General features: G+C 41.7%; 1 protein-coding gene across 1 annotated transcript; it reads left to right on the top strand.

The window, feature by feature from the left end:
* The first annotated feature begins 2,041 nt into the window (after positions 1 to 2,041).
* On the top strand, positions 2,042 to 106,361 carry LOC145409272 (uncharacterized). The gene is made up of 42 exons (XM_080279752.1): positions 2,042 to 2,259; positions 2,530 to 2,544; positions 4,080 to 4,160; positions 5,143 to 5,211; positions 11,775 to 11,897; positions 12,522 to 12,699; positions 17,093 to 17,230; positions 22,293 to 22,463; positions 23,790 to 23,879; positions 24,547 to 24,684; positions 36,023 to 36,090; positions 36,963 to 37,141; positions 37,572 to 37,639; positions 38,512 to 38,604; positions 42,018 to 42,068; positions 42,857 to 43,003; positions 43,326 to 43,433; positions 43,721 to 43,830; positions 44,423 to 44,513; positions 44,868 to 44,968; positions 46,097 to 46,237; positions 46,500 to 46,659; positions 47,105 to 47,290; positions 59,068 to 59,215; positions 62,781 to 62,909; positions 64,544 to 64,644; positions 65,935 to 66,086; positions 70,145 to 70,335; positions 76,304 to 76,512; positions 80,079 to 80,185; positions 83,364 to 83,508; positions 84,975 to 85,118; positions 88,021 to 88,110; positions 88,772 to 88,903; positions 94,606 to 94,718; positions 95,717 to 95,807; positions 98,424 to 98,561; positions 99,614 to 99,919; positions 100,479 to 100,607; positions 102,418 to 102,531; positions 103,117 to 103,191; positions 106,311 to 106,361. Exons 1-42 carry the CDS (start codon positions 2,042 to 2,044, stop codon positions 106,359 to 106,361), a joined length of 5,289 nt encoding a protein of 1,762 aa, XP_080135878.1.
* Positions 106,362 to 123,691: the final 17,330 nt, after the last annotated feature.

Below are 123,691 nucleotides of genomic sequence, written 5' to 3'. Positions count from 1 at the left end.
CCCTTTCTCCGTTACCCTTTGCCATCCTAACAGTATTCCTCATCTTCCATACGAGCTTAGGAAGACTTACAAGGGGAACGAAAGGGGGTATTGTACTGTCCTCCTCTGCCATCTTTTGCTCTCTTACCACTTTTCAATTTCCCTACAAGCTTACGAAGTTACGAGGAGCTGCATCTTTTTCTTCTCATTCTTCTCCCTCTTCCTTTTTCTAACACACACCCGCCAGACTTACAAAGGGAAATTAGAAAGGAATTGAAGTGTCCCTTTATCTGTTACCCCTCGTCCTCCCTGCTAATTCATAATCTCTTCTACGAGTTTACAAAGAGAAAGCTTTATTTTCTTTTCTCATTCCTCTCTCCTTTTCTTTCATTTGCCATCTATCAGATTTTAAAATATTAGTAAATCACATCTCTCTCCATTTAATTTTTGCATTACCTTTGTGGTCAGTGCATCAGTTTTCTTTTCCGTCTTCCTTTTTTTTTCTCATTTTTTCATTACCATAATTAGCAGTATCGTTAAACCACATCTCCTTCCACTTAATTATTGTTTTAGCTATATTTTCTTTCATCCCTTCGATCTAAGATGTATAACTTTTCTCTCTTTCCTGTCTCCCTTTATTTCCATTTTCCCCACCTGTCTTAAGCCCATGAATAAATTCTGCCTCCCTCCTCTTATTTTCTGTTTTAGCTTTGCAGCCCATCATCCCTTGGGTTAAAAAGTAAAAACTGATAAACCGGGGAAAGTGACGAGTAGATTAAAACAGTCAAAGCCCCTCACCCATTGTGATGGGGAACTGACAAAGGACATGTCAGCCGTCACAGGGGAAAAGTGCAACATGGAGTGGACGGCTGATTTTGTGTTTTGTGGCCAGTTGATTGTGCTATTACCGGATGTGACAGAGACACAAGGCACATGAGAACTACTTGTTGCCCCGTGAGTCCTATGTATGTGTGTGTGTATGTGATAGTGGAAAATGATGCTGATTGATAATGAAAGCCACATCTACTACTGCATCTCCGGCAACGAAACAAAAAAACTAATGAAATCACTGTATTTCTGAATCTCCAACAACGAAATAGAGAAGTAATGAAAGCCATGAGTTGACTCTCGATTTAACGGACCTCGATATAACGGATATCGGATTTAGCGGACACTACGAAGGTCACCTAGCGTATTTTTATATCTCCAGCAAGGAAATAGAGAAACTTAAGTATTGTGTTGCCACTTTCATGACGTAACGGATAAAGTGATGACATTGTGAAAGCCTTGTACTTGGATATCCCCAGCAAAGAAATAGGCAATTGATAAAAATGTGTTCCGAATGTTGCGGTCAAGGCTACTTATTTCCCTGAGTATTGTGAGTGAGATATTGAAAATGACGCTAACACTCGCTAAATGATAGCCACGTGTCTCTCTAACCCTAGCAGTGATTTGAAAACTGATTATAGTGCGTTAAAAATGTAATGGAACGTTTTTCAGTGGTTATACAAGAGCAGTTTGTTACCCCGACTCGTGTGTAATGTTGGAGAAAGGCGCGGACATTTAAGTGAAAACCGTGTTACATTTCGATATCTCCAGCAAGGAAATAGAAAAATAAGTTAAATGGGTTCAAAATGGTGTGGACAAGACAAGACAAATTTTTTTATACTGTAATGAACAAAGATGTGTCTGAAGAGTTAGTGATAAATAAAAATAGTTAAAGGGAAAGCTTCGAACACCAGTGTGAATACAGATAGAAAATCCTTTCATTACAGCTCCAGAAAAAGAAAAAAAAATCCTTATCAATAGTTCCCCAGCTCGAATGAAAACCATCAAAGACAGATCAAAACGCTTATTGAAACTCGACAAGGAAAAATAACCAAGCAGACAGAGAATAAAAAAGAAAATCACTCTGAAAAGGCCAAGTGGAATTAAAACTATCTATTAAAGGCATCAGAGGGAGGGAAACAGAGGACATCAAAGGCGGTGAACGTAAAAACTTTTCATAAAAAAAAAAAAGTCTGCCTCCCTTTCGACACCCCAACTTTAACACAGCGAGACCATGGCATCCCTGAGTTTCGCCACGGTGGAGGAGTGGCTGGATGCGCACCCTGACCTCGCCGCAGACTATTTCGTGCGCAAGGCTGAGTTGAGCGCAGTGAACAAGTGGCTGGTGGCGCACGGGTTCCTTACAGTGACGCAGGGAGGATCCAACAGCAGGAGGGGGTCAGGAAGTCTCACCTGCAGTCCTTGTATCAGCCCGTCTTCTCCTATGGACAGGTAGGGGTATTGTTTCTCTCTCTCTCTCTCTCTCTCTCTCCTTTCAAACACTTCCACTTCATCACACACACACTCACAAAAATCTCACACTGTCTAATACACCTTCTTACTCCCACACTCTCTCTCTTTCTTGCTCACTCACTCTCTCACACTGTCACTTCTTCTAGTGGTAGGTGAACGGGACCTGCATTACAGTGGTGTGTAAAGGTAGGTTTCACTCTAGTCTTTCCACTCACTCACTCTTTTGCTCAATTTCACACACTCACTCAGTCTCACACACTCCTTGTCTCACACACCCTCACTTAATCTCACACACTCTAACACTCATTCTCACACACTCTTTCATTGGCTCACTCACTCTCATTCAGTTCCACACACTCTTTCATTGTCTCACACACTCTCTCACTTTGTCTCTTATCCACACGCAGCCAGGGTCAAGGTTATCTCTCACTTCGGTCAATACACTCAGTCTCTCACTTTTTCACACTCTCACCCACTCACTCTCTCACTCACTCTCTCTCTCACTGCCTCACACATTCTGCTTTACTCTGGTAGTGTGTTTTGGTCTGGATGTGGGTGCGAGTGATGATGTGGGTGTGGGAGTGGAGTAGGTGCAGCTGTGGATGTGGGCGTCCTTGTGGTAGTGGGTGCGAGTGTGGGCGTGGATGTGGGTGTGGGTGTGGGTGTGTGGGTGTGGATGTGGGTGTGGAAGTCCTCAAACTAAAGGTGTAAATAAATATTGCATCTAATCTTATACAACGAAAGGTCTGTCTTAAATTGAATATAATTATCCAAAGTAAACAAAAAAAATATAGAAATAGAGAGACAGATAGATAGATAGATGGAGAGAGAGAGAGAGAGAGAGAGAGAGAGAGAGAGAGAGAGAGAGAGAGAGAGAGAGAGGGGGAGGGAGGGAGGGAGGGAGGGGGTTACTCGTACTGAAGGGGTTAGTAGCCAGACAAAAATAGCCGTACAGCAACTCTCCAATCCAATCCCATGCAAGCTACCATAATTCCGAATTTTGTGAATAGAAAAATCAGTAATCAGGAATGGAGCGCAACAAGGAAGGTGTTAGGGCGGTATCAGTGTGTGGGTAAGGGAGAGAGAGAGAGAGAGAGAGAGAGAGAGAGTTTGGTGGATAGGGGAGAGCCATATTCTTTGCTATCCTTGTCTTATACTTCAGGTGGCGTCAGGATTCCGGGGGCTTGTATGGGGAGTGAGTGTGTCTGGCCCATATCAGCAAGCGTGTTTTTTTTTTTTTATATAGTTCTCCCTCCATCGTACTTTCTCTTTTCTTGTTTTCTACACCTTACCTCGCCTCATAATTAACTGGGAAAAAGAGGTGCTAATAATGATGATGATGATGATGATGATGATTAATTTTTCTCTACTGTTCTTTCTTTTTCCCTGCTTTCTATACTTTACCTAACCCTATACTCATTAATTTAGGAAACGGATGATGATGATGATGATGATGATGATGATGATGATGATGATGATGATGATGATGGCGACGATGATATTTTTCGTAAAAGTATTTGTGAGTTTTGGTAAAAAATATGGGAAATAATGGGGACCAGAGATGCAATAGGAAGAGGATAATGATGAAGATGATGATGATAATGATGATGATGACTAATGTTCTCAAATTCCCCCCCTCTGTCTGTCTGTCTCTGTCTCTGTCTGTCTGTCTCTCTCTAACTGTCTATCCATCCATCCATCCACCTATCTTCCCTCCTACCTACCTGTCCATCCATCTACTTACCTGCCTATCACTCTCTCTCTCTCTCTCTCTCTCTCTCTCTCTCTCCATTTCCCAGACTGGAGTCGCCCTTCAGCGAAGAGAAGAGGGCTAACTCCAAGCGTTACCTTCGCCACACCTTCGCCAAGTCTAAGAGCAGGTACGCCATTTATAAACATTCCTAGTTTAAGCTTCCCCCAAAGAATATTTATTTTATCTTCACTACTACTTATCTAAATTAAGGAGAATAAATTAATGTGGCGCCATATCCATAAAAATTCATAAGCCTGTTGTGTAGAATTTAGTCTGGTTTCTTTATTTTCATCCTCGGGGATTTATAACAAGACTTAGATGTATACTGAAGTGTCTGATAGGGTATTCATAAACTTTCTTCAGCTTAAAATGCATAGAGAATTACTTGTTTATGGGATTATCGTTATTCATACAGCTACCAAACTTCACACACACACACACACACACACACACACACACACACACACACACACACACACACACACACACACACACACACACACACACACACACAAGACGAATATCAAGCTGTGTATGAGATTTTTTTTTTTGCTACGTTCATCTTCAGTTATCATATACCAATCACTTCACCAGCAAATCTGAATTAATATCAAAATGACACACACACACACACACACACACACACACACACACACACACACACACACACACACACACACACACACACACACACACACACATAAGATCTCCAATAATAGTTATATTTTAATGGGACTTATTTAGCTTTTCACAGTTAAATCAGAATGAAAAGTAAAGTGAGAAAATAAGAAAAACAAAAATGATCAATTGTTTTTTGGACCCATTTCTCGAAAAGAAAAAAAAATGAGATGCTCTTCTTATTCTGACTTGGCCCAAAATTACCTTCTCCCCATCTTGAGTGCTGAGTTGTAACAATAGACCAGCACTAGAATGGAATGCTAGTCACGAAGAAGTGGCTACGGAAAGGATGGAGAGTTGTAACGCTGTCTCATTCAGTCACCGAGCTACGTGAAATGGGCTGCAAAACGAAGAATATCTGGGCCAAGTGAGAGTGAAAAGAGTATAGGATCTTCAATAAATACAATGTTGAATTATTACTTCCCTTTCAGGTCAATGTTCCGCACGTACGAACCTTCAGCAGCCTCAGCGGCGGCGGAGGCCAGGAGGAGCAGCTTCAGGTGAGGAGGAGGAGAAGGAGGAGGAGGAGGAGGAGGAGGGGGAGGAGGGGGAGGAGGGGGAGAAAAGAAACGTGGAGGAGATGGAGGAGTAGGAATTAAGTTTGAGTAGGAGGTGGAGGAGTTAGAGAAGATGAGGGAATAGAAGAGCTGTAGGTGAATTTGAATAGGAGGAGCTGGGTATGGAGGGAAAAAGACAGAGAAAGAGCAAGAGATGGAGAGAAAAACAGAGGAGAAAGAGTAAGAGATGAAGGGAAAAACAGAGGAGGAGCAAGAGATGGAAGGAAAACAGGGGAGAGGGAGCAAGAGATGGATGGAAAAACAGAAGAAGAGGAGCTAGAAATGGAGGAAAAACAGAGGAGAAGGAGCAAGAGATTGAGGGAAAAACAGAGGAAAAGGATAAAGAGATGGAACGAAAAACAGAAGAGGAACAAGAGATGGAGGAAAAAAACAGAGGAGAAGGAACAAGAGATGGAGGGACAAACAGAGGAGAAAGAGAAAGAGATGGAGGAAAAAACAGAGAAGGAACAAGAAGTGGAAGTAATTTTGAGAGGAAGGAGGAACTGAGGGACGACGAGGTGTTGTAAAAGGAGCAGAGAATTGCTCGAAGGAGGAGGTGAAGGTATGGGAAAGAGATACGTGTTTTAAGTGGCATAGGAGGCTTCGTGGCACCTCCTAATTAGCGATTTATCTCGTCTGTTACATCCTTAACATTACCTTGTATGCTATTTTGTCGTTTAATATCGACATAGTTTGCATCAATAAAATAAAGGAGGATTAAGTGAAATGTGCTGAAGAAATCGCTAAGAAGGATGTGTTACGGAATCTCCAAAGCCACTAGTAATTCGACTTAAGGAGTTAATGGGAAAGAGGAAGTACAGCAGATGAATGGACAGAAGAGGTTTAAGGAAGGAAATGATAAAGGAAATAAATACTAAAAAGGGAAGGTAGATGTGGTCGCCCACCATCCTCTCTCTCGAAAACCAGTAGTGCTGCTGACAAGGGACTCTGCACTGAGTGACAAGCTAACTGCTGGTGAGAGCCATAAAAAATCAAATAGGTAGTTGTCTGATGGTTTAATGGGTCAGGATGCTCTAACTGTATATGGCCCATCAGTGTTCGGATTCAAAGGACGGTTATGGTTTACTGCTTATAAAATGCCACCTGGCCTTAAGTGTATAAACGACACAACCTAATCCCGGGCCCTGAGCTCCTGATGTGGCAGTACGGGATTGCATGATGGATGGTTGCTGAGAATAGGTTTTTCCACTACTCACTTTACTCCAGCGACGTATTTTTTAGCATATTCTTGCACACACCGGACAAACTTCATTCACTTTATGACATATTTTCCATAGTGGCGGGGTTGAATATAGCTTTCAGTCAATTCTAAAATAACGGGCTTTCCAAAACTGATGAAAACAGCCTGGTAGCAGCAAGAATAAGCTAGAAAAAAAAAAAAATCCACAGGATGAAGAGGGTCAACGTGCAAGCGATTTTAAGTTGAAATGAAATCGTGCAATTTTTTACCGTAGAATTTTACTCCTTCACTAAGATGACGTATTTACAGCTAAAGTCTTGCTATCTCCAGACGATTTTATTCAGTTCAAGGAAGGCTTATCGATCTGGAGGGGTTAGATATGGCCTTTATTTAACGTTAACCCCCTTCTCTCTACTGGTGTGTATTCCTCAACTGAATAAATCGTCTGGTAATAGAGAGAAAAATGTTACGTCCTCAGGCTGAAGGGGTTAACAGTGATGGTGGTATGGCAACTGATGGAATTAACTCTCCTTCCCTCCCCTCCCCTCCCCCTCACCTCCCTCCTCCCCTCCTCCCCCCTCCTTTCCTTCCCTCGCCTCGCCCTCTTTCCCTACCTTTCTTTTCTACCATCCCTTCTTCCCTCCCCTTTCCCATCTATCCTTCCTATTCCTTTACCTCCCCTCCCCTCTCCTCTCCCCTCTCCTTTCATCTCTGTTCTCTTCTCTCCCTTTTATTCTCTTTCCTTCTCTTCTCTACCCCTCACCATCTCTTCTCCTCCTCTTCGCCCTCTCCCCTTCTCTCCCCCTCACCATCTCTCCCCTGCCTCCTCCCCCCTCTCCCCTTTCCTATACTCATTCAGAGGGTGAGCCTTGTCTTTCATGTCTGCTAATCTCTCCAATAATCTCTCTCTCTCTCTCTCTCTCTCTCTCCACCTTCCCTAACATCACACATCTATCCTTCCCTCCCCCTCTCTTACCTCCCCTCTCCCCCTCCCCTTTCCCTCCCCCTCCCCTTCCCTGGCAGGTTCAAGAAGCAAGTAAAGCGCGGAGTCGTCAGCCACCTGCGGAGTCTGACACATCCACCTCGCCTCTCCGCCCTCCCGTGTCTCTCTGCTTTCATCACGAATTCTGAATAATTTTCGTGTCTATCCAAGTTTCATATCTGGAAAAAATCTGAATAATTTTCGTCTCTATCCAAAATTATTGATGACGAACCGTGAATTGTTTTAGTCTCATCCATTTTCTATTCTTTTTTTGATGAGGGACAAAAGACATGACGAACTTTCCATAATTTTCGCTTCATATGCATTTTTTTTTTTCCTCTGTGGGCTAAAGATATAATGAAGTTTGGATAATTTCCCTTGTGTCCAAGATTTTTTTTTTTTTTTTTTACAAGGAGAAAAAAAAGCAAAGGGAGATTATGCGGTATTTCTGTCACTGTATAAGCAATATTCTGCCCTTTTACAATCAATATTTCTCTCATTTTACAAGCAATATTTCTGTCAGTTTACAAGCAATATTTCTGCAAGTTTACAAGCAATATTTCTGTCAGTTTACAAGCAATACTTGTTAGTTTACAAGCAATATTTGTCAGTTTACAAGCAATATTTCCGTCAGTTTGCAAGCAATATTTCTGCCAGTTTACAAGCAATATTTCTGCCAGTTTACAAGCAATATTTCTGTCAGTTTACAAGCAATATTTCTGTCAGTTTACAAGCAATATTTCTGCCAGTTTACAAGCAATATTTCTGAGAGGCTGTCGGGCGGAGGGGTGATGGTGTAAAAGGTCGGGTCGGGTAGGAAAAATTTTTACCGATATTCTTGCCTGTTTTTGTCTCGCCCCGTCTCGCTGTTTCTCGCTCTTTCCGATGTCTGTGTTTCCTCTGTCCCGCCAAATCTCGCCCGTCCTCGTCCTTCCCGATGTGTGTTTGTTTTGTCTCGCCATATCTCGCCAATCGAGGCCCTTTCCGATGTTTGTTTGTTTTGTCTCGCCATCTCTCGTCAGTTCTCGTCCTTTCCGATATATGTTTGTTTTGTCTCGCCATATCTCGTCAGTTCTCGTCCTTTCCGATATACTGTATGTTTGTTTTGTCTCGCCAAATCTCACCAGTTCTCGCCTTCTCCGATATATATGTTTGTTTTGTCACGTTAAATCTCGCTAATCCTCGTCATTCTCGTTATAAGTGTTTGTTCTTAATTTCTCGCTCTCTCCGATTAACTTCCTTGCCATGTCTCGCCAAATCTTGCTAATCCCCGCCATTCCCGATATAAAAGCTTGTTGTGCCTCGCAGTGCCTCGCAAATCCTCGTTCTTTCCGAGATCCATGTGTGCTCTGTCTCGTCAGTTCTCGCTGATCTTCGCTCTTTCCGATAAACTTGTCTTTCTCGCAAAATCTCGCTGTTCCTCGCTGTTTCCGATACATGTGTTTGCTTTATCTCGCCACGTCTCGCTATTTCTCGCCCTTTTCAATATAAATGTGTGTTTTGTCTCGCCGATTCTCGCTGTTTCTCGCCCTTCCCGACGTGACCAAAGGGGAGGATGGCTCTGTTTACATCCCCCTGTGCTGTTTTTGTCGCCTTATCAGGATGTGAACCCAGTGGACTGCACGCTGAGGCCGTCTATCTCTTGCAGTCCGCCATCCTTCCTTGAGGGGACAGGGAGGAAGTTAAGGGACATTTGTATAACTGAAGTGGAGCAGCCAGACCAAATGAAGACTCCATTTCCAGCATCCATATCCCTCTTCGCAACGCCATGAAAGACTAGCAATTATAGACGCCATGAAATTATAAACTACATGAAACTATAGACTCCATGAAAGACTAGCAAGCTATAGACGCTTCTGTGATCGCATCAGGGTCACGTTGAAGGCTTCCTGTCGCCTCTTCCTTGGCGGTTTAGTTTCGTATCTGTTGAGTTTGATTTTCGTTTGTAATCTTTGAAAGCTGCGGTAGTATGTAAAAGATTTGGGAGAGAAAAGAATGGGGTGTAGCAAGGAAAATAAATCGCTAAGGAGGAAGTGCTGGGAAGGTTGCTAGGCTGAGGAGAATTCGGCCTAAGAGTGCTGTTGGACAAGAGGAACCTGCTTGACCTTTAGTGTTTATTGATTGTACTTGTGTCTGTCTCCTGTTCCATTCCCCCCTCTGGCACACACACACACACACACACACACACACACAAATAGGCTACGGAGGCTCCCCATCACCTCTTCCATACCAGCACATTTCTTCACACTGCACGTTAATAATCTCTTACGTTGTTTACCTAAAGCATATTGATATTAAAAACTCTCTAAGTAACACAGAAGACAGTAAGAAGATGCAATATGCTAAATAATTTGCTAAGGTAGTGTTATAAAGCTTCTTAAGCATATTAGTATAAGGTCATGTTCATCTCAGGGTCGTATTCTAAGTATATTTGAAGATTTCCAAACACCTCTTCATCAGCGATTTAGTTCGCACTTTATACGTCAATATCTTCTTTTATATTACTGATGGATGCTGTGTCGATTTTAAAGCGACGTAAATAACACAGAGGATAAATGTTAATACGAAATAAATCACTGAGGAATTTATGCTACGAGGGTTCCTATAACGCCTACAGTACGGCTCTCCACCTCAGCCAGCGATTAACGTGTCCATGTCAAACGTTGTGTGTTTCTCTCCCGTTCCTCTTTCTCTCAATTCGTGTTCCGTAAAAATGAACAACGGGAACAATTTTTTACACTGTTCCTCTCTTTACTATTAATGTGTCTCTCTTTTTCAGCTTTGTCTTTATTCTCATGTGTCTGTTTTTTTTCTTGATCGTGTTTTTATGAAGCTGTGTGTCTTTTTAACCGTATCATTTAAGCTGTGTGTCTCTTCTATCCGTCTCTCTCTCTCTCTCTCTCTCTCTCTCTCTGATCCCACGTGCATTCAACGCCGCCCTCACAAACCTAATTTTGCTCTCAGTCCGTTTTTCTCTTATGACCTTCAGTGTATTCAGGGCTATCAGTTTTTTTTTTTTTTTTCCAGAATCAGTTTGCTCTGGATTGTCACACTGTGCTGGACTCTTTATTTTAGGCCTCCGGTTTGCGAGAGGGACGCCTTCAAGTGGTGGCACTGATGTAACTAGGGGGCTCACCTACCTGGCTATAAAAACGTCTCTCAGTTACTTCCCTATCCCCCGAAATGAGGATGGTGGGCTGCAGAAGAGGAACATAAGCCTACGGTCCACTGGGGTCACATTCAGCTGAACTTTGGGTTACAACTGCTTTTACTGCTACTAATCTGTTTTGGTCCCTCAGTCAAATTAGGACCCTGAATTTGCCTTCGACTTTCAGTTTACTCTGGGCCTTCAGTTTGCTTCGGACCCCCAGTTATTTCTTTTAAACCGTAGATCCTTAAGGCGAAGAAATGTATATGAAAGTCGACCGTCGTTTAAGGGTTGGATTTTTTGTTGTACCTTCAGTTTCTTATGCACCTTCAGTTTGTTCTCTCCCCTAATGCTTCTAGGACCATAAACTTGACCTCTGTGTTCCGGAAATTTGGCTCCCTTGTTTACTGTTCCCTGCCTATTGTTTGATGTCTTTTGGTGGCATGTTTTGGTGGCATATCTCTGTTTTCTTTATCACACTTTATGATTAAATTTTTCTTTTATCAAGCTGAAGCTTTGAATCAGTTTTAACTTTATATTTGAAAATCAGATAGTTTTAGCTTTAATTTCTTATACTTAACCAAATTCAGTATTGAAGAAACCAAACATGTGATGCAGTTTTAAATATATCTTGTTAGGTGCAATGATAACCAATTACTGATTTCTGAAAAATCAGTATTCCAATCTGCTCACAGTTAATGGGTTTTCTTTCTTCCCTCGTCCCCTCCATCCGCCTTCCTCCTCCCTTCTCCATCTTTCTCCCCATACCCCTCACTCCCGATTCCTTTTCATCCATTTCCCCTCCACGGCTATATTACTCACCCCTCTCCCTTTTCCTCGTCCTATTTACATCTTATCTTCCTCTACTCCTGTTCTTTCTCAACCCCTCCCCGTCCTTCTCCGCCCTACTTTTTTCATTTTCTTCCCCGTATCTCCCTGTCTTGCGTCTACTCCCCTGTTATCCCCTTCCCTCCTCCTCTTCCCTTCCTATTCATTTCATTTTTTCTCCCTCTTCATTATTCTTTGTCATTCTTTTCCCTCTGATCTCTCCCTGTTCTCTTTCAACACCTTCCCCCCACGCCCTCTACCTCTCCTCCTTCTTCCTCCCCAACCTTTCCTTCTCCTCCCCCTCCTCTCTCCCCCTCCCTCTCTTCTCCCCCTCTACCACGTACCAGGGCCATGAGGAAGTACAGCTCCCTGCCGCCCTCCTCCAACTACCTCCTATGTCTGCTGATAGAGTCTAAGGTTCGTCTGCCTCGTTTCGCCTCCACAACCCTGGATCGCAAGAAGCAGCTCAGGTACCGTATTTACAAACTGTCTTAAGCAAATCGTATGAAGCAACTTAGGTCCTACATAAACTGTCTTCTGGTTGATTGCAAAAACAATTCATGTATTGTATTTATTAAATGTCTTAGGGTTAATCACATGAAGAAGCTTAGGTACCGTAGCCTCTTCACAAACTGTCCTTAAGTTAATCGCAAAAACAGCCAAGGAATCATATCTAAAAACTGTCCTAAAATGAATTTGTGTAAAAAATATGTTTATTTGCGCTTTTCGCTTCACTGATACAGTTGCAGTAGTTACCAAACACTTCCAACCAAACTGTAAATAACGTTATAGTGAAAATGTGACTAAAAAACAGGATTTTCTTTTTTAATTTCTTGCTGTGGAGTAGGAAATGGTTATACTCTTTACACATTTTTACCTACAATTGGCATCTCTCCATCCTGACTGCCTAGTAGCAACACTACATTAACACTGCTATGATGTGATGCTAGTCACGCAGAAGAGGTATGCAAATGATGTTGTAGAACCCTAGCATTATTTTATTCTGTAAATGAACCGCCTGAAATAAGCCCCAAAGGGAAGAAAATCTGGGCCAAGTAGAGGTCAGAGAACCACAGGATCTCTTATAACTCCAGGTCGCAGGACGAGAAGGGGTTTTTCTTGGACATCGTGAAGGACATAGCCAACGACCTGGACCTGAAGGGACTGACGCACAAGATTATAGTGAACCTGAGCCTGCTACTGTGTGCCGACGGTGCCTCACTATTCTTTGTGCAGAGTACCAGTGCAGGGAAGAAAGTGCTGGTGTCAAAGGTAAGGAAATAAAGTACAATCATGGAAGAAAGTGCTGGTGTCAAGGATAAGAACTAATAAGGTACAATCAAGGAAGAAAGTGCTGGTGTCAAAGGTGAGGACTAGGAAGGTGAATTCAAGGAAGAAAGTGCTGGTGTCAAAAGTAAGGAAATAATGTATAATCAAGGAAGAAAGTGCTGATCTCAGGGAACCAATATATACAGTGTTTATTTTTTTTTTTTGCTTGGCGATAAGAATCTACTGTACACTCCTAGCCGAGAAAAATCCTAAGCCAAAAGTAATGCGTCAGGTTATAGTCACAATAAAAAAAAAAATGCCAAAGATCAGGAACTACTGTCCAGTCACCCTTCCTCAAAATAAATAAATAAATGAGAAATAAATAAAAAAATTCTTGTGAGGAAGGTAAGGCGATAATATACAATCGAATTAAAAAAGCACTTTCGTTATAGGTATGGAATTGATATGTAGTACTCCCCTTCCCCACAAAAAAATCTTGTGTCAAAAGTAAGAAGTAAAGAACAGACTCAATTAAAAAAAACTGTGTCAAAGGTAAAAATATACTGAATAGATTCATCCCTCAAAAAATAATAAACAAATAGATAGATAAGTAGGAAATGTGTCAATGGTAAAGGGTTAATGTACAGTCCTGGTAATAAGTTAGTCTTTACTCATACCTGGATCTGAAGGGACTGAGGCAGAGAACTATCGCGAACATCTCAGACGGGACCTCACTGGTCTTCGTGTCCTGCACCACAACAGAAAAAAAGTACTTGTCTCAAAGGTAAGGAATGAATGAAAAGAATAGGTAAGTGGAATAGAGCTCAATATGAAGTACACACAAAAAAATATAAAGAAGGATTCTCTTTGCCATCTGGGGAGAAATGAAAAATGTAAAAAAAAAAAAAAAAAAAAAGCTTTCATATCAAAGGTAAGGAACTAGCTCACAGTCGGCGGAAAAAGTCCTGTGGCCTTTTTTTGACCCCTAAAATATAGTGACGTCCTTTTTGTCGAAAACACAGACGGACAAATCCATTGTGTGTCTCTAACTGCGTCATTCATTCATTCGCTCACTCAACCATTCGCTTAGCCACCGTACTTTATTTTAAGGATGAAATCTGGCAAGTTACAACAGTGGAGTTTTATGAATGTCACAGTTATGGGAAGGTGTTGAGGGATAGGGGTATTGGTGGCGGTGATGGTGGTGGTGGTGTGGCTAGTGTGTGTTTGGTGTGTCTAGTGTGTGTTTGGCGAGTTTGGGATGTGTTTGGTGTGTCTGGGGTGTGTCTGAGGGGAGTGGTGTTCATCTGGGGTTGTTTCTGAGCGATGTGCCCAAAGGCGAAGAACATTTTGACATATGTTGGGGTGATGGATAAGCTGGTATTGTAGCGGCTATCATTGGTGTGTTTTGAGTTGTTTTATATAATTTTTGAAGTCTCCAGACGACTATATTCAGCCCTGGAGTGGCTTCTCGAGGTGGAGGAGTTATATAGAGCCTTCATTGACCCTTTCATTACTAGTGATTTTTCCTGATATGCATAAAATCGTCTGGCAGCGGCAAAGATAAAACATAAAGAACGTTCTCGCCTTAAGGAGGGCGGAGGGAAAGAGTGCTTGCCCATGAGTAGGAGTTTGTGTGTGTGTGTGTGTGTGTGTGTGTGTGTGTGTGTGTGTGTGTGTGTGTGTGATCATGTTTTCCCCCACACTGCCACTATAGATTTCCAGTGAACCCATATTAACAACACCGCGTTACATTGCACACATCAACCTTGCAACATGATCATTTATTTGCTTTAATAAAAATACCAGCCACACCACTGTCACTCGCTTCATACACCACCATGCCCTCATACAACACCAAACCTGCCATATATATCCTGCAATACGAGCCGCACACACCGATATATACAAATTGCACACACACACACACACACACACACACACACACACACACACACACACACACACACACACACACACACACACACACAAGCAAGGCATATACATCACTACAAACAAGTTATACAAATCAGTCTCAATATTAATGCATACCAATACGTAAGACTTCACACACACACACACACACACACACACACACACACACACACACACACACACACACACACACACACACACACACACACACACACACACACACACACACGCACACACGGGGACACAGTTACTTGACATTCCCTCCCTCTCCAACTGCACCAGACCTGAATGTATAAAGACCCAGGTCTCCAATGATCGGTTTGTCTTCATCTGACAGAACTAGGCCACCACCATAACGGGAATTCTAAGCTGTGGCTGCGTGAAATTTGAGGAACCTTAGTTTATGAGGGAGGAATAAGTCTCCTTGGTTACTAGTCAGAATTTTTCCATTGTAACTACACTTGCCCATAAACTAGAGGAGTGTACAGTGTCTGAGGAAGCTCTGTAGAAAATTAAAACCTCTTTGTCTTTAATTGATGTTTTAATGTCTCCAAATTTGTTAGGTAATTTGGCCAATATTTACAAGAATAAGATGAAGTAATAGGTCATCGTTGTGAAGTGGTTAATGGCTTAGAACATAAAACATCATCATCATCATCCCCTTCGTCCTATGTGCAGGTACAGGTCTTAGTTACGAGAGGGATTGGTTGTAAGTATGTTAATGGATCTGAGGCAACTTACCATAAATTCTAAGTTGTAGTTACGATTTATTTTTGTAGGATAGGCAAGGAAACGAGTGTGTAAAATCTTCCCATTTGTTTCATTCCTCTTTACAAGAAAAGATTTTTAGTAAAGAAAGGAGAATGATCGTAGGCTATTTTTGTTTTTAAGCTGGAAGGCCAATGAAAGGGGAATGCTGAACCCTTTCGTATCTTTAGCTCCTCTTGAGAAAAAAAACAAAAACAAAGGAAAAATCTGGTACGACAAGAAATCAATCGTCCCAAGTTCCTCCTCAAGAGAGAAAGAGAGAGACGAGGAAAAGAAAAAATCTGCCTCGGCAAGTAATCAATCGTCTCAAGCTTCTCCTAAAAAAACAAGGAAAAGAAAAAAATCCTCTACGGTAAGAAATCAATCGTCCCCAGTTCCTTCTGAGAAAAAAGGGGAAAAGAAAAATCCAAGTGACGACAGGAAATCAATCGTAAAATATGTAAAAAATAAAACTAAAAATCCCGCCTCTCCTCCCTAGCGTTCTCCTTGCATAGCATAACCAACATCTACCCAGCCAGCTTGGGGGAGAACCGCATTATCTCGCCCATATACCCACGCCATCCTCCCCACAAATTGTATTATCTTTCCCTGCAGATGACTTGAACCACTCAGCCTCAGGGCCCGTCGGGTTGGGCGGCCTTTTTTGGCACCCCTTTCTCGCCTGTTTATATCTGTGGCTGATGCAGGTTTACATATTTTTGTGTGTTCTTATATATTATTTCGTATATTCTTGTATGTTCACTTTCCCCTTCAATATAGGGACTGAATAGCCTAGCCCCGGGCCCCTACATTCCTGTTTGTGTTGGGCAAATGGGATTCGATGATGGTGACGATGATGATGCAAGTTATGTTTTCGACGCATATACATGAGAAGCCATATCCAGTGTGTGTACCTAACTGCATCACTCATTCACTCACTCGCTTACTTACCGAGTCACTGTAATTTTTTAAATAATGAAATCTGGCAAGTTGCAACCGTAGAGTATTAAGAGCGTGATAGGGACGAGTACGTAGGAGTGAGGACTTGTCCCACAGGTTCCTTCCTCCCTTCAACCCGTGGATGTATATTTCGTTATCGTCTTACTACTACCAGGCGATTTTACTCAGTTTGGGGGAGAGCCCCTGTAGTGAAAACAATAATGGAAGCTCTACATAATTCCACCAGGTAGAAATTCTCAGTTGAAGTAATAAGAGTAAAGTGCAGATATGTAATGAGACTGAAGATTATGCAAATTCACTCCAACTTAGCCTAAAATTTCACCTCTCCATCAATAGTAACAATATATAATCGCTAGAAAATGACTCTAGCCACAAAGTGCTATGGGAGGGATGTAGAGCCGAAGTATCGTATTTCTGTACCACTGTGCTACATAAGCTGCTAATGGACGAAAACCTCTGGACCAAGTTAGGGTGAAAGAACAGCATTTACACAAACCATATTATCTATCCTATTGTCCACCGTATAATCTGCCGTATAACCCAGCCCTCTAGCAGTATAACTGTCAGCTCACTGTATTTTAACCGTTTCATTCTACCCACTTACTATATCAGCCTAGTTCCCCAAGCGTTAATTCTACCTTATAATCGTATTTCAGCCATTTCATTCTGCTCACTCTATAAATCTTGCCCCACAGGTGTTCACTGTCTTAGCCGTTCATTTCTGGCCACTAAGAGCATGAATCTTGTCCCTCAGGTGTTTGATGTTCACAGTGGCACGAACATCTACCCTGCCACCACCGAAGACAACGCCATGGAGGTGCCGTGGGGGAAGGGAATACTGGGCTTCGTGGCGGAGACAGGGGATACCGTGAACCTGGAGTGTGCCTGTGAGGTGGGTGGCTCTGTGGGGTTTATCTTGGAGTTTGTTTACCTGTCTCGGTCTCTGTGTGTTATCTCGGTCTTTTTCTCTCTGTTTTTGTTTGTCTCTGTCTCTTACTTTGTCTGTCTGTCTATGTGTTTATTTATTTATTTATTTATTTATTTTTTGGCGGAGATGCTGTTAACCTCAAGGGTGCCTTTGAGGTGAGTAGTTCTATCTTTTTGTCTGTATGTATGTCTCTTTGTCTGCCTCCTCCCGCCTCTCTTTCTCTCTCTTTTTCACATACACACACACACACACACACACACACACACACACACACACACACACACACAACTCTCGCTATCTCCTTATCTTCATGTTTCTTTAATGCTGTGTTTTCTTGCAATTACTATCAACACGAAGTTCTTTGAGAGAGAGAGAGAGAGAGAGAGAGAGAGAGAGAGAGAGAGAGAGAGAGAGAGAGAGAGAGAGAGAGAGAGAGAGAGAGAGAGAGAGAGAGAGAGAGAACGCTATCCCCCAGACGTACTCATACCACTGTCTCAGAATTCCATGTCTTCTTTGCTTCTCTGTATCTCTCCTTTATTTTGTACTTGTAACCTTGACTGTATTTTCACCATGTTTATTTCTGATTATATTATCCTCCTCTCTTACGTTCGTCATTTATCATCATGTGTTGCTGATTCTACGATTTATTTTCATTATATTATGTTTTTTATTTTCTTTTTGTTTTTTCTCACGACGATGAAAAGGAAGTTCTCCCCCCTCCCCCCCCAAAGAAAAAAGTGTTCGCTTTTGAGTTCTCTGTCCTCCATTTTTCGTGTGTGCTCATTTTTTTTTTTTTGTCTGTTTTTTTAGTTATATGTTGTAGTGTCGTAAGGTGCTTGTTTTTTTTTTATTTTCCGTCTGTGTGTGTGTGTGTGTGTGTGTGTGTGTGTGTGTGTGTGTGTGTGTGTGTGTGTGTGTGTGTGTTTTGGTGTTATTTTCTATGTCCTATTTTCTCTTTCGCTATGTTCGTCTTCTTACCTCATCCAGTGTTTTTCTCTCTCCGAGGCCAGATAGATAGATAGAAAGATAGATAGATATAGATAAAGAGAGAGAGAGAGAGAGAGAGAGAGAGAGAGAGAGAGAGAGAGAGAGAGAGAGAGAGAGAGAGAGAGAGAGAGAGAGAGAGAGAGAGAGAGAGAGAGAGATCCTCCTCGACTGTGGCCGTGAGGGAGAGGGTCGTGCCTGCCTCTTTGTGCTTCTTCTTATCGTCTTTTACTCTGTCTGTCTGTCTGTCTGTCTCTCTATAATAACCTGTCATTTCATCTCCTCTCTCCCTCTCCTCTCTTTTATCTCATTTTCTCTCCCTTCTCACCCGTTCCCTTTCATCTAGTGTCCTTATTTCATGTACAATCAGAGTTCATTCTCTCTCTCTCTCTCTCTTTTCTACCCCTTTTCACTTCTTTCTTCTCTCCCTCCCATCCTTCCTTTCCCTTCCATTCTGCCGCTTCTATTCTTTTTCTCCCTCTCTTCCTCTTCCCCTTTTCTCTCCCTCTCTTCTTCCTCTTCTTTTCCTTTCTCCCTTCTTCTTCCTCTTCTTTTCTTCTTCTCCTCATCCTCTTCTCTTCTTTCTCTTTCCCTTCTCCCCCATCTCGTTTCTTTCAATACCTCTCTTCCTCCTCGTCTTCTCATCTCCCCCCCTATTTCCCTCTCGTCTCCCTCTCCTCCTCCTCCTCCTCCTCATTCTCATACCTCCATTAATTTTCCCTCCCCTATCTTTATTCCCTCATAAAGAAAATGATATTCGAGGTAAATCTCTATTCCTTGAAGAAAAAAAAAGGAAAGTGATGGCCTCAGGAAATCTTGTGTTTAGCCCAAAAATTACTGGAAAAAAAAAGCTAAAAAGTTAATAGGAAAAAATCGGGAAATAATTTTGCTTTTCTGACCCGAGGCTTAACCCCTTGAGCTCCACGGGGGATTTTTTTTTTCTGTTTTATCCCTGCTACCGCCAGACGATTTTATTCAGCTTGTGAAAGGGGTTAAAGGAGTGTCTAAATCAGTTTCCTTTTTCATACTTGTGGTCTTTTACGAATACTCTGTCTCTGTTTGTGTCTGTTTCCTTCTGCCTGTCCATGTCTGTCTACCTCTGTCTCTGTCTGTATCCGTCAAAATGTCTGTGGCTTTCTCTGTTTATCTGTATCTATGAGTATCTGTCTACCTGTCTATCTGTCTGTCTGTCTGTCCGCCTGTCTCTCTGTCCGTCATTCTATCAATCTGTCTGTCTTTCTGTCAGTCAGTATATTTATCTATCTGTCTGTCTATTTGTACCACTCTCTCTCTCTCTCTCTCTCTCTCTCTCTCTCTCTCCCCTCCACTTCTCCCTCACTCCCACTAGAACCATTCTTCTCACTTACCTCTGTCCCCTCCCCTGCCTACCCTCCTCCTCCCTTACCATCCTCCCCTCCCTTTCCACCCTCCCCATCCTCTGCCTCCCTCCCCTCCCTTTCCTCCCTTCCCCTCCTCCCTCTCTCTACCTAATTTCTCCATTCCATCTGTCTCACTCCAAGCCACCCTCTCACACACGATCTCCTCTTGACTCCTATCTTAGCTCCAGGAGATCGTGTGGCGCCATCTGTTGCTCGGACGAGAACTACTGGATCTCAGGGAATGGACTGCCTATACTCTGTTCACTTTAACTTGATCTATATTTGCCACATCTGTATCTTGAACCCTCTCCTTTAATAAGAGACTAACACAAGGACGTAGCACCAGTCACGAAGAAGTGCTATGGAAGGAATTTGATTTAGAGCCGTAGTATTGTCTTATTCTGGCACTAAGCTAAGGGAAATATGCTGGAGAAGTACGAAAATCTCTGGCAGTATAAGGTAGAAGAACTGTAACCTAGTACGGATTGATCAAATAAATAAAAAGGCTTTCAAAATTTCTGTTGTTGTGTTCAGACAGTGTGAATTTGTAGCAGGGACAGTGTTTGTGTCAAGATAATAATAATAATGATAATAATAATAATAATAACAATAATAATAATAATAATGATGATGATGATAATGATAATAATAATAATAATAATAATAATAATAATAATAATAATAATAATAACAACAACAACAACAACAACAATAATAATAATAATAATAATAATAATAATAATAATATGATGATGATGATGATGATGATGATGGTGATGATGATGATGATGATGGTGATGATGATGATGATGAGGATGAGGATGAGGAGGAGTGTGTGTGTGCAGCAAGAGTGGCATGAAGTGAGTGTGTCAGTGAATACGTGAGTGTGGGAATGTTTTGCTTATGTGTGTGTGAGTATTGTGTGTGTGTTTTTGCATGTGTGTGTGTATGTGTATATTTTTATTTATGTACGCCTGTGTTTATGTGTACTGAATATCTGCCATTTTAACATTTTTTTTCTGTGTCTACGCCCACCATATACTCAAATTTTACGTCATTACCAGGAGAGGCTATTTTTTTATGCGTGGATGATGTAACGCACCAAATCTAATAAAGAGGGAGCGGGTGAGTGGGTTAGCTCCTAATTCACTACTCTTGTTATCCTCTTTATAAAACTGCTGAGGTGGGAGGAGGAGGGATGATGAGGAGAGAGAGGGAGGGAGAGATGGATGGATAGATGGGTGATGGATTGATGGATAAAGATTGAGAGAGAGAGAGAGAGAGAGAGAGAGAGAGAGAGAGAGAGAGAGAGAGAGAGAGAGAGAGAGAGAGAGAGAGAGAGAGAGAGAGAGAGAGAGAGAGAGAGAGAGAGAGAGAGAGAGAGAGAGAGAGAGAGAGAGATCATATGAAGTTATAACAAATTTTAATACAATGAAAGTGGCGTAAAAGACGAAATATAGACAGATTATTAGAAAGACAAATTCAATGTTTACTTAAAGACAGTAAATTTCCATACTTCACTCCCTTCATACCTCCTTTACTACCTGTCTCCTATCCTACCTCTCTACCTATCTACCAACCTACTGCCCCTCCTACATCGTTTTCTACCTCCCTCCTTCTCTCGCTCTCCCCTTCCCTTTCTCCTTACCTCTAAGCCAACTTACCTAACTCCCAATATGCCTCACTACCTACTTCCCTGCCTACCTTCCTACCTACCTACCTCCCTGCCCACCTCCTTACCTACTTCCCTGCCTACCTACCTCCCTGCCTACCTCCATCAGGGCACCATAATCACACTAAAGCCATTTTCCGCCTCCCTTCGCCTACTTTGATACACCCTATTGTCTTGGCTCGGGGCAGAGAGAGAGAGAGAGAGAGAGAGAGAGAGAGAGAGAGAGAGAGAGAGAGAGAGAAGGGGAGAAAGAGAATGATGTAAATGAGCGTATGGAACTGTAGTGTGAAATGAAAGAGACAAAGGAAATAGAGAGAGAGAGAGAGAGAGAGATAATGAAATGCTGGATGAATACACCATTGTTTCTTTCCTTCATCATCATAATTAGTTCACAAAAGAGGGATGTAATTAAGACACTAATTGCTTTTTTCTGTACCTCTTTAACTTTACGTAATTTAATAATCTGTTCTCTCTCTCTCTCTCTTTCTCTCTCTCTCTCTCTCTCTCTCTCTCTCTCTCTCTCTCTCTCTCTCTCTCTCCCTGTGTGTGTGTGTGTGTGTGTGTGTGTGTGTGTGTCTGTCTGTCTGTCTGTCTGTCTCTGTCTCTGTCTATCTATGTTTCTGTCTCTGTCTCTGTCTGTCTGTCTCTCTGTCTGTCTCTGTCTTTCTGTCTGTCTGTCTGTCTCTTTCTCTCTTTGCCTCATTTTTCTTGTCTTGCCACTATTCCCTTTCCTCTTCCAGTTTATTTTCACTGTTTCCCTTGCCTACCTATCTCACCTTCTACCTCTACCCTCTACTTAAATAACCCTCGTGTGGTCGATAGGCACGCCCTTCCTTCTGTTTCTTCATTCTCTCTCACAGGGTACTAGATGGACTACGAATGTTCTTGATTTGCTTGTACTCTATACCTCTTAATCTAAGCTTATTTTTAGTGGCCCGCGGGTGGACCATGGGCGCTCACTCTCTCCTTTTTCTTCCTTCTCGCTCCTTAGGATCCCCGGTACGATGACGAGGTGGACCGAATCACAGGGTACCACACCGACTCGCTCCTGTGCATGCCGGTCCGTAACTCCTGTGATGAGATTATTGCCGTGGCGCAGGTGGTGAACAAGAGTGCTGAGGATGGGACGTCGTGTGGGTGCTTCACGATCAAGGACGAGAAGGTGAGAGAGAGAGAGAGAGAGAGAGAGAGAGAGAGAGAGAGAGAGAGAGAGAGAGAGAGAGAGAGAGAGAGAGAGAGAGAGAGAGAGAGAGAGAGAGAGAGAGAGAGAGAGAGAGAGAGGGCAGGGTACAAAGGACGGGACATCTTGTGGCTTCTCCTTTATTATGAACGAAAAGGGGAGTGATATACAGACATAGGTAGATAGACAGGTAGATAGATAAATAGATAGATAGACTGATAGACACATATAGACTGATATAGATTTAGATAGACAGATAGACAGTTAGACAGACAGATAGATAGATAGATAGATAGCCTGATTGATAGACACATAGACTGATATAGATTTAGATAGACAGATAGATAAATAGATAGACTGATTGATAGACACATAAATTGATGTAGATTTGGATAGACAGATAGACAGTTCGATAGATAGATCTGATAGACATAGATAAGTAGGTACAGTACATCGATAGGTAAGTAGAGAGAGAGAGAGAGAGAGAGAGAGAGAGACAGTGAAACGAAATGGAGAAGTTAGTGAAAAGGAGTGAAAAAAATGGAAAAAAAAATCAAGGAAAAGGAAATAGGAAGTACGAACAGGAAGAGGAAGTGAAGAATAAAGAGGAGACAGCAAAAGGCAGTGAGAGGAGGACGAGGAGCACTAGGATTACAAAGGAGAGAGGATTAGGGTGAGGTAAGAGGATGAAGGGGTGAACCGAGAGAGAGAGAGAGAGAGAGAGAGAGAGAGAGAGAGAGAGAGAGAGAGAGAGTAGAACGAAATGCAGTGAGAAACAGGAATTTATGATGAATGAGAGAAACGGAATAAAATGCAGGAATAAGACGAAATATATTGATTTTTGACAAAGAGAAGTGTAAGAGTGAAAACAGTAAGAAAAATTATAGGGCAGAATGAAATGCAAAGGGAAGCGAGAGGTAAACATGGCGGAGAAAAATTAAAAAAAGGAAGATGAAAAGGAAGAAAAGAGGAAGAAGAAAGGAAACAGTAAAAATGCGATAAATAAAAGCCTAAACATAGGACAGAACAATACCCTCAATAAAAAAATACAAAAATAAAGATAAATAGATAAATACCTGTAAGTGTTGGGACTGTGATATGGAACTGAATGAAGACAATGATGACGATAATGAACATAAAAATGATAATGATAACGATGATGATAACGATGATGATGATGATGATAATGATGATGAAAATGATGATGATGATAACGATGATGATAATGATGATGATGATGATAATGATGATGATGATGATAATGATAACGATGAGTTGTATCTATATATATTTTTTTCTTTGGCTCAGGTGTTCGAGACGTACCTGCAGTTCGTGGGGATCGCCATCACCAACGCCCAACTGATGGAGACCTCGCAGCAGGAGTACGAGAGGAACAGGGTCAGTATCAGAAGGAGTTGTGGCTTTCAGTATGAGAGGTGCTTTCGGAATAAGAGGTGCTGTTAGTAAGAGGATGCTGTCAGTAAGAAGGGAAGCTCTTTTCTCACCTTCACTGCGAGGGGAGAGGGGCGAAGACTTGTAACCTTTTCAGCACGAGGATGAAGCTCTTGATATCCCTTCAGTACCAGTTGGGGGTCTCTTCCAAGCTGATTAAAATCGTCTGGAAGCAAGAATTAACTATAAGATATCACTGTATTGAAGGGGGTTGAGTATACAGTATAAGGCCTCCTCTGTGTGTCGCTTAGATTATTAATGTAAGTAATGATTAACAGTGTATTATGCTTTGTGTTGTCTGTTTCATTTTGCAGTGGTTATGTTATTACTGTTGTTAGCTGTATTGTAAAACGCCACACCACACCACCCCATTACGCCACAGTCCCAAGTCACACTGCCACTACACTATCATACCTCCACATCTCATCAACACATCACACTACCACACCATTGTATCACCACACCACACCACCACATCGTCACACCACACCACAACACTAGACAACACTACCCCACCACCACACTAGACTACAGTATCACACCACACAGCCACACCACCACACCATCATACCACAGCGCAGCACCACTATTAAACCACCCTCCTACCCCACAGAGTCTGCTCGAGGTGGTGCACGACTTATTTGAGGAGCAGACATCACTGGAGAACGTGGTGCTTAAGACTCTGCAGAGGGCGCAGAGGTTGCTGAAGTGCGAGAGAGCTGCTGTCATGTTGCTCGAGGACGGCAGCGAGGTCAGGCAGGGCTTAGGCACGGCGAGAAGGGGGAGGCAGGATAGGGTTAGGCAAGGATGGTTGAGACAGGGAAGAACTGGAGGCAGGGCAGGGTGAGACAGGGAAGATGAGAGGTAGAGAGAGGGAGGGGAGGGTAAAAGGCAGGGAACGGGCAAAGATCTGGCAGGGCAGGATGGAAGGCAGGGCAGGGTGGGACAGGGCAAGTTGGGACACTTTACAGAGTGCGGTAGGGAGGGGGGAGGCAGGGCAAGGTGAGGCAGAGGGGGTGGCTGGTAGGACAGGTGAGGTAGGGCAAGTGGGGAGGCATACTAAGGTGATACAGGGGGAGGGGGGAAGAAGCAGGCTGAGGCAGAGAAGGTAGTTGGAAGGACAGGGTGAGACAGGGAAAGGTGAGAGGTAGGATATGGTGAGGCAGGACAGAAGGACAGGGTTAGGCAGGGAGAGTGGGAGACAGAAGAGAGGGAGGCAGGGAGGGTGAAAGGCAAGAGGGAGATGAAGGTAGAAGGCAGAGAACAAGAAGGTATCTGTTATAGCAGAGTGGGAGTCAGGGCAGGGTGAGGTAGGGAGGATGGGAACTAGGAGACAGTGAGACAGAGCATGTTAGGAAGGAGGACAGGGTGAGGCAAGAGACGGTGAGGCAAGACAGGGTGAGGCAGGGTGAGTGGGAGCAGGAAGAGGTAGGAGGAGACGGGTGGGGACAAGGGAAGTAAGAGGCAGGGCAGGTTGGTTGAGGGATTGAGGGAAGTACTTTATTATTTATATGGACAGCTTCAAGATGGAGGGAGGTGTCTGTGTTTCCTGACTGCCAGATACTTTTATATCGTATGGCATATTGCTGGGGTATGATAAATGGAATGATAAATTGTATGATAAGTGCTGTATAGTGGAAATATCTGCAACCCCTTCACTACGAGAGAGCTCCCATAAGATTAATAATATCGTCTAAAGGTAATATTATTCAAAGACTTCATTTTTCATTATAGTGAAGGAATAAATCGAATCTTCATAGTCCCTTCACTAAGAGAGGTCTTCCCTATTTTGCATTAACTCGTCTAATTATCGCAGGAGTAAATAAAGAAAAATAGGGCATCATTGCTGAGACACGGTTTTAATAGGGATAATAATTGTTTTAAATGGCATAATCTTCCAATTTAATTCAGGTCTTCAGTAATCAAAGTGTTCCCCTTAACCCTATACCTAAATTTAACCCCTTCAGCCCCAAGACACCATACTTATTTTGAGTCTTGTTACCTCCAGACGATCTTCCCAAGATTTTAAGAGACCCTTTTGTCGTGACGGGGTTAGAAAGAGCCTCCATTTCTCTCCCTAAGCTGAATAAAATCGTCTGAAAGTAGCATGAATGAAATAAAAAAATACGTCACCGCACTGAAGGGGTTAAAGTAACAGGAGGACGCATTGCGAGGTGGTACAGATTTCGTAACCCCTTTTCCTCAGCGATTTATTTCCTACACACCACTTCCCCCTTAACATGGTGCCGTTGGAGTTTTTGTCGATGCCAGGAAGAAATATGGAACGAGTCAGTAACAAGGATAATAATATATGAAAACAAAAATAAATCGCTGAGGAAGAGGACCTACGAAGTTCCTTGTGCCATCTGGAAAACTACTATGGCTAGGAAAATACTGAGAAAAAAAAAATGTCAGTCTCTCTCATCACTTATACACAGTCAGTCAGTAGAGGCAGTTCAGAAAATAGCCTAGAAAATACCTATAAGTTTGGTGGACATGATAATTTGTGGAACTGTACATTTTTATTTGTGGTGGCAGATTTTTTTTTTTCGCTCGGTGACGTAATTCGTTTTTATTCTTGATGTTACTAGATTATTATTGAAATTTGGAAAGATCTCTAGCAATGAAGGACGATTTAAGATGCACGTAACCCTTAATAAATGAAAAACCCCATCATAAGCAGAATAAAATCACCTGGAAATAGCAATGAATAATAATAATAATAATAATAATAATAATAATAATAATAATAACAATAATAATAAATACATCATCGCAGTGAAGGGGTTAATGCCTGTGCGCCTGTGTTGGAAGATCCTAGTAGTGTAGATTGATTTATGGTGTGTAGGGGGGGGCGTGGACCCCTCCCTCCCCCTCCCCTACACCATCCCCTATATCTATACCCCTTGCGTAAGTGTTGCACGGGTCATATGCACGGTTCACGCCCCACTGCAACCCTATTCCCTCACTCCTACCCCCTCTCCCTTGCAATCCCTTTCCACTGCAACCCCCATTCCGTCCCCTGCAACCTTTTCCTCTAAACTCTCTCCCTTGCAACCCCTCCTTTCAGCCCCCTCTCTTGCAACCCCTTCCCTTGCAACTCCCTCCCTTGCATTACTTATCTGCAACTCCCTTCCTTCCTCTTTTTCAAGCCCCTCCCTCTCAACCCTATCCCTCCTCTGCAACCCCCTTTCCTTCCAATCTTCCACTCTCCTCCTTTTCAACCCCCTCCCTACAGCTCATAATACGGGAATTTTTAGATAGTTCACTCCTCTACCAGCGCCAGGCCTTAAACTATCACCATCAACATTACTACCATCATTGCTACCACCACTACTACTACTACTACTACTACTACTACTACTACCACCACCACCAGTAACATGACTACTACTGCTACGACTACTATCATCATTGCTACCACTTCTGCTACTGTCACTACCATTACTGCCACCACTAGAGGCAACACTAATATTAACACCACTACCACACTACTACCACTACTGCTACCATCACCATATTCATAGCATCACCAGACCATTACACCAACATCATCATATCCCCACACGCCATCGCCACACCACCACTACACCATCAGACTATCCTCACCACCACCCCACCACCTCAGCATTATCATAGTATCATTACCATCACCATCACCAACTCAGTACCATTAACACACACACACACCCATACACCACCACCACACAACTAACATACCACCACATCCCCACCGCACCCTAAAACACTTCGAACAAGCAACACAAAGCCATACAACCACACCCCATCACACACCCATATCCCCACATCCCCACCACACCACACCACACCCACCCACCACATCACTCCCATATCATGCCCTCACCACATCCCCACCACACTACACCACACCACACCACACCACACCACACCACACCACACCACACCACACCACACCACACCATCACATTTCCCCTACCACATCCCCACCACACCCTTTCCACAGCACACCACACTTACCAAGCACATAATGAGAGATGGCACACACGCCCTGGTCCCGTAGAGTGCCACCTAACCCTCCTCGTGGCACCTTGTTAGTCTCGAGTATACGTGAGGTAGGGTGAGGTGGAGTGAGGTAGGGTGTGGTAGAGTGAAGCAGAGTGTGGCTGAGCGATGGAGGTTTAGCTTGTGTGAGGCAGGGTGAAGTTAAATGAGGTGTAGTGAGGCAGGGTGAAGCAAGATGAGAGTGATTTGGAGTGAAACTTACTGAGTTACTGAGACGTGTAGTTTGTGTGCACTGAGGAAGCTACAATGACGCTTTTTTACATTTCATTCTTGCTACCACCAGACGAATGAAATTACGTTTAGATGGACCTCTAGCGATGAAGAGGTCCGATTAAAATTCCCTTATCCCTTGTGTCGAAAAAAGTTGCCTGGTGGTCTTAGGAATGAAATTTAAGATCGTCATCATATCGACAGAGTTGAGTGCCTTAGAGGTGGTGAAATAGCTTAAGAAATTCACCCCAACACTTCACCACAGATATGTTAAATACTAAAAACTGCTATCGTACCATATCGATGCATGTAATATACAGTAGTGCATTTCAGACAAAACACCTAGCACAAGAGTAAACTATTTGTGTGTCTATAAGTTCAGACTAGAGGACGCTAACATTCACGAGGAAATTTCGCTTTCTCGTTTTCCTTGTGATTATCAGCCAGCATGGGGCATAGTTACTTTTGATTAGCACTCTCCCTCCAAGCAGAAGGTCCATTGCTGATGTGGACCTAATCTGGACGGATGCTGATACAAATACAAAGGTGATTTTTCTTGCATTTCAGAGAATAGTGATAGAGCTTCATGAATGTACAACTTTTTTTTACTTGTTTTAAAGAAATGTATTAATGCACTAACAGGAGGAGGAGTACGTTTTCAAAATAGGAGGAGGAGGAGGATACAGAGGAGGAAAGGAGAGAAGAGTAGGGAGTGTGAGGAGAGACAGTGGGGGGAGGGTGGTGAAGGGCTTCCAAGGTGCTCGAGCAGGCAGCTACAGAACTACGGGAAGCATAGTGAAGTGTCCTGAGGCAAAGCAGAACATAGCAGTGGTCTCCCCCATAGCGTCATCGCCGTCCACAATCACCATAGTGCCAAAGAAAGTGCCAGAGAAAGTGCCAGATGGAGGTGGGAGTAAGGTGGAGGAAAGTGGAGTGATTTTGGGTGTAGTGGAGGCCGTGAGAGACATGAAGGAGATGGTGAGGAAGAAGGGAGAAAGGATGTTGCATAGAAAAGCTAATGGAAAACTGAAGGACCTAAAAAACAACGAGGGAGTTACAAAAGAAGATACCGCTGATGACGAATGCAAAAACACTACAATAGAGAGGAGGACAGACGAGCTAAAGGAGGAACTGAAGGCCATAGAAAAGGAACTGTTCTGGGAAGGCTACAGAGATGAATCGAGGGAGATTTATGATCAAACAGAGACAACAGGAGAGAAGAGCTTAGGAGAGGAGAGGATAGGGAACGACCAGATACATTATGAAGACGAGAGGAAGCTATCAACAGAAGGCAAATCCATGGGCGTGAAAAAACAGGCAGACGACCAACAGAATAAAAGGAAGTCGGAAGAATCCTGGAGCGTCTTATGCAACGGTAAAGAACAGAGGACAACGGGAAACAAGCGAACAGCGGAGAACCAAAGAAATGGCCTGGAGGACGCCAAGCGAGCAGCAGGAGATGGAAGACCGGGCGGAGGAGATGAGGAGGGGGAAGAGAGGAAGCCCGAGACATCGCCCCGTGAGGTCCCCTGTACAGGCAAGGTGACCAAAGAGCCACCTTGATGTGTGATGTCTGGGGGAGGGTGGGATGGGGGAAGGGGGCGGCCTGGAAGAAAACACACACACACACACACACACACACACACACACACACACACACACACACACACACACACACCTTGTCTAATAATTCTTTAAAGTATAATCTAAGCTCTACATGTAAATATCTGACACTTTAGAATACGGTTATTTCCTAAGCTAAAGTAAATCGTTCGGCATTAAGCACATAAACTAGTGAAGCTGCTACGTCCTAAAGGGCTAAGCATATCGTGATTAATTACTGATGGGTGAAAGTCAGCTCTAATGTAACTGTTTATTTATTGGCTGCATAATCTTTGTAGTTGTTGTAATTGTGGTTCAAAGTTTATCTGGACTCGAACCTGGTGGATTGGTGGCCCAAAATGCCTCTCTCCAGCAATCCATCCACCTTGTTTTGGCGGACGGGAAGTGAACTGAGCCACGTACGGTATGTATTCCCGGAAAGTGGAGCCGCAGGACTATATAAGTGCCACCGCTTGAAGGAGTCCCTCCAGCACGGCAGCTTAGTCGTATCAGCACTGAGGAACGCCATTAGCAGTTACTTTCCATGAGCGCCTTTTATCTGTTAGTGGTTTCGCCTATTATAAGAGGTAAATGTAACTGACACCAAAACAAAAGAAGAGAAGTACAACCCATCATGCGTCTGAACCATCCAGGCCGCCACCTCCTTCCAGACACACCCCTCCTTCCAGCTTCTTACCCCTTTCAGTCCGATGATGCATTTTTCATTTGATGCTTATTATAACACAACCTAATTATTCACCGCAGGCTAGACTCTTGAAACAAAGGGAGTGAGAGATAGCCTACAGTAACTCTCTTCGCTGCTAAAGATCTCCCTCAACTGAACAAAACTGACTGTAGGGAGCAGGAGTGAATTATAACAAAAAATCCGTCATCGTAGTGAAAGGGATAAAGCCCGCCTCTTGTGCTTCCTCCGTTATCAATCTCATCGTAGTTAATGCCAAGCGTTTTATAGAATGAGCTTTTCTCGTTTGTGTGACCGTCTACCACTGTTCGCTACTTGAATATTTTGCGCTCATGCTGTTTTTTGCTGCCTTTTTTACTAAGCTGTTGATTTTTTTACTTTTTCCAAAATTACATTGTAACTATAGTGCGTTTGTTCTAACCTGACAAACATCCCGTACCCTTTTCAGCTCAGTATATGGCATAGTGTTGTTAGATATGGAAGGCTGATTTGACTAATAACCAAGAAGACTCATTCCTCCCTCAGAGCTAAAATTAAGTGAAATTCATGCAAGTCCACCTCACTAGTGCAGTTGTGGAAATGGCTCAGCTCTGTCAGGTGAAAACAAACCGACTAGAAGGGTCGTATTGCAAAGCCGAAATTGCAAAGGTGAGAGCAGATCCCTAATTACTGACGGTCATTTATGGAACACCTGTTATTATTGGATGTGATTAGCCTGCATCCCACTTTGCAGGGTGTAGTCTGCAACGATACATAAAATTTCAGACAAGTTCCATCATCATCACGTGCCTTTAAAATTATCGCCAAAAACTGGTCACTGCTCCACACCTTCCAGATCTCAGCAACAGTAATACGGCCTAAAGTGTTTTATAATTATTCAGCTTTGTATTATAACTTGGCGTGTCATATTATACCACTTCTATAGTATAGTTTGGAGTGTTATATTTTTCTATATAACAATGAAAGGCGCTATATTTTTCCAGCTCTATAAGTGTGTCATTTTTCCGCTTCTATAGTTCAGAGTTATAGTGTTAATTTTTACATTACAATTGAGAGTGCCACATTTTTTTTTTTTTTGCTCTATATTACATGTGTGTCATATTTTCCAGTTTTATACCATAGCTAGAGGTGTCAATTTTCTGTTTCACTATCACAACATAGTGTCACATTTTTTGAAGACTGTGCCACATTTTTCCAGGTCTGTGCCACATTTTTCCAGGTCTGTGCCACATTTTTCCAGTTCTGTGCCACATTTTTCCAAGTCTAAGCAATATTTTTTTCCAGCTTTGTGCTATAACCAAGTGTACCATACATTATTTTTCCAGCTCTACCAAGCGTGTCACATATTTCCATTTCCGTATAATTAAGAGTGTTATTCATTTTTCTCTCGCTGCTGCTGCTGCTGCTCATCATCATCATCATCATCATCATCATCACCATTATCATCATTATCGTCATCATCAGGAACATGGAGCTAAGTTATGTTGTCTGTGCCTAGGAAATATTGTCAACCTCTGAGCTGATTCTGCTTCCCGTCTCAGAATCATAAAGTACTTGTCCTTTGTCCCTGTGTGTGTGTGTGTGTGTGTGTGTGTGTGTGTGTGTGTGTGTGTGTGTGTGTGTGTGTGTGTGTGTGTGTGTGTTTTGTAGCGTTTTTTCAGTTGTACAGGAGATATTATAATGTCAAATCATCTCCTATACAATTTTCATGTTCTAACCACCTCATTATATCCAGCGTTGATTTTTTTTTTATGTGTGTGTGTGTGTGTGTGCAACAGATCATGAAGAAGTTATTAGTGACAGGATTTATTTATTTATTTATTTATCTTAGTATTGCTGTGGCCCCAAACTCATCTCTAAACTTGAACCCGGTGGAGTGCACGCTGATATTCCCTTTCTGCAGTCCACCATTCTCCTTTCGGGGGATAGGGAGGGAGTTGAAGGAAGTCTGTATAATCGGTCAGTCGCCTGGTTGCATTAGTGCCACCACGTGAAGGCGTCCCTCTCCAGTACCCGTATTTTAGAAACAGATATGAAAAACGCCCTTGTGTGTGAGGAGAATTAATGTGATAAAAGATTACACACCTTATTTGGATCTCTTTGTCTCCTGTCTTTCTCTTGTGTCCTTCCTCTGTGTCTCTTGTCTTTCTCTTGTGCCCTTCCTCTGTGTCTCTTGTCTTTCTCTTGTGTCCTTCCTCTGTGTCTCCTGTCTTTCTCTTGTGCCCTTCCTCTGTGTCTCTTGTCTTTCTCTTGTGTCCTTCCTCTGTGTTTCCTGTCTTTGTCTTTTGTCCTTCCTCTGTGTCTCCTGCCCTAACTTGTGTCCTTCCTCTGTGTCTCCTATCTTTGTCTTCTGTCCATCCTTTGTGTCTCCTGTCTTTCTCTTGTGTCCTTCCTCTATGTCTCCTTTCTTTCTCAAGTGTCCTTCCTCTATGCCTCATCTCCGCATCATTGGCTATTTTCTCCTTATCAGTGTATTACTTTCGTCTCGTTTGTGTCCATCCCTCTTAAGCATTTCTGTGCTTCCTTCCTCTCTTTTCTCATTTCCCTCTCTTTTTCAGCATTTCTTTGCCACACGTGCTTTCATGCCCCTTTCTCTCTTTCTTATCACTGTTTCACTTCTCTCATTTCTTGCTTCACTTCCTCTTGATCATCTCTCTGACTTTCTTTTCACCATGTTTATTCTCTACCCTCCTTATCATCTCTCTGCCTCTCCATCTTTCATATCACCATGTTCCTTCTCATTTCTTGTGTTCTACCCTCTTTATCATCTATGTGCCTCCCTCCCTTTCTTATTAGTCTGTTTTGTCTCTAATTTTTTGTACCTATCCTCTCCATCATCTTTGTCTCCCTCCCTTTTTCTCCCCTTCTCTCGCCTCTCATCATCGCAGGGGGATGTGAGGATGAAACTCCCTGATTTTGAAAGCGGTAGAGAAAGGGGATAAGGTTGTGTGTTTACCATAGAATTTTGTGAGTTATTATAGATATTATGTGTGTCAGCTATGATTTTAACACTTCCAAACCGATGACTTTTTTTTTTCCCATTTCATTCTCCTTTCCAGACGATTTTATTCAGCTTAGGGGAGCGTTTTGTGTGCTGGAGGTGTTAGGTAATTCCCTTTCCTTTAATGCTTACAGATTCTTTCTAAGCTGAGCATAAATCGTCTGGTGGAAGCATGAATGAGGCGAAAAAAAGACATGGGATTGAAAGGGTTAAGAATGCTAGTGATAGGAATATTAGCCAGGCCCGGGAAACACAAACTCACTCACGCTTAGTTCCCGACGCTCAATTCCTTAGATAAATTCCTTACGATCACTTCCCTACGATCAATTCCCTACGATCAATTTCCTACGATCAGTTTCCTACATTCAGTTCCCTACGATCAGTTTCCTTACGATCACTTCCCTACGATTAATTCCCTACGATCAATTCCCTACGATCAGTTCCTTACGATTAATTTCCTACGATCAATTCCCTACGATCAATTTCCTACGATCAATTCCTTACGATCAATTCCCTACGATCAATTCCCTGTCGTATCTCTGGTTTTGATTTGCAGGAAGGATAAGGAGGCCCTCTCTCTCTCTCTCTCTCTCTCTCTCTCTCCTATTCTAGCTTCATAAATAGATCTTACTTGTCAGACGAGAATAAGTGCAGATTATAACCTTTTTTCTGTAGGAGGATCAAGGGAAAAGGCGTGTCAAATTCTTCCCCTGTGTAATTCTTCCTGTAAAACCATATTAAATTTAGGAAAGGGAATAAATCGTATATATATGTCTGAAAATTCCACTACAGTTATTTTTGCAGTCTAAGTCGTTTAAATTCTAAGGCAATCATAATTAAGGGTGTGAGTTATCAGTTATTATTTATACCAGGGTCGTGTTCTAGGTCGCTTTGTTGATATTTCGAAACACCTCTTCCTTAGCGATTTATTCTGCATATTACACCCCAGTATCTTGTATGTTATTGATGCAAACTCTGTCGAAAATAAAGTGACATGAATAACACAGAACAACATGTAAAGGTGTAATAAACATAATAAGTCGCTCACAAAAAGGTGCAACGAAGCCGAGAATGACACTATCTTTATCATATTACTGGGCTTTGCAAACACCTATGGCTTGTATGTGCCTGCATGTCTGTGTGTGTGTGTCCTGTGGTACCCGTCATGCAATATATACTGTACAGTCGTGGTCAATAGTTCCTTTACACCTCTGAAGCTCCTAGGTGGTGGTCTAGTGGATGAAAAGTGGACTGCTAACCAAAAGGACGCGAGATCGGCTTACTCTTACGGGTTTGGGGGAGGGGGAAAGAGCTTGGGAAATGAAATCTTCGTTAAAAGAGTCTTAGCTAATCTTCCGTAGTACCCACTGACACGCCATCATCTGAATGAGACAGCTCTAGCATGTATTCAGTATGGACGGTAGGCAACAGCTGTGTGTGTTACCATCTGTTGAGCGTAGGAGGATTGCAGAGTGTCATGGAAAGGACTTTTAACTTGATGCACGGAGTTTGTAACATAATAACGATAATAATAATAATAATAGTAGTAGTAGTAGTAGTAGTAGTAGTAGTAGTAGTAGTAGTAGTAGTAGTAGTAGTAGTAATGATGATGATGAAGATAATAATAATAATAATAATAATAACAACAACAAGACTCAGATTAATAAAATTTCAGTAAGTCACAGGACAATAAGGATAAAGTGTACATGAACAACTGACCACGACTGTACGTCTCTGTAATGCACGTCCTTGCACGACACCTGGCATGTTACCTCACCACTCCCCTCCTCTGCACATGAGTCAGGGGGCCCGTACCCTTGTGGGCTTAGGGGGCTTACAAAGCCTCTCCCTCACCAGTGTATATCCCTCTACGGTACCCTAACACCCTCTTGTGTGCTGTTTATGCAGAATGGCAAACCGCTTCTCCATAGTTAAGTAAAATACCTGCATTTTTTAAAGAAGATGAGCAGAGGAAGGAAAAACAAATTAAATAAAGAAAATAACCAGGTTTAAAATACAAATAACTTCCTGGGGGTGAAAGGGTTAATGGAGATAGATTTGAATTCCTTTGATCTGATGACGTATTTCTCTCTCTCTTTCTCTCTCTCTCTCTCTCTCTCTCTCTCTCTCTCCTCCAGACTATTTTCTTCATCTTCAGGGACTTTTGGAACTTGAGGGGTTGGGTATAATCTTAATTTGGGGTCTCCCGAAAGCTGAATAAAATCGTCTGGAGGTAGAAAGAATAAATAAAGCCCTGTACGTCATCAGAGTGAAGTGGTTAGCCCCCTTTCACCCCGAGGACTCTCACGTCACTTAAAATCGTCTACCGTGAGCCAAAATAAACTACAAGCTGTCCTCGCACTGGATTTGAACTTTCGTAAACAGCAGACAAGAGAGACCCCTGAGGTATTGCTTTTAATTTCTCTTATTTATGACGTTTTTCTTTACAGGATTATCGACATGTCTTACTCTGTGTGTGTCTGAGTGTCTTCTTGTTTAAGTAATCTCAATCCGAGCTTGATTTTTCAGAAACAAAGCGTCAAGTTCTCCAAGATCTTCGAGTTGAACTGCCCCGTGTCTGGCCAGGCGACGAACAAGTGAGTAACATTAACAGGATTTTAGTTCCAATATTTCGTTTTCCATTTTATAAAGACGAGCAGGATTACGTACCATCAGCTCAAATTATATCCGATAGCTGCAGTGTATGTACAGATAGATAAATAGACAGATAGATAGATAGATAGATAGATAGATAGGTAGGTAGGTAGATAGATAATATACATGTGCTTAATCATCAATAAGCCTTTCACTACGAGATGTGTGCTCTCCCAAATAGTATAAACTACCTCGACAGTATGGATATAAAAAGACGCTACCACACAGGACGGGCTAACCATACTCCTCTGTCCCATTACCTTGTCCCTGTATCGCTACTCCATTCTGGCTAGCGTTAGGGAGGAAACAAGATGAAATTTCCGCCTTGATTGAGTTACTTATATATGCCAGCACTTTCTTTATAAATTTAATGAGCCTAATCTTCCCCCCTTCCTGCCCATTCTCTAATCTCTCTCTGTCTCTCTCCCCCTCTCATCCCTCCTCTGTCCCTCTCTCACCCCTCTTCACTCTCTTTCTCACCCCTCTTTTCTCCCTCTCTCACCCCTCTTCACCACCTCTCTCACCCCTCTTCTCTCCCTCTCTCACCCCTCTTCTCTCCCTCTCTCACCACTCTTCTCTCCCTCTCTCACCTCTCTTCTCTCCCTCTCTCACCACTCTTCTCTTCCTCTCTCATCCCCTTTTTCTCCCTCTCTCACCCCTCTTCTCTCCCTGTTTCACCACTCTTCTCTTCCTCACTCACCTCCCTTTTCTCCCTCTCTCACCCCACTTCACTCTCTCACTTACGCCTCTTCTCTCCCTCTAACACCCCTTTTTACTCCCCCTCTCATCCCTCTTCTCTCCCTCTCTCACGCAGCGCAAAGGAGGTAGGGACGAGTGAGTTAGCCAAGCATCTCCTTCACTTAGCCGAGCAAGTGGCGTCAACGGGGGAGAATCTTAACATAGCAGACAGTTTGGAGGTGGAGAAGGGCAGCTCTGGCAACGTACGCTCCATGCTGGCTATGCCCATCAGGAACAGGAATTTTCAGATTATTGGTGGGTGTGGAAGCGTTGTCATCTTTATTGCTGTTATTGTTATGAGTGTTATTTTTGTTACTACCATTACTGCTGTTGCTGCTGCTACTACTACTACTACTTCTTTTATTATTATTATTATTTTCATCATCATCATATTTCCAAAGAAGTTATCATTGTGACAACAACAACAACGATACTACTACTACTACTACTACAACTACTACTGCTACTACTACTAGTACCGGGTGATGATGATGGTAAAAATGACGATAGTGATACTGATGGTAGTGATTATGATGGTAATGACAGTAATGCTGATAATATGAATAACGTTGAAGCTTAAGATGATAATGATGATTCGGCAAATAATAATGGTGACTACAATAATGATGATGATGGTGATGATGATGATGATATACCTCTCACCTGCCCTCTCTTTCTCCCTCAGGTGTGGCCAAAATCATCAACAAACTGAACGGGCAGCCCTTCGACGAGAACGACGAACAGCTCTTTGAGGTGAGTGGCGGGGGTTAAGTGGTAAGGAGGGGAACCTCGGAGCGAAAGGACGCGAGATCAACTGTCAGAGAACTTGGGTGAATAGTACTGATAAGTGGTGGTAGTGGTTGCAACATAGACTGCACGGCGAAAGGACGCGAGATCGAGTGTGGAGATTTGGGTGAATAATGGTGATAGATGTGAGTAGTGGCCAAGTGGTTGAGACGTGGATTGCAGGGCGAAAGGGCGAGAGATCAATTCTAGACTGGGGTGGGGAACAGCCTGGAGATCTGACTGAGGTGGTGGTCAAGCGGTAAGAAGGGGGACTGTAAATCAATAGGACCCAAGATCGATTTTTAGGACTGAGGGGAGATGTTTGGGGATCTGAGTGAGTGGTAGTGATTGTTGTTTGAGAGGCGGTAGTTGACCCTTTCAGTTCAGTGACGTTTTTTTTATAGATTTAATCACTCCACCACCTCAAGGTTGAAATCTGACCCCTCCCGTTAGAAAATTCTACCCCAAAGTGGAAGAAATTGTCTGGAGGTGAGATAGCAAGAATAAAATTAGAATAGGTCATCGGGTTGAAAGTATTGAATGTGTTTTTTTGTGCGTGTTGTAGTTCACTCAAAAAGGTAATTCTTAAGTATTGTAAAACGGCCTAGATATGGGCGGAATAAAGTAAAAAAATAAAGCATGCACAAAACCGTCTGAAGCTACCAGAATAAAATTTTTAAAAGTATTTGAAAGTAAACTAAACTAAACTGTTCTTTCAGAGCTGCTTGTTACGTAGAAGACTTTGACAGTGATGTCTTTTCTGGGAAGTAAAGAGAGTAAGCCATAAAAAGATTAAATATATGGTGTGGTTTGTGTTATGACTGAGTTTCCTTCCACAGGCGTTCACCATCTTTTGTGGCCTTGGCATCAACAACACCCTCATGTACAACGAGCTGGAGAAGGCCATGGCCAGGCAGAAAGTGGCCATTGAGGTAAGGCAGGTGGGGAGGTAGGGAAATTAGGCAGGCGGAGAGATAGGGAAGTTAGGCAGACGAAGGGGGAAACAGGGAGGCAGGTGGAGAAAGGAGGTAGGCAGGAGGGATGGAGATAGGAAGCAAGAGGAGAGCCACAGGGAGAAGCAGATTGATAGGAGGTAGAGGGAACCGTGAAGGCAGCCAGGGAGGTGAGGCAGAGATGGAGGGAGGCATAAAGGTAGGAGGGAGAAAACCATGACCAGGCAGAAAATGGCCCCTTGAATGAGTCAAGCAAGGAGACAGGAGGGAGGGAGACCATGGCCAAGCAGAAAGTGGCTTCTGGATTAGGCAGGCATGGAGACAAGCAAGAAAATGAGGCAGGGATGGAGAGAGACAGGAGGTGAGGCAGAGGTGGAAAGAGACAGGGAGGAGGCAGAGGTAGGGAGAAGAGTTTTTTTGTAATAATCAACAGAAGAGGCAGGAAAGAATGAATAACAAAGAGGGTAAAGAGAGTAAAAATAAAGCAGAGGTAGAAAGGAATAACGAAGGAGTTAGAAAGAGTGAAGAATAACCGAGGAGATAAGGAAAATAAAATATAGTAGGTAAAAAGGCTAGTATTGTAAGGGTACGAAGGAATGAATAACAGAGGAGGAGGGAAAGGGTATGAATAAAAGAGGAGGTAAAGATAGGCGCCAGGAAGGACGTAGCCATTAAGATGATTGCCAGGGTTTAGAGGGGTAGGGGGGAGGGAGGGATGGAGGGATGGGGGGGATGGAAGGGGAGGGAGGTGAGGAGGGCATGGAAGAGATTCACAAAATTCTGTTATTACCAACGCCAAGGAGGGTATGTTTTTGTCTCGCTTTGTTTTTCTGTCTGTCTCTCTGTCTCTGTTAGCAGCGTTATGGAAAAACAGATTTAACTGCACCAAGTCTAGAGTAATGACTGAGAGCGATTAGAGGGTCAAGTGATTACATCTGGGGGGGAGGAAGGTCAAAGGTCAAGGTTACGATACTGAAAATCATGAAGGGGGGGATACGGGTGCTGCCTTGGCGAAGTTACGTGCTCACTGAATGCACTTGTTTGCTTAGTTTTCATAGTCTTCAAAAGAAAATTCTTGTGAAAGGCCAGTCGGAGTGTCGGCATTGCAAAGGTTTGATTCCCTCAGATCAGCGGTTCCCAAACTTTTCCAATCTATGACACTCTGGACAAAATACAGTAATATCTGTGACCCCACCTACATGATAAATTTGAAGACACAACTAAATGGCGTCTCTCGAATTATTTAGATGTGATATTTTAACGCTCGGGAAATAATATATAGTGACAAGGTACATGCACATAAAAAACACTCAGAAGGTAAGGGGAAAACTAGTTGATATGATTAAAATTGTAGTCTGGTACCAATTAAGGTATCTGTGGTTGACACGCACAGTAAGGACACGGCAGAGGTCATCCTGTACGTGTCTTTGATTAACTGCGTTGTTCTTATTTCATGTCCAGCAGGTTGGAAATCGTCACTTTGCAGAAATAGATATGCGAGACTGACCTCAAAACCCAGTCAGTCAATTTGCTGATAACTGTGCAGCGCTCCATTCACACCCAAACCTTCGTCACACTCCTTTTCACGAATGTGTCTTTCGCATATGAGTTCCTTCGATGTTGCAGGAATTAATATTGCATTGCCTCTAAATATACTCTGCACAACATGGATAAGAGAAAGAGGATTCTTCACAAATCTTGCTTAAGGAAATTTATTAAGAAAATCAGTCACTGGTGGTTCTAGATGACGAAGATTACGCCATGGCCCGCCTGAATATGTATCATGATCCTCAGCTTGGGAGCCATTGCCTGAGACCTTCAGCGATTGGATCCCTTCTCTGGATGTGACACGATCCGATCAAGCAACTAAATCCGGACAAGGAGACATTCACTGGGTTCCAGCTTCAGCTTAAACACACACACACACACACACACACACACACCTGTTGTCCTCACTTCTGTGAGGACAATTCTTTTTCTTGAGAACAGCAAGATGGAGTTACAGTAGAAGAAAAAATTTTAAGTAAATTTTTTGTCTCTTTTTACTTGTCACTTGCCTTGGCTGAGAGAGGTTTGGTATATTTCTCTGTTCAGTGATGTTTACCTTTGATATGATGCGTCAGGGAGGAAAGTAACGAACATGCTCAAAGTGTGAAGCAGACGCGGTGGAATTGTAGGCTAAATTTTGTCCACGACTGTACACACTGGAGCTGGAAATCCATGAGGCAAATTACGTTCAGTTGCCTAAGCTGGTTATTTACGTCCCTTTGTTTACATTAGCTTACCTCGCTTGGCTGGGTCGCCTCCGTCAACGTTGGGATTTCATTCATTATTCAGAGGCGAGTGAGGCGCGTCTATGGCAAGAGATGATTAACCTATTCACTGTGATTATTACTTTTTTTTTTTTTCATCGATTCACTTACTCATTGAAGGGCTTTCTTTAGGTGACTCTACACTGAGGTGCCAAATGGTGTATTGCAGCCCGAGAACCCTTTACGGCTTTGGGTGTGTAGGAGCCTGGTGATCTAGTGGGTTAGGCTCTCCAACCCGATGTGGCTCATTATAATTTGCAGTATATACGAGGGTGGTTGGAGGTTTAGCCACATTATGATTTGCAGTATACACAAGGGCGACTGGAGATTTCTGATCATTTAATGCCTCTCAGGAATGAATCGTCGTAGTGAATTATGAAAATCGTCCAGAAACTAGTCTTAACCCTCTCACTGTCGGGAAAACTCTAGCATTCTATCCCAGCCAACGCCAGATGATTTATGTATTTTAGACGATTTATTTATTTATTTATTTTTAGTGAAGGTGAGGCACAACAACCTGAGAATTTAGTGTTTTTACAATTAGCCATCTTATACCCGGAACAACTCTAGTATTACACTTTCGTTAACTGCAGCCGATTTTATTCAGCAGAAGGCAAGTCATAGGAACCTGAGAGTGTTGATCCTTACCATTTCACGTTGGTTGGCTACTTATAATGGCAGGCAGAAAAATCAATCCACGTTTATAGCAGAACAAATATGAAACAACTACACAACACTCTGAAAAGTCTGCTAGGATTCGCGGACTGCAATACTGGTTTTCTAAAATCATCGCTCACAGTTTCACTATATGTCGTAATGGCGTGAATCTTCTTTTTTTTTTTCTCTCGAAATTGAACAGCGACGGACATAAATTCTAATCCACCCGATAACGATAAATTGTGAGACGGTGAGCGGTGAGATTCGGATTCCAGTGATGCGATATCGTAGGCCAACAAAACTTTCCATATTATCACGTAAAAGTTTCATAACTGATAGACTGAGAGGTGGAGCGTTATTTATGTCCTCCACTGTGTGTCTTTCTTTATACCTGTGATTAATTATGTCTACCTTCGTCTCCAGGTGCTCTCCTATCACGCCACTGCATCTGCTGAGGAGGTCCATTTGTTACAGGTAAGTCCCCCCACTCCTCTCTCTCTCTCTCTCTCTCTCTCTCTCTCTCTCTCTGCTGAATAAAGTAGGCTGGTGTTAGCTTGAGAAAAAGAAGCAAAAATAAGAGTAATAATAATAATAATAATAATAATAAAAATAATAATAGCAGGACAGTAATACATAAGACGGCTTTGATTGACTTCACCTTTAATATTATACTGGATAAGCAACTGAAGGGATAATATAACACGGTTCTATGAGTTGGAATATGTAAATGAGAGAGAGAGAGAGAGAGAGAGAGAGAGAGAGAGAGAGAGAGAGAGAGAGCGTCACCTTGGCAGAGATGAGCCAACTTGCAGCCCAGAGCAGGACAAACAGACCGTCTTGAATTATGCACAAGTATTCAGTGCTCTCTCTCTCTCTCTCTCTCTCTCTTACTGTTAGTCAACTGATACATCAGTCAATCTTTTTATATACCTGTCTGTCTATCTGTCTGTATCTATCTGTCACCCAGTCAATCAGACAACATATCATTCTATCTCTCTGTCTATCTATCCATCTAAATCTATCTTTCCATCATGAACACCTACTACTTGCATGTTTACTCCCTCCCAGCCCTCTCCCTCACTCCCTTTCTCTCTCCCTCACTCACTCCCTTCTTCCCTCACCCACTGTCTCCCTTCCTCTCCCCCTCTCTCCCTCCTTCCCTCACCCACTGACTCCCTTCCTCTCCCCCTCTCTCCCTCCTTCCCTCACCCACTCTCTCCCTCCCTCGCTCACTCACTCACTCGCTCACTTTTCGCCCCCAGAGAGAAATAATCCCGGACTCAAGCAAGTGGAACCTGGGCTCCCTCACCTTTGACGATTTCTCCCTCACTCAAGATCAGATGGTCCTCGCGGCCGTCAGGATGTTCTCTGAGCTTCGATTGACGTCACGCTTCAAGATCGAGTACAAGGTGAGAGAGAGAGAGAGAGAGAGAGAGAGAGAGAGAGAGAGAGAGAGAGAGAGAGAGAGAACAGAACTGCATTTAGAAGCTGGAGAGACTAACTGATAATATAGAGCAAAAGTCCCATACCCCAATAATTGAGAGAGAGAGAGAGAGAGAGAGAGAGAGAGAGAGAGAGAGAGAGAGAGAGAGAGAGAGAGAGAGAGAGAGAGAGAACAGAACTCTAGCATTCAGAAGTTGAAGAGTAACTGATAACGCGGACCAAAAGCCACGTACCCCAGTAATTGTCTATCCTTGTCATATTCTCACCAGCATCACTTCTCGTCCTCAGACGCTTCTCCGGTGGCTGATCACTGTCAAGAGGAATTATCGAAATGTTCCCTACCACAACTGGAGACACGCCTTCAATGTGGCTCACAATATGTTCGCCATGCTTAAGGTAGGTGAGAGAGAGAGAGAGAGAGAGAGAGAGAGAGAGAGAGAGAGAGAGAGAGAGAGAGAGAGAGAGAGAGAGAGAGACTACATACAGAAGATTTAAAACGTTTTAGAGAAAATTTAGGAACGGGGATAACGAAGACTTTGTCCATCCCCTCTAGTTCAAAAAAGTCTCCCCAAAACTAAATAAAATAACCCGAAAGTAGTAAAAATAACGAAATGTAGTCGTTCGTGGATTGAAAATGCTGCGAGCTATAATAAAAAAAAATATATATATGCTTTCCATTTCAGACGTGCGACTTGCTAGGTGTGTTCGATGAAGTGGAGTGTCTGGCCATGTTTGTCGGCTGCCTCTGCCACGATTTGGATCACAGGGGAACCAACAACTCTTTCCAGGAGAAGTGAGTTAAGGCTTCATCATCATCATCATAATCATCATCGTCATCATCATAACTCTATTTCTCACTTCTATGTAGCAGAATAATGTTAAATAGTCCAGAGGTCTACACGCCACTCATTTCAGATGTTCATCCATCCATTGTGGGTTGGTAGGTAACTCTTGGGGAAAGTAACCGTGGTAACCTGGATAAGACAGTGCGCTTGTATAACAGAACAGTGGGTGAATGACCTACCACAATCTGAAAGGCTTAATTTACGGATATGAACATCGTGACCAAGCAGCATACGACATCTGCACATCATTACCTTTACCTTTGATTCTTAAAGTGAACCCTGTCATTAAGAGGACGTATGATCCTAGTTCTTGCTTCCTGCAGACCATTATATTTTGACTTTGGAAAGACCTCTCATGCTGAAAGGGATAATGAAGGCTATATTTAACGCCTCCAGTCCAAAGAGTTCCTCCTAAACTGAATAAGATTGTCAGGAAGTAGGAATAAAATCAGAATATGCCATCCGAGTGAAGTGGTAAATAAATCTTCCTCTCCCTGGGACCAACTCAGCACTGGTTAATTCGTCTCTCTCTCTCCCCAGGACCGGTTCGGCGCTGGCTCTGCTGTACGGCACACAGAACACCATGGAACAACACCACTTCAATCACGCCGTCATGATCCTTAACTCGGAGGTACGTGGGAGATGGATTAAGTTACTTTAGCATAGATTAGGATAGGAAAGGTGTGAGTTACATTTGGTTAGATTAGGTAGGAGTAGGATAGATAAGGTTTGGTTGAGTTACGTTATAGTTGGTAAGGTTAGTTTATATTAGCTTAGAGTGGGGTAGGTTATGAGAGCTCAGGGTAGATTATGTTAGGCTGGGTTAACTTGGGATAGATCAGATTAGGATATGCAGGCTTAAATTTGAGTAGTTACTTTAGGATAGTTGGTTAAAAATTAGAGTACTTTCGTGTTAAGTTCTGAATTAGTTTTGTTTTTGTCTCGGTGAGTGAAACAGCGTAGTAACTTCCGATTTCCTCCCCAGGGCCACAATATATTCAGCAACCTCTCATCGTCTCAGTATACACGGGTGATGCACATTCTCAAGCAGTCCATCCTGGCTACAGATCTCACAGTTTATTTCCAGTGAGTTATCAGGCCTTGTTTTGATAGTGTGAGTGTGTGTGTGTGTGTGTGTGTGTGTGTGTGTGTGTATGTGTATGTGTGTCCTTTCTTCCGACGATCAGCTGACGTACCACTAGGCTAGTATGTATAATGTAACTTTCCTCTCTCTCTCTCTCTCTCTCTCTCTCTCTCTCTCTCTCTCTCTCTCTCTCTCTCTCTCTCTCTGCATGTTTTTATCCAGCTTACTTTTAAAACATGACTCTCTTTCATTTCGATAAGAAAGACTGATATGGTCCTCTTTTAATTCCCTCACAACGAGAAGTATATATACCTTAATCTGAATAAAATCGTCTGGAGAATTCGACGAAATTGTCTTCAGGCACGTAGAATATTATGAAAATTTATCACTATTTTTTTCCTCTTACTTTCCTCATTATGTTATCTACTTTCATATTTTAAGTTTGCAAAGACGAATTGACGTGAACTATTTTTGTGACGCTAAGCCGTATTTTCTTCAGCTTAGGAGGCGTCTTCCATAGCGTTTCCTATTGCTTTTATGTCTTAGTATTCTTCTGTATGCTAAGTATATGTTCCCAGTATCTAAGTACATTGCATAAATAACGTGCGGGAGAATATCGATGTTTAGTAACGAGAAATTAACTGATAAGGGTGTCTAGGAAACCACCCTACACCAGTGAGGATACGTCTCTGTGAGTGAGTTGGCGGTCTAGTGGAAGGAGGGTCAGGGCTGGACGGAGGGTGATCGTGATGTTGCTCTGTCACTCCCTTACCTGCCACTCCCTCCCATGGGCAAGGTTAGGTGTCAGTTCTCCCTCCTGAATGATGGAGAATTCGAGGCCCCATCTTTACCTTTAAAACCGTGCTCTTGGTTTCATCTTCAGCCCGATAACATATATTTACTTAAATACTGGGTTTTTCAGATGGTTTTTGCTCAACTTCGGAGGGACCTATCGTAGTGGAGAGGTTAGTTAAGGCTGTATCAAACTTGTCCATTCTGTAAGTTCTCCCTAAGTTAAATTAAATCGCCTGCAGTCAGTAATAATCAACTTTAAACCTCGTAGTATGAAGCGAGTTAATGACTTCGCTCTCTCTATCACTCCCTTACCCGCGACTCCCTTCCATGGGCAGGGTGAGGTCCCAGTTCTTCTCCCTGGTGAACGACGCAGAGTTCGACGTGAGCTTAAGGGAGCATAGGGACCTCCTTAGATCCCTCCTTATGACTGCCTGTGATATCGCCGCGTCCACCAAGCCCTGGGACATACAATTCAAGTTAGTACATTTCTAGGGTCACTTACTTGTAGTTTAACTAGTGCTTTGAGGAATTTCGGTTTCGAGATTATTCATTTCACACTGGTATCATGAAAATCAGTGAATTTTTAGAACCAGTTTGTAGTGTGATCATTCATTTGACATATATCACAGTTTCACGACCAATGTTCATGCTGCACTGCACGTAGCTCTTCGTTGTGGATAATTAGACACCTTAACACAGAGCTGGTAGTCTCAAATTCTCTCCTGCCATCCTCCCCAGGGTAGCCAAACTGGTGACTTCAGAGTTCTTCGATCAAGGTGACCTGGAGAAGACCAAACTGAAGATCACTCCACCGGCACTCATGGACAGGGATCGAAAACACGAGTTGCCCCTGCTGCAGATGAGGTGGATCAAGGACATCTGCCTTCCACTCTTTGAGGTGATCTATTCTTAGTGTTATATCAACCCTCTTACGGTCGGAACAACTCAAGCAAACGCCTGAGTAAGCATTCTGATAAACACTAGCTCAGTAGTAGAACAGGACTATACTACTACTCTAAATCGTTCCCTAGCACTTCTTCGTGAAACCATATTATTCTGGAGTCAGTCTCGTGTCAGTCTATTGTCTATTATACAACTAAACCCATTTTGCATGTCCCTATTGCTCTCCACCTTCAAGTATGAGAAAGAAAGCTTGCCAGCCCACCGATATACGGACACACCTTTAATAAACCCATCTACCATGCCCCTAATACTTATGTCCCATCCTAATACCCATCTGCCAATGTCCCTAATACCTATCTGCCATGCCTCCAATACCCAGCTACCATGCGCTTAACGCCATCAGTAGTGCCAATTAATACTCACTCCCTCCCCCACCACAGGGTCTAACGAAGGTGGTACCCAAGCTGGCCCCGATGCGTGACGGAGCGCAGCGCAACATGGCCAAGTGGTCCCGTCTAGCGGCCACCTCGCAGGAGAACAACGGGGTGATCACCGACCTCCTGGAACATGCTCACTCCCTGGAACGGGGCGTCTCCCAGGACCCACCTCCCGAGCCTCCACCCAGAGTGCCTGACGGATAGTCCACGTTGAGCTGCTGGAAGAACCAAGTGTGTTGTCTCCTGTGAAGCCCAAAAGTCGGGGTGTTGTTGTTGATGTTGAAGATGGTGGTCATTCGCTAGAAGAAATGTCGGCAAATGAGGTATCGAGAAAAATAGTATCGGCAAAAGAAATAGAATATTCTGTTGGTTAACGATACTTACTTTTGTCAAGTACACGCTCACTGTTAATAATTCCCCCTTCCCCCCTTCTCACACCCAAAGCAGTCATGAATCTCCGTGCTTATAGATGGGGATGAGTGGGTAAAAACTTTTGGCCGTGAGTGTGTAGTCAGAGAGCTCATCATCAAAGTAAGAGGTTGAACCATATTTGAACTCCTCTGTGAGAAAATTAGGGGAAAAAGTATTACAGACGTGATACAGTTTGCGTGAAGAGTGCACGAACTGAACAAGTTAAAGGGTATGGTTTTTCTACCAATGTGAGCCTGTACCACGATTGAGAAGGAATGTATAACAACATCAGCTATCCGTAGGAGACATCACTCTTGATTCTTCCACGACCTCTTTCACTCTCACAAGAAGTCAGAGGTCGAATGTCAGCTCAAAAACGCAACTAAAATACGAACAAAGTAGACAGTTGTTCTTTTGTTATAGCACGAAGTTTCTCATATAACTTTCTGGAACATGATATATATACTAGTTTCTAGTGTCTAGAAACTAGTAACAAGTTTCTTTTTTAACGTTGCTTCATTACGAAATTGGATAACATTTTCAGGATGTACTGTAAATGGCTGTTCTTTATGGAATTTAGGTATTGTAACACAACTCATCCTCTCGATCCGTCTTTATCCCCTTCACTACGGGAGATCAGCATAAATGTTTAGCGAGAATTTCTTCACTATAAGAGGTTCACTGGAAGCTGATTCAATTCATTTGGCAGTAACAGGAGTAAGATACGTCGTCATAGTGAGGGAGGTAAAGAACGTGAGAAACGATACATCGAACACTGTTATAAGCTGATAATCCTTACAAAATTGTTCATGAGTTTCAAGTCATTCCCATGGTCCTAGGAGGTTCCCAGCATCGCATCCCTGCCTGTTTATGTTTGCATACATCACATAAGTATTCGCATAAAGTAAATATCTACAGTACGGTATATAGCTGGTGATATGTTGGACAAAACTTTGAACCATCCAGAAGATGAAGAAAAAGACTTATCAACCACTGAAGGGGTACTGTGAGGTTGACTGCGGTATTTCTTTTGTGTTGTTTTGTTGCTAAATTAGTAATATAAATTACAAAACAGATTATCTAAGGAATAACATAAAAAATACACAGGAGGAAATGCTGCGGAACCTCTTAAGTCCACCATGATTTGGACCATCATCTTATTATATAGTTTTTTTTTTTTCTTTTTCTTTTTTTTCGCTGCATTTATTTCTGACTGACCGATTGTGACCTTAGAATCCTGAGCTACCCGGCGCTGAAGGAAAACGAACACTCACCACCAGAGACACGAAGCGGTGGTATTTTGTGCTCACAGTCGCCGCTAGAGTGTGGCAGTGGCGACAGTACGCTAAACACAATATCGCGAAAGGGAAGGCAACTCAAGATATTTGACGGGGAACATTTGTATTACGCCTGTGATTATTGGGTTTGGTTAGCCTGCTTTCCATATTGTAGAGAGCAGTCAGCAAACGATATAGAAAAGCTAGTATGTTCTATCCTTGTCATAAGCTTCAGATCTAATCAAATATTGCGGGTGCGCCTTCTGCTTTGCGATTAGTGTTTCAAGCATACAGCCGTAAGTTTTACCACATATCCGAACTTTCGTTCTTTTACAGTGAAGCTTTGTGGTGCGTGGGGTTAGTGCGCATCTTTATGTAGAACAGGGAAGTGTAATTCACTAATGCTTCGACATGTAAATATGAGTACTTCTTCGAGACACTTTAAAAACATTTCCAGGCTAACGTTAAAGTTGAAATGTACAATCGCAGACAGTAACAGTGATCTTTTTTTCTCAGTCGAATAGTTCTGAGACACTTGCCCAGTATTCTGAGAAGCACGAGGGGCTCCAAAAATAGCAACTTTAAGTTTTGAATATCACTGTTCACCGTTTTGTTATGCGTCATAAGAAGGTGGAGCAATACTTGTGTCCACAACCGTACAAAAAGAACCATAAACCTCATCACGATCCCAGTGAAGCCATCTCTGAACTACTAGACCAGGGAGTGAGTACTGGAAAATTAGTTTTCATCATTCTACTGTTACTTTCATCAGTTCTGATATTATTTTCATCAGTTTGTGTTAAGTAATTATATAAATAAGAGATAAACAGGCACATAAACAAATCCCCCAAGAAGGATGTTATCACAAGATTGTGGATTTTGAATCGTGGGTCTTAGGTGACCTTGTTTCCAGTGGAGCTTGAGTGTACACATGCTGACGTAGTTTCTTATCCAATCCATAGCGATATTATTGAGTGGCAGTTATTTCCAAAACCCAGAGAGGCAATCTGTAGACGCCAACAAAACTTTCCCAAATATCATGTAAGGGTTTCATAATTGTTCAACTGAAAAGTGGGATGGTATTTTCGACTGCAACTGTGCAGAGTGTTCGTCTTATGCCAAAGTGAGAGATTGTGCATAAAAGTTGTATCCTAAGATGCTTTGGAGATTCCTGCTACCTCTTCCTTAGCGATTTATTCCGTGCATTACATCTCAGTATCGTGTTGTATGTTACTGATGCAAACTATGTAGACAAGAAAGTGATATGGAAAAAAAAAAGAAAAACAAGAGAATGGTAAGGTGCAATATGCGTGATAAATCCCCAAGGGAGAGGTGCTATCAAGCCTCCTACAGCACCTAAATTACAACCATATGTATCGGTCTTTTAAGCAGTCAGTCTTCGTTATTGGTTGCCTTAATACGAATAGACGTTACTTTTCGGTAGGAAGTCCATATGTATACGAATTTTTGTCACTATTCATTTTTTCCCTAAAGTACTCTTATGTGAATATGTTAAGCGAGAGAGATGTCTGTAAAAATTGTACCGTGAAGTTATTATCGTAAAGTGGATTATCGTGCAGCATTTTATCGATACGTGAATTATCGTTAAGTGAGGGGATACTTATATATTACTGAAAACATGCCGATAAAGGTTCCAATGCTACCTTTAAGCCGATATGCCAATTCCTCCACTTTACAGCACCAATTATAGGGAAATAATTGTGATATATTACAACACATCCATGACTTCATATCGAGGACTGACTGCAATAACTCTAATGCCTTTTTTCCTCACATATATATATCTACAATAGACCACGCAGCCACATTGTACCATAAATTTGTACATGAACACTGCACGTACACGGAGATCAGCAGAGACACTGGGTCGTACTTTAAGTGGCCTAGGAGATTTCGTAACATCTCTGCCTCGGCAATTCATTCTACACGTTACATATCAGTATCTTCTTGTACGTTACTGATGCCTATACTGTCGATATTCAAACAATATTATGGCATACAAGGGAATGCTAAGGCGTATTCTGAAAATAAATCGCTAAAGAAGAGGTGCTACGAAGCCTCCAGTGCCACCTAAAATAAGGCCTACGGACTGGGGTGATGCTGTGTGGCTGTGGCTTGTAAATGAGAAACACAGCGAGTTATTATATATATTTTCTAACTAAATCTATAGATATATATCACTCTAACTTTAGCACTGTTGTTGTAAATTCATATTAGTCTATAACGAAACATGTGGAACTGTGTATGTTATAGCTGACTCAGACACTCCTCCCTTAGCTATCTGCTTGTCTATCTATCTGTCTGTCTATCTATTTATCTACGTCTATAGCCAAATGCCTTAATCCTGGAGAGGGTGACCACGAACATATCACCTCCATGTCATCCTGTCCTCTGCCTTCCCTCTAACGCACACCACCCTCATTCATATACCTCTCCGCCCCATCCCTCCACCTAATCCTTGATCTCCCCTTCCATTTCACTCAAATACACTCCCCTAGTCAATCTCTCATTCTCTCTTCTTTTAACATGGCAGTCTCAAAAAAGAAGATATCTGTTCCCGAGTCTTACTATGTTGTCTAGGGTATTTAATAGAGTAATACTGGTTTCAGAACAAAATGGAACTCACCTCATTAGTATGGTTGGTTATGATATTGTTGGGTAATTAGGGGAGCAGTGTGAGGAACTATATCACACACACACACACACACACACACACACACACACACACACACACACACACACACACACACACACACACACACACACACACACCGCAAGTACTCATGTTTTATTCGCACCAGTACTCGCACACGTCCATCCAGAAAATGTTTTTGTTTCACTCAAGACGTTGCTTGTAACAGATTTGCTCCAGTGTTCATTAAGCGCAACTAAAACAGGAAGAATCACATACAAACACAAGAATACACATTTTTTTTTTTGAACAGTATGAAAATCTATGTATATAATGTACTTTACGAGAATTTCTAGCAATACGTCTGGTGATTTTGATATTAGGCACACAGACGCTCCCACGCGCTCAGTACATATATTGCACTGTATTTTGCGAAACTTCTTATATACTTAAACATTTTGGGATCGCGTACAAGCACACACACACACACACACACACACACACACACACACACACAACTTCTGCCTTATACTGATAAACGCATCTCTAATACTCTCTGACTGGGTGGAGGTCGGAGGTAAGTTACTACAATGACGTATTACATTAGTTTGGACTGTAATACTGTATCATACCGTAGGAAAAACGAATAGATACATATTTACATATATATATTAATGAGCGGTACCGTCGTAGATTATTCAGTACTATTGTTCTTATTCCTATACAGTAGTTTTATTCCAAAGAATGTTTTATATGCATATATATAAATACAGAGTTTCTATATGAACATAATTCTGTAGATTAGAATGTTAATCGCTTGTGATTGTTCAGGTATGATGATTTTGTTAGAGATAAAGAGTACTGTATTCTCTTTGTTATTGGAGCCTTCGTATAATCTCAGAATGACGACGACGACGATGATGGCGAAGACGATGTTGATGATGCTGATGACAATTCATTCATCATTCATTGCCAGACGCCATGTATCCCAAACGGGGTGACCAAGGGCTTAGAGTTAACTGTTTTACAGGGAGGGGCACTAATCCTCCACCAACCCCACTTGACACGTAGGGATGACAATTACACCTTAATAATCTCTTGGTTTGTACTGAATGTCACTTTAAAATCCCTGTTGATATTTGAAAGATGGCCTTCAAATAACATACAGGGGGAGGCTGAGGTGTGATAAGCAAAATAAATCACAGAGGAAGGAGCGACACGGAGCCTCCTGTGCCTGAGAGAGTGTGGACTTAAGAGAGGGGTTTGGTGTTGTGTTACTGGGTTTTGAATGGACGATGTGTTGCCTCTCTCACCTCCTCTCTTTCATTCCCGCTCCCCCCCCCCCGGCCACACCACCACGCCACCACATTCACACTAACATAAGTACCACACCACACCCCCACCCCATGCCACACTAACATTCCACACTACTACTACTACTACTACTACTACACACACACACACACACACACACACACACACACACACACAGTACTACACCACATCATCACACCTAACCCACACTGCATCACACTACACCACACCCAAGCCGCGCGACCTCACCACAACACCACACCTAAGCCATACAATACCAGTCACATACAAGAGGCTATTAAGGTGTAACAGGCAGAATAAATCGAACAGGAAGAGGTGTTACGAAATCTCCAATGGTCAAGGAGAATCCAATCCGTTTATCTGTCTGTATCGTATGTGTGCCAAGGTTTGAAGTCCTTCCAGGTGACTAACATTATTTCTTATCTTTTATTTCAATATTTCTGTACTTCTCCCTCCTAACCCTTGCTATTGGTGCTGTAGAAAGACGCCTTCATGTGGTGGCACCGATATAACTGGGCGGCGCAACTGCCTGGCTATACAAAAGTCCCTCAACTACTTCCCTATCCCCCTAAAAGAGGTTGGTGGACTGAAGGAGAGGGGTAACCTAAGCCTGCAGTCTACCGGGTTCGTTTCAGATGACTCTAGGGCCACAACAACAATAACAATAACAACAACAACAACAACAACAACAACAACGACAACAATCCCTGCCATTCAATGATTTTTTTTTTTTTTCTTTTTAGTTTTGTTGCCTCTAGATTTTTTTTAAACTCTGGAGAACCATATATACTGACGGGATTAGACTGTCTCCACTAACCTAATTTTACTCTCTCTCTCTCTCTCTCTCTCTCTCTCTCTCTCGCTCTCCATTTATTTATTTATTTATTTATCTATCTATCCATATCACTGAATGTTTTAACGAAATCTGTTTCTAGCTTCTGTCTAGCTTATTTACACTTCTTTCCCACCAGTTCATTTCTGCTTAGTGTTGGAGAGGGACGCCTTCATGTGGTGGCATTGATATAACTGGGTGGGGAGCTGCCCGGTTATACAAACTTCCTCAACTCCCTACCAATCCCCCCGAAAGGTGGATGGTGGGCTGTAGGAGAGGGGTACTTTCAGCCTGCAGTCCACTGGGTTCATATTCAGATGAGCCTGGGGTTACTACTGCTACTACTACTACTACTACTACTATTATTACTGTTATATCGGTGCCACCACGCGAAGGCTCCCCTCTCCAGCCAGCCAATCAGGGGACGGGACGGGGTGAGGGGAGTAAGACTTTGTGTCGTGAGTGTACGCTGGGTTACTTCTTGATTGTAAATATGATAATGATTCGCTTGTTTAATTTTTTCATAAAGATGATCTAATAAAGAAGGTAAACACGACAGACTGCTTGACTTTCCCTAAATTTATTTGTCATTGTATTTATAACCTGAAATTTCAGTACTTAGATATATATATAACTGGTGTGGTGTGGCCATTTTGTGAAGTGTGTGGTGTGGTGTGGTGATTAGGATGGTGTGGTGTGGTGATTTTGTGTGGTGTGGTGATTGTATGGTGTGGTGTGCTGTGGTGTGCTGTCCTGTATGTTGCGGTGTAGTGTGGTGTGGTGTGAGTCAATTTAACTCTCTTTAACAAGAAAATATGTGATAGCTATTGGTCTGTAATCAAAGGGATCAGACGAACTTCCTTTCTTCGGAAATGGGTTGATGTTGGCTTCCTTCCAAGAATTAGGGAATGAAAAAGTACTTACGCGTAGTCGGAATAATTTAGCTAGAACAGGAGGAAAACGACTGGAGGAATTCCATCTGGACCTAGAGTTTTGTTGGTTGATGAATTGTCTAAATTTTATGTAATTAATCTGTATCTTTAGTGGAGCAATTTCGGAAGAGTCAAGCTCCAGTACAGCAACGTTCTGATTGACTTCCTCTAAGGTAGAATTCCTGGCAAAAGTATTGTCAGGAATGTTAACTTTTCCACGTGGGTGACTTACAGTGTTTCCAAAAGAAGTTTTTTGTGAGGGAATGGATGATGATTTGTTCAAGTTATGATTGAATAATGTCATGAAAATTATATAATAGTTTGGATGCTTGACTGTTGTTCGTGATGTACGTGAATGACTTGCCACAGGAAATACAAGATAGTGAAATATTTCTGTATGCGTTCAGAGAAATAAAGAATCAAGAAAATTGTAAGAAACTGCAAGAGGACCTGAAGAGCATAGAAAGTTGGTCTCAGAGATGGATTCTCAAGTTTCATCTCCGGAAACGCTGCTTTATGAGGTCTGGAAGAGTGAATGAAGAGAAGTTTAATGCTATGATGAAAAAGGAATTAATAGAAGTATTAGTCGATGCCGAAAAAAGATTTATATGTAATAACTGACAACAGTTTGAACTTCAAGTCATTTGGCAGAAAAAAATTGAGACAGATTGGTTGGTATTATCAGAACATTTATAACTCAAGACAAAAGTATGTTCAAGGCACTTTATGCAAGTACGGGTAGACTATCTATCTATCTATCTATCTATCTATTGCCAGACGCCTCAATCCCGTTTGGGGTGGCCACAAACAAATCGCCTCCAAGTCGCTCTGTCCCCCGCCATTTCACTGCCCTGCTCCCAACTCACACCCCCCTCTCTCATATACCTCTCCACCCCATCCCTCCATCTCATCCTCGGCCTCCCCCTCCCTCTTCCCCCCTCCACCTCACTCACATACACTCTCTTCGTCAGTCTTTCACCCTCCATCCTCTCCACATGGCCAAACCACCTCAGTGTGTTCCTCATAAAGCTTCCTATCACATCCACATCCACACCACAACGCTCCTTTATATCCTCATTCGTCAGCCTGTGTCTCCACTTGACTCCACAGGCTCCTCTTAAATAACTCATTTCCACTGCTCTCACTCTTGACTTGTGTCCTTCCAACAATGTCCAAGCTTCACTTCCGTACGTTAGAGTTGGTATCACAATACTGTCATGTAGTAACTTCTTCACTTCCATGCTCACTTCCCTGTTTCTTATCACTGCTTTCAAAGAACCAGCAACCTTTCTTCCCTGCTGTACCCTTTCAAGCACTTCACCCTCCAAACCTCCATCCTTATTCATCACACTACCCAAGTACTTAAACGTACTCACATTTTCCAATTCCTCACCATCCAACCTCGCTGTACATTCACTAACTTCACCTCTCTCAAAGACCATCACTTTACTCTTCCCTACATTCACCTTTAGGTTCCGTTTCTTACACACTCTCTCAAACTCATCCACCAAGCCTTGCAGCTCCCCTTCGTCTTCACTCAACAACACAGTATCATCTGCAAACAACAGTACAGGGAGTTTCCAAACACTATCCTCTCTCACCAGGGCCACTCCAACCCTACCTTGTACCTCTTTTATTACCCCATCCATGTACAGATTGAACAACCATGGAGACATGACACATCCCTGTTTCAAACCAACTTTCAAAGAGAAAAATTCACTTAGTTCACCATCCACACGCACTGCAGCCTTCGCACCATTGTACATACTCTTCACAGCATTCAACAACTTCCCATCTACTCCATATATTCTTAACACTTTCCACAATCCTTGTCTATCCACCCTGTCATATGCTTTCTCCAAATCCATGAAAGCTGCATACAACTTCTTTCCCTTCTCTAGAAACTTTTCCATTAAAGATCTAAGAATGAATATCTGATCTACACAACCTCTTCCCTTCCTAAAGCCTCCCTGTTCTTCTCCAACTAATTTCTCTGTTCTTTCTCTAACTCTGTCTATAAGTATCCTGCCATACACTTTTCCTATTATACTAAGAAGACAAATGCCCCTATGATTACCACACACTTCTTTTTCCCTTTTTCCTTTGTACAAGGGAATAATTATACCTGACTTCCAATCCTCCGGGACTCTACCTTCCTCCCAGGCCAATCTGCACATCTTCCACATCCATTCTACTACTATCTCTCCCCCATGCTTCATCATTTCACCACACACTCCATCAATTCCTGGGACTTTCCTCGATTTAACTTTCTTCATTGCTTCCACAACTTCTATCCTACTGATTTCTTCCTGTCTTCTCACCTCCCTCCTTCTCCCAGCCATTCCCCAGCCACTTATACTCGCATTACTTCCATCCTCTACGTTCAACAATTCCTTAAAGTGTTCTCTCCATCTGCTCACTTTTTCTCCCTTCTCCACTAGTAATCTACCATTTTTATCTTTCACTCCCCTGCTAATTTCACTTCCACCTTGTCTTACTCGTTTCATTTCTCTCCAGAACATTTTCTTGCAGTCCCTCCACTTTACACTCAAATTCCTTCCAAATTCCTCATCCACTCTCTTCTTACTCTCTCTTACTAATCTTTTCACCTCTCTCTTTCTTTCCACATATAACTCTCTCTTCCGCGTCTCAACTTCTTCCACGCCCCTATTTCTCATCCATTCATTGTATGCTTTCTTCTTTTGTGCCACAGCCTGTTTCACCTCTTCAGTCCACCACGCTGTTCCTTGCACCCCCCTCCGTCTTCTCTTTCTTCCACACACCACATCACATGCTGCACATATTTCTTCTGTAAATATCTTACACACACCTTCCACGTCTCCCATCTGCTCCAATTCATATTTGCCCAATCGTTCCTCCACTTCTCTCTTATACTCTGCCTTTTTCTCATCCTCTTGTAACCTTTCCACTCTTCTTGCAACTACTCCTTCCTCTCGTCTTTCCCTTCTTCTATTCCTCCATCTTACTTGCATTCTAATTCTGGGCACCACCAAGTAGTGGTCAGAAAGTCCACTCCCCCAACCTCTATACACTCTTGCACAGCTGAATTAAGCATGTGGGAGGCCCGGGGCCCGCTTGGAAGGGAGGCCCCCTTTCCAACTCCCCCAATGGCACCGCTCACTGGTGCAGTGGTAACGTTCTCGCTTGCCATCTGGTAGACGGGAGTTCGCGCCTCGCTCAGGTTGCGAAAAGTTTCACTGACGAAGTGGGTGGTTACTGTCCCCCTTGAGCAAGGGGACGGGTGTGTGGGTGTGTGAAGGTCACAGCCTTGCCCTTAGATCGGACTATATGAGCTCTCAGCTCCCTTCCGGGAGGGTAAAAGCTGACGATCACGACCATCAAGTGATCCTGACCAACCCGGTGAATTACCACAAACTGGTAACCTAGATCATAATATATAAATAGGACACTTTTAGTTAGGAAATACTGAACGGGGACTATTCATCCAATGCTGTAATATGTAATGCATAAACACGAAATGAAATGAACACAAGTTGCTCTGGTGGGAGGCCCCCTCGTGGTGGGTGGCCCAGGGCCTGGGCCCCTTGGGCCCCCCCCCTTAATCCGGCGGTGCACTCTTGCATCCTTTACACATCTTCGCATCCTTTCATCCACACACACATAATCAATCATTGCCTCCTTTCATTCAGTTCACCACCCACCCTTCTCATCACTCGCCATGTATACCTGTGGATCATTTTATGCCTGAAGAGGGTATTAGCTATCACCAACCCCCTCCCAGCACAAATGTCCACTAACGTACTCCCATTCTCATCTATCTCAGCAGGCACACCCCATTCACCAACTATTCCATCCACCTTCACATTCCCAACTTTACCATTCATATCACCAATCAGAAACACTCTCTCATTCCTTCCAAACTTTTCCATGCACACTTCCACATTTGTCCAGAACTCTTCTCTCACTCTTCTAGCACGATCTTGCGTTGGCGCATACACACACACAATCGCCCACATTTGTATTCCAACTTTCAACTTTACCCACACAATCCTTGACCCAACTGATCCATACTGTCTTATGCTCCTCTTCCATCTTTTACTCACAACTATACATACTCCTTCCTTTGCCCTTTCATTCTCACCTACTCCTGCACATATACCCCATCCATACTCCCATTCTCTCACACTTTCTCCTCTCCATTTTGTTTCAGTTATTCCACATAGGCTACATCCACTTTCGCACCCTCAAGCACCTGGACAATCTCTCTCTCTTTCACCTCATCATTTGCTCCTCTTACATTCCATGTACTCAACACCAAGTCCTTTGTCCGGTCCTGGGTCGTCATCGTTTGGTCAGCCCTTGTCCGAGGCTTCTTGTTTGTTTTTTTAGTTAGTTGTTTTCCGGGGAGGGGCACTAACCCTCCGCCAACCCTTTTAGTCGCCTTTTACGACAAGCAGGGATACTGAGGGAGTATTCTTGAAAACCCCCCTACCCCCAGGGGTAGGGTAGACCACACCTGACCACATCTGAAATATGCAAACCAGGTGTGGTGTCGATACAAAAAGAAAGAAATAGAAGCCATAGAAAATTTACAGAGATATGCTACCGAGTTAATTCTAACCCTAAAAGATATGCAGCAGCAGAAGAAGAAGAAAAGTGTTGAAGAACTGTTTGTGATGCTTGAGGACACTGGTACAAGGGGGCATAACAAGAAACTTAATAATCATAGGTCGAGGTTTGACAAGAGGATGTATGCATTTTGTAATCGGGTGGTGGCCCATTGAAACAGCATGCCTGCAGAAGTGGTTAATGCTAAGCCAATAATAAGTTTCAAGAGGAGATTAGAAAGAAAGTGGAGGAATCAGGAACTAAAATTTGATTATAAAGCTCAAATTAGAACAAACCAGCAAGACCAGCACACTAACCTAGCAAGAGGCTGAGATCATTGGTTATACAGAGCTGGAGTCACAGGCCTAGTGGATAGGTCTCTTCCAGAAGTCTTCTGTGAGTATCTATGAGTTGTGAAGAAAGCTAATTTGGCGAGATTTGTTGTTGCCTCTGCGTGGATGTTAGCAATTCTAATGTGATTGAGGATTTGGTAGTTTTCGACTTTAAGAGTTTTGTGCTAAAGGCTTTTGGGTCGTTGCTCTAGCACAAAAGTTGTCGAGCCATTTTAAGGAGTCCGATCTTTAGTTAATTGCTGACAGGGAATGGACAACCTCAAATCAACTTGTATTATCATTGTGGGACTGCGTAAAATTGATGTCAGTAGAGAAGAAAGACACCATGGAATATCAGCTAGATAATTTCTAAATCTATCTCAGCTTGCCCTATCGAAGTGCCATATGGTCACGCTGATTGGTTCAGAACGGGAAGGTTTGGGGACGAATGTGACTTTGATGAGATTATGGTGATTTGAAAACTGCGGAAAATTCGCGTTTGTACGTGAACAAATTGAACATAATTCAACACTAACTCGTTCACACTGGTGTAACATATTATTTGATATACTTTCTGTTGATTTGTTCATTTTTTTTTTTTTTTATAAGAAATGGACACTTTCATCAATGCATCGACTAGAACATTCATAAAAGAACATAATCAGGAGCGTCGCGGATACTTTTGAAGGTGAGTGCGCCGATAAAGTCTTTTATTAATTAATTCTGTGGATAATTTCTTCTTCATTCATTGCTAAGTGTAATTTTAACAGGTGAGGATTATTACGAAACGATTCACAAACGTGTTAATTTTGAATTAATTATTTTGCTTGGGTGAGATCCTGTGAGATGGAGTTGCCGGGCATTAAAAAAAAAAATAAATAAATCGCTAAATGGTGTGGGCTGAACAATACAATAATCACTTTAACTGTGTAAATAAAGGCTTTCTCTCTGTCCTACGTTGCCTCACTGTCACTAAGCTTTATTAAGTTTTTGATAGATTCGGGATGGGAAGATTAAATATGTCTCCTTGAGGGTTACCCGGACGCCATCTTAGAAGGCAATTTTGAACGAAATTACCCATATTAGTGCCTTTTTACCCAAACCCAACCTAAATTATTGTAACTTATCACAACCTGTTTTTCCAATCCTAGTCTACCCCATTTTATGCTAGCCTAACCAACTTCATGCTAACCTAATTAAACCTATCCTAACATAACCTATATTATGTAATCATATTTTCATTGTTTAATGATGGATCCTCTTCATACTCGAAAACTTACTTCTGTACACCTTTATAAAGTCACTGAATGAGTTCGAAGGCAGATAAGAATTATTGTCAATTTTTAAGAGATGGTCCCCTGTCTCAACGATAACCAAATACTGTACAATTTTCATTGCTTGAATGCATTAAAGAGTTTGTAAGCTAGGGAAAATACATAAGCTTTATCAAGTCAGGAGACTGCATCACAAAATTAAGGTGTCATCGTATTGAAAGGATTCTCAAAATGGTGTAGTTGTAGCTTCAAGTCATCACCAATATATGTATAATTTTTTCCAGCTTGATGATTACCTTATTAATCTAACTTAGCTTCACATTGGATAAAGTTGTACCATAACTTACATTAAGTTATGATCACAGTAATTTTGGTTGAGATTCTTTTTTAACCTGCAGACCATATTTTTCAGAAGGAGTTAAATTGCTGCTACTCTAACTTTTGGTCCATGTTCTGCAAGTCTTCAGCATTTTAAAGTTTGATTTTTAGGGGAAGGGATGAAATAAAAATGACCTGGTTTTTGTTATAAAGACACCAGTGCTAGAACCAAAGGATAGCATATGGTATTATTTACACTGTGACTTACTCCCAGCCAATGTACACTGAAATTGATATGTGTACCACATACAGTAGGCTATTCACTTTTAAGTAATTTGAAACATGTGTTGGAAGTGTTTTGTGTCTTCTGTAAATAAGGAGGGGTATGAGATTCTCCAACTCCTGTGTGCAATAGACCCACTCTCAATGGTGTAGAGTCCAGGAGGAATCAGCATCCTGTTTCATCTTGCACCGCCCCAGGTTCCACTCCATACACCCCATCTTGCAGGATCGTCTGGCTGGCCCAGGAGTCACCAATTTCTATCTTTCAACACTTCTCGGTGGGGTGGGCCTGATTCATCCGTTTCGTCACCTAGCCACGTGTCACCTGAGAGTTTTCCTTTGAAGCTCTGGGCAGCTTGACTTCCTTTAACCCTGTCACCCTCTTCTGAGCCAGAGAGAGAGCTCATATGAATTCCTCGTAGGTTAAAGCTGTTATCTCAACACCAAGAACCAAGTTCCTGCCTCTGTTTGTTGTAGTGTATGGAAGTTTTTTTTATTTTATTTGGGGGACATGTCCAGGAGGTGGGGCTGAAGCTCTCTCTGTAGCTAGGGTAAGGAGTAGTTGGAGGAAGTTCAGGGAGCTTTTGTCTCACCTGACATTGAGAGGGCTCTCCCTCCGCACAGGGATCTCTGCATGCGGCATGCATTAGGAGTTTAATGCTGTATGGTAGTGAGATTTGGGCAGTAAAGGAAGAGGATGTTCATAGACTCAGGCATACAGCAGTGATAACGATTAGATGGATGTGTAGTGTGTCCATGAATGCGAGGCCTGAGTGGGGCTAAGTTTATGATTGAAGAGTTGAGAGGAAGAACGGGACTGGAGTGTATTGGTGCTGTGATGAGGAGGGGCAGATTGAGGTGGTTTAGTCATGTGGAGAGGATGGAAGATGAAAATTGGGTGAGGAAAGTGAGAAGTGAGGTTTGTGAGAAGCAGACCGAAAAAGACTTGGGGTGAGGTCATAGAGTGTGACCTCAGGGATAAGGGACTGAATAGGGAAGTTGCCAGAAATCAAGCAACGTGGAGAGCTGCCAGTAGGTGACCAAGGCTGACCCATGCAAGCATGTTGGAGCCTTTATAAATGACATGATACATGTTCCCTATGTGTCAGCAAGTGGGTTGGTGGAGGGTTAGTGCCTCTCCCCGTGGAACAAATTACTCAAAGTCAAATGGCCACTCCTTATGGGATTATGGCATCTGGCAGTAGATAGATAGATAGATCGATGTTTGTTTATTGATTTTATTTCAGGGAACAGTATCTGCTTCCACAGATTTGCCAAGCATTAACTTATTAATTTCACTGATTTTGTATATCTTTGCTGTGTGATATATGGAAGTGTACAATATACAGTAGCTATGGTTTCATCATCGATACCCTCCTTCCCATGAATGCTGACTGCTAGTGTATGTACTGAAGATTGCTGTGTACAGTATTGCATATACAGATATTTGTCAGCTGATGTTATCTTGGCAGATGTTGAAGCCAATGGAATTCCACTCCAGTGCTTTACGAGCACAGCACAATCCTCTCTGGATTCATTCAGGACAAGAGCCACCACGAGTCAGAAGTAGAGGTTAGTTTTATTTGGTTTCTTGGATGTACAGTAAGTTGCTGCATTACAAAATTTTTCATCTTTGCTTTTCTGTACAGCATTTTTTATATACTGGGAGTAATCTGCTCAGACAGATATCTGCTGGAGTGATTTCAGGGACCCTGAAAAAATTAACTTTAACAAAAAATAGGAAACATAAATCTTGAAGGGAAATTTGTGTAGGACCTGACCTGGCAGGACATTACTCTACTTGTATATCAATCTGTAACCATCCCAAACTTTTGGTTTCTGCTGCTGTACTTCATGTACAGCATAGGACATATGTAAAGCATTTTTTAAACATTCTTGCACATTGTTTGATAGTTGGAGTGGTAAATATAAAGCATATTTTAAACATCCTTGCACATTGTTCAATAGTTGGACTGGTAAATATGAGTAATGTGGTACAGTGAGCCCTCACATAATGTAATACCCTATAGCATGAAACTCACATCACGGGAGGCAAAATTTTATGTCCAAATTTAGTCACAATGTGAAAATGATAGACATCATGCGGGTGGAGGAAGCTGCTCATTCTTTTTTAACACCATACCATGCGGTGACAATAGACATAACATGGCCAGAGGCTCCAAAGTATGGTTCAGATAGTTGTAACTCGGCAAACTAGGGTCACAACACAGTGGGAACAGACACAATGCGGTCAGTGATAGTCATAGTGCGGGTTGCATCAGTTGTCACGTCTCTGCGTGGGGTGTCGTCACGGCCGACTGAGCATTTCTGCCCCAGTTGAGCCTACTCTATCCCCACACTCTGGCTGCTCATGCTCTGTGTGATCTTTGTGACCAGTGGGAGTCCTGCCCTGCCTCGGGACCCCACTTTACTTCCTCCCAGCAAGTCCGCAACCTCTTCCATTCAAGTTGAGGAATCCTCCAGTGTTTGTATGTACAGTACTGAAGTCTTTATTAGGTAGGTAAATGTTCTGGGGAAAAAAACTGAAAATTGCCCCAAACAGTCAACTTGGGGCTAGCTTAGGTACCATGAAACCCTGTAACATGTAAACATAGGGCACTATAACGTGGAAATCTCATAAAGCAGGACCTTCAGTTTACAATATTCCCACGTTATGTGAACACATGCTTGTATAGTATTATTCAGAGAGACAGAATTGATACATATACAGAAATGGGTAATTTTACTTTCACAGCTATTGCATATGACATTCTCATTTATTAATACAGTAGCTACCAGTATTAATTTTCTCACTGAAATTTTTAACCTTTTTAGAAATCACAGCATAATCATAGATAGCTAGAAAAAGTCTATCATCCCAGTGCTTATTCTGATCCCTATAGTCCTTCATCACATAGGTATGCAACCTGCTGTACTAAACTCCTGTATTGTTTCATACATTATATAAAGCAGTGTTCTGTGCTTGCATTAATAAGACTTTTTCACTGGATGACTTTTCCAAGGACTGCACTGTAGTTCTCAGTCACAATGGGAAGATGTCCATCTCACTGATCATGATGCATGTTTGTAACAGTCAGTCATGGCATGTCATTTTTCCTTGGCTATCTCCATGACCACCTGTCACATAGAATTGTAATGCATTTTTTTCTCTTCATTGTTGGGAAAAATTGCTCCACTTGTTGCAGAACTGTCTGAGGAGGCAAGGACTACCCGTGATGTGACGAGCATTCATCAGCAACTACAGAAGGAGACAGAAAATATCATCCGATGGAAGGCTGACACTGAGGTACTGTAATATACAGTACTATAAATGATTCTAGAGGAAAGTAAATAGCAACAGATGTTTTGTTCCTTTCTTGGCTGGGCCATTTGATTTGAAGAGGGATTGCCTTTGAGCAGTGGTACTGGTGTGCCCAGATGGTAAAGCTGCTCGGATACACAAACATTCCTTAAATCCCCCACCCCCATCTGAAGAGAGGATGGTGGGCTGCAGCACTAACCACTTCAGTGGGGTGCCCCCACAATATCAGGGATATGTTGATATGGTTGGTTTCCACCAATTCACTTGGTTCATGTCCAGATGAGCCTTGTAACAGCAACAATAACAACAAAAACATTGCTCTGTGTTTTAGGGAAGTGTATGCACAGCACACCCTTGTTTTATGATGAGGATGTGTTTAAAAAAGTCCATCACATAATGATTTATCTTATATCAAGTTAATTGTAACATGGATTCAGTGGGATACTTTTTTGGCCAAGGGTAACCCACTCAACAGTCTAAAAACAACTCACCTAAAGTGGTTATTTTTTCGCATGCTGCTTACTACCAAAAATAAATAAAATAAGTTTCCAACTCATCTAAACTGGTAATTATTTCACTTTACTGCACTTCACTTGCTGCTTGAACTCCAACACCACACTACGTTTCCATCACTGACATTAACACACCCGATGGTAACTGAGGCCATCTTTGAGCAAACCTATTACTATAAACTTGCATGAGGATGATTGTTTAAATGAGAACAGTAATTGTATATCGACCAGTGAGGCTTCACATGGGATCATAATCATTGTAAAAGCAAAAATTCTATCATATATATATAAAAAAGACCTTAACTTTTCATTGTCATATAAGCGATTCCTTTGCTTTTCGGTTCATTGTATAACATGGGTCTTCCGTAGCTATTTGTTATGTAAGTTCAGGAAATAGAATATCTTTCCATCCAGAGCTGGATGAAAGCCCCATGTAGGGCAGAAATTTTGTATCGGAAATTTGAAAGGAAAAAAGAAGGAACAGGCAACCCTTGTTTTACGTTCCACCACTTTATGTTCATTATCTTATGCAATGTCAAATTTATGATATCCTTTTTGACTTTCTGATTACCATTTTTGCTTTTACAATCCCAAACTATGCATCACTTCCATACAGCACTCCATTTGGAACCCACACACAAGGTTAAAGCATTTTTAATTCTTCCTAATTACCAGTTATAGGACTCTCTACTTATGCATGTAGTGTATTGCATGTAGTGGTAGTTGCTGTATTGTAATAGCTTTCTGAATTGTGTCCCATCAGATCAAAACAAAGAACCTTGAGCGCCAACTGTCTGAAGAACGTATGATGATTGAAAACCAACGACTGAATATGATGGAGCTGAAGCTACAGTCAGACCAGCTTTCTCACACCCTTGTCCGTGAACGCCAAGAATGTGAAATGCTTCTTACCAAGTTAGTGTGGATGAGGATTATATATTGTCATAGGTGTATGAGGTCTGTCCAAAAAGAAACCCAACTTTTTATACAGCGCACCAACTAGCTGGCATACTGTGATCATGACGGGAGCACTGTATAGTGATGATTTTGAGCTGTAGTCTAGCACTAGCCACATCACGCCACATCACTTAGTCATTGAGGTAATATGCTTGAGTGAATGTGAGTTTAGTGCACCTGGGGAGTTTTCTTCTGACTATTCTGTCATGTAAAATTGGTGACTGTTCCGGATGGACTTCAACTCTGGGCTCAAAGAAAAGTCCACGGGCGGCAAGATCCGGAGAACAAGGCAGCTGAGGGACAAGAGTTGCCTTGTGCTTTGCCAAAAGTCATGGATAAGGAGTGATGCATGATCAGGTACATTGTCATGGTGCAGCATCCAGGTTTTGTTTTTCCACTCTTCCTTTGCACTGCTTCCCTCAAGTGCTTCTGGAATCCAAGTAAAATTACTTGTTGACTGTCTGACCATGTGGAACAAAGCCATGATGAATGACACCCGTCCAGTATATTGCCTTCACGCTTGATCAACTCTGACATGCGTTTTGGGGGGTTGCAGTGACGATGTTCCAACCCACTTTGACATCTGCCTTTTTGTTTCGAGATCGTAGTCATGCACCCACATTTCATCTCCTCTAATGACATTTTTCAGAAAATTTTCATCAACATGCCAATGATCAAATAGCTCCTGACTTACTGTGACACGGTTCTCTTTTTTGCTTATCTGTTAGCAGATGTGGCTTAAATATTGTGGCAACATAATGCATCTTTAATTTTTCAATTAAAATCTTGTGGCATGAACTTTTACAGATGCCTACCTCTTTGATAACTTCACGGACAGTCAGGTGAGGATTTATGGCTCACAGCACTCACTCACTCAACGTGACCATCGTCTTTCGATGTGGAATGCCATCCAGATTTGAGTTCGTCTTTGGTGGATGTTCTTCTAATTTGAACCACTAGAATTACTTGTGACTTTGCATATGGCTCAGACAATCCTCCCTATAAACCTGTTGCAACATTTGAAGGTCTCCATAAAAGTTTTTCCCAATTTAAAACAGAATTTCATGCAAACACGTGAAGGAGCGTTGTGCTGTGGATGTGAATGTGATAGAAATCATTAGGAAAAATACATTGAGGCAGTTTGGCCATGTGGAAAGGATGGAGAGCTAGAGACTAATGAGGAGAATGTATGGGAGTGAGATGGAAGGGGGGAGAAGGAGGGGGAGGCCAAGGATGTTATGGAGGGATGGAGTGGAGAGGTACAGGCGGGTCCCGATCTTACGAGCTAATTGGGATAAAGGATTTTGCTCATTAGCCGAATTCTTATTAAAGGAAGTGAAGAACTTATGGGAAAAATAGGGTTAGGGAGCAAGGCCTCCGAGCAACCTCCCCCCAAACCACCAAAACTGACTTTCTGATCATTTTAAGCTGGAATAAGGGGTTAATACAAGAGGGTAATACATCATTAATATAAGCAGAATAACATAATTTGTAAGTAAAATAGGGATGGGGTGAACAACCAGCCAATTAACCTCCACCGACCACCAACACCTGTGACCAGGGTTGGGTCCAAGTTCAGGCTACTATACTTAAGTCCAAGTCCAAGTACCCGGAAATTTTTCAAGTACAAGTACAAGTACAAGTACAGCCTTTTTCCAGTTTACTTAAGTCCAAGTCCAAGTACATGGCATTGTACTGAAGTACAAGTACTTTATACCATACAAAGGTGCTCCTGTTTTGAAGAAGGAAATTAAATGATCGTCACATTCTAAAGGTTAAGTTATTAAGGTAGAAAGTAGTGTATTAGAAAATAAGTATACTTTATTAATCAAACCATGTCTTTAATGACAGACTATAAAGTCTACTTAATAATACCTTTATAAAGTCCAATAGAATATATAAATTTTTGAATATAATGTACTTGATTGTACTTGAAAGTACTTGGTATCTTTTCAGGTACTTATGGTCTAAGTGTAAGTACAAGTACAAGTACAACCAAAATTTTAAACTCCAAGTACAAGTACATGAAAAACTGTACTTAAGTCCAAGTACCAAGTACAAGCACTGTACTTGGACCCAACCCTGCCTGTGACAGACAATTTTAAGCAGGAATAAAGGGTTAATACAAATGAAATACAAAGACCCTCGTCTCGATTCTCGTAAGTTGGGATTTTAGGGGATTTTACCTGCTCGTTAAACAGGTGGTGGTGAAAATTCCAACACCTTGGATTAGCGAATTCTCTTGAAGTGATTGCTTATTAACCGGGACCTGCCTGCATATGAGAGAGGGGGATGTGGGCTGGGAGCAGGGCAATGAAGTGGTGGGGGACCGGGTAACATGGAGGTGATTTGTTTGTGGTCACCACATATAGGATTAAGGCATCTGGCTATAGATAGATGTTGCTCTTCAAGATCCTTTTTTGTTCAACTTACATCTAATGGCCAAGTGCACTAAACACACATTCACTTCCGTGCATGTACCTCAGTAACCAAGTGCCATGGCATGATGCAGCTAGTGTTAGACTAAAGTTCAAAGTCGCTGCTACACAGTGCTCCTTTTGTGATCATGCTACGCTGGCAAGTCGGTGCATTTTTTAAAAAGTTTGATTTCTTTTTGGCCAGACCTCATATAACAGCACTGAATTACTGTGTAGAAAAAGAGAACACAATTTACTGGGGCTGACTTGCATGAATATGTCACTGATAAATTCTTAACAGCTGCTTTGTGATCGCCACTATTTAAGGTATTCAGATATTATTGGTAATTTTAAATATTTTCAAAATAAAAAAAGAAGAAGAAGAAGAAGAAGAAAAGTCTCTTGAGTGAGGAATGAGTCCCATTGAACCTGCTAGACGATGTGTACTGTCAGATATGATTTTGAGGTGCTTGAGTAAGTGTACATTGAGAGAGGGACTCTGAGCATCAAAACAATTCAGGGAGTGATTGACTGGAAATTAGAGCATGAGTCATCATGCTGATTATGTTCCAGGTTTCATTTGAGTGGCGATACAAAGACAAGACAGTTGATGCAAGTGAAGGTACTGTAGTTTAGAAAAGCTAAATTTCAGCTGAACCCCCTAAGTTCAGTTCATTCTTTCATATTTTCTTTATGGTTGGTGCCTGCAGATATTTTATTCATCTCAAGAGAGACCTCTCATATTAGTGGGACTTTTAAAGCCAGACAAGTGACAGCATGGGAGATTTTGTATATTACCTGAAATACCGGTAAGTCAGTTCTGTAGGTGCAAGCAATGAAACAGCAAGGCCTCAGTCTTGTCTACACTGCTGGTTGAGTATACCATATACAGTACATTAAACCTGTGTGTGTCTTTGAGGGTGAGGTAGTCTTCTTATATTCAGCATAAAAATGGAGCTGTTCCTTGGTCATTTGGCTGAGCAACCATTTAGATAGCTCCTGGCCTGCAAAAGATCTCTTATAACCTGAAGAAATTCATCTGGCAGTTGTTGAATGAAATAAAAGAAAGTATTACACCAAAAGTGGCAGTGAAGATAGTTTCTAGCACCTTCATTTTGAGAAGGCTGTATTAAGTTGAATGAAATTTCATAGGCATAGCCAAAATTAAATAATGAAGATATACTGATTTTTTTTGTGATACTCAATTGAAGAGTCTTCTTAGAAATTTTCATTTTTCATCCTTTGCACTTATGCCTTAACAAGTTTTGCTATATAATAATTGTAACCTAATTACTCTTCAGTACTGTAAACCTACAGGTACACATCTTCTGCACTGCATTTATCAGTTTCTTCTTGACTACTAGCTTGGAGATTTATTAGTCTCTGAATTTATTGGTACTGGTAGTTTGTATTTATTGGCTTTGGTAATTACTGTACCTGGAATATAGTATTGTCATGCTTTTTTGCTTTTAATTTTGTTGAAAATGCATAGTAATACTGACTGTTACTATTCACATCAGTTATACTGTATTTGTATATGTGTGTATACTGTATAGTCCATTGATGTATTTTACTGTATTTTTCTCCTGTATTTTCCAGAGTAAATCGTACACGGCAGATGTTTCTATCTTTGAAGGAGCAGCATACAAACCTAAGTCAGACAGTAGCCTACTTTCTACAGCTCAAGGACACTCATTCCACTGAATACCTTGAAATGAAAACACAGTTGACTCAGTTTTGGAAGATCTTGAAAGATAATGTGACTGCTGTGGAAGGCATCAGTGCACAAGGTATTCTGCATAGATAATGGTGACAGATAGCCAGTTTGTGTGCCAGTAGGTAATGCAGTGTCTCAGCACAGGAATACGTTATTCACATTCACTCCTGTTCACACTCATTTGTTTTTCTTTTTTGAAGACTCCAACATGCATGCATGCCTCCTCCTTGGTCACCTAATGGCAGCTCTCCATGCTGCTTGATCTCTGGCTGCTTCCTTACCCCCTGGGGGTAGGGGGGTTTCAAGAATACTCCCCCAGTATCCCTGCTTGTCGTACGAGGCGACTAAAAGGGTTGGTGGTGGGTTAGTGCCCCACCCCATAAAAAGAACTAACTAAAAAAGCAAATAAAGCGCCTCGGACCTGGACGGACCATACGTTGACGACTAAGGAACGGACAAAGGACATTCTGGGAGTAGGAACGTGGAATGTGAGAGGAGTGAATGATGAAGTGAAAGAGAGAGAGATTGTCCAGGTGCTTGAGGATGCAAAAGTGGATATATGTGGATTGACTGAAACTAAATGGAAAGGTGAAAGGGTGAGAGAATGGGAATACGGTGTAGGTATATGTGCGGGAGTCAGTGAGAATGAGAGGGCAAGAGAGGGAGTATGTCTGATGATAAGCAAGAAGTGGAAGGAGAATATAAGAGAGTATGGAACAGTGGGTGCAAGGATTGTATGGGTGAGGATGAAAGTAGGTATACAAGCATGGGCGATTGTATGTGTGTATGCTCCAACAGAGGATCGAGTGGCAAGAGTGAAAGATGAGTTTTGGGTGAGAGTAGAAGCATGTATGGACAAGTTTGAGAGGAGCGAGAGAGTGCTGTTGATTGGAGACATGAATGGCAAAGTCGGGAATGTATGAGTGGATGGAGTGGTTGGTCAGTGGGGTGTGCCAGCGGAAGTAGATGGGAATGGTAGTGCTTTGGTGGACATCTGTGCTGGTAAGGGGTTGGCAATAGCCAACACCTACTTTCGTCATAAGATGATCCACCGGTATACATGAAGAGTAATGAGGAGGATGGATGGTGAACTTGTTGAACGAAAGGCAATGATAGACTACGTGTGTGTGGATGAGCGAATGAGAAGACAAGTGTTGGATGCAAGGGTGTGGAGAGGGTGGGGGAATGGAGTCTCGGACCATCACTTAGTGATGGCCAAGGTAGAGCTGCAAAGAAAGTGGTTGAGGAGGCGAAGGGGAAGACAGGAGGAAGCAGCTCCTGTGAGAAGAGTGGAGAAATTGCAAGATAGTGAGAAGAGGACAGAGTATAAGAGCATAGTGGAAGAAAGATTGGGAAGGTATGAGCTAGAGCAGATGGAAGGGGTGGAAGACGTATGTAAGATATTCACAGAAGAGATAAGCGCAGCGTGTGAGGCGGTTTGTGGAGTGAGGAGGAGATGCAAGGGTGTGCAAGGGACAGCATGGTGGAATGATGAGGTGAAACGAGCTGTGGAACAAAAGAAGAAGGCATATGGTGAATGGTTGGCGAGTAGAGGTAGGGGAGAAGATGAGAGAGAGAAGAGAGAGGTATATGTGAGCAGGAGAAGGGAGGTTAAGAGACTGGTGAAGGAGAGTAAGAAGAAAGTGGATGAAGAGTTTGGGAGGAATCTGAGTGTGAAATGGAGGGGGAGTAAGAAATTGTTTTGGAAGGAGGTAAAGAAAGTAAGGCAGTGTGAAAGGGGAAATAGTAGGGGAGTGAAAGATAGGAATAATAGTTTGTTGGTGGAGAAGAGAGAGAAATTGAGGAGATGGAAGGAGCACTTTGAGGATTTGTAGAATGTAGAGAGTGAGAGCAGTGTGAGTATAAGTGGTTGGGGAATGGCTGGGAGAAGAAGAGATGAGAGGAGGGAGGAAGAGATCAGTAGGTCGGAAGTAGTGGAAGCGATGAAGAAGATTAAGCTGGGAAAGGCCCCAGGAATTGATGGAGTGTGTGGTGAAATGCTTAGGTATGGGGGTGAGATTGTTGTGGAGTGGATATGGAAGTTGTGTAGATTGGCTTGGGAAGAGGGAAGGGTTCCAGAGGACTGGAAATCAGGTATAATTGTTCCTCTGTACAAAGGAAAAGGGGAGAGAGAAGTATGTGGTAACCATAGGGGTATTTGCCTTCTTAGTGTGACTGGTAAAATATATGGTAGAATACTCATTGATAGGGTTAGGCATATGACAGAGGATCTAGTTGGAGAAGAACAAGGGGGATTTAGGAAGGGAAAAGGGTGTGTAGATCAGATATTTGTTCTAAGATGTTTAGTGGAGAAGTATCTAGAGAAGGGAAGGAAAGTGTACGCTGCCTTCATGGACTTGGAGCAAGCTTATGACAGAATAGATAGGAAAGGTATGTGGAAGGTATTAAGAATATATGGAGTGGAGGGGAAATTGTTGAGTGCTGTGAAGAGTATGTACGAGGGAGCTAGGGCTACGGTGCGAGTGGATGGTGAGCTGAGTGAGTTCTTTGATCTCAATGTGGGACTGAAACAGGGGTGTGTAATGTCTCCATGGCTGTTTAATATATATATGGATGGGGTCGTAAAGGAGGTACAAGGTAGGGCAGTGGATGTGGGGGTGGCCCTAATGAATGAGGGTGAGATTTGGAAGCTTCCGGTGTTGCTGTTTGCTGATGATACAGTATTGTTGAGTGAAGATGAATGGGAGTTGCAAGGTTTGGTGAATGAATTTGGGACAGTGTGTAGGAGGAGGAAGCTGAAAGTTAATGTAAACAAAAGTAAAGTTATGGTGTTTGAGAGGAATGAAGTCACAGAGTGTGCAGTGAGGTTGGATGGTGAGGATATGGAGAATGTGAGTGCATTCAAGTACTTGGGTAGTGTGATGAGTAAGGATGGAACTTTGGGGGATGAAGTACGTGAAAGGGTACAGCAGGGAAGGAAGGTTGTTGGCACACTGAAAGCAGTGATGAGAAATAGGGAGGTGAGTATGGAAGTTAAGAAGTCACTGCATGATGGTATTGTGATCCCTACCCTGACGTATGGAAGCGAGGCTTGGACCTTGCAAGAGGGGAACAAGTCAAGAGTGAGAGCAGTGGAAATGAGTTACTTGAGAGGAGCATGTGGAGTGACATGGAGGGACAGGTTGACGAATGAAGAAGTGAAGGAACGTTGTGGGGTAGATGTGGATGTGGTTGAAAAGATTAGGAGAAATACACTGAGGTGGTTTGGACATGTGGAGAGGATGGAGAATGAAAGACTGACTAAGAGGGTGTATGTAGGTGAGGTGGAGGGAGGGAGAGGGAGGGGTAGACCGAGGATGAGGTGGAGGGATGGAGTTGAGAGGTATATGAGGGAGGGGGGGGTGAGTTGGGGGGAGGGGAGTCAAATGGTGGGTGACAGAGTGACTTGGAGGCGTTTTGTCTGCGGCCACCCTTTGCGGGATTAGGGCGTCGGGCTATAGATAGATAGATAGATAGACTTTCTGCACCCAGTTATCATCCTCCCTCCTCTCCACATGCCCAAACCATCTCAGTCTACCTCTCCTCATCACAACTTGCCCCACTCAACTTTGTCTGATATCAAGAGATCACGGGACAAGCTGACTCAGTACGGCCAGGACTACGGCGATACAACCAGGAAAGGTGACCCAGCCCTGCTATGCCATCATCGACCATTCGACTTTGGTTCCACCAGCAATGGGATGTCGGCATGGTTGTGCATGGGACTGAGTTGAAGGCTGCAGCTGAGAAGTTTGCATGCCCGCACAACATGCATGACTTAAAAGCATCCCAAGGTTTGCTCTTCCGGTTCAGACTCGATATGGATTTACTGGCTGTAAGGCACATGGCGATGCTTTGGACGCGGCGTCTGGTTTTGGTGACGAATATTGCATAACTTCAGCAGATGTTGCTTTAATAGAGCTGAGTCAGCAGCGCTGGATATTGCGTTGGGCCGGATGTTGTAACAATGGATAATTGATTGCTTACTGTTCATATAGGCTATATATATATATATATATATATATATATAAATATATATATATATATATATATATATATATATATATATATATATATATATATAATTGATAGCTTATTGTTCTTATCGGCTATATATATATATATATATATATATATATATTTTGCCTGCATCAGATCTTGATAACAACTCTGTGGTTTACTCTGATTATTTCAGTGGTCATTTGAACAACAAAATATCCCCCATTATCTCATTTCATTCCAGTTGCTGTTTTCCATTCATACCTCTTTCTCATGGATACCTAGGCCTCAGCGCTTCAAAAGCTGTCTCATAATCCTGCCAATTTCTTGGTCTCCCTGTTACTCTCATTCCTCAGCCTCTGATCTCTGTATCCTCTGTTAGTTGTACAGTACCTAGCTATTGTCTCTATATAACAGTACAGTACGTCTACGCACCCTGGTGAGTCTAAGTTATGCAGTATCTACTTTCACATCTTTATCCTACTTTTAATTGTCAGTCTTTCCTATCATTTCACACCACATACAGTCCTGAACAGCTCTGTTACCTTTTTTCATACTGATATCATATTATTGATTCATGCTTCCTACATGGATATCATAGTTAATACCATAATACTTTGAGACATTGCCTGTTTTTTCCAGATCTCTCCTACACACTCATTGCTCTTCATATTTTAGCACCTTTACCCACCTTAATTTGGTGATTTTGGTGTAAGTATTTTAAAATCCATCTCTTGCTGTGTTCAACCTCAGGACCTATAACACTTCACTTTCTTGTAATTTTTCTGAGTAAGACTTCTTTTCATTTTGCTATTTTCATATCGCTGTATTCTGTCTCCCAACTAGCTACTTCTCATTACCTTTCTTGTTCTTATTCCTTTTCATCCATTTACATGTTCTTCCAAATCAGATACCATTTGCAGAACTTTATCTTGTAAATGTATCATTTTCTAACAGCAGTTGGTTTAATTCATACTCCCCCACCCCCCAGCATGCCCTAAATTTGGCCCTCAGCCCAATACCAGTACCCTTGCAGCTCCCTCCTCCCAAGAGTGTCCTGCCATGCATACTTGATGCATATCTGGACTTTTAGAGGCTACTATGAAATCTCTAAGTGCAAATACTGTGTAAAGAAAATATTACAGTAAGTACCTGTTTTGTATTCTCTTAACGAAGAAAGATTAAATGCAGGTAGAAAAGAAAAAAGAATATAGAGCATTGATATCCTTCACATAACAGGGGATTATATTGCTGAAAAATGAAACATTAAGCAACACCTGGATTCAACGGGGATATGTTGCTGGGGTCCTATGGTTGACCTTCTAGGGTCTTTACCTGTCTGTCCATAGCCAGGTGCCTTAATCGTGGAGGGTGGTGGCCCTGAACAAATCATCTCCATGTCAGCCTGTCCTCTGCCACCAGACTATCCTCTTTCCAACTCACACCAAATCAACTTAGTCCAAAACCAACCTCAATAAACCACATACTGTATATGAAACACAACATATTACCATTATAAACCATTACTCACTAAATGACTACCATAGAGTTACCAGTGCTAAGTCAATTCACCAACACTACTATTTTCTTCAAATATCATTCACTCACTTTCACTTTGCAACTCAAAAATATTGATTATCATACAGCATTTTTATCATCATCTTCATCATCATCTAATGCCTCTGAGTTATTGCTGAGGCAAGTTTGCACATCATTAACTGGAAGAAAGTGTAGAAAATCATAATCGTTATAACGACTTACTATCAATCAGAATGTTGCTAAGCGAAGGATACTTGGTCTACACATAAATCATTATTCAGTGAAAAGAATACAACTTCTGCAGTTATTATGCAACCTGCCTGAATGTCGTGTATAAATTACAGTTAGAGTTCCCTTGCACTAGACTTCTCCCTCCTGTTTCTCTGTAGGAAATAAGGTTAGGATGATGACAGTGATGTTAATTATGGCATGGGTATTATTTTGTGCCTTATTACTATTGTATTTAACCTTGATACTGAAGTACTTTTTCATTACATTTTTAGCTAAACGAAATGAGCACACTCTGGAAAAGTTGAAGGAAGCATTTGAAATTAAACTTTCTGCCAAGGACAAGGAACTAAATGAGCAAAACAAAATATTGGTCAAACTGAATGAAGATCACAGAGTCTTGATGGAAAGGCAGAGCAACACATCCTCAGAGCTTAGTGCTGTCCTTCAGAAAAAAGCTTCATTGGAAACACAGATTAAGGAGGTTTGTATGATATTAATCACTTTTCCTCTGTGGTAGGTGGGGGTGCTCACCATCCACTCACTTGATGTAGTGCTGCTTTGGCTGTCTGCCCTTTCCTCTCTTCCATCCTTCCTCTTCTGTCTTTCTTTCCTTCATTCTTTCCTCTTCCTTCTGCCTACAGGTGACTTTACACTCCCTCTTCTGTCTTTATTCTTTCCTCTTCATTCTACCTATGAATGACTCTACGCTGAGTGACAAGCCAAATGATTACGGTACCTGTACACCAGGAGATCATTTACTGTACAATGCTGGGTGGTAACCATATAACCAAATAATGCCACCTGGAAGTTTAGTGAGTAATTGGGGCACCTCAGTCGGATTGAGCCAGTGGAGGTTTATATCCAAGGGATGGCTGGGGCATATTACTCATGTAATGCCACTCAGGGATGAGTGAGGCTGGTCACTCTCATCTTAAATGTCAGGACCAGCTTGTCTAGCCCCGGGCTCCTATGCTTCTCATGGGGCAACATAGGATTGGATGATGGATGGATGGATGGATGGAAGAAGGAACCAAGGGCGATTTACCATTATATATTTATAATAATTGGCAGATGGTTACCACTTAACTAGGATGTAATGTCATGAAAGAGAGTGAGAGTTAATTACCCACTCAGTTGGTGATTGGCTACATTTCTCTTCACTCTTGGGTAGAGACAGTGCCTTCACTCAGATGACTTTTCATTGATTTATTGTTGCTTTCTCCTTATGTTTTTATTTAATATTAAGGAGACCTCTTGTAGTGATTGGGTAAATGGACATTCTATCTAACATCCAGCTTGACAAGTCTCTTCAAAGGTGAATGAAATTGTTTGGAGACCACAAGAATAAAATGAAATACAGTATTGTATACATCATTAGAGATAAGGAGTTAAGCCACAGATAAACAGTATTAATATGCAGATTGAGATTTTTACATTTTCAGATCAACATACAAATATCTGACCTCCAGGAGATGTTGGGTAAGGATTCTTACTGATCAAAGGGTTAAAGAGGGTATCCTTGAAGAGTGTTGTCCTGTAAAGGGAAGGAGTATAATTAGGACAGTTAAATATATAAACTAGAAAGCGCTCAGAGAGTGCATACCTCCACCAATGTGGATTTGTGGATATAGGATTTGGATCCAGATCCACCCCAAAATGTAATCAATTCCATCGTGTTCCATGGCCCACCTTTCCACAAAATTTCATCAATAATCATTGAGAAATTTTTGAGATATTGTGCGGGATACTCTGGATCTGGATCCACCCAATAATTTAATGATTTCTTCCTTGGCCCTTGGCCCTTGGCCCACCCTTCTGCAAAATTTCATAAAAATCTGTTCATAACTTTTTTAGTAATCCCAGATCCGGATCCGGATCCAGATCCACCCCAAAATTTAATAAATTCTTTCTTGGTCCATGGTGCATCTTTCCACAAAATTTCATTTAATTTCCTTGAGAACTTTTGGAGATATTGTACGGGATATTTTGGATCTGGATACGGATCCAGCCCAAAATTTAATAATTTATTCCTTGGGCCATGGCCCACCCTTCCACAGAATTTCATCAAAATCTGTTCATAACTTTTTAAGTAATCCTGCTAACAGACAGACAGACGACCAGCCAACCAACCAATGCAGGGTAAAACATAACTGCCTTGGTGGAGGTAATGAGTGAGTCTGAAGCTGGGAGGAGGTATGGAAATGCTCAAGATGGATGGATATGGTAAGGGGATGTGAAGCAAAGTGATGTGTGGAAGTTGAGAAGTCAGAGGAATTTAAAAAGAAATAGATGGTTGAACTATGCATGGAGATGTAGAAAGATGCATCCTCCCCCATTTTTTTTTAACCCCTCCTTTTTTTTTTTTTTTTTTTATTCAGTGAACTGGTTCTGTGTCATAGGTATTTGTGTGTATGTGAAGGGCATCTGTAAAGGGGAAAAAAAAAATGTGCTTGCCTCTGAAGTGGAGACAAGATCATGGGGCATTGAATTATATGCAAATGAGTGGTGGCTGGTTTCAGTGGGGGTGCTGTTGATACTTCTTTCATATTCGTATTTTCCTTGTTTTCTGGATCCTACCTTACCCCATCCTTAAGTGTGGCAAAAGTGGTCATGATGGTGATGATGATGAAACATTAAATTATTTACAGTGTGTGTGTAGCCTCCGAAGTAGAGTCAGGATTTTGAATTATTTCATGATAAGTGAAATTGGCAACACAGTTATTAACTTTGTGGTGATAGTTCTTCTCATATGCTTTCCTCTTCCTATTTTTGGATTCTGCATATCTCATCATTTGTTGGGAAAGGGTTAGTATGGTGGTGAATTATATTTTTATTTAGATGTAGTTGCCCAGCTCTGGGTCTGTACACTCATGTTTGTATGGGACACAATGGGATTGGATGATGATGATGATGATGATGGTGGTGGTGGTTGTGGTGGTGGTGGTGGTGGTGGTGGTGGTTGTGGTGGTGGTGGTGGTGGTTGTGGTGGTGGTGGTGGTTGTGGTGGTGGTGGTGGTTGTGGTGGTGGTTGTGGTGGTGGTGGTGGTTGTGGTGGTGGTGGTGGTGGTTGTGGTGGTGGTGGTGGTGGTGGTGGTGTTGGTGGTGGTGGTGTTGGTGGTGGTGGTGTTGGTGGTGGTGGTGGTGTTGGTGGTGGTGGTGGTGTTGGTGGTGGTGATGATGATGGTTGAGGTATCCTGAGCTACTGTTGATTATTCATGGATCTTTTTTCTTAGCCTTGATGCTGCATAACTGCAGCTACAGGTAATGATAGTGAGGTGGTAACCATAAACAGTAATAAAATGGATGTTTGTTGTAGTGGGTTAAGGTGTTTCACATAGATGGGGATTGTATGGGTTTTCAAAAAAGACTTGGGATGAAGTCATGAAGTGTGGCCTCAGGGATAAGGAACTGAATAGAGGGGCTGCTAAAGATCAAGCGGTGTGGAGAGACATCATTTGGCTATGAAAGCCCATGCATGCAAACATATTGGAGTCTTTATAAATGGGAAAACAACTTTAGCTTCTTCATTCATCATCCTATTTCTGTCCTTGGTGTTACTTAATGTTTTTATACAACTTAGGACAGAGCCCTCACTGTGAAGGGGTCGTTAATGATTATTTCTAAGTCCGTTATTATGGGATGGTTCTTTCAGTTAGATTAATCATATGATAATAGCAATGGAAAAGATACCATCATGCTAAAGGATTTAATGGCACTTAATGTTATGCAGGAAATCATATATTTCCGTCTCATGGGAAGTAGAGGGATCATACCTAGGGCTTTCTTCTCTGGTATGTGTCTCCAGTGAAATGAAAGGATCATGCGCTTGATCTTCCACCTCCATGTAATGAGGCACAGTATTACAGTGATGATGATGTTAAGGCCATATTTATCCCCTGTAATCTTTATCAATCCCATTTGATATTAAGCTTTTATGTAAGCAGTTTAGGTAAGTAGAGCAAGTACTGGTATAGTGATGCCACTACTACGAAGGATGTTCTACACATTGAAATGTTTCTCTCAACTTTTTTATGTTACAACTGGCAGGTAGATGCAGCACTGTGTGAAGTACATGAACAACTAAACAAAAGAAAACATGATCTCACCTCTAAGGCAGAGGCAGCTGAAATGGAAATAAGAGAAGAGGAGGAAAGGTGAGTCAGTCAGGGGTATAACTATTGCTTTGATCTGACGTTCATAATTTTCTGTGTCTGTCTGTCTCTCTGTCTGTCTGTCTGTCTCTCTGTCTGTCTGTCCGTCTGTCCATCTGTCCGTCCGTCCGTCCCTCCCTCTCTCTATCTCTCTCTCTCTCTGTCATTTCCTTCTTTCATTTTCAACCATGTTATCTTCTTTTAATAATCAGAATGACAGTATGCTGGCCTTAGGTCCTTATACCTTGAAGGGAAGAATCTACATACAGTTCACATTTTTTCTCCATTATTTAATGCATTATTAGGACTAGGATTGTATTAGTATACCTGCTGTTCTTGATATATATTTTTTTATTGCTGTTTATTATTGCTTTACCGAGTTCATTGGGTGTAGGGATGTTTATGGTTATCATATACTGTATGGTCAGTTCTTGTCTTAAAGTGTTTTTCAGGTTGACTATTTGCATTAATCTCATTTAGAAAGTATAGTAATTGAGACATATTCTTGGACATCAAAGACCCATTCTATAGATATTCACACCATGGATTCAGCTCAACCTCCTGATTCACAACTTTGGTATTTGCAGCTCTGATTTTGTGTATGTTATAACTGTCTCAAAATACACTAGTTTAAGGTGCATGTCAGGATGATTTAACATGTCTCATTGTCACTTCAAAGTTCACTTATAAACAAGTAGATTTGTCATCATCATCATCATCATCATCATCATCATCATCCGGACCTCCTTTCCCACCCTGGGGCAGGGTGAGGAGTAGCAACGTCCAGACAGCCCAAGTTTGCCCAGTCGAATGGGCCACGCTTCTATTCATATTTCATTCAAGCCCCTGGAATCCTGGCGCAGTCTGATACGCCAAAACTTTCACCATATTCTGTAGTTTCACAAAAATGTATCCAGTATAGTCAGTCCGAACGCTGTTACATTAAAAAGGGTGCCAAATCGCTGATCATGCACTTCTTCTCACAACATTCATCCAGCAAGCTCGATCTTTTATCAGTCCCCTAGCCTTACCAACTTCCATACCTCTCTTCCTCAAACACTCATACACCATATCCCTCCATCTTCTCCTTGGTCTGCCTCGCCTCCTCCCTTCTTCAGATTTGTTCAGATATACCTTTTTCACCACTCTTTTGTTATCCATTCTCTCCACATGACCATACCATCTCAGTATGCTCTCTTCATTTCTGGTGTCCACAGACTTCCTCACTCTGCATCTTTCACGAATCACATTATTTCTTATCCCATCCAGTCTCTCTACTCCACATAATGTACTTTCCTCAGCAGTCCCTTCTCCAGTGCTATCACTATTGACTTTTCATTTTCTTACCACACCATAGTCTCACATCCATATGTTAAAGTTGGCACTAACACTACTTCATGTAAGCCTCATGCAGCTGCAACACTCAAGCCTCCCACTTTCCTTCCTTGTGACATTCTACTTTCTACTTCATTTGCAAATTTTTCTCTCTTTTTTAACACTGTACTCAGGTACTTGAAATCTCACCAATTCCAGGCTCTTTCTGTTCACTGTAACATCACATTTGGAGTCACCTCTCTTGATTAACATCACTTTACTCTTTTCTACATTTACTCGCAAGGCATGACGCTCACAGACGTCAGCAGAACTCTGCATTAGTCTACCAAGTTCTTGTCTGGTATTTGCTAGTAGCACTGCATCATCAGCATACAACAAATTTGATGTATTCCATCCATCATTATTCATTACCAACGCCATCTGTGTCTCCATTACTTGTGTTTTTACCTCTCTCATCACCCCATCCATATATACAGTATATTGAACAACCATGGGGACATCACACAGCCTTGTCGCATGCCCACATTGATCGTGAACCATTCACTTAGATGCCCATTTACCCTTACATGTGCATCACTACCATCATAAAAACTCTTGATGGCACATAGCAGCATACCATCTGCACTGTTCATGCACAAAACCTTCCATAGTCCTTCTCTGTCTACTTTGTCGTATGCTTTTTCCAGATCCATAAATGCCATTAAACACCTAATAGTTGTAGCAACGTACCATCTACACCATACATGCGCAAAACTTTCCACAGTCCTTCTCTGTTTCCTTTGTTGTATTCTTTTTCCAATCCATAAATGCCATAAACACCTTATAGTCCTTCTCACAAGCCTTCTCTGCTATCTGTCTCACTGTAAATATTTGATCCACACATCCTCTGCCACTCCTAAGCCACCCTGTTAGTACTTCTGATAATCCATCCCTCTCTGCTTTGCCGTATGCTTTTTCCAGATCCATAAATGTCACAAACACCTTATAGTCCTTCTCATAAGCCTTCTGTACTATCTTTGTCACTGCAAATATTTGATCTAGACATCCTTTGCCACTCCTAAAGCCATCCTGCTCATCACTCACTAGGACATCTGATATCTCTCTAACTTTCTCTGTAATGCAGTAATTCATCCATGTACCTTCCCTACAACACTCAGTAAACTTATGCCAAGATAATTCTTACACTCACTTCACTCACCTTTATTTTTGTACAAGGGTACAATCACAGCCTTTTTGCACTCTGTTGGCACAGTTTCACTCATCCATGCATTTTTACACATCAACAAGCACATCATTCCGCACTTTCCACTACACTTAATCATCTCTGTCTACATCTCATCATCTCCAGCTGCTTTCCCATTTTTCAGCCACTTCGCAGCGTCTTTACCTGTGCGAGAGTCACGTTTCCTGGGACTGCATTCCTAAAAATCAATCACGTTCATAGCTGCACTGCTGTTTCTATTCCCATTCATCAAGCTTTCAAAATATTCTTTCCATCTGGTCCTTACTTCATCCTCATGGGTTGATAATCTACCACTTACATCCTTCACACTTTCACATTTCTTTGTGCTGTCACTTCTACACTTCTGCACCTCTTTCCAGAATAACTTTCTTTTTTCAGAGTACTGTAGTTTGCATTCGTATTTCTTCTTAGATCATCATTTACCTCCTTCTTTTTCCACTTCCCTAGTCTCATAACATTGTATACATAAAAATCCTATTGTATATTGAAAAAAGGTCCTAACTTTCTTGTCATCTTAAAAGTGATTCATTGCATGTTGGTTCATCGTCATACGAGGGTCTGCTGTACTGTATACACGAATTAACGTAAATGGATGAATATCAGGTTGCGTGAGAGCCGTGCTGAGTTTGATGAAGCTGCTGAAAAGATATTAATTCTGAAAAAGAGTAATGACCTACTGGAGGGAACCAATAGTGAGTTGTCTGAGAAGGTGACAGGTCTTACTGCAAGAAGACAAGAGCTTGAACAGGTCAGTGAGTGCTATAATTGATTTGTTTTAAAGCTTTAGTAGCAGTTGAGATGATCACCAAAGATTAATATAATTTTTAACCATAGAAGTTTATCAAGAGATATATTAAAAATATATTGTTTCCTCATGTCAGTGAATGGCATGATCTGATAGTAGATGTAAGAAAGCATCAAGTGATAATTTTTGGGAGAGAGATGGCCCTCAGTGAGATGTGTTGATGAAGGAGATAGATTTGAAATGATGGAATAATTAAAAAAAAAAATCTCTGTCACAATAGACAAGAGATGTAAGTGTGCATTGAAATGTAAAGTATACTGACTCAGGGTTGAAAGGTAACCAGAACTATGAAGGGTCTGATATGAAACAGAGGACTGAATATAGAGACTGGAAGAGGGTTGCATGAAGGTATATGTTACTGTCCATGTTGATATATGGATATGAATCTGGTATGGCTTGAGTATGAGCTTGGTGGTAGGGTGTCGGGCTCGTAATCGTGAGGTTGCGAGTTCGCGCCGTGCCCGGTGGCTGCTGTGCTGGGAGGGGTAGCGCTCTCCTGTAACCCTAGCAGGGCTATATGATCTGATGAGGTCTAGCTTGGGGATTAATCCTTATTTCACACTCATCTTAAATGTCGGGACCAACTGCCTAGCCCTGGGCTCCTACACTCCTCATGGGGCAAGGTAGGATTGGATGATGGATGGATGGATGGATCTGGTATGGCTTGAGTATGAAATGTCAAGTTATGTCAGTTGAAATGGGACTTTTTTTCAGGTTTATGTGTAAGTTGTATTATGTGGGTGGGGTAAGAAGCATAGGGATTCACTTAAAAGTGATGAATGAAAGTCTGTTGACAAAAGGGTAGAAGAGAGTGTGCAAAGAATATATTGTATTACAAAGGAAATGATTATAGATAGGATGGTCAAAAGGTGAGTAAGTTAGTTTGAAGGATGGAGGCATGGTAGACCAAGAGGGTAGATGAATATGGCAAATAAATGTGTGAGAAAGCAATGCATGGAAGTTGATGAGGCTGTGGAACCGAAAGGGAAAAAAATTGGTTGGATTAATTATTCATGTGGAGGGTCACAGGACATGCATTTGGTGTCCTTTTATTTTTGTTTTCATTCAGTAGTTGATGAATTGATATTACAAGTAACATAATGTTAAATGTATCTGTAGTAAAAAATTACCCCCAGACATGTGCAGATGGTTAGCCATAAGAGCAAGACTGAGGATTCTGTGGGCTTGCATGTTTAGTGATGAGTGTATGACCTACTGGTATTTCTTTGAAAATGGTGTTGATAGCTTTCATTCTCTTGTTCTTTCTCTTTCTATGCTTTGTGAACCCTTCCTTATTCCATCCTAAGATGGGAAAAGAGATTATGGTGATAATGATGATTATGACTTGCATAACTTTCCCACATTCATTTTACCTTTATTTGCACTGTCATTTCCTTTTGTGTTGGCAGGAGGTTGTTCGAATTGAGGAGGAAATGAGGATTATTGATGTTGCTCAGTCAAATATCCTACATGAAGCAGAACAGTCAGCTCAAAAAATCAAAGAGCTTACTACTCAGCAGACTCTCCTCGAGTCCAAGTTGAAAGAACTAGAGGTGAACTTGTTTTTTTTTGTTTTGTAATAATATTATTTTTGTTTTATATAATGCAGCATCTTATACATATTGGTAGCATGAATACCCACTAACCTTTCAGTGTGTGTTTTTGCTGTACAGGTGTTGTGGTGCTTGGAATATCACAAAAGTGCATGCAGTGACATGGGTATGAGATGAAAGTGTGTATACTGTACTGATATTTTGTTATATTCGTTGGTGCTGAGAAATTTTATTCATGTGTGTGTCTGTCTGTCTGTAGCGAGATACCTTAATCCTGGAATGAGCAGCCCTCTCTTCAACTCACACACACACCCCTCTCATATATCTCACCACCTCATACCTCTGTTTCATCATGCACCTCACGCGCATATTTTTCTGCCAAACCATGTTAGAGTATTTATGAATACTCTGGCATTTTATCTTGATTTCATTTAGGGTGACCATGACAGAAATGACATTTGGTCTTTTTTTTTTTATCAAAGATCAGCTCCTGCTATTTCAGGCTGCCCTCCTTCATTCACCGATTCACCTGATATATCAACCTTGATTTTGGTTTTGCTCCTCAGTCTTTTGTTAAGATCACATCTTTATAAATTGTACATTATGTTGTACTATCATTACCTGTCCTTTCCATGGGACCAAGCCATCTTATTTTGTTCTAAAGTTTACTCACAGTACAGTACTATATTCCATATTCCTCTATCCTACTATATTTACAGACTCGCTTATGAGTCTTTCAGTTCTCTAAGTACTGTAACTTAAAATGAAATCTCTAAGTAACAGATTTCTGCTGCTTAGTGTGTAGAAATCTGTTTTGTGGGAATAGTCCACTTCACTTTTATATTCATAGTAATTTCCTAGATGATAACTTTTAGTTTGCCTTTTAATTTTTTAGTTGAGAAAGGAGTCAGTAGATGAAACCTCCATAGGCTGTCCCCTCTAAATGAACTGAACTTAGAACTAATATCAAGATCAGATTAGTTCAAGTCCCCTTGACCCACTGTGTATATTATACTGGGATTCATAGCTAATGGGAAAGACAGACTGAAGAAGACTGCTCTAGAGTTGACTAGTTGTGTCTATGAAGGACTGAGAATACCAGTTAACTTGCATTAATAAGTTAGACAGAAAAGGGGTGAGAGCATGTGCTATGGTATTTGTTGTTCCTGTTGTAATGGAGGAGGCTCAGAGGTGGAGTTCCGAAAAAACAAAAAATGAGATTGGATGGTGCCAATGAGAAGAGAGTTGATGAGACCAAAAGCCTGTGACTTTAATTTGCTTGGAAGAAGTGTATGTGGTGAGCTGTACTCCAAAAAGGAGTGACTAATGCCTCTGTACAGTCAGCAGCTTAGTTACAATAAATATTTCACGGAAGTGGGTCATAATGCTTACATCTTTTGGAAATTAATTTTGTCAGAGAAGGAGTGTGATCTTGTCAAGATGAATCACAAGAAAAATGCTCTCCGGTATATTATCTTACTGAAGGAGCTCATAGAAATTGTGTATATCCATTCAGTCTGAAGAGCCTCTCCAAAGGTGAACAGAATTAGTGCCCAGCATAAAATGAAAGATGTTATTGTACTGAAGGGATTAAGGTAATTGCTGTCAGCAGTTTAATGAAAGGTTTGGTAATGGGAGTAAGATGTTGTATTGGATGCTTCTGTGTGACAGAGGTTGGAGAGATAATAATTTGATTATTAGCTATGTATATTTCATATGAAAATACTGTATTATGATTTAAGAAGGTAAGATGCACAAGATTATCAGAGCGGCATTTCATTAACTTATTGCAGTACAGTAGTGCACCAACTTTCGCTACAGCAGGATTCGCGGAATCCACTTTCGCGGCATGCACCAAATATTCCCTAACTTCCACTTTCACTTGAAAAAAATCGATTTTCGCGCACAAATTTTGGCTTTGGGACAACATTTTGAACTTTGAATTTCCTGCACCGCCCGCCCACAACCCACCGCCATCTTGAATGACGTCATGTCAACACTCTGTCCACCCATTCCCGCCATTGTGTACGAGCGTGCTAGCTCCATTGTGTTGGATTCTCACGGTTCAATGGCCTCTACTATACCTGGTAGTGTGGGGAAAGGGCCTGGTGGTGTGGGGGGAGAGCCTGGTGGTGTGGGGGGAGGGCCGGGAGGCAGTGGTGGTAATAAAAAGTGGCCGGGACATTCAAAGTCGGGAGGAAAGGCCAAGGCTAAAAGAGAGTATCGTGTTGGAGTGAAGAAACGGCAGTATAATAATGAAATGAAAAGGAAGATAGTTGAGCACATGGACAAGGGCGCAAAAAACAGTAAAATCTGCCGTATATTTAACATCCCAGAATCGACAGTGCGTAGTATGAGGAAACAGCATGGTGATAGCGAGGCAGCAAGAGGTGGCGCCAATACGTCTGGCGTGGCTAAATAAGCCCGCCACGCGCCTCGGATACTTACCCACAACATCCATTAAACACCTCAACCTGGTCTCTGTGGTATGTTTCTCCTCATATAATGTGTACTGTACAGTTTTTATTGTTTGTATCTCACAATGCAATGTACAATAGTGATTTGATGTACTGTATTGCAAGTGAAAATGAAAATCTGATGTTACTTTAGGATAACCGGGAACCGATTAGCCTTTTTGCCATAAAGACAATGCCCCAACTTTCGCTAATTCCACTTTCGCACGTTATTTTTGGACCCAATTAGGCGCGAAAATTGGTGCCCCACTGTATAATATACTGTATACATGACAGGCATTTTATTGTTCGTCCTTACTGAATTTTGTAAGGAAGATTTTAAAAATAAATTTTGATTATTCTGGTCACATGAGTCAGTCCTTTAAGTGAAACTGTAATTCATTCAGAATCAGCCAAGTAGATACTTATATAATTTTTTTTGTTTTAAGATGGAAAAGGACAAGATACTGGGTGAGTTTACTGAGTGCCAGAAGTCCCTTGCCACTGAAGAAGAGCTCAGACGGCAGTTGGAAGAACAGGTTGGTAATATTGTGTGGTAATATTCCACTGCGATGATTTTGTCATCCTAGGCATGCATGAATTTTGTTTGATGTTCAGACTTTGAAAATGAGACTGAAGGTAATGTTTGAAGAAACAAACTTTATCTAGGATGGAAGAAGAGAGTGTAGCAATACACTAGTGAGAGAAAAGGAAGAGGAAGAGGGGTCTCAGAGAATGATGGTGTATGAAAATAATTTGGAGGTGGTTCTATCATAGTGAGTGTGTTGGGAGTTTTCCAAGAGGGAGCAAGACTTCGAAGATGATGATAATGATGATAAGACGTTTTGGTTAATGATAGCAAGATAGAGAGTGAATTTAAGTAAATATTACTTAAGTGTTTTATTGTTGTTGCAGTGTAGTGATTTCTAAGAATTATACTGTATCTTGATTTCCATATCATATAAAGAGAATGAAACTTAGTTATGACGGTGATGATGAATAATGAGGGATTTGGTGTATGGCCCATTTCATTGACCACAACATTAACAGGTACTCCTGCTTTCTTGTTTACTTTCTTGGCTTCAGAATGCTACCCACCTCATGTTTTCAGAATTTGGGATAGGATGCTGAAAGCTGATGTATTTGATTGCATGTGATTCTGGATGTGATTTGGGCATATATTAATTACTTCATTTGCAGGTATCAAATGGGAAGAAGGAAGTGGAAGTGCTGCAGCAGAGTCTAACACAGTTAACAGAGAAACTCGCCCTTGAAAACCAGCAAAATGATACTTTAGATCATACCGTTAAGTCTCTCGAGGATTCATTGATGGTAAGACAGTATTTTAAGGTCAGTAGATCAAATTATCTTTATTTGTTCCAAGGTGCAGTTTATGAAACTCTTTAGTGCTAAAGGAGCCTGATCCACAGTTTGTGAATGTCTGTCAGTGATGTGATCTAAAAATATAGATGAGAGCAAAATGATGATTGTTGCGTAAATTGCAGGATGACAGGCTGTGTGAGCTTATCTTGTGTTTCTTGTTGGAGAAACCTTTGAAATAAACTTTCTCTGCTCATGAACCATTAATTCAGCAGCACGTGTTTTTCACAAGATATATTCTCATGACCATTGCTTACTCTCCACTGATAATTCTCTGTCTCTTACAGGCATCTCTTTACCCCTCTGATACCCTAATTTTTGGAGGAGATTTTGAGATATGCCTTAAATGCATTCAAACTTTTAATCCCATATTTGCAGGGTGTGCTTTCCTACCTTAGCCCCACTGCCTGCCAGTATTTTAGCACATCTCACTGTTTCCGTTGATCACCACACCCATTTCATTAACCCCCTTCCCCCCCCCCTTCTCTATGGTGCAGTGCAGGTCACATGGTCAGCCAGAGCACTTGTTGAGAGAGAGGGTAACTCTAGTGTGATAAACTGGTGGATGGAGAGCTGATTTGGTGATTGAATATAAATACCTCATTGCAGTAGCAAAAAGGAAGGTAAAGGTGCAGAGGATGTGGGGAATAGAGTGGCTGAAGGAAGCAAGGTAGGTTGGGCCTTGAAGGACTGAATATGGAGGATGCAGGAGGATTACAGTACTTGAAGATGTGTTGTGACCACGTCATTGTACAGGTGTGAGACTGGTATTGCATGAATGTGAATAATCAAGTAAGAACAGTGGAAGTGGAACTGTTGAAGAATGTGTAAAGTTAACTTAGATTGGACAGGATAAGAGACACACAGTAGTGATTAGTGGAAGGTTTGGTGCAAGGAAGTATGTAGATAATAGGGTCAGAGAGTGTGTGCTAAATGGTCAGATGGAGAGAGCTTGGATGTACAAAAGGGTGGTGAAAAGGGAACATTAGTGAGTTTGAATGTGTGAAGAGGTATTATAGACCAAGAAGAAAGTGGATGGATATGGTAAATGAATGAGAAATCAAGGTAGCTGTAGAAGCTGATGAGACTAAAAAGAGAGTGGATTGATATAGTAAATGAGTGTGACAAAGCAAGATAGCTATGGAAGCTGATGGGACCAAGGAACTGGCAGGAAGTTAAGTTAGATAGATGAATTGAGGCACTTGGAATGACAAGGGCCAAATTGACCAAAAGGGGGGTTATGAGTTACAAGTACCAGTTTGTAGAGCTGGTGTTAAACTTCATATTCTTGCCCCGCAGTGCTGGATATAGGCCCTTGGCATAAGGGTGAGAGTCCATCTTATTATCATTGAGTTATTATAATGTCAAACCTTTTAACGCGATTTACTCAAAACTCGACTTTTGTCGATTGGCCCTTGTCATTCCAAGCACCACAGTTAAATACTGAGGAACCCTGTTTCCACTGCTCTTGCTCTTGACATTTCATATTCATTTTCATGCCACACCATAGACTCACACCTATATGTTAGAGCTGGCACTAAAACTCCATGCAAGCCTCTTGAAGATACCACATTCAGGTATTTGTTTATCCAGCCCTTCATAGCATCATTCATCTTCTTTCTCTGTGCCACTGTACATTCTGATTCATTTGCATTTTTACTTCTCTTTTTTGTTACTGCACCCAGGTACTTAAGCTCTCTCACCAGTTCAAGAATTTCTCCATTCTCTGTAACATCACACTGGGAGTCACATTCTCACTCAACAACCATCACTTTGCTCTTGCTTGCATTTACTTGAGGCAGAACGCCTGCAGAATACGAGTATTTACAGCACTCAACCAAGCCCTTGTCTGATATTTGGAAACAGTACTACCCCCCTGGGGGTAGGGGGGTTTGTCAAGAATACTCCCCCAGTATCCCTGCTTGTCGTAAAAGGCGACTAAAAGGGTTGGCGGAGGGTTAGTGCCCCTCCCCGGAAAACAACTAACTAAAAAAACAAACAATAAGCCTCGGACAAGGACTGACCAAACGATGACGACCAAGGACCGGACAAAGGACATTGCAATTGGAACGTGGAATGTAAGGGGAGCAAATGATGAGGTGAAAGAGAGAGAGATTGTCCAGGTGCTTGAGGATGCGAAAGTGGATGTATGTGGAATAACTGAAACAAAATGGAGAGGAGAAAGTGTGAGAGAATGGGAGTATGGATGGGGTATATGTGCAGGAGTAGGTGAGAATGAGAGGGCAAAGGAAGGAGTATGTATAGTTGTGAGTAAAAGATGGAAGAGGAGCATAAGACAGTATGGATCAGTTGGATCAAGGATTGTGTGGGTAAAGTTGAAAGTTGGAATACAAATGTGGGCGATTGTGTGTGTGTGTATGCGCCAACGCAAGATCGTGCTAGAAGAGTGAGAGAAGAGTTCTGGACAAATGTAGAAGTGTGCATGGAAAAGTTTGGAAGGAATGATAGAGTGTTTTTGATTGGTGATATGAATGGTAAAGTTGGGAATGTGAAGGTGGATGGAATAGTTGGTGAGTGGGGTGTGCCTGCTGAGATAGATGAGAATGGGAGTGCGTTAGTGGACATTTGTGCTGGGAGGGGGTTGGTGATAGCCAATACCCTCTTCAGGCATAAAATGATCCACAGGTATACATGGCGAGTGATGAGAAGGGTGGGTGGTGAATTGAGTGAAAGGAAGGCAATGATTGATTATGTGTGTGTGGATGAAAGGATGCGAAGATGTATATTGGATGCAAGAGTTTATAGAGGTTGGGGGAGTGGACTTTCTGACCACTACTTGGTGGTGGCCAGAGTTAAAGTTCAAGTAAGATGGAGGAATAGAAGAAGGGAAAGACGAGAGGAAGGAGTAGTTGCAAGGAGAGTGGAAAGGTTACAAGAGGATGAGAAAAAGGCAGAGTATAAGAGAGAAGTGGAGGAACGATTGGGCAAATATGAGTTGGAGCAGATGGGGGACGTGGAAGGTGTGTGTAGAATATTTACAGAAGAAATATGTGCAGCATGTGATGTGGTGTGTGGAAGGAAGAGAAGACGGAGGGGTGCAAGGAACAGCGTGGTGGACTGAAGAGGTGAAACGGGCTGTGGCACAAAAGAAGAAAGCATACAATGAATGGATGAGAAATAGGGCGTGGAAGAAGTTGAGAGGCGGAAGAGAGAGTTATACGTAGAAAGAAAGAGAGAGGTGAAAAGATTAGTAAGAGAGAGTAAGAAGAGAGTGGATGAGGAATTTGGAAGGAATTTGAGTGTAAAGTGGAGGGACTGTAAGAAAATGTTCTGGAAAGAGGTGAAAAGAGTAAGACAGGGTGGAAGTGAAGTTAGCAGGGGAGTGAAAGATAAAAATGGTAGATTACTAGTGGAGAAGGGAGAAAAAGTGAGCAGATGGAGAGAACACTTTAAGGAATTGTTGAACGTGGAGGATGGAAGTAATGCGAGTATAAGTGGCTGGGGAATGGCTGGAAGAAGGAGGGAGGTGAGAAGACAGGAAGAAATCAGTAGGATAGAAGTTGTGGAAGCAATGAAGAAAGTTAAATCAGGGAAAGCCCCAGGAATTGATGGAGTGTGTGGTGAAATGCTGAAGCATGGGGGAGAGATAGTAGTAGAATGGATGTGGAAGATGTGCAGATTGGCCTGGGAGGAAGGTAGAGTCCCGGAGGATTGGAAGTCAGTTATAATTATTCCCTTGTACAAAGGAAAAGGGGAAAAAGAAGTGTGTGGTAATCATAGGGGCATTTGTCTTCTTAGTATAATAGGAAAAGTATATGGTAGGATACTTATTGACAGAGTTAGAGAAAGAACAGAGAAATTAGTTGGAGAAGAACAGGGAGGCTTTAGGAAGGGAAGAGGTTGTGTAGATCAGATATTCATTCTCAGATCTTTAGTGGAAAAGTTTCTAGAGAAGGGAAAGAAGTTGTATGCGGCTTTCATGGATTTGGAGAAAGCATATGACAGGGTGGATAGACAAGGATTGTGGAAAGTGTTAAGAATATATGGAGTAGATGGGAAGTTGTTGAATGCTGTGAAGAGTATGTACGATGGTGCGAAGGCTGCAGTGCGTGTGGATGGTGAACTAAGTGAATTTTTCTCTTTGAAAGTTGGGTTGAAACAGGGATGTGTCATGTCTCCATGGTTGTTCAATCTGTACATGGATGGGGTAATAAAAGAGGTACAAGGTAGGGTAGTGGATGTTGGAGTGGCCCTGGTGAGAGAGGATAGTGTTTGGAAACTCCCTGTACTGTTGTTTGCAGATGATACCGTGTTGTTGAGTGAAGATGAAGGGGAGCTGCAAGGCTTGGTGGATGAGTTTGGGAGAGTGTGTAAGAAACGGAATCTAAAGGTGAATGTAGGGAAGAGTAAAGTGATGGTCTTTGAGAGAGGTGAAGTCTGTGAATGTACAGCGAGGTTGGATGGTGAGGAATTGGAAAATGTGAGTACGTTTAAGTACTTGGGTAGTGTGATGAGTAAGGATGGAGGTTTGGAGGGTGAAGTGCTTGAAAGGGTACAGCAGGGAAGAAAGGTTGCTGGTTCTTTGAAAGCAGTGATAAGAAACAGGGAAGTGAGCATGGAAGTGAAAAAGTTACTACATGACAGTATTGTGATACCAACTCTAACGTACGGAAGTGAAGCTTGGACGTTGTTGGAAGGACACAAGTCAAGAGTGAGAGCCGTGGAAATGAGTTATTTAAGAGGAGCCTGTGGAGTCACATGGAGAGACAGGCTGACGAATGAGGATATAAAGGAGCGTTGTGGTGTTGATGTGGATGTGATAGGAAGCGTTATGAGGAACACACTGAGGTGGTTTGGCCATGTGGAGAGGATGGAGGGTCAAAGACTGACAAAGAGAGTGTATGTGAGTGAGGTGGAGGGGGAAAGAGGGAGGGGGAGGCCGAGGATGAGATGGAGAGATGGGGTGGAGAGGTATATGAGAGAGGGGGGTGTGAGTTGGGAGCAGGGGAGTGAAATGGCGGGGGACAGGGCGACTTGGAGGCGATTTGTTTGTGGCCACCCCAAACGGGATTGAGGCGTCTGGCAATAGATAGATAGATAGATAGATAGATAGAACGCCTGCAGAATACGAGTATTTACAGCACTCAACCAAGCCCTTGTCTGATATTTGGAAACAGTACTGTATCATCTGCATGCATCAGACTTGTGATGCTCTGCCTTCACCATTCAATACCAGTGCCATCCTTCTCTCCATGACTTATGTTTTTTCTTCTATTGCAACCACATCCATATATATACTGTACAGTATTGAATAACAATGGGGGCATCACAAATCCTTGTCTCACACCAACTCTGATATGTATTTATTTACTTTGATGCCCACCTTCCTTTACACATGCTTCACTGCCATTGTAATACATCTTTAACAGCACTCAGCTGCAGCTTACAAGCTACACCATACCTACACGAAACCTTCCATAATCTTTCATGTGGTCACACTGGTATGATCAGGTGGCTTCACTGCCCAGTAATGCAAAGGCCCCTTAGCTCCCTTTCTGTCTCCTAAAAAGATGAACTGCAAAGAAGGGCAGCTTCAATTTGCAGTTCACTGAGTTCACGTTCGGATGAGCCCGAGGCCTCAACATCAGTATCTCTGTTATTCTATACACAACTTAATACCTTCATACTTACAGGAAAGCAAAGAAAAATTGGAGAAACTCAGTAATCAAAAGCATGAGGCTGAGGACCTCAAAATAAAACTTGAAGAGCAGATTGCACCTCATAGGGAAGAATATGACAAAATCAGGTCAGTGTAGTTTTAAGTGATTCAGGCTCTTGTTTTGTGACCATCCAGCTGTTAGAAGTTAGATGAATAAAGTGTTAGAACCACCAAAATTTAATAACTGTTCTGTGGCCCATGACACCCATATTTACAAATTTTCTTTGAGATCCATTAATATATAAGTTATATAGATATCTTGTGGAAAAGCAAACAAAAAACAGCCCAGAACCAGGACTTGATTTCAGATCACCTTCAAAATTTAAATAACACGTCCTTGATCCATGTTCAACTTATCCAAAAAACTTTATTGAAATCCATTAATAACTTGTAGAGATATCTTATGGATAGACAAACAGACAACAGATAGACATGAATATACATATATAACTTCCTGGAACTTCATTGGCAGAGGTAACTAAAGGCTAGATGTCATGCAGTACAGTACAGTACTTGATGTTAAAACACTGAAATCTATTATGGTATGCCTGTGAACCCTTTTTCACACACATAGCTGTGGTAAGTTTCCATTATTTACGTCAATCTACTCAGCTGGGCTATAGCCTCAACCAAACAGTGGATATTTTTTCATGGTTGATTCCTCTTCCCCCTTCGAGGTCATTGTTTTGCTGCTGATTCCTGTGTATTACTGTCATCAGAATCTTATTAATCACATAAGAAATAGAGAAGGGTAGGATCTAAGGACAATAGAAGGTAAAATATAAGAGTGGGGGAATTAGTCATGGCATCCCCCAACAGAATAAACCACATACAGTAGTCAGGTACTTATCCTTCAAGCAGTTGACTGTGACCCCACATCAAAAACAAATGATGTATTAATGAGTGTTTGGCCAGTTTTGCTGAGTATACTGTTTGTTGTTCTTCCATTCATTTTTTTCTGTGTTTTCTTAATCCTACCTCAACCCATCCAGGTAGGAAATAGGTCAGGATGATGGTATGTAAACAGTTTTTGCCGAACTTGCAGAGTTGTGTTTCAGTTTTCTACAACTCCATAAGTATTACAGGAATGACCGTGAACTGAAAAATGAGGAAAACCAGAATCTGTCAGACAAGACAGAGAAATTGAGGCAGCGAATAAGAGAACTGGAGAAGGAGGTATGAGTTGTGCAAAATGTCTTCCGTCTTGATTTTTGATTTTCTAGTTATTGAAAATAATTGATCAGTTTTTAGGGAATGTTTTGCCTTTTTTTTTTTTTTTTTTTTTTTTTCTAGAATAAAGAATATAGTGTACTGTATTATGATTAGATCAACATCTTAACAGATAAATGTAGAATAAGATTTTGCAGCAGTCACCATTTGCATAGATTTATTTTATGCAGACAACTTCTACATGATATGGTAATGCAGGTAACCTAAAAGAAAACAGAAACGCACCATGTGATGCACTATGTATGCAGTGTCTGATAGGCAAAAGGGAGTAATTTCTGGAAGAAAGTATCAATGTGAGTATATGGCTGCTTACCCAGGTTTATGGTGTGAAGCTTGCATCTGTGGCCAATAACTTACTTTTCCTTGATCTCAGCAGAGTTGGGTGATTTTTAACTTATGTTAGTGTAATGTTAAAGTGGTAGATGGAGGTATCCACCATCCACTCGCTCAGTGTTGTACTGTACTATCTTAAAATGACTCTACACTGAGTATTCAGCCAAATGGTTTCCTGTAACCCACGGAGCCATTTGTTATGCTGAATGGTAACCATATAACCAAATGACACCTGGTGGTGTAATGGGTTAAGGCACTTCCGCCAAATGAGACCTGTAAGGGTTTCTATCTGAGGGTGCTTGGAGGTAATTGCTGACATACTGTCATTAAGGGGCAAGTGAGTCTGGTTCCGCAGCCTTGAATGTTGGGACTGAGTAGCCTAGCCCCAGGCCTCTTCACTACAGGTAGGTAAAAAAGGTTTGGATGATAGATGAATTTTATTATTTTTTTAAATACTTATAAATCTTTGTTCACACAGTAAAGAGAGAGAGAGAGAGAGAGTGTGGTGTGTGTGTGTGGGGGTGGGTGCATGTGTGTGTGTGTGGGGGTGGGTGCATGTGTGTGTGTGTGGGGGTGGGTGCATGTGTGTGTGTGTGGGGGGGGTGCATATGTGTGTGTGTGTGTGTGTGTGTGTGTGTGTGTGTGTGTGTGTGTTCAAACTTATGGAAGAATTGAAGATTGGCTAGGGATTGGTCCTTTGTGTGTAGAACAATAGTTTAGAGGTCAGAATGTGGTCAAAGTTTGACATAACAAGTCATCTTAAATAGTTTTTATTTAGTTTAAACTGAGTTTAGTGGAACAGTTGAGGGTAAGGCAAGAACAAAAGGATTCAGTTTATAAGAACAGTCAGAGGTCAAGGTCATGGGGCATGGTCAGAGTTTTACAACTAAAACAGCTTTCACTTGATTTGAACCAGACTTGTTGAAAGGGCAGGGAATTAGGTGAGGGGCTAACCTATTTTTTTTTAAGATGAGTGGGTTAAAGGTCAGGATCACATGGGAAGGTCAACTAAAAGTTTTATCCGATTTAGACCAAACTTTGTGGGAGGGCGTAGGGTAAGGCAAGGATGGAGAGATTTAGTTTTAAGAACAGTCAAGGTCACAGAGAAAAGTTAAAGGTCAAGGACACATGGAAGGGTCAACTTAAATAGCTTGTTTGAAGGGTTTAGAGTCAGGGAAAGATGAAGACATTTTATTTTGCGGGCAGCTAGTCGAAGACCAAGGTCACAAGGGAAAGTTAAATGTTTGGTACGTAGACCAGTTAGTGGACGTGACTCTTGGATTCTGTAAGTGCCCCTTTATTTATTTATATACTGGGACTTATTTATTTATTTTGTGAAACTAATTGAATGAATGGAGCTGTGATGGTGGTGTTGTCAGTGTTGATGGCATCAGTATGGTGGTCTTCCTGTCTGTCTGTTGCCAGATGCCTTAATCCTGTAAGAAGTGGACTCAAATGAAGTCTCCACAACAGCTTATCCTCTGACCTTGGTGCCCTCTCATGTGTCACCTGTTAATGCATGGTGGTTTGGTGGTAGCAGTCTTAGGTCAGAATGGGCTGTGGTTTATGTGCATTTGTTTGATTGAGTCCTAGAGGTGACCATAGGTTTTTGCCATGTATGATGCCATTGAGGGTGTAGTTGGTCTACCTGTAAATGTTCTGAACTTCAGTAGCTTAACCTCAAATTTCTACACTCCAAAGAGGGCAAAATAGGATTGTCAGTTACCCTTACCTTATCATATAATCCCCCGTCACACTTCTCACACATACGGTGGGAGATCAAGGGTAGGCTTTTGTGCTGTGTACTGATGTAGTGCATTAGCACTGTTGCCCTCATACTTTCTTTTAGGTACCTGGTTGTTTAGTGAGTTAAGGCACTCAAACCGGATCTTGCTCATAAGGGTCTACTTAGGAGTGGTTAGGTTTATTGCTTACATACTGCCATTCTGTGGCGTGCGACCAGTCACCTTTGCCTTAAATGTTTGGACTGAGTAGCCTTCCTCTGGGCCTCTCTGCTTCTGATCGGGCAATATAGGATTGGACGATGGATGAGGTAGGTATCTTGGAGTAGAGTTACTGTGTAAAAGGTAACTACTGTATGTTGTACTGAAAGAAAATAGTAGATTTGTTATAGTGAAATAATGAAAAATTTGCTGTGATAAAAGGCTTCAACTCCTAAGTTGTAAATGCATCCAAGTTCAAATGTACAAGGCACTCACATATTCCCAGGCCAAAACCAAAATCAAGAGTTCAGAAAGTGAAAGCAAGATCACAGTGGAGTTGGAGGAGAAAGTGACTGACCTTACGAATATACTAAAGGATAAGAAAGACCATCAGCAAACTTTAGAAAATTCTCTGACCGAAAAAGTAAGTCCTTTTTCTATTTTGTGGTTTTCAGTGCATGTTTTAGTCAGTCTGCATCAGTTTGTGCAGTTATATTTAGTACACTTTTAACTTTGCCTGTAAAATACTGACTAAGGACTTTATGATCTTGGGACCTCATCGCATTCATGGGGGGTTAATGATAATGATGATGATGATGATGATGGATTCTGAAGGCTTATACAATGTGTGAATGGTTGTGTGGTGCATTCTTCAGACCATGGTTGATATATATATTTTTTAACCCATCCCATTTTTGAAAGAGAATCTAAGTTGAGATGATGGTTTTGAAATTCCCAGTTAACAAAGCATCTGGTGCTGACAGAACCATATCCTACCCTCCAACAGCAGAAATTTCCCTTTAACCCTTGTTTTCCCCATAGTTTTTTGAGTCATGGTGTATTTAACATGAAATGATCCAAGGAGGTAAGAAAATATCAACAGTACATCCTTTTCATAGGGAAAAATAGTTATATATAGCAGTATAGGAGTTTAGACACCTGCTGTTAATTCTGTTGGTGTCCTGCGACCCCTATATGTAGAGTTGTTAGAAGAACATCCATATAAAAAAAAAAAAATAAATTAAATTAAAAAAATAATGTCCAGATGGTTAGACTTGTAATTTGGAGCTAGAATTCTGAGGGCTTGAATGATATTTGGATGATTGTATGGCCCATTTTAATTACTGTACATTAAGATGATGACTCTGTCATATTTTCTATGTATTTTTTTTTTTTTTAAATCCTACCTTACCTCATCTTTAGGTTGGAAATAGGGTCAGGATGATGGTGAAGAATTCCATTAATCATTTTCTAGTCTTTCTAGTATTGTTTATGTTAGATTTACTAGCTAAATTTTTAACAGTAAAAGCATATTACTGTATAGTTAAAGAATTGAAGAAATTCATGGACTGTGTGGTCCATGACAGTGGTTGAATCATGGGTGAATTTAGTTTATGAACAATTATTAACCTTCCTTGTTGTAATAACTGTGTATTATATGGAACTATTTAAATTTTGTGATATATGCAAAAACAGGAAGAAGAACTGAAGGAAAAGGATAAATTCTTGGAAGATTTGAAGTTAAAACTGGATGAGTCCTTGTGTGAGCAGCAAAAACTGAATTACTTAGTTGAAGCTAAGGAGAGTGATATGACCACCTTGATGGCAATGAGGCATGAGGAAGTGGCTGCCTGTAAAGCTGAAATTGAGAAGAAGAAACAGATCCTTTGTGAGACTCGTGAGGCTTATGATCAGGAGTTGTCTCAGCTGCGAGAGAAGTTGCAACAAAACCAGCAAGACAAGGAAACTGAGCTGCTTAATAGCATAAAGGAACAGCAGAAGGTTTGTATTACTGGTATGAATGTTATTGCAGTTTTCTGTTTTGTTACATGAGTTGGAGAATAGTCTAGTACAGTAAATGTATAAGGCAGTCTTTCAGTTTCAGCCTGTGATGTATGATTTATACCCAGTATGTTAATGGTATTATACTGCACAGTTACTTTTGAGTTCAGTTTCAGTTACTTTATAGTTATTAAATGGACACAAGGGCTAGTGGGTTAACCTCTTCAGTGTGATGATGCACAGTTGTTTTTATCCTGGCTATCTCCAGACTACTGTACTTCATTCAGTTGAGGAGAGTATCTTCAAGCTAGAGGAATTAGATATAACCATTGTGGTCAACTCACCTGAATAAAGCAAACATACTCTGTCATACCCAAGATATTGTGATAAATAAATGCAGGGTTAATACTGTCTGTCCAGTTGAATACAATACACGTATTCCCCAAGTGGTATAAGCAAAACGATTCAGTTGCTAATCTGTGTTGTGTTGTGAACTGGGGAATACTGTGGTTATTTAGTTTATATTGATATCTATGGTATTTTATGATTGCATGGGCAGAAAGAAGTTGAAGATATTAAGAAAGAGTTGGAAGCAGCTGAATGTGAGGAGAGTCGAGCAAGGGAAGAAGCTGTTACAGCAAGCAAGGAGACTCTTAAAACCAAATTAGAGTCAGATTCCAAGGTTAAGGTACGTTTTTAGTACAAGGTTTAAAGTTTGTACATGGTGTTTACTAGAGTTAGTGCCAAATTTCAAGGATATGATTCCCAGTGTGATAGTACAATGAATGGAGAAGGATGAATTGGTAAGAGAGTTTAAATACCTGAGTGCAGCAACAGAAAAAGAGAAGTGCATTTAAATGTGCAAAAGAAGTGAAAAGTGGCACAGGGAAAGAAAGTGGCTGGTGCTATGAAGGCCTTGGTAAAATAGTGAGGTCTAAAAGTGGTCGTTGTGAGAGGTTTGCAAAAAAGTTTTAGTGCTTACTTTAACATATGGGTGTGAGACTATGGTGTAGTATGAAAATAAACTGTCAGCAGTAAGAGTAGTGGAAATAGGACTGTTGAGGAACGTTTGTGGAAAGTGAAGACTGGATAGTATCAGGAATACTATGATTTGTGAAAGAAATGGAGTAAAAAAGTCTGTTGATATCAGAGTCCAAGAGAATGTGCTTAGATGATATGGTCATGTGGAGAGAATGGGTGAAAGAGTATATCTGAGTGAGTTTGAAGGTGGGAGGAGGTGTGATATGCCAGGGAGAAGGTAGGAAGATGTGGTAAATGAGCATGTGAGAGAGAGGTAAGGAAGCTGGTGAGGTTAGGGAGTGCCAAGGGATTAAGCTGGCTGGATGAATTTTGTATGGAGGAGTGTGTGACAGTGGTCATTTTGTATGGAGGAGGTTGACAGTTGTTGGTTTTACTCTTGGATAGGAAAAGTGAAGTCATGTGTGGACAGGTGGTGTAAATGGTGGCTGAGTTGATAAAGAGGTAGTCTGCTGTCCTAATGGATGGAAGTTTAATTCCTGACTGGAGCAGGGAACAGTTTAAGAATTTAAATATCATTAAGACAGACTTTGCTGATCATACCATAAGATCCACCGACATGTAGAAACACCCCTACTAATGTCAGTTTAGCAGTCCTGCATAACAAAGCCTTAGTATGTACCATATTCATTTATGAATGGTGGGTGTTAGTGCCAAAGTAGTGACATGAGAGAAATGTGTGGTACATATGAGGACTGCTGGGCTTTAGGGGATGGAATGGCCAGAGCCAGATTAAAAAAAAAAAAAGAGAGAGAGAGAGAGAGAGGAAAAAAGTACCAATTAGGTGGAATCATGATTCTGAGGGTTTGAGTGGTGAACGAATGCATGTGTGACCTTTTTTTTTGGGCATACCGTTAATTAGTTCTCCCACTGATGTGTTCTTTCCTTTTCTTGACTCACTGTACCCCACCCAAACCTACCTGCAAGTGGGAAAAGAGGGGCAGAGTGATGATGATAATGATGAGGATACTTATCAAAAAAATATGTTAATATACATATGTACAAAAATAATTTATTGCAGAGTTATGTGCTCATTTGGTGGTACACATCAAACAAAACCTGCTACTGTACTGAACATTTCTTTAAAGAACATTTCTTACCCTGTTGTGTACAGTGTGTCTGTTAATACAGTAACATCAGTACATTTCAGGTAATAACTGATATACTGTACTAGAGCAGATGTTCAGTGCAACCCCCATTCATTTCAGTGTATGTAAACATGCTTTGTCATTGAAGCTTGTACAGTATCAGATATCTCAGCTTTCCCTTTATTTATATTTCTTTATTTGTTTGTGTGGTTGGTTATGTACTGTTCTGTAGGTGGACTTTGTGTCTTCGTGGCAGGGATAAGGTGGCAGAGTACCTGTATGTAAAAAGTACCATGAATGAATTCAAGATATATAAAAGTAACAGTTGCTTTATTCAGTATAAATCATACACTGATGTGCTAATATTTTCAGGAATTGGTGAGCCTACTGGAAAGGTTCAAATCTGAGAATGAGATCAAACTGAAGGACGCTGAGGAGCAGCTACAGAAGAGTCAAGATCAACTTCTCCAGCTAACCTCAAAGAAGGTATATCATAACTGATATTCATAATTGTCTCTTCTTCACGTTATTGGGTTTTACCTGGTTACAAAAATGCTGCATCTTATTAACAATAATCATTTTTTAATTGTTTTAATTGCTAGATGGGGGCACCCTCAGTCCAGTCACACAGTGTAATTTTACCTTCAAGTGACTCAACATTGGGTGACAAATCAGATTGTTTCCTATAACCTTGAAACGCACCTTTGCTGGAAAGGGTTTGGGTTACCCTCTCCCTTTCCAGCATCATATCAGGTGAAAAGCCAAATGGTTTCCTGTTGTCCAGAAATTAACCTTTGCTGGAAAGGCTTTGGGTTACGGTCACCTTTTCCAATTTTATCTCAAGGTGTTTACAGTAGAATGCACCAATCAGAGTGATGGCCTAGCCTTACCCATGGTTTTGAAACTCCCTGAGGTAATGGGAGCAATTGGGAAATTTTCAGCCTTTAAATATTCTGAACTTTTGTAGAGAAGCCTGGGGCCCTGATGCTTGTAAAAGGGTAATGTGGGATTGAGTGTTACTCGTACTGGCTGAAAATTTAATTACATGTGCCACTGCTTTCCATGACAAAGGATGTACTTGAAAAAGAAGTAGAAGTACTGAAAGTTGAAGCCACTAAAGTGAAGCAGCTGCAGGAACCAGTGAAGGTAAGATGGGCAAATGTTTTAGTAGCACTCTGTAACTAAGCAAAGCAACACAGCCAGTATTATTTTATCTTATTCTTTATGTTTTTACTACAGTAGTTGTATTTACCTAGCTGTAGTATACAGGATTTGAACTAAGCTCATATTGTTTAACTCCTCATCTACCTTTATCTAGCCTCATTTTATACATATGGACATTCTTTGCCTGCACTGCCAACTTCTAGCCCTTTCCAAATAACTGTACTTTTATTTGAGAAACTAAATTTTTCACATCGTTGAGGCATGGGCTCTTCTTTAGTTTGTATTCATGTCCCTTCATCCTTCCATCATCTGTTGGAAAAAGATCCTCTCAGCCCAATAACTCTAGACCTCGTACACCGTTGTACATCATTGTCAAGTCTCTCCTGTCTTTCCTTACCCATAATGTGGGCAATTTTAGCTTCTTTAATATCTTGTCATAGAAAACTCTCCCAGATTTGGAGTCATTTTCATGGCCATTCTTGCTATCTTCAGTTTATTGATGTGTTTTTAAAAATGTGGTGAACTTATCACTGCTGTATACTCGTCTTGGTCTTTTGGACACAATAAGCTCTCTCAACATCTCATCATCCATATTATTAAAAACTACTTCCATGTTTGTCAAGACAAGAGTCTGTATGTCCATCCAATAATCCTGTTACAGTAATATATTTTTCAGGCAACAGATATATATATATATATATACTTAGTGTATTAACACTACTGTTTGATAAGCTTCAATTTCTCAGCATGTGTATCATACCATAAAGACTCTATTCTTGTGAGGCTCATGTATTCCTTTTCACTACTGATGAAAGTGGGTAGGGTATGAAGGTAATGAATATCTTAATTTCTGATAGGGTGCATACCAAACAGCTCTGTTTTATAATTTTAACAAGTTCACAAATTATATTCTCTAATTTAGCATACAAGTATATTCTTTTTGCCTCAGAACTTCTACATTACTCAGTTTTCCTTTGCCATATTTGATGTTTTATTCTGACACTGGGGAAACAGAGTATGGCAGCACCCCAGATACAAGGAATTCTGAAATCGGGAGGTGGAAGCAAACGCATACTACTGCCAGCATCATCTCAGAAGCGGGTGGTTTTCAAAGTACCTTCCACCCCACAGGATGTTCTCTCTGACTCCAGTTCTGATACATTTTCTTTTGAGGTAGGTTACAGTTTCTTTTGCAACTACAGATTTTATTAAGTGCAACATTACAATTTTATAATCTGCTGTCTTTTTAAGTACAGTACAGTAATGGATACGATATGCTGTACAAGGCCATGCTGAATATCTTACCCCCTTCAGTACAGTGATGTATTTTATTGATGTATTCTTGCTTCCTGTAGATTATTTTACTCAGATTTTGGGATGTATGTGTGTGTGTGTGTGTGTTTAGGTGGTGGCAACCATCATCCACCCACTTGATGTAGTGCTGCCTACTTTTTTCCTTCTCCTTTCTCATTCTGTTTCCGTGTCTGCCTTCATCTTTCTCTACTTCTCCCATTCTTCCTGTCACATTTTGTTGCTCTTGTTTCCACATCAGGTGGCAGTACACCAACTGGCAAGCCTAATGGTTTCCTGTAACCCAGGAAACCATTTATAGTGCTGGATGGTAACCATCATCATCATCATCATCATCATCCAATCCTACATTGCCCCATGAGGAGCGTAGGAGCCCGGGGCTAGGCAGTTGATCCTGACATTTAAGATGAGAGTGACCAACCTCACTCATCCCTGAGTGGCATTAGGCTACATGAGCAATAAACCCCAATCACCCCTTGGATATAAACCTTCATCGGCTCAATCCGATTGGAGCACAATAATTACCCACTAAACCACCAGGTGCCAAAATTTGGTTATATGGTTACCACCCAGTGTAGTAAATGGTTTCCTGGTGTACAGGAAACCATTTGGCTTGTCACTGAGTGTAGAGTCACCCACAGGCAGAAGGAAGAAGAAAAAATGAAGGAATGAAAGACAGAAGAGGGAGTGTAAAGTCACCTGCAGGCAGAAAGACAAGGAAAGAATGAAGGAAAGAAAGACAGAAGAAGATGGAGGGAAAGAAGGATGGAGAAGAGGACAGGGCAGACACCCGAGAGCAGCACTACATTGAGTGAGTGGATGGTGAGTGCCCCCACCTACCACATAGGATGGTAACCATGTAACCAAATTATGGGGTGAAGTGGAGCCTGGTATGGTGCCTCTGTTAACTGGGTGGAGAAACGAAAATATGGCGTCTATCCAGGAACCAAACCTGCACACTTTTCCCCATGCCTCATTGTGGCAAGGTACTATCAACCACAAGGGAACATCAGTTCACTACACAGGATAGCCTTGCAGGTGCAGTTATGTGCTTGTGTTTGATGGGTCTGCTTAGCCAGCCAGACAGACTGGAATTGACCAACAACAACAACAACAACAACAACAACCACCTAGTTTTTGTCTAGTTGTGGGATACAGGATATGAGCTAAACTCATGTTGTCTTGCCTCCATGTCTTCTTTTATTCAGTCCAGTTTAAAGCACATACTGTACTGTAACTGTTCTTTGCTTACACCCTTTCACCTTCCAAAGCATTCCAGTTATCTGTACTTCTGTTAAGAAAGCAAATTTTATTTCACATCATTATGGCATCTCCTGTGCTCCATTTAAATTTGTCCTCTTGTTCTTCTACCATCTTTCACAAAGATACCCTGTCAATCTACTTTTACTAGTCCTCTGACATTATAAAAAAATCATGATCAAATCTCTCTCTCTCTCTTTCTCTTCTCTCACAAAAGGTTGGTAACTCTGACTTCTCCAACCTTTCCTGGTAACACAGCTCTCGCATGCATGGTTTCATTTGTGTACGTTTTTCTGTTTATTAATGTTTTTAAAAATGTAATGACTACATCTCAGCTGCATGCTTGAATGCTTCATTCATGTGTTCATACACAGTAGGGTATGTTTCAAAATACAGTATCAGTTGATGCTGCATTATCTGGGAACAAGTCTTTGCACCAGCACTGTATTGTGCTGTCATCTGTATGGGGGATAGGAAGGGAGATGAGGTACATTAGTATATCTGGATAGCTCTGCTGTCCATTTTAACAGGTCCCAGCACATGAAGACATCTTTTTTCCAACACTGGATGCATTTGATTAGGGTAATGAAGATCAAAATGTGAGTGCATTTAAGAGTGGGAGGAGATATGGAAGGCCAAGAAGTTGGGCAGATGTGTAAAATAATGTGTGGAAAAGCGAGATAAGGAAGTTGAGGGGGTAAAAGAACTGAAATACAGAATTTGTATGGAAATTCACATGACAGCAGATGCACCCTTGTTCTCAGTGGTGGTCAGTGAGGTGACTTATCCCATGGGTACTTGAGCAGCTCTTCTAAGAACGAAAAAAATGCAAGGATGGTTTATGCTCAAAAAACAAAGCCTGGATGTTGTTTATCTGAGAGACAAGCCCAGATGACAAACCTTGAATGATATGTGAAGGATTGTTGGCCTATTACACTGGGAGTTCTGTTGATGCTTCTGCTTTGTACTTTCCCATACCGGATACCTTTTTTTGGATCCTGCCCACCCCACTTCATCATAAGTTAGGATTATCAGAGTGAAGATGGATGTATGCTCCTCAAAATTTAATGCTGCATAGAAGTGCGAGTTTCTTAGTATTTTCAGTTACATACACAAGCACATTTATTGACTGCTTTAGTGTGTAGAGTCAGCATTACCATTGTAGGTCAGCTGTCAGCAGGTATAACCTTCAGAAGAACATTTGAAATGGACATAGATTTTTGCATAGTAAGATTCAGGTCAGTTCAGAGCAGTTCAGATCTGAAAAAGTAGTTTCATGGCATTCACATTTAGTTAGATTAGTTCAGGTCACATTAGTTCATTCTAATTCATTTCAGATGTTCAGACCATTGTAAATTGAATTCTGGACTGTTTTCTTCAGTTTTGGTCCTGTCAGGTCACTTGAAGTTCAGCGGGGTGAATTAGGTCAATGTAGTTCTGTTTAGACCATACCTAGGTGTGTGTAAAATATCGTCCTTATTAGTGCAGTGGTTGCTTAGATCATTCGAGTTATGGTCTTTCATGTCCATCACACTGATTCAGTTCAGCCCATATATTTTCAGGTCATGCCTATGTAGGTATGTGCTAGAAAAAAAAAAGAAAAACATTGTTGTTGCAATGACTGATAAATCAATTTGGATCTTTCAGGACTGGGTTAGGAGGCAGGATAAGCTGAGATGGTGGTGGGTGGTAGGTCATGAGGGGGAAAGTACACACTGAGAACATGGGCATTGTGCAGTAGATTGTCTCTTAGCTGAGGCAGTCATATTCAAAATACTGACATATCACAAATGAAATATGTGGGATGGGTTGGGATAATGATGGGTGTTGGCACATATGGGGGAAATAAATACTGTGAAGATTAGTATTAATGTAAGCTGGTAATGTGTTGGGTTGGGGACAAGAAATGAGCAGAGAGGGTGGGGTGAGTGCAACCTTTGGAGGTGGATGGTTATTGTGTTTTTGTTCATTAATTTATTTGTTCCACTTATTATGGACACTGCACCCTGTTTGAGGTAATTCAAATCAAATTTAGCAGTGTATAATAATAACAGTTTCTAATTTAATGACCTTTGCTAACACTACTGGTACATCCCTTTCATGAGGTTTCTCTGTATTTTGGTTACATTATTATTGTTTGTGCAATAAGTCATGGTGGTTGCCACCCATTACTAATAATCATCTCCATGTACTCTATTGGACTCAAGCACTGAATAGGTGGTAAATATAACAGAAGTTTGTGGATCATAGACAAGGAATGTGGTGTCTGAGAGTGTAGCAGATGCTGAAATGAAGGAATCCATGTAGAAAAAGAAAATATGAAGGTGCTAGGTGTCGATGAGGTGTTTGCATGACTTGGTTAACTGTAGTGGAGATAATGGAATGAAATATTTGATTTATATATATATATATATATACTGTATATATATGTAGATAGATAGATAGATAGATAGATATACTGTATATATATATATATATATATACAGTGGGCTCACATAGTGCGCGAGAGATTGGGCGGTGCACGAGCTCGCGCACTGGGAATTCGCGTACTAGGAATACATAATCTTATGGGAATAATTACATATGGGCGGTACCCCCTCATACCTGGACATTTTTTGGCCCTTAGAGACATAATAAAGGTCATATGTTTCAGACATTGTACTAAAGCTATAGCTACAATAACAAAAATATGGGTAGTCACCTTAACAACAGTAGACAACAGGCCTGATGACCTTAAATAACAGGGGTTCCGAGGCGCGGCAACACTTACAGCGCCGCACTCCCCATCGCACCTCCCACCGCACCAACACTTCCCTCCGCAGACTCCTCTTGATCACCTTCCCCAGGAGCATCCAGGTCACTCACTTCGGCCATAAACCCTTCAAAGTCCAATGCTGACACTTCTGACATTGCTTCCTCTTCATCCTCAACAGGATCAGGAGCAGACGATGTCGATGGTTCCGCTATTTCACCAACTTGAGCCTGCTGTGTGTAGCTTGTTATGAGCGTCTGTCTTCTCCTGTTTATTTCTTCCCTGTGCCTGTCTGTGTAGAAACGGAAGAGTTTGTCGATACCAACCAGAAGTTCCTCCGTTCTTAGGTTGCTCACTTCCTGTGCCTTCACTTCTTCCTTGAGCTTATCCACGGCAGCAAGGATCTTGCTAATGTTTGACATACACAGCTCAGTCCTGCCTTCCATCACGCGAGGCTGCTCAACTTGATTCTGTCTGGCGTTGGGCTCTGCGTCAGCCTCGTCTATCCGTTGCAACACTTCCTCGGGACGCTGCTCCTCAGTAGCAGTGTGCACTTCTTGTATGTCCCCCAATGTAACGTCCTCGAAACCTGGTACAGCTTGTGCTGCTGTCAATGTTGCTGCCTCAGCATCGGCCAGTGGTTGAATGGCCGTCTCCTGGGTGACGCACAGGTGAGGCACGAGCATTCGCCACGCATGGTTCACCATTGCAGGTGTAATCTGGCGCCAGGCTTGAAGGAGAAATTCAACTGCGTCCTTCACCGTAAAGTTACGTCAAAATGCATCAACAGTTATGGCATCTGTGGTAGGTCGGGATAGAGGTGCTGGTGGAGATGGAATGGGAGCAGACGCCTCATCAAGGTCTTCGTCGTGATCTTCTTGTAGGGCATGAAGCTCCTCTTGTGTGTCGGTCTTCCTGCGTAGGTAGTCGTACACTTCCTCATGGTAGAAATGCTTCACTGTGGCGATTAGGTCTTGATCGAGTGGCTGCATTAGTGATGTGCGGGGCGGCAGAAACACAACACGACAATTCTTGTGAAGATCTTCCAGGTATGGAGGGTGACTTGGTGCGTTATCAAGCACAAAGAGGATCTTAAATGGAATGCCCAGTTCCCGACACTTGGCTCTTGCATCAGGGACACACCGCCTCGTTAACCAGTCTGCCATAATGTTCCCGGTCATCCAACCATTTACGGACATCATCCAGCCATCTTAAGTATTGTACCAGTACATGCCACTTGCATCCATGTTTGTGAGGTTTTTGTAGCACCTTGGTTGTGAAGCTGTGTGTACAACAACTGGCCTCATCTTGTGGCTCCCAGACAGGTTTACAGCGAACATTACTGTCATCTTACACTTCTGGAGCTTGCGACCAGGGGCTTGTTTCTGTCTTTTAGCAATGTAAGTTGATTTTGGCATGGCCTTGTAATATAAGGACGTTTCATCGATGTTGTAGATCTGGTCCTTGGTGTACTGTCCCTCTTCAATAATCGTTTTAAATATTGCAGGATAGTCTCTCGCGGCCAGCTCACCGGCAGAGGCATGTTCACCAGACAATTTCACGTAACAGAGTTCCTTGCGCTTGAGAAAACGGTCCAGCCATCCAACCGATGCCCTGAACGGTTTTTCCACTTTTAACTTTCGAGATGCAGCCTTGTAAAAGAGCTGGGCTTGGTTCCGAATAAATCTTCCATTGAGTGGAACACCTTCCTTTTCTTTCGCATTATGAAGGTGGCAAGATAGCGCTCTATTAATATCATAGCACGATTTCCCACCCGCGAATGGCCGTCTAGGTCAGAGGCACCGTACTTCTTCACTACAGCCTTTATGGCTTCATGGTTCTTCCACACAGTTCTCACTGTAGATTCAGCCAGTCCCAGGGTTCTCCCAATAGCCGTGTTTCCTTGACCCTCCTCCTTCATCTTAATTATCTTTAGCTTGGTGGCATGTGTCAGAAGTTTCTTTACTTTTGGGGTTGGAGCCATGGTGCAGCGAACTACAGGCAGCACAAAAAACACCACACGTTGTACACGACAGGTTAGCTGCAGAGAGCGGATCCGCACAGTGCACGAGCCGGGACTGTTATGGCGCGCCCGCTCCCTTGTACCCCAAGCTGCGCAGTAGAATGCCTGGGAATTTCTGCTTATCAACATGACGACACATGACGCGCTTTGTGAGGGGTGGTCGCGCACTAGTAGAAAATGGCATTTTTGAGCCACTCCTTGCCTCTGTCTCGCGTTCTGTGCGGTAAACTCGTGCATTAAAGGTTTTTGGTTATGATTTTTGGTCACACGTGCACAAGGCGAATCGTGCAATGCGGTGACACGCACTGTGCGAGCCCACTGTATATATATATATATACCAGAAAGCTACTCTTCTGTTTAGCCTATTGATTGATACCTACTTTGTTTTAGCATGGGTGATTTTTGAATTTTTGTCCATCTGTAGTAATAGTAGTAGTGGTAGTAGTTGCTCCCTAGGCAGTCTGGCCGAACAGCCATGAGTTTCTAAGGAAGGCCATGGCCGAGACTGGGCTTTCCCACAGAGCTCTCAAGGAGTGTATGTTGTGTTGTTGGCGTAGGTGATTGTGTGCAATGCAGTCTTCCATAATGTGTTTAATTGTATGGGGTGCTGTGTTGCATCCTGAACAGATGTCAGCGACGGAGTCATCCAGCCTCTTCTGATAATTTAAGAGGGCTGGATGATGCCCACGTCTCAGTCTAGCCAGGTGGACCTTGTCCTCACAAGGGTGATAGAATTCAGAAGGGTGGATATTGGGAGACTGTGCATGCAGCTGTGTGTTGTCTTTAAGTGACTGAATGGAGCGATGAGCGATTTGAGTAGGGATATGCTTCTGGAAGCTGGTCTGAGACAAACGAAGGGGGAGGGAGAGATGACAGTATTTGTGTATGATATCGTGTGCTGAGTGTTGTTTTGATATTCCTTGGTGTGTGTGGATGTGCTGCCATGTGGATGTTGTGGGTTTGTGGAGACTGCAGCGAGAATTTGGGTGCCTCTCATGTTTAGATGATCCTTGACTTTGAGGACATTGGTTTCTTGATGTAGGTGGTCTGTGGGTGTAGTAGCTGTGCAGCCTGTGATTATTTTTAAGTGCCTTGTTCTGTATGGTCTGTAGAGTGTTGTAGTGTGTTTTAGTGAGGTTAGGAGCCCAAGCAGGGCTTGCATCATTCATCACTGAACGTATATATTGTTTGTATACTGTGGTGGTAGTTTCTTTGTTGTGTCCAGATGTTGTAGTTCTCTGCTTTCCTCTTCTTAGCTTGTCTGTGGGCTGTATGTATCTCAGTCACTTTTATGTTATTTCCCATACCTCTTTTGCAGAAGGAATGATTCACCTTGTTTATTTTAATGGTTGTATGCTGTACATTTGGATGTCCCTGTATCCAAGATGCTTTTTTCTTGTTTTATCCTGTGTTCTCTCCTGTAGCCCACAGGTTATTAAATCATATACTGCACTAACCTTCTGATGCATGTCCTAGATTACAGACAGTGATGATCCATTTGATGGGGGGAGGCACTTCAGAAGGCCTACCATGACCAGACAGCCTGCTGAAATCCCGAGGGCCAATATTGCTCCCTTTATCCACAGCAGTGTTACATCCTCTGCAGCCACCACTACTACATCAACCGATACACTTGTCACTCCCACTTCCACATCAAGTTTCTCTTCATACACTTCATCATCCTCAAAAAAAGCAAAGCTATCCAAGTCTGTAAAGAGCAAGAGTCAGAAAAATAAGGCACATCATCTCAAAACATTCCTGGGGAGGAAGGTAAGGAAGATTTTCAAGAGTACTTTTCCTCCAAAGTATGGGGCTGATAATCTTATGAATCTGTATTAATAACTTTGGTTTATCATGTATTTTCAGATTATAGAGCCTATTATCTAAGATATTCAAGTACATTAATATTTAGTAAGAGGTGGAGGGGGAAGAGGGAGGGGGAGACTAAGGATGACATGGAGGAGTGGAGTGAAGTATATGAGAGTGAGGGGGTGTGAGCTGGGAGTAGGGTAGTGAAATGGGAGGAGACCGGGTGACATGGCGGTTTATTTGTGGTCACCCCTTATGGGATGAAGGCGTCTGGCAGTAAATAGATACGAACTGCAAGTAGTTTTTGATTCCGTACTGATAAAAATTCATTGTACAATATTGCATACTGAACCTCTGCATACTCAGGGTGGTAAGACTTTTTGGTGAAATGGTAGTCAGTTTATACCATTGTTTCCTCTGGTACTGGAAGTGCACAATACTCTATCCATGGCTCTGTACATTCAGGTCTTGTGGGGTGTATTACTGAATCTACTATTTTTTTTTTTTCATTCATTGCCAGACACCATGTATCCCAAATGGGGTGGCCAAGGGCTTAGAGTTAATTGTTTTACAGAGAGGGGCACTAATCCTCCACCAACCCCACTTGACACGTAGGGAGAACGTTATGCCAACAGCATCTGGTGTTCCCAGGCGGTCACCCATCCAAGTACTAACCAGACCCAACGTTGCTTAACTTCGCTGATCGGACGGGAAGCGGTAGAATCTACTATTTTACTTCTTCATTATTAGGTTATGTGCCAGGATCATGGAACAAAAGAATTTCACGTTCTGTAAGCCTGACCATGCGTATTTGTGTTTCTGATACTTACCATAGCAGTATGTATGTATGTATTTAGTGGGTATAAACTGTTGGGGTTTGTGAGTAGGGTGCCCAGTACCAATTAGGATAAATCCCATAGGCATGATACCAATTATGCATGATCATGAAGGGATCAGTGTATAGGGTATACTTTTATTAATGTCTGTGAGTGGCATGGTTAGAAAATAGTGTAGATAAGAGTAGTGTAAAAGTTATTGAGAATGAAGGTAACTCACTGTGATTTGCTGGTGAATGGAGAGAGAATAGTTGGTGAGCGGGTTGTTGTTGTTGTTGTTGTTGATGTTCTCCCAATTGGTCTGACCGAGCCACCCCCATCCTCCTCTGGGAAATAGTGGCCCCATAGGGCTGCCCAGGTGACCGAAGCCAATCCCAGGCTAAAGCGAGGAGGATGGAACCCGCTGGGGAGATGAGGGCATGAGTGTTTGATCTCGCGGCCAAGTGCCACGAGCCCCAGTCTACGTTACCACCACAAGGGTGGGGCTGCACTCACATCAGACTCGTCCTGAAGGAACCAAAAAGTGGAGGGAATGACATGCACATTACGGGGAACTTTGGCACCCCTCTTGTGCCGCGGGTTTAATGCACATGCCAATGGTTTAAGTCCAACATGTTACCACATCATACTGTAACATGTTCACTGGACATACAACAGTTGCTCTAGCCCAACAGGTTTGAGACATTGTACAGACAATACTCATAGCCTGCACAGGGCATTGGTGAGAGGGTTTTAGTATCTCCTTGCAGTAATAGGAAACAGAGAGAGAGAGAGAGAAGAGGTAGTGTATGGTAAATTTGAAAAAAAGTGGAGAGTAGAGTGGGTTAAAGAAAGATTGTCAGTGCAGTGAAGGCCTTGCTAAATAACAGGGTATCTTGTGTTGTTGTTGCTCAGTCCCTGTCTGTCTGGCTGAGCAAACCCATCAACTGGCGGCAAAAAGCTGGTACCACAGGTCTGTCCTGTGCAGTGACCTAATGCTCCCTTGTGGTTGATAGCACTACACCACAGCAAGGTGCAGGGGAAAGTGTGAAGGTTGGTTCTTGGATGGACAACACAATTGTCTATCCAGCCAATTAACAGGCACATCTTAGTAGGACCCACATCACCTTGCTATTTTGGGTATACGATTACCACCCAGCATTGTTAATGGTTTCCTAGGTTACAGGAAACTTTAGGTTTGTCATTCAGTGTAGAACCACCTGAAGTGGAAAGAAGATAAAAAGTGACAGGAAGGAGTGGGAGTTGGAAGAGAGGAGGGCAGACACATAAATAAAATGATAAATATGAAAGAAGAAGTAAGCAGCGCTACGTCAAGTGAGTGGATGATGATCACCATCACCAACATGTAGAGGCTGCAAGAGGACTGCAGTAAGGTTTGGTGGTACTTACATTATTAATGAATTTAAGACTGATATGGCATGTGTGAAAAGTCAGGAGTGAGGGCAGTGTCGGTGAAACTGTTAAGGAATGCATGTGGGATGCATAACTGAACAGGATAAGAAACAAGAGACTTTTGAAAGACCTGAAAAGAGAAAATGTCCCACTCGATCAACAGTGGCTACTTATCGTCTCCACTGCTTACCTGGTGGGAAGAGACAGTCACAGTATTACAGAATGAGCAGTTTATGCAACACATTGGCTGGTTGGTAGGAAATGAGAATTTTTGGCCCTGGGCTTCATTTTTCTTTAGGGAATATGTCACAGAAATTTTAAAAGCCCAGTGGAGAGGTAGCACTGCTCTCCTTAGTCAGGTCATAGAATCAAGATGAATCGCTCACTCGTACATTTCTTATAAGTGCTGTACTGTAGTGGGTTTTCATAAGCTTGTGAACTATACTCTTTGATGCCTGTACAGATAACTGAGAATAAATGCAAATACCTGTTCATTTATCTTAGGCCATATATAAGCAAAAGATTCTCTAGCAGCACATATCCCCTTCAGAGTCGTAGGAGGCACTTCTTTAAAAATGAATTTAAAAGGGAGCAGAGAAACAGTGTCATGCTTAATGCCATTACTCCAATGATATACAGTATTTAAAAAGTGTAATCAAGCTCATTTCAGATGATTTTGTTTCACCTTAGGGCAGGCTTCTCACACTGAAGGGGTATGGAGGATAGACCTATCCCTACCAATTCAAAAAGTCTCAAAGCCAAGTAAAATCATCTAGTGGTAGAAAGAATGATATGGAAAAGATGTCATTGAATTGAATGGGTTAAGTGTGAGGATACTGAAAGAATTAATTCTGTTTATGTGTGTATTGCTGTTTGTTTCAGGTGGACCCACTGCATCGTATCAAGACCTGTGGTAGTGTTAGCCCTCACATAAGGATCGATGCTCACAATCACCAACCTTCAGCTTGATCATCGGCTTCTTTTAAGTTACAATACTTTCTCACAATATCTATTTTCTAAAGAATAACAAATTTGTATCAGGCCAGGATGCAGTGAAGATTTCAGGTTGTTTATGTTAGAGCTAGTTTGTCATATTCTAAGTCTGATTTTGAAAGGATAGTGTTTGTTGTCAGTTGTATTTCATGGTTTATTCAAGTAAATGAGTTTAAACTTAGTGTAATCTTAGCTTTGAATGTTAGTCATTATCAAGAATCTAAGTGATTATTGTTGTAGTTTTATAACTTATTGGTTATAGTAATGCAACAACCACTGTACATGGTATTAACATACATGTTAGAAGCAGATATATATATATATATATATATATATATATATATACTGTAATATTATATCTCATATATATATATATATATATATATATATATATATATACTGTATGTAATATTATATCTCATATATAGTAGTATAGACCTTGAGATTTATATTTATTTATGCTTTATGTAGTTATTTATTATATAGGTGGTGGGGTTATGGTAACTGAAATTTTGTGTCAGGTTTTTTAAAAGAACAGACATATTTTAAGTTCCTTAGGAAGTTGGTGTTGGAACTGCAGAAGAATTGAGATTTTGACTGTGGAAAATTTTATGTATTCAGTATGTTAGTTAAATTTGTTAATACTGTATATTAACAAATGTTGGGAAACACAATGTCATATTGTTGATGTTTAGGGTAATTGTCAGTTTTAAACATACTGGAAGGGTAATGACCTGATTTTGATCAGGTATTATTGTATACTAATAATTTAGAGTTTATGCTGATATTGATCCCCTTTTTATTGCAGTGTTCATTCATATTTTTTTCTAAGGGATTTTTGTTTACATAACTTTACTTAATTTCCATAAATATCAAACTAATGTATTACTGTAGGTGCTAAATCATTTTTATGTAGTAAGCCAGTAAATTTTCTACATACAGTATATGTTTTTAAATACAGTATGCAGGCCTTTGACAGAGTTCCTAGAGGGGTGGTGAAGTGGGTGATGAGAAAGCTTGGGATTGAGGAGTGGTTGGTTAGGGTGGTTGTGACCATGTATGTGAGTGGTCACACCCAGGTAAGAGTGAATGGAGAATTGAGTGATGAGCCGTGAATGTTGGTGTGCATCAGTGGTCAGTTTTGAGTCCCATGTTGTTTATCTTGGTGCTTGAAGCCCTCTCACATAACTTCAGAAATGGACTTCCATGGGAGATGTATGCTGATGATTTGGTGCTCAATGCAGAGAATGAAAGGGAGGTGGAGGAAGGACTTAGGAAGTGGAGGGATGGTATGGGGAACAAGAGCTTCAGAGTAAATGCAGATAAAACAAAGTGGTGATATCTAGGGTTGGTGGAGGTACTGTCAAAAAAGAGGGAGAATGGCCATGTGCAAATTGCCACTAGGGTGTGGGAAGTTATTCCATCTTTTGCAATGTTTGTGATAAGTGGGTGTTTAAGTGATGTAGTGGTATTTGAGGTAGACTGTGAGATAATGCTGATTTTATGTGTGCAGTGTGTCAGGGAGAGCAGGTGGAGATTGTCAGGCGTGAGAAGACTGAACTTGCTGGTGAGTCTCTTGAGTGTGTGGAAGAGTTTTGTCATTTGGGAGACATGTTATGTGCTGGAAGTGGGGCTGGAGCTAGCTCTATGGCTAGGGTGAGGAGTGGTTGGAAGAAGTTCAGGGAGCTGTTGCCTCTCCTGATATCGAGAGGGCTAAGGGATCTTTGTATGCAGCGTATGTTAGGAGAGTAATGCTGTATGGTAGTGAGACCTGGGCAGTAAAGGAAGAGGATATTTGCAGGCTCAAATGTACTGAAATGACAATGATTAGGTGGATGTGCAGTGTGTCCTTGAGTGCAAGGCCTGGGGGGGGGTTAGGTTTACGATGGAAGGGTTGAGAGGTAGGGTGGGACTGGACTGTATTGGTGTTGTGATGAGGAGAGGTAGATTGAGGTGGTTTGGGCATGCGGAGAGGATGGGGGATGATAATTGGTTGCAGAAAACGAGAAGCATTAATTTTAGGGGTGGGGTTGCGAGGGGTAGACTAAAAAAGAACCTGGGATGAGGTCATCAAGTGTGATCTCAGAGTTAAAGAGACTGAATGGGATCATGTAGCAAGGAGAGCCACCGTTAGGTGACCAAGGCCGATGCATGCAAGCATGTTGGAGCCTTCAAAAATGAAACAAAAACAATACAAATAAAGCAAAAAACTTGTTTGATGTTGATGGTATGTTCAGACAGCATTTCTCTAGAATGTGTAGCATCATCCTTTCTTAGTTTAAGAAAATACAGTAGGTTAATAAAACAACTAACTCAGTGTCAAATGGCCACCCATTACGGGATTGTGGTGTCTGGCAATAGATAGATAGATAGAATATGAATACACAGTGCAAGCAGAGAGGAAGAGAATGGGAAGAATTGTTCCATTCTAAGTAACAAAATAATTTACTTAGGGAGGACTGTCAGGCCATCCTGTTGAATTTAAATTTTTTTATTATTATTATTTATTTATATTTTTTTGAGATCAGGGTATGTAAATCAAAACATCATAGGATTGTATTTTTTAATGTATTTTTCAATTTATTTATTTATTTATTTTTTACACATACTAACAGATAACATGTAACAGTAAAATAACCTTTTCAATCCATTTTTTTTTTTTTTTTCGTTTTTGCCACCAACACAATTTGACTCATGACAGACCACTAGCAGTGAAAGGGTTAATGAAGGCTATATATAACCCCAGTAGTTCCAGTCTGTCTCTGTCTCCATCTCTGTCTCTGTCTCTGTCTCTGTCTGTCTGTCTGTCTGTCTGTCTGTCTGTCTGTCCGTCCGTCCGTCCATCTGTCTCTGTCTGTCTGTCTGTCTGTCCGTCCATCCATCTGTCTCTGACTGTCTGTCTGTGTGTCTCTGTGTCTGTCTCTGTCTGTCTGTCTGTCTGTCTCTCTTTCTCTCTCTCTCTCTCTCTCTCTCTCTTTCTATAGTTAGCAAGAACAAACTAATGTGGACATTGCTAGGACTAAAGGGGTTAAAGTATTGTAAATTTGTAAGAAAAAAAAAGGGAAAATGAAAGAAAAACTACTAAGTCCCAATTTTTTTCCCCACATATAGGTAGATACACTATACCCTTTTCACTTTCACATGGTGTAAATTTCATCTAATATAAAAAAGACGATGGATTGTGATGATGCTTCAGTGTGTGACCCATGTGTTAAGAGAAGTGAATTTCTCAGTACACAGAAGACAGTACTGTCTATGTTATCACCTATTAACTTTAAACATCTGATTTGCATTAGTCAAATGTGCATTGTACAAAATGGGTATAAACATGTAAGTTTCAGGATCTCATCATACTGTCCAATACTAACTAAGCTTCACCAGATGTCATTTTTGTGGAGATTTGAGCCAACCTGGACCAGCAGAAATATACCAAGCAGCATTGGGAAGTGCTGCCATTATTTCCTAGCTTATTTGCTTCCATCTGTTTGCAGGGTATAAAACCCTCATGGCAAATATAAAATTTATATTTGCCAGCTGTAGTGAAGCTGGTATTGTTTTCAATTTGTGTGTGTGTGTGTGTGTGTGTGTATGTGTGTGTGTGTGTGTGTGTGTGTGTTAGCATGATAACTTTGCAACTACTCAAGATATCATCACAAAATTTTACAGGTGTGTAGTAGGGATGAAAATCTCCTACGAGTTCGAAATTGGTTAAAGTAGGTCAAGGTCTGTGAGTCTGTTACCACAATAACTGTGCAACCACTCAAGGTATCATCACAAAATTTTACAGGTGTGAAGGGGGGATGCAAATCTATGAGTCTGAAGTTGGTGAAAGTAGGTAAGGTTAAGGCAATATTCCGAACTGCATTGGATATGTATCGGCTTGCGGCTGGTGTGATTCCCCCCTTGGGAAGGCCTCTAGTTCCTATTTTTCTTGATGTATACCTGTAAGAATCCAACAACCAAAGCATCTAACAAAAATTTTACTATTGGGCTCTGGCACTCATTACTTTACGTAGAAGTAAAAGGTGTACTGAATCTAGTCACCATTCCATATCTGTAAACTACACCGGTCAGATCTCTCTACACCCCTCTTTTTCTCACATCATTCTTATATAGTGAAACATTTTCACTGTCTAAAAACCCCAAGAAAAGGCTTTCTTAATTCATCCATCCATCATCCAGTCTTTTGTGCCCTGTCTTGAGCTTGGGAGCTGGGACTAGGCTACTTTGTCCTGACATTTAAGGGAATGGTGACTAACCTTACGAGCTCCTGAGCAGCACTGAACTGCAGATAGAAATGATAACTTTAGGCCAAGCTGAAATAAAAAGACTGTAGTAAATGTGATAACTTATATTCTCTCACCACAGACATTGTGAAGTAAAAATTGATGGTTTTAGTTAACACTTCTCTCCAGTGATGTGCTGTATTTTATTTTTTATTTCTTTTATTGCTTACTTCTGGGAATTTCAGTCACCTTTGTTGAGATGTTTTGAATTTGATATACATTATTAAATACTTCTTCATTAACCCATCATGTACGAGGGATTGTTCCTTACTCGGATATAATCGCTTGGCTCTAGCAATTTTGATAGTAGGAAATAGATAAGATGTTGGAGCAGCCCAAGTGAGAGAGCGCAGTGTTTGGAAAGTACTTGTACTGTTGTTTGCAGATGATACTGTGTTAAGTGAAGATGAAGGGGAGCTGCAAGGCTTGGTGGATGAGTTTGGGAGAGTGTGTGAGAAATGGAATCTAAAGGTCGATGTAGGGAAGAGTAAAATTATGGTCTTTGAGAGAAGTGAAGTCAGTGAATGTACAGTGAGGCTGGATGAGGAGGAAATGGAAAATGTGAGTGTGTTTAAGTACTTGGGTAGTATGATGAGTAAGGATGGAAGTTTAGAGGGTGAAGTGCTTAAAAGGGTGCAACAGGGAAGAAAGGTTGCTGGTTCCTTGAAAGCAGTGATAAGAAACAGGGAAGTGAACATGGAAGTGAAAAAGCTGCTACATGTCAGTATTGTGATACCAGCTCTAACGTATGGAAGTGAAGCTTGGACCTTGTTGGAGGGACATAAGTCAAGAGCAAGAGCAGTGGAAATGAGTTATTTGAAAGGAGCATGTGGAGTCTCATGCAGAGGCAGACTGGCAAATGAGGAAGTGAAGGAACGTTGTGGTGTGGACGTGGATGTGATAGGAAGCATTAGGAGAAACACCCTGAGGTGGTTTGGACATATGGGGAGGATGGAAAGCTGGAGACTGACGAAAGTGTATGTGAGTGAGGTGGAGGGGGGGAGAGGGAAGGGGAGGCCAAGGATGAGATGGAGGGATCGAGTGGAGAGGTATAAGAGGGAGGGGGGGGGTGAGCTGGGAGCAGGGCAATGAAATGGCGGGGGACAGGGCGACATGGAGGCGATTTGTTTGTGGCCACCCCTTATGGGATTAAGGTGTCTGGCAATAGATAGATACCGGTAGATAGATAGACATCAATGAAAAGATTGAACAAAAAGAAAGGGTTTGGAAATTTTGGCGCAACATATATGAGTAAACTGAATCTTAATCCATCGTTTATAGATATTTTGAACACTTAACATCTGCAATGATATCGTTTGAGTAAAAAGTATATTGATCTTAAAATTATGTTCTTAACTTCGATGTCTTTATTTTTTTTTTTATAATTCAATTCCATTTTTATATTTTTTCATCTTGAGACTTTTATCTTATTTTTTTTTTTTTTTTTTTCCATCTTGAGACATTTTTTCTTCATAGATCTTTCGAAACTCGAGAGGCTATATACAGCCTTAACCAACAGTTTCTAGAGGATTGTTCTGAGCTGAATAATATCGTCTGGAAGCAGCCAGAATGACGAAAATATGACATTTGAGTAAAGAGATCCAAGTCTAATAAAGTTTTGATGGAAATGAGCAACTTTTCTAGCCAAACCTGAAAATTTAATCTGGGACAATGTGTAAGATGAGGAATCTGAAAGTGAGTAAAGTTATGGTGTTTGAGATGAATGAAGTCACAGAATGCACAGTTAGGTTGGATGGTGAGATTATGGAAAATGTGTGCATTCAAGTACTTGGGTAGTGTGATGAGTAAGGATGGAAGTTTTGCGGATGAAGTACTTGAAAGGGTACAGCAAGGAAGGAATGTTGTTGGTTCACTGAAAGCCGTGATGAGAAATAAGGAGGTGAGTATGGAAGTCAAGAAGTCACTGCATGATAGTATTGTGATTCCTACCATGACGTATGGAAGCGAGGCGTGAACCTTGCTGAAGGGGAACAAGTCACGAGTGAGAACACTGGAAATGAGTAATCTGAGAGGAGCATGTGGAGTGACATGGAGGGACAGGTTGATGAATGAAGAGGTGAAAGAGCGTTGTGGGGTGGATGTGGATGTGATTGAGAGAATTAGGAGAAATACACAGAGGTGGTTTGGACGTGGAGAGAATGAAGAAAGTAAGACTGACTAAGAGGGTGTGTATGTAGGTGAAGTAGAGGGAGGGGGAGACCGAGGATGAGGTGGAGGGATGGAGCTGAAAGGTATATGAGGGAGGGGGGGGAAGTGAGCTGGGGGGAGGGGCAGTCAAATGGTGGGTGACAGAGCGACTTGGAGGTGTTTTGTCTGCGGCCACTGTTTGCGGGATTAGGGCGTCGGGCTATAGATAGATAGATACAGTAGATGTAAAGCGTGGTGAAGATGAGGTTAGCATAATCCTGCTCATTTTACTTTGGTCCAGATTTTCGTCTTTTTGTAATAGTCACTTAGCTCAGTGACAGATAAGAAAATAAAAAAAAGAAAAAAAGGAAGGCTTTATGTCCTATCAGTAGCATTTCTTCGTGACGGGCATCATATTCTAGTTCATTGTTACAGTTTGGCATTTAGGAGGGAGAGATTAAATTTTTGGCCAAGTTGATGTGAAAAAAGTTGTGCTGGAATGATATTAAAGATAAGTATTACTGTGTTTGATAAAAACGAGTCTTGTCTCGAACTAGAACTCAGTGAACCATAGAAGCTTCGAATCCCGTCAGTCGCTCTCTAACCGTGAGAGGGGGAGGATGCTGGAGATTTATGTATAGATTGTTAGTGTTGTACAGCTTCCCCATCTTGCCGATATCAACAAAGGTAAGCGGGGATAATGTTAATCAGTTCTTTGACAGGTACAAGTTCTTTCAGCTGAACCAAATCGTCTTCATTAGTGTGAAAAGTGTTGTGGAAATAAGTTATCAGAGAGGAGTGTGATATGAAGTGGAGAGATTGACAGATAAACGAGGAAGTGCAGGAGGGTTGTGATATTTATGTGGATATGGAGTTAGGTTGAGAGACAGAGAGACAAATGAAGTAAGGGAGGGTTGTGGTATTTATATGGATGTGGAGTAACGGGGAGAGACGATAGATAAATGAGGAAGTGAAGGAGAGTTGTGGTGTTGGTATGGATGTGGAGTTACACGGAGAGATAGAAAAATGAGGAAGTGACGGAACGTGTGGTGTTGATATGGATGTGGAGTTAGGCGGAGAAACATACAGACAAATAAGGAAGTGAAACAGTGTTTCGGTGTTGATGTGGATATGGTTGTGTGGAGAGACAAACAAGCAAATAATGAAGCAAAGGATAAGTGTGGTGTTGATGTGAATGTGCTGGAAAGTGTTGGGAGAAGTACCATGAGATGATTTGGCCATGTGGAGATAATGGAGAGTGAGAGAGAGAACAGAAGAATGTATGTTTGTGAGGTGGAGCGTGAGAGAGGGAGAGTTAGGCCGAAGAAAGGGTCCAGATGGAATTCCTTCAGTCATTCAGGAAATGTGTTCCCCAGAACTTGCTCATGTTCTAGCTAAACTATTCAGACTAAGCCGACGGACTTTAGCATTCCCTAATTCTTGGATAGAAGGCAATATCCATCCGACCCCGAAGAAAAAAAGTTCCTCCCACTCCTCTGATTACAGACCAATAGCTATCACATCTTCTCTTGGTAAAGTATTTGAGTGCAATTGATAAGCACATTGTTAAACATCTTGAATCCAGTTAGTGACAGACAGTATGGTTTTCGCCATGACAGATCCACTGTTGATATACTCAATCTCTTCATTCATACTATCCAGCAAACAATTG

This window comes from Coenobita brevimanus, chromosome 80 (genome assembly GCF_032717465.1).
Source record: "Coenobita brevimanus isolate Jiangsu-jjx chromosome 80, ASM3271746v2, whole genome shotgun sequence".
Classification (NCBI taxonomy): Eukaryota; Metazoa; Arthropoda; class Malacostraca; order Decapoda; family Coenobitidae; genus Coenobita; species Coenobita brevimanus.
The sequence above is the reverse complement of the archived record's forward strand: the minus strand, read 5'-3'. Positions and strand labels throughout refer to the sequence as shown.

Bases quoted from the DNA above. Each gene is read 5' to 3' on its own strand.
- LOC145409272 (XM_080279752.1), top strand. From the start codon at position 2,042: ATGGCATCCCTGAGTTTCGCCACGGTGGAGGAGTGGCTGGATGCGCAC. The intron at 37,640-38,511 runs GTGAGTGGCGGG...TTCCTTCCACAG, and splicing joins ACGACGAACAGCTCTTTGAG to GCGTTCACCATCTTTTGTGG. The intron at 100,608-102,417 runs GTACGTTTTTAG...TAATATTTTCAG, and splicing joins AGTCAGATTCCAAGGTTAAG to GAATTGGTGAGCCTACTGGA.